The sequence below is a fragment of the Gymnodraco acuticeps genome, unplaced genomic scaffold (assembly GCF_902827175.1).
Source record: "Gymnodraco acuticeps unplaced genomic scaffold, fGymAcu1.1, whole genome shotgun sequence".
Taxonomy (NCBI): Eukaryota; Metazoa; Chordata; class Actinopteri; order Perciformes; family Bathydraconidae; genus Gymnodraco; species Gymnodraco acuticeps.
In genome coordinates, this window is record NW_022990271.1 from 6,856,767 (window position 1) to 6,990,683 (window position 133,917).

Genomic DNA, 133,917 nt, shown 5'->3' on the forward strand with positions numbered 1-133,917 from the left:
GCGCTAATGTCAAAGACACACACATTATACATTATATTTTTATTTTACCAGGATGCAGTGACACAAATATTTGGGAAGGCATACCCCCAAAAAACACCAGGAGCGTCTGCGCCGCGTTACGTTGCGGCTGCGCCACGCTGCGACCTCCTCCTGCGACAACACCAGACGCGTTTCAAAACGTTGCGGAAGCGGAGCGTCGTGTGTGCAGCCTCGCAGTTGTTGTTGATTTTGGAATATTTCCTGGACATTTGTACTTCTACAAGTAAGTAGGCTATACGTAGTTAAATGTTTTATTTTTGTGTCTGTTTAAATTGTGTTTATTGAATGGCTCTGTACTGTACCTACAAGTATTAATTAACTTTAAAACATTAATATGTAGTTGTTACCTTCCACTCCACAAACTGCAGCGACTAAAAACCAGGCCTTGTCCTTTCTGATGTTGTCCTTGTAAAAAAGCATTGGTTACATCATATACAATTGTGTGTTTCTCCACTTCCATTATGAACACCTCGTCGTCCATGGTGCGTTTCGTAGTGGAGGTGTTGTGGGGTCTGCTAAATTAGTATATGTGGGGATTGATTGATTGATTGATTGAAAAGTGTATTAACAGCTTGTATATTGGGTACAGTACAGTACAGCTCAAAACATACAATTGTTAAGGGGATGCAGACCAGAGAAAGACTTTCGTCTTGTTTACATCAGGGTCCCCCATTTCCAATTCATCATATCATTTAAGACATATTTGACATACAGATGGCTTATTTACAATTTACATACAGGTGGTTTTTTACATAGGCTACAGATTGCTTATTTACAATTTTCATTTTAGATTTCGTTCTAATACATCCTAACCGGACATTTAAGACATACCAAGTCTACAGATATACAGTTAATAACAGAGTCTAAAATGCGAGTATAGGGGGGGGGGAAGCTGTCCATTGAACGACAGGTTGAGATTTGTACCATTGGGCCTGGGGATGGGCCTGGCCCGGATGCTCACCTTTCCACTTCCTGCGAGGGGGGGGGGCTGCCTGCCCGACTTTACCTTACGGCTGCGCCGCGGCAAAAATAGGATTCATTCTAATTTGAGAGAAGCGCTGCGCCGAGCCGCTTCTGGGACGCGTCTGAGCCGTAACACGGCGCGTGTGGTGTAATAGCACCCATTGACTAGAGTGGCCGCGATCCTTACGACTGCCGCGGCGCGGCCGTAACGCGACGCAGACGCTCCTGGGCTGCTTCTCAGGTCGATTAAATGAAATCCTTGCTTCCCTCACTTACGTCGTTTCCCTGCGTTTAGTCCCTCCCACCAGGGAAGCATGGAGGGACGCAAGGAAACCACGAGAAGCAGGGAAATGAGTTTTAAGAGCAATGGGACGTCCTTTCCTCCGGAGCGCCACGTGAAGCGACGTCAGTTTGTGATGACGCTGCACAGCTGATCGTCTGACAGCAGCTCTGTCCCCGTTATTTCCCCCCCCCCCCCCCCCCCCCCCGCCTCTGTTAGTACACATTTACTGACACAAACATTTGTATCATCTGTTGTAGACTCAAATACATTAAATAAAATAAGAACTCATTCTCAAAAAAGATAAACGCCATTCTTAAAATTTATAAACGAACAATAGTTGGATTAATATTGATTAGAGTGCACAATAGAAATAAAGTAATTGAGAGAAGAAAAAGAGATATGTTATCTATCAAAACCCAGTTAGATTAACATTCATTGCACACTTTGTGTGTTTGTGTGGATATGCAGCACATTCACATTTTAATAGCACTTAATGACTGACTGGAAATGACAATAAATGAAAATGTAAAACGAAAAAAGCGATCATGAAAATGTTTCCATAAAATGATTTTTGCCCACTTAGTTGTTCAGATATTTCACATATTTGTAACTAAATGAAACATTGATTGAAACAAAACACGGTATAAACTGAGGAGTGAGTCCCGTGAGGTTCATGTGTTTTCTTCACTCTGCTCTCTCTGCTCTCATGTCAAGAAGCATCAGATCAGTGCTCTCATGTGCACTGCCTCGTCCAATCAGTGAGCGATACACAGTAAGGGGGCGGGGTGAGTATCTGAGGATTTCATCGGAGGATGGTCTGGTGGTTCCTCGGTTATCGCTCCTCCATGATCGCTCCTCGCTCCTCGATCCTCGGTCCTCCGGCAGAAATAAGAGCCATGGGACGGTACTCAAGATGGCGCAGGCAAATCAACTTCCGGTGAGACCGAGGACCGAGGAGCGAGGAAATGAAAATAGTCGACCTGAGAAGCAGCCCTGGTGTGTTTTGGGGGTTAGCCTTCCCTAGCCTACAGCACCCGCCGCATAGAGGCATGCATGATGAGTGCCTCTTGGTTATTATTGTTTTAAATCAGCAAATACAATGATGTAAAAGTACAACTTTTGCCTACCAACTTCATGGTAAATGTGCTTATTAAGATAAGGTAAGATAAGATAAGATGGACTTTATTTATGCCGTGGGGAAATTCAGGAGTTTAAAGCAGCAACAGAGTGAGAGTGAAAAACAGGACAGTATATAGCCTGCAGATTCATAAGAGGATAATACAATTACAAATAACGTGTTTCATTATACTGTTGATTAATAAGATATTTAATGAATCCACGTGTCTAGCAGTACATGTCTAGCCATACACTGTATTGTTTTACCAAGACAAACTCCAGAAGGCTCCCTGTTGCAATTACAACATAACATCCACCTGATGGCGACAGACTTTAACACATTATTTTATGAAGTTTTTACCGCATTGATTTGCAATTCATGTAACGGTAAAATAACGTCGAGTAATGCTTAGGTTTCAACTAAACAAAAGTTCTAATTGTAAAGCAAATGTTACATTAATAATGTTATCTCGACAATTAAAGGCCAAGTGATAACAATATTCGACAACATGACTTAAATGTGCCTATATGTTAACCTCTCGGAAACCTTTCTGCCAAAAAATCCAAGATGAGAGTATACTTACTCTTATTGGAAACAACATGGATTTGACCTTTAAAGCTTTATCATAAATATAATTAATTGTGGGATAGTTATTGTCTTCCACCTTATATTTTGCTATGTATCCCAAGTCATTGCATAGTAGCTTAAGGTGTGATAGTAATACATAATAATACGTAGGCTAAATTGAACTTGCAACAAATGTTTTTGTTGGAAGAATGAGCAAAAATGCCAAGCAGCACGTCAAACAAAAAGTAACAAAATGCCACAATGTTAAACATAGGCTCAGCATTAATTAATATTCCAGGAAGCGTCCACTGTTTCTATCTGTTTACTGGCCTGGCTCTGCACTCTCCGCCCATTTAGCGTCACATGTCCTTAACTCGGGTATTATCGAAAAATCCCGGCTCCCTCATTCATCACTTCGTCCTTCCTTTATATTCCAGTCGTGATTTCTTTTTTCCTACAGCACTTAAAGGCAGCGCCGCGTCGCCCCGAACAAACGATCCTGCGAAACAAACAAAGTGAGAGTAAACAAATATGAAACGTCCCGGACAAGTTATAACAGCGACTTTGACAACATTAACTCTTCTACTTTGTCTGTGTTCAGTCAGAGGTAAGTCCTTTTTAAACCACCGACATCGTTTTAATCGCATTCATACACAACTCCTCCTGTTGTTTATGGTTGGGTTCGTACAACAGCAGTCTTCAGTCACTTTTTGAATAGAAGACTTTGGTACATAACTATGTCAACTACTCTTAACCTATTTCTTCTTTCTGTTTTCAATTTTGATGTTTGTCATTCATTAGTTAATATGTATTTTAGGCTACTTCAAGGGACTCCTGAAGCTCCAGTTTTGTTTTTCCTACTGTTTGTTAAGGTCTCTTTGTGATGGGAGAAGTAGGGGATTTTCTGAATGATAAAAGAGGAGATGTGCTCTTTTCTCGGTTATACACGGTTGTATGTCTTGTATACCAAAGTCGTTCAATTGTACAGTTTTTTCCACATCATATAAAATCCATTACCAAATTATATGAAATGACCTCAGGTTTTAGGAAAATATGCAGGGGAAAGCAGTCAACATTTAAGTTGTAAGTCTTTCATACAATAATGTGTGATTAAAAGTGAGACTTATCTTGTATTTAATCAATTAAAAAAAATTAAGATATATTTTACAAGGTGATAATGTTGCAAGAGTCACGTTTGTAAAAAAAATATCACTTGCAGTGATGAAATAAAGTAGGCTTTTTCCCCCTATATTTGACTTGAGTAATTATTTTTTATGCAGATTTATTCGTCTACTACTAAAAATTGCACTTAAAAGCTTTAGGGAATTATCAGATGAGGCTACAATTTCTCAGCCCCTTAACAAGTGTATTATATATCTACAGATGAGTTTATTTGTAATGTTCTAAACACTGAAAGATGATTTGTTCCGTTTCAGGTTGAGAACATTCTCATACTTCTTAAGTTGAAATAGCCATTTAAAAAAACATTTCTGATCAACTGGAAAATGTATTATCACAAAGCTGTAAGGGTAATGCTTCAAACATATGATGGTCTTATATAATATGATGCATTGCTGTAGTTTAAAACTACCCAACATCATATCAAGTTTAAACGTATCACAACCATAAACATAGACAGCAGCAAATGCAAAATGCAACATACATATTAATGCAGGACTAATATTAATCCAAAAAACATTATTGTCAAACTTTGCCCATGTTTCATTTCAGTGCACACTAAATGTAGCATATCAATGACGTGCATCCTTTTAATGAAGGTAGGTTGTAAATGCAGGACTTTCACAGGGTGGTTATCAGTACTTAACTTTAAGTGTATCTCCAGGTGTTCCCCCCCCTGTAAACAATAGTTTTGTATATATTACATTTTCATGAAATATTTTCCCGACTAAACTCACAGTTTGTGTACATTCAGGGGTATGTGCCTCTCTAATGACCCGCCTGTCAGTCAGGTGTGCTGTGTGTCCTCAGCCACCTGCGAGCTTCTGCACTGTCATGTTGTGTAACTCTCAGTCCTCAAAGAGCTGCAAGCAACAGTGCAACGTGCTAATCCTGCAAGCTCTTAATCCTGCACGTGGACATGTTTTGTTGTCAGTTGTCAGAATTATGTTCACTATCTACGCAATAGAAAACATTAACTGCTCTCATAAAGATACCATTCTTTAAAAAATATCAGAAAAAGACAAACAAAATACATTCAAACATTTATAGGGCACCTTTTTGAGTTTTTTCAAATGATCAATAACCAATTTTATAAAACCACATAATATTAATGTTAACTCACATTATTACACATCTTACTCAATTCTGATTGGTCAATTTGGACAATTCATAGGTTGCTAAAAATAGCTAATACACCGCTGCTAAAAACATGACCGTTGCTAAGGAGGATCAAGGTAAATACGTTTGTTTGTCAAAATGCTCAGACTTGTTCTCATGCTGAACCATGTATGCCCAGTTCTTAGACGTTTAACAACTCGGAAATATGTTTATAGTATATCAAAAAAAATTTGAGTACGTTTTTTTTTTATTAAAAGAGGACATTTTCACAGACTCAATGTCATGTGCTCTATTGTTGAGGAGTAGAAGAGAAGGTCTGCAGGATTCACACATTTCCAGTTTTTACCCCAAAGATGCCAGAGAAAGTTGGATGGTGATGACTGCTTGGCATCTACTGACTCAACGTGCTGGTTAAAAAAAACACACTCACAGATGATTAGTTAAGGCTTTGTAACTTTGACAGCTCCAGTGTGACTCGTAACTCTATGCCCTACCACTCCCACTGGAGGTCAAGGCCATAATTCTCCTAATCCAGCCAGAGTCTGTGACTCAGCACGTTGGGCTGAGGCGGCGGCAGCAGCAGCAGCTGTGTTGTTACAGACGCTCAGCCAGACAGAGGAAACACATCCTCTTTTCCCTTCCCAGTACACATTCTGATGGTAAAACTCTGAGCCTGTGATCTGACAGTGGGACAAATATCCCTCGGCTTGTTTGTTTTTTAACGTTATAACTAATATTAATAGAAGCACCTTACCAATGGGATTCTGTATTTTGGAATCTAGACATAGTATACTTGGGACTTAAAGTTAGGATATCTGAGGCTCTGCTGCTTCAGTCTAAATGAAAACATCTAATTAAAATGAACTTGAGCAATTAATATACAAATATCAATAATGTTTCAAATAAAATGTTTCAAATTATTACTTATTATATCTTATACAAATGTAAACACTAAGAAACGTTCAGTACAAGGATCGTTTATCTCGGTGTATGACAATAATACAAAACAAATTAAATCTATCTCTTGGTAAGTCGCCCAACTTTATGCAAGGCAACACTAAATCCCTAGAGAGCATGTTTGAACAAATGTTATTGAATGTTTATGTGATGGTACATTTGGATTTCGCCCCAATACAAATGATTTGTTTCACTTAAAATAAAGATCTAAATTCATTCATTTTGCCAGAGTGACTTGTGACAACCTTCAGGAGTGTGAGCTTTTTCGGTTCAGCCCTGATTTAAACCCGTGGGTTTAAAAGGTAACAGAGATAGCATAACAGGATCAGGAGGCTAAAAGTGTGAATCTAAACAACAAGGTGTTGTAGCGGCTCAACACTCTGCTTTATTATAGCTACTGGCAGGAATGTGTGTTTCTGGTGTCCAAGGCAACATTTGAAATACACCACTCTAAATGTGAAAAGCATAAGCAGTAACTGTTGTAGGACAGTTTTATTTAAAATGTAACTCCCTGTTTTTCTCATTACCTCAGGTGACTTCTGTGAGGTGAATGTTTGTCTCAATGGAGGAACGTGCGTGACAGGGATAGGAGAGGATCCTTTCATCTGCATCTGTGACGATGGCTTCGCTGGAGACACCTGCAACCTGACAGAGACAGGCACGGCTAACTGGAACATTTTGGAATAAAAGCAATGCTCATTCAGAGACCTTATTCTATTTATAACTGATTATCTCCTTCTTCTCTCAGGACCCTGCAGTCCAAACCCCTGTAAGAACGATGGGTCGTGCGATATAATCACTCCCACCAGACGAGGAGACGTTTTTAACGAGTACGTCTGCAAGTGCCAGCCTGGCTTCGAGGGTGCGCACTGCCAGATCAGTAAGTTACTTCTGATCGGATTAGTGAGTCTGAGCTGCTAACACTGTGCACTAACATACAACTACACAACATAAATACATTCAAATTGCTCTCTGAGTTGCAATTTATTTATCCAATACATTTGGAAAGCTTTTATTTAACCATTAAGGGGTGACATGAAGGGTTTATTTTTCAATGAAGATTGTAAGGTTCAAATGAGAAAGCATTGGATAATAAGACTTGTGGATTCTAAAGAAAAAAGAAAACAAACAAGGGAAAGTAGATGATAGTATAGCTGTGTGAGCTCCACGTTCAGCAGACTTTTCTTAAAGTGTGAACACATGAGGATTTTCCATCCTGTCATAGCATCAGTAGTGAAAGACTTGTCAGTTCAGCAGTCCCATGAAAGGGCCTCATTCAGCGGGTTGTGTGGTCATTCTGTTTGGCTAAATAGTAAAAGGCCACTCAAGTCTCTTAGCATGCAGACGCCTTCCACCCAGGTTCATCTGTTTGTGCTCAAGCTTGACCAAATCAGATGGAGGACATGATAACAGTGATTCCCATCACATCCTCTTAATACATGATTTAGACACATTTAGGGAGCTTAGGGTCATTATTGGAAGAGTGGCTTTAGAATAAGAAAAGGAAGAAAATAGAGGATTGTTTTCTCCATCTGAAAGAAAAACACGTAGAATGAAAACTAGTTGTGCTCGGAAGAATACGTTCAGTACTTTAATTCATGCTATTACTGAAGAGGCATTTTTTGTGAATGAACAGTTCACCTCAAAGCCTACAGTCTGACCACCAATTGTAGTCTTCCTGCAGCCTGGCCGTCGACTCCCAAACTATTTCTAATTTTGTTTCAGTCAGACGTCATTGGCTTGTGTTGGGGGTGGAACCTGTCCCATAAACTATGTACAGGAAATGCACAAACATTCATAGTAAAACTAGGGTATGATTTAAAAGGTATTCCAAAGGTTAAAAAGGCTAAATTAATTTGAATATGGAAATATTTTCAATTTGTTTTGCTAGAAACAGTAGAAACAATCAGAACAATTTCAAATTTGGCATGAATGTCAACAGTGTTGCTAAAACATGGAAAGTAATCCCAGTTTAAATCGGGAAGGCTACTTCCAGTCCTTTCTTTTGGGAGCAACGCCTGTTTATCCGTGTTATAAGCTGCCTGTTTGTCACAGCCATGTGTTTGTAGTGACCAATCCTCTTAGTGGTTACAGGAAACATAATTAAACTGACCCATGTGGTGTTAAGTCAACTTGTCAGCTACTTCAGGTCTGAAGTCTGGTAGAGTTCCTTAATGTGAGGGGACATCACAAGTAACATAACATGTGGAGTTTTATTCCAAAATATTAAAAGATAAATGTGTGAAAGCACAGAAGTGTGAAGGCTTAAGGTAAATACTCAAGCACTCAGCGGAGGACACATTTAGCGCTTTGGTAATAGCATAAAGATCACTCATGTTCAACAGGTGGTACTTTTCCCTCATGAAATTGAAGCATGGCACTGCATTACATTAGAAATGACTGGAAACTGAGGAGCTGAAGTAAGGGTTTTTCTCAAAAGTGCACGCCAAAGGAGCTTGAATTGTATGTGTTTTCAAGTGGATCAGCTCAGAGAGTGAGCAACAGGGCGTGGAGCTGCAGACTGTAACCTGCTTGCACTGATGACTGTCTAAATGCATAGGGTAGGTTTCAGGAAACGTAATAAACGTACAAACATCCAATCAAAACCAATAATTCCCTGTGAGATCTATGGTTTTTGACCAGATCATGCAAAGACTATCATTACCAAAGGATGTCAACACATTTCCTCCAGTAAAAACGCACTGTTGATTCTTTCTTTGATCAGCTGGTTTTCTGTCCCTCAGGGAAACCCAACTGTGTGTAGGAAAATAACATTGTATTTGTTGTATCTGAACATTGTTGAATTCAAATGTCTCTAACCATTTGGTTAAGCACCCTGCTAAGGAAATATTTTCGTTTTTTCTAAATGTAATAAGAAGAGTATAATGCTGCTGTCCCGATGAATGTTTGCATCTGTCCTACTCAGCTAAATAAACCATGTAGACAAGCTGAGCAAGCATGCCACCTTGTGGAGGTTTTTCAGTTTTACGGGTGCAGTGTTCAAAGGCTGGAAGTGGCCACATGTTTTGTTGCCATGGTTACAGTGGAATACAAAACAATTATTTTACAGATGGTAAACAAAATACATTTTAAGCTCTGTTTTTGGGTTTGTGCTTTGTGAATATCAGAACTGAGTTTTGTTGTTGTTCACAGTTTAGTTTCAGGGCATACAGAGAACAACAGCTCCATTTATACATTTCAATTTCCATTCATCTGCATACACATCTAAATAAGGAATATAGTAATTGTAGATTGGTAAGGCAAAACTATAATAATAATAATTATAAAAATAAAAACTGATAATAAATTGAAGGGAACATCAATGAATAATAACAAAATATATACATTTATGTATATCACATTACATTTGTGGACTAACTGGATACAACCTTTGAAATCTCTGTCTGTTCACATTCATTGAGTCATGACCCCAACAACACAACACTTTCACCCATGAACAGCTGTGGTCTTTAAACGTGGTTGCCAGGATTGTCCCATCTCCTCAGTGTTGCATTTCTGTCATCGTGTTCGATTAAAGAGAAACAACTTGTCACCAACTGCGTGTTAGAGACACAGTGAGGCTATTGTGGCCCTCCTCTACCTGCCTCAGCCTCCCTCTGTTCTGTCTTTCCCAGTCTCTTTGTGAGCAGGTGTGCGTCACATCTCTAACAATCGCCTTATTTGATGAAGATAAAGTTAATTTGAGGAGTTGAAAATAATAAAGCAATTTGTTTTTGTTCTTTTTCAGATGTGAACGACTGTGCAAACCAGCCCTGTAAGAATGGAGGGAAATGTCGAGATCTCGATGGAGACTACACCTGCCAGTGCCCCTCACCGTATGTTGGGAAGCAGTGCCAGCTACGTATGTTCAAAAACTACACATCGTTTTAAAGTCCTTTATCAGATACCTGTATCCTCATGTCGCTTGCTTGCCCTTAGAAAAACGTTTTAAGCCTTTTCAAAAACAACAGATTTTCACTGATTTGCCAAAATTGAAAAAAATACCATTTGTGAGTTGTATGTATTATAACTTAATTTTGTTGTTGTTGATGTTTTTAAATGTAAAATACCAAATAATGCACCTGACGTTTGTTAGCACCACAATCGCAGTCAACAAAGAGGTTGCACTGTTAATTAATTAAATGTGATTTAAACTATAGAGTGGTTGTAGTAACTATTACAGCCTTGATAATATTTGAATGGCTCTGTACCAGGTTGCACTTCTTTACTCGGGATGGAGGGTGGATCAATCGTGGAGTCCCAGATTTCAGCCTCCTCTGTGCACTACGGCATTATGGGTCTTCAGCGATGGGGCCCGGATCTGGCTCGACTCAACAACCAAGGCATCGTCAACGCCTGGACGTCAGCCGCCCATGACAGGAACCCCTGGATCGAGGTGGGACGAGTGAACACTTTAAAACATGAGGCTTGTGAATGAAAGCTGTGCAGCTGACTTGTTAACTTGTTTGCAACAGATCGATATGCAGAAGAAGATGCGTCTGACGGGCATCATCACTCAGGGAGCCAGTCGCATGGGCACGTCAGAGTACATCAAGGCCTTCAAGGTGGCAAGCAGCTTTGATGGGAACCTTTATATTACTCACAGAGCTGATGGCCAACGGAGGGACAAGGTTAGAGGCCTTCTCTTGTGATACACGGGTTATTTACAATGTTTACCAGCTGAAAACGTCCCTTTAGCTAACTTGGCTATTTTCTGTGTCTGTGTGTGCCATAGGTATTCATTGGCAATGCAGATAACGACAGCACAAAGACCAACCTCTTTGAACCTCCTATCGTAGCCCAGTACATCCGCATCATCCCTGTGGTGTGCCGCAGGGCCTGCACGCTGCGCATGGAGCTGGTGGGCTGTGAACTCAATGGTAAACACACAGAAACATGCCCTTTACAATTCTAATGCAACACAGCATATGAAAAACTTGGCAGATAACAATGGAGATGGAAAAAACTAATGTGATGTTAAAGAAAAAGAGCGGATGGATGACCGTAAGTTCAACCCATGTCTGGCCTCTGTGAACTTAAAGATGTATAAATCCCTGAAGTGAGGAAAGGCTATTGTTTAGCTTTTCCTAAACTGCCTCTTGTTTGACTGTCTTTATGTTCTTGCTGTGGTTATAGCAAAGAAAATGATGACAGACAGTATTTTCTGGGTAAACCTCACTGCGCAACAATCAAAGCAGCAATGCCAAGTTGGCTTGCATAGAGAGAGAAAAACACATTTCTGTTTTCTCTACCTCCATTATTTTGTCCTTCTTTGAACATAACAGGTAAAACATTTACAGAGAAACATTGTGAGTGTTTGTACACAGTGTGCTTGCATTCTTCTACTTTCTTCGCCACATTCTATTCCTTCTTCTTGGTGATTCGCGGGTGTATAAAATGATTTCAGTCTTATTCTCCTGAATTTTTCAAATTGTATTTAAACGGTGAACTTAATTTCTATGGGTATATTCATCTTTTTTTCTTTCCTCTTTCCCTTTCTGTCGCTTTGGTTTCCACTCCCTCCGTCTTTCCGTCTGCTTTTGATTCACAGTTCATTCAAACACGGTAGGTTGCTCAGAGCCCCTGGGAATGAAGTCCCGCCTCATCTCAGACGGGCAGCTAACGGCCTCCAGCTCTTACCGCACGTGGGGCATCGATACCTTCACTTGGCACCCTCAGTTTGCCCGACTTGATAAGCAGGGAAAGACCAACGCCTGGTCTCCTGCACACAACAACCGCTCAGAGTGGATCCAGGTAAGGGAAAACCTCAGCAGTAAAATGCGATTATTGGTTAAGGGTGTGCTTTAAAGCAAGTAGTATAACAGTTGTCCTTGTTCCCTCACCAGGTCGATCTGGAGAAGACATCGCGTCTCACAGGCATCATCACTCAGGGGGCAAAGGACTTTGGAGTGGTGCAGTTTGTGTCAATGTTTAAAGTAGCTTACAGTAACGATGGAGAGTTTTGGAGTACAGTGAAGGAGGAGAAAACTGACTCTGATAAGGTGAACCCCTCAAATGTATTGACTTGATACAGGATACTGTATGCATGTCTTTGTAAATTAGTCAATGCAGATATTTTTTGAAAAGATTCTTAGATTGTTTAATCATTGAAATATCTCCTTCTGAAGAGTTTCTGTCATAAGCTATATCTCTTAAAGTCATACACAAACCTTACAGTTTGTGTTAAATAAGTCCAATATGTCAGCCTCCCTTCTGTCCTCTCTTTCTCTTTATACAAACATATCTTTTTGCTGAACGAGTAGAACCATAGCTTCTTTTTTTGGGAGGACTAGAATATTTTTAGCTGCAATAGCAGGACCAAGATGATCCAACTTTCTTTTCTTTTTTTCGGTCGTAAGGTTGCAGTATGGTTTACAATCCATTCCATTGGATTTCAAATCAAATCAAGTTTTATTTATATAGCACATTTATAAACAATTTTTGGTCGAGCCAAAGTGCTGTACATATAATAAAAATAGCCTACAGCAGAGACACTTTACAGCAAATACAACAGCACAGATTGTACAGAATGAGAAAAACGACACCCTCTATCCTTATTAACTTATTTTCTCTTTTTCAGAATTGTCACATTTAACAGAACATGCTTTGCAATAACATCCACACAATAAATAATTATTTTGTTTTACTTGTCATTCCTTTGCAGCTTTTCCAAGGCAACTTCGACAACAACACCCACAAGAAGAATCTTTTCGAGCCTCCGTTCTACGCCCGATACGTGCGCGTGGTCCCCTGGGAGTGGCATGAGCGCATCACTCTGCGGGTGGAGCTGCTCGGCTGCGATGATTAAAAACTCACTTATAATGTAACAGTGCTGAGGAATAAGAGGAATGGATCTCAAACACAATCATTTGTCCTGTACTCCCTTGGGCTTCTCTGAACAACGATCCTGGACTGTAACACTTGTAGCACTTTTTGACTAGTGACCTTTTTATGTTTTATTTAATAACATTGTTTGACATTGCTCACTGAGAAACGTCTACAAAGTACAACTGATTCAATTGTAATAGCTTTGGATAATAACTAAATGAGCTATTAGTGTTTATTATTTGTTTTCTCTAATAATTCTAATGCATTTTAGGTTCTTTTAAGCCTGTAGACATGATAATAGGGCTCTTCACCTCATCCAGCTGAGTACAACTTTTACTAATTGCTCTGTCCTTCCTTTGCTGTCCAACACTACATTTTAGTTTTAACATTCTGCAGAGGGCCGATAACAAACATCCTCACAAGCACACCCACTGCATCTCACTTTGGCCGACTTTGTAGCACGATAGCGACTATAATGACGCAGGGCCTGTGCAATATAGAGTATATATGGCATTTTCAACTATCCTGGAAGAGATAGTAAAAACCTTTTTTAAATATCGATCTTCAGTACCCCAATCTGTCCATCATGCAACATCATTTTTTTCACATTTTAGCCATTTCATTCTAATTGAATCATGTTTACAACATTGTGAAATATGTAGACATTTGTATAGAAAATATACATTGTTTTACATTCTTTTTTTATTAATATTATTCATTGTTGGTCTTTAAATGATACCATGTATTAAATAAAAATAATTGTTTTGCACACAACATTTCTTTGTCAAGCAGCTGATATCTTGAATGTCACCGGTTACATAAGCCTTTATTTCCAACTGCTTGTTATAACAGTCCTGCTTGGTCTGACAATGTCAGAGGGGGTGTAAGTGGCAGATTTCTGCATGAACAGACTGGTCAGTGAGGCCAGAGAGGACACAAAGGAGCATTTAGGAAGCTTCTCTGCATTGTTCAGATGTTGATATCATCAAAAAGACATATTTTGTGTCCAATCATTGCCCAAAGCTAACATGAAAGGAAGATACAGGATATTTTATTATTTAAGCAGAATCAAAAAGCAAACATTTTGAGGAAATAATATGCCATCAGTCGCATCCTGCTTTCTTGCACCACACTAAGCTGTTGTGAGTCTTCTCCATTTTGGACTACTGGGCTTTTGCCTGCTGTCTACTAGAGTAATTACACCCTTAGACACTCGTCTCCCTGCTAATCTCACAGCCCTGGTATGTTTGGCCCCTGGCAAAGTCTATGATATAAATGAGGTGGAAGACGGAGCATTTCAAACACATCTGTCCACACTGTGTATGCCATTCCTTATATGCGTGGGAGTGTATTTATGTAACATAGCAGGGTTTCCTATAAAAGATCACAGTGCTTCGAGGTCAAAAAAAGTCAGCCAACAGCTGGGCTGATAAAGGGACCCTCTCTAGACATCTGCTTTCAGAAGGTTTAAATGGGAAGCAATGGAGTTTTCTCCCAAGATACTCCTACACAAACAGCTGCAAAACATGAGACTATTTATTAAGGAGGGTTTACTATAATTAAAACAAAAGTGATACTCCCACTTGTGTTTGTGGGAGCAGGACACAAATAACTCATACTGGAAAGTCAATCACGTAGTTCACTTAACCTGTTTTGTAGTATAAAATGTTATAACTTTTGATAATAACTGTCGCCCTAAAAACTGAATGGTTTGGTAGAACAAGATTATGTTTGAAATTGGAAATCGATCAACATTTTTCAGTTAAATCATTTCCTTCTTAAATATTTGAATGTAGCTATTTTTGCAAACAAGTTTGGAAAATGTAATAGTAAGTCCATTTTGTACAATACATTTTAGATTGCTAAATATAATGAAAAAGCAACATTTGTTCCTATTTGACATCAGTCGAAAAACAATACATTTAAAACACTGATGGGTGGGGAGTTCTCTATAGCCATACCTGACATCCTGTCCTCCCTCACTCACAGGTTGGAGAAACGCACACAGGTAAGTTCCCAGTCCTACAGCCTGATAGCGACAGAGCATTACAGCCCTACGTCTCAGTTGGAACACTGAACACTCTTATCATTAACTCACTAAACCTGCACAATATTTGTATTCGACAGAAACTAGAAGAAGCTAATTTATGCCTTTTGTTCGTTGACCACAAACCCATTTGGCGCATCAGACCTTCTGCGACCTCTTGGAGAAACTCACTTGTTCCCAGCAGCAGACTTCTGACTTTTGTGCCACAGTATCAAAGCTTTCCTTTCGACAAGGATTGACACCTCGCAAGCAAAATATCAAGGTGCTTGGGTTCTTTAAGGTAAGTGAGGATAAATCAAAATAAACAAAACGACTGTGTGTCAAACATAGGCTACGTAATCGTTAGGCTCCTAATGAGAGTTCTTAATTTGTTTAATAAGCTTCATTAGCCTATACAACAAAAGATACAGATTATTATTATGACCGCCGTGAGGTTGACTGTTAGCAGTCAGGCGCGATCACACCCGAGACCATTCATAAATTACCGTTTTAATTACAACAAATCAATGTTGCTTGCAATACTTCTGTGCTTGCTAGCTCATTTCGATGAGAGTTGTGCTTAATGAAAAAGCATAATGAAACGTTTTTGTATGCTGGATTTTAGTCCACCTTCTATTTTATATTCAAGTTGTTACTTGTTATTTAAAAGTCTCGATTTTCTTTCAATAGCTTCGTCACGTGACCAAGTGACTCCAAATCAGTTCAGCATTTTATTATACACTTGACACAACAATTGTATTGGATTTTAATCCAGCTTCTGTTTATATAACTATCTTTTCTGATATATTTCATATCATGTGGCCCAGTGACTCCAACTCCACACAAGGTATTATTACAGAGGACAAATGAGACACATCTCTTTTGAAAAAAAATTGGATTTGGGTTTATAGTCCACCTTCTTTTCTATACAAATATATTAGTATGGACATTTCAGCATTTATTTCCTGAAAAGTTTCATCTTTTTTTTAATACCTTCCATGACATGTGACCTGGGGACACCAGATTCGACAAAAGAGATGTGTCCTATTTGTTCAGTGTGTCATTTTGTAGTGATTTGGAACCACTTGGTTACATAACTCAAAGCTATTCAAATCTAAATAAAGGATTTTTTTCCATTTCATCAGTCAAATGCCCTTAACTTAAATGTTGTAGCCTTCAAACAGACCTTTAAAACTATGTAATTTATTTACTCTGATGTCATATAAATCAGTTATCAGAAGCAGTATATTGTGGTGCCACAATGCAGACGCATTATTTGTATTGACTACAGTGCACAAAAGTGGTCGAATTCGCCAAATTACATTTTCATAGAAAATAGTCAGAGCTCACTAACAAGGTGTTGTGCTGCCCTCTACTGACAATCTCCTGTAGAAGCATTCAAAGTCAAAAATACAGAAGTCTGTGTGTCAACGGAAAACTCTAGCAAAAACAATGCAAGCATAATTATTCCACTGTGCTTTAAGGGACTTACAAGCCAAGCCAGATTCCTCTCTGCAGGCTTTAGGGTGGCACAGAGACCACTAATATCAGGATGTGTGTGTTCCTCCTGTCCCCACAGACAGGATGATGATCTGTTGCATCCAAATCCTGCTGTTGTTGGGTGTTCAGCTGGCTCTTTCAATCCCCAACTTCTTCTACCATGACTTTCGCAAAGGAAATGGAAACAAAGAAAGTATGCACACAATCAATAAATGATTTTTGTCAAAATTGTTTTTATATGTGTTCTTTCAGTCCATCCTTTAAACTCCATTCTTGTATGTAATGTCTATATTTCCTATAGTTCACTTCAGTGGTGTGAAGCTCCATGTGGACTCTGCTCAGCCTGCAGTGTTTGCAGCCACAGGGGATAATGTCACGCTGCCATGCAGGTTTTGGTATGAGCCCGAGTTGACCTCACCAAGGGAACCCCGGGTCAAGTGGTCCTGGCAGCCTGCAGCTGGGGGACATGAGACAGACGTGCTGGTGGCTATCGGCTCTCGAAGTCGAAGTTTTGGGGAATTCAGGTTGATAAAAAAATGAATAATGATTATATATTGTTCTCTTATTAGGGACTGTATGATCTTGTTTGTCTTTTAACTCACAGTATGTCTCTTGGTCAGGGGTCGTGTGCAGATCAGACAGGATTTCCCAGGAGACGCCGCACTTGTGATGACTAACCTAATGTTAAATGATACAGGCCGTTACCACTGTGAGGTCGTGGACGGACTGGAGGACAAGAGCACTTCAGTTTATTTGGAGTTACGGGGTATATGTACACTGATACACTGCTCTCCATTCTCAAGCGGCAATAAGAGTCCAACAATACTCTTCAGAGGTCCATTTTTTAAAGATAGGCAGATGTTTAGAAGAAGACAGGCTTCTTGTAATCTTTGCACTTGATTAATATATTCTATTCTTCTGTACAAAGAGATTTGTTTCAATCTCTTTATTGTCCCTCCAGGCAAAATTAGGTTTACAGTGGGCAAAAACACAAACATAAAAGAGGACCTGGGCAATTAATGGTAACTGTTACAGCCAACAATGAAGTAAAACATATTATTTTTCCCGTAAAACTATCAAACTATTGTAATAGTAGCTATTATGAAGTGATGCTGAAGATTTTTTGTGGTAGAATGTTGATGAATGTAAACGCTTTTTTTCACAGCAGAAATTTTTTCATAGACACACAGGTGTTATATTAACAATAACGAGGTAAAGTGTCCCAGTGAGTAACACTGAAGGCCTCTCATCAATTCCTCCACACAGGTGTGGTGTTTCCCTACCAGCACCCTCGTGGTCACTACCACCTCAGCTTCCTGGCAGCCCAGCAGGCCTGTGAGCAGCAGGCCTCCACACTGGCCACCTTCTCCCAGCTCTTCCAGTCCTGGAAGGAGGGCCTGAACTGGTGCAATGCAGGCTGGCTGGCTGACGGGACCGTCCAGTACCCCATGACCCGGCCCAGAGTGCCCTGCGGAGGGGACGGCCTGGCCCCAGGTGTCCGGAGCTACGGCAGACGGCACCTGCAGCTTCATCGTTATGATGTCTTTTGCTTCTCCTCTACACTCCAAGGTGAGATGGTGTGAAATCTAACAATGTGATAGGTTCAAAATCTGGTTCCAGAGAAGCTCTTTTTCAGAATCTATAACAGAAAAAAAGGATTAAAAATGATTACGAGTGTCTCATCTGAATATTATCTTTATGTGCAGGACAGTTTGAAGTAAATGAGCAGAATTACCTTTATTTTAAGTCAACAGTCTCACTCTTGGACGTCTGCTGTCTAATGTTGGAGGTCTGAAACACAAACACTTTGAACTATCATATCCAGTCTGCAGAGAGTTCTCTTAATAATAACAATACATGTTTTCTTCAAAGGTAAAGTCTACTATCTGCAACCCTCTCACACGATGAACCTGACGGAGGCCCAGCAGGCGTGCCAGGAGGACGGAGCACAAGTCGCCAAAGTGGGACAGCTGTACGCCGCCTGGAAGCTCTCAGTGCTGGACCGCTGTGACGCAGGCTGGCTGGCTGATGGAAGCGTTCGGTATCCCATCACCAGGCCCCGGAGAAACTGTGGCCCCTCAGAGCCAGGGGTGCACAGTTTCGGCTTCCCTCCTCCACAGCACAAACACGGGGTCTACTGCTACAAGTCAGGGGATGAATTAATGTAGAACCATTCTCGAATTGGGGGTCAGAAATGCAAAGATGGCACAATTTTCCTTAAAAACGTGAATCCTTATGAGCATTCTTGTCATTATAACTGTGTACATTTTGGAAACCTAGGCCTAAGTGTGCAGTGAGAATTAACAGGAGGGAAATAGCAGAACCTTTTTTTTTAGATTAAAGAAAAATATATAACGTATATACCTTTGAGCGCTAATGCCTTGTATTTGTTTGTAGATTATGTTTGTATGGTTATGAATACGCTTTCAAAATGATTATGAAGAACAGACAACCCATTATTACCACCTTCTTGTCTTGCGTGTAATGCAGTAATTTCCTAGAATGCATGGTTTGAGCTATTTCCGAGTAATGTCTTCACTGTCCTTTGTAAATGCATGTGACAATAAAAAAGTTAGTTAGAAGAGAGTTGAGTTCCTCCTATTACTGTACGTCATCCTCCTCTCCCTCACTTGTACAATTGACAATGACAACAAAATAAATGGAAGAAGTAGATGGGAATCAATCAACTATGATATTCACAGGAGAAACAGAACATAAACCAAAGACAAATTAGAAATATCAAAAAAAGATCACTTGATACTGTAAACATCAACAAGCCATTATAATTCTGCGTATTTCAAGTAAAAAAAAAAAGTTCTTACAAGACAATGTACTGTCTTGTAAGTTGATATGTTGGTATAGAAGACAGACATTGAAGCAAGGTATATTTACATTCAAACATTTTCTACACAATATACTCTTTATTTCTATTTCACGTGCCATTACTATGAAGTTGTAATAGTAAGACATATTTTTGCAACTTGTGATGACAATATTAATATTGTTTTCAAACACAAAGAAATAATTGAAAGCTCAACATTTAAAATAAAAAAACAGTAGTGTTTCCCTTTCTCTGTGGGAAACACTACTGTTTTTTGTGCGTGTGTGTGTGCGTGTATGTGTGCGTGTGTGTGTGCATGTGTGTCTTTTGATCTAAAAAGTAGCAACACTTGTCACAGCCAGCAGATGGCAGTCACATGTTTGTATGTTTTTGGGTGGACAATAAGAGCAGAACAAAATTTGCAGAAACTATTAAACAATATAAACTCTCTCAGTTACATCACAAATAAACAACCTTTAATGAAATTGAAGGTTTACACCACCACATGCGTCATGATCCACCAACAGTATCACACGGCCAGATTGAATCAATGGATTTAAAAGATTGTCATGAATTTACTGTGAACAAACTGCAGTCATGCAGAAAATGTGGCATTTATGGTAATACAATCATATTAAATGTGAATAATGCAGGATGAAAGAAATGTGACTGCTGGAAATCAGAGGTGAAATGTGACGTCCGAACAGGGAGGGGGAGGAGAGCGAAGCAGCATAGAGAACACAGTGTACACTCACAGAAGTGTGTTCACGTACTCCTCGATCTCTCAGGTTTATGAGACATACGTATGGGGGACAGTGGGATATTTGCCATGTGGCTGGTTTTAGTGTCTCAGGCCTTCATGTCAGGAAACACAATGACAAATGATTTGGTTATAAAATCACTCACGGCTGAGGGTTAACTTAGTCTCAGTGTGAATCTCAATGTGTTCTGTTCATTAAGCTATGAAAATGATCATACTTACTGCTTTAGCAACCAGAAAGTGCCAAGTTCAAGATTAATGCAATATTGAATTATTAGGAAAGGATACTGTATACTGCCACAACAACTGAAATATGTTGAAAGGAAGTGGATTTGTGCTCTGACCTCCACACCCGTGACTGAAAGTGTGTGAAACAATATTTGTGTGAGTGGAAACACACTCATTTAGGCATTTATTCAAAGAAAATAAGTTACTTACTAAAAACAAGTGCCAAATAAAAAAAGTATTGTTCAGTTTTAAATCACAAAGCACTTTTAGCTCCATCTTGCATGACAAAATGTTGTTCTTTCTTTTATTTTTTACATAAAAAACAATACAATTGTGTGGGTTTTTACATTGTTAAGTCAAATTATTATTTCTTGTCAGTCACTGAACCTTGTATTTCCATTTTAGACTACCTGTTTCTTGTGTCTTGTTTACTAATACTTCTATACTACACTAGATTTCTGTTGATGTACTTTATTAATCTGTCAGCTACAGTTACTCATTACTTTTCAGATTGACATTTTTCTTACAAATCAAATTACATTATGTTGTATGTCGTCCTTATTGTTGTTCTGTTGTTTTTATATTACATGTGTAACATGTAACATAAAATATACTCTGTATAATTGTTCTGTAGTTATTGTAGCTAAAACGGCTAAATCGCTTTTGAGAGATTTTAAATCTCAGATCTGCTCAGGCGAAACCTGCTTCACAGGTCTCAGCTCTCAATCCTGCATTATAATATAGGCAGGGCCAGTCTATTGATTGCGTGAAGTACAACCGCGTGACTCAGTCATCTTTCACCTAAAAAAGCATTTAAATACCGCATTTAAAATCTGATGAACTCAGTGTACATCTGACCGGGTGACGACATTTCCTATTGACGCAGCAACCACTGTAAGTTATATTCTTGTTTAATTAGACTTCTCGGTTTCATTTATTCTACTCTGTATAATTGTTCTGTAGTTATTGTAGCTAAAACGGCTAAATCGCTTTTGAGAGATTTTAAATCTCAGATCTGCTCAGGCGAAACCTGCTTCACAGGTCTCAGCTCTCAATCCTGCATTATAATATAGGCAGGGCCAGGGGCGGCGGGTGCTGTAGGCTAGGGAAGGCTAAGCCTTCCCAAATATTTGTGTAACTGCATCCTGGTAAAATACAAATATAATGTCTTTGACATTAGCGCTGCTATGCAGCCACCTGTGCCCTGTACGAAGCCAGTTCAACAGACCCTGGATATGCTTGAGTTATCTTAACTAACCCTAACAAACGCGATCTCGCTAAACGGTCCTACGGCGCTGGTTATCAACTCGGTAAATCAAGCCAGGGTTTCTCTCTCCAGCTGAGAACGCGTTCACGTGAAAGGGGCGGGGTTAGCTACATTTGACCAATCACAAACAGGAACAAGTGTACTGACAGCGCAACATCATACTTCATTAATGAAAAGTAAACTAATATTAGACAAATATGAACTTTAAACATCCATGATGACTTAAACATATAATCCAGGATACAAGCCACATAGTTGCACCTGCAAGGAGAATACAGAACAACTCGTTAAAAAATAAACTAGCGAGTGTTTGAAAGCGTACAACAGTTTTATGATACTGCCCCATCTAAAACACGAGGGGATCTGACTTTATTACATTTGAGTTGAGTGTTTCGTCAACTTAATGTGTTGCTTAAAATAATACGTCTGCATACAGTATATGTGACAATGTAACTAAGTCTTGCACGGCCAGATACGGCTCGAGAAGCTGACTCAGATAAGGAAATATTGTGATATCGATGTGAGATCGATGATGTGATTGATGATGTGATATGAATGATAAGTGCGACACGTCGGCGTCTTCTCTGCATACGGCAGTTTAAACTGCATTTCCTTTTTCCTGTAATATGACTTGATAGATTTAAACTCCGCACACTGAGCTCTGATCGGTCAGCAAGCGGTGCTTTCATTGAGTTGATCTCTTTTCTATAGACGCCGGAGGCGGGCAGCGTAAGATGAAAAAAAAAGTAATTTAGCCTTCCCAAACCTGAGCCTCACGCGCCGCCTATGGGCAGGGCCAGTCTATTGATTGCGTGAAGTACAACCGCGTGACTCAGTCATCTTTCACCTAAAAAAGCATTTAAATACCGCATTTAAAATCTGATGAACTCAGTGTACATCTGACCGGGTGACGACATTTCCTATTGACGCAGCAACCACTGTAAGTTATATTCTTGTTTAATTAGACTTCTCTGTTTCATTTATTCTACTCTGTATAATTGTTCTGTAGTTATCGTAGCTAAAACGGCTAAATCGCTTTTGAGAGATTTTAAATCTCAGATCTGCTCAGGCGAAACCTGCTTCACAGGTCTCAGCTCTCAATCCTGCATTATAATATAGGCAGGGCCAGTCTATTGATTGCGTGAAGTACAACCGCGTGACTCAGTCATCTTTCACCTAAAAAAGCATTTAAATACCGCATTTAAAATCTGATGAACTCAGTGTACATCTGACCGGGTGACGACATTTCCTATTGACGCAGCAACCACTGTAAGTTATATTCTTGTTTAATTAGACTTCTCTGTTTCATTTATTCTACTCTGTATAATTGTTCTGTAGTTATTGTAGCTAAAACGGCTAAATCGCTTTTGAGAGATTTTAAATCTCAGATCTGCTCAGGCGAAACCTGCTTCACAGGTCTCAGCTCTCAATCCTGCATTATAATATAGGCAGGGCCAGTCTATTGTCGCCCATCAGCTGTAGATAGTTAACTAATTAGAGGGGCGTGCCCCTACAGCTGTGAGAACTCAGCAATCAGGCGTCCATTTTAGGTAGCTCTTTCCTGGAGCGTCAGCTTAAGCGTCAGACAGCCGAAGACTGACAAAGACATTGGAGTCCTACGGGAGTAAGACTGACAAAGACATTGGAGTCCTACGGGAGTCACGAGGGAGGCAAAGAGGAGGCAAATCCTACTCTGATTGAGCTGGTGTCTTATTTCACTTTTCTTTAGTTTTCTAACCCCTCATGCTATAATCATGTGTATTTTCTCCATTCCTGTTCATGTGTGTTCTCGCAATTATCACTGGCCCCGTGTATCTCGTAATCAATATAACCGGCCTGCTCTCGTCTATCCCACATGCTCCACTGAGATCCAACATCTAGTTTCAGGTGGCCTGTGGAATTGCCAGACAGCTGTTCCTAAGGCTGACTTCATCTCTGGCTACGCCTCCCTGCAATCTCTGGATTTCCTTGCTCTCACTGAGACCTGGATTACTCCATCCAACACATCCACCCCAGCAGCTCTCTCCACTGCATATTCCTTCTCCCATACACCCAGACCAACTGGCAGAGGAGGTGGCACTGGTCTCCTGCTCTCTCCCAAATGGAGCTTTTCCCTCTTCAAGCTACCTAACTTCACTCCTTCCACCTTTGAATTCCATGCCGTCACAGTAACCCATCCTATACAGTTAACCATTGTTGTTCTCTACTGTCCACCAGGCGCCTTGGGGGACTTCTTGGAGGAATTAGATAATCTCCTCTCACACATCCCTGAAACTGGCCCTCCCGCTGTACTTCTCGGAGACTTCAACCTCCAGACGGGGAAGATAGACGAACTAACATCCCTGTTAACCGCCTTTGCTTTCTCACTGTCTCCGTCCCCACCGACTCATAAAGCTGGCAATGTCCTTGATCTCATATTCTCAAGGAACTGCGCTACTTCTAACCTCTCTGTAAACCCGCTCCACACATCCGATCACTTCTTCATTTCATTCTCTCTACCCCTTTCCAAACATAACAAACTAATCTCTTCTCATCCTGCACTTGTCCGCCGTAACCTTCGTTCCCTCTCCCCCTCTACCTTTGCCTCGTCAGTGCTCTCAGCCCTCCCTTCCTCTGACTCGTTCCAACTCCTGCCTTCAAACTCTGCTGCAGAATCTCTCCTCTCTACTCTCTCATCCACTCTGGACTCTCTCTGTCCTCTCACATCTCGGCAGGCTCGTCAGTCCCCTCCTGCTCCCTGGCTAAATGATGCACTGCGTGCTAATAGAACCGTCCTTAGGGCAGCAGAGCGGAAACGGTGGAAATCCAAACACCGTGACGACCTCCTAACCTATCAGGCTCTCCTCTCCTCTTTCTCTGCTTCGATCTCTCAGGCAAAAAGCACTTCCTTTCAAGATAAGATCCAATCTTCCTATTCCAATCCCAAAAAACTATTTTCCATCTTCTCCACCCTCTTGGACCCTCCAAAAGCCCCTCCCCCCTCCTCACTTCTGTCAAGCGACTTTGTTACCCACTTTGAAAAAAAAAAGGTTGATGATATTTGCTCTTCTTTTTCTGACTCACCTTTACTCACCGCTGGGTCACCAGACCCTCCTTCCACCAACACACTAACCTCCTTTTCCCCTCTCTCTCCAAGTGAGGTTCTTACCCTCATTACCTCTGCCCGCCCTACCACCTGTCCTCTGGACCCTATCCCTTCAAACCTCCTTCAGACTATCGCTCCTGATATTCTACCATTTCTCACCCATTTCATCAACACTTCTCTAACTTCTGGTCACTTTCCAAACAGTCTCAAGGAGGCAAGAGTAAACCCTCTCCTAAAGAAACCTACTCTCAACCCGTCTGATGTTATAAACTACAGGCCTGTCTCTCTCCTCCCGTTCCTGTCTAAATCACTTGAACGCGCTGTCTTTAAACAACTCTCCTGTTATCTCCATGAGAACAACCTTCTGGATCCGCACCAGTCTGGTTTCAAGGCAGGTCACTCCACAGAAACTGCTCTCATTGCTGTCACGGAGGAACTGCACACTGCCAAAACTGCATCCCTCTCCTCTGTCATCATCCTGTTGGACCTGTCTGCTGCATTCGACACGGTGAATCATCAGATCCTCCTTCGCACTCTCCAAAAACTTGGAGTTTCAGGCTCTGCACTTTCCCTCCTCACCTCATATCTGAAAGACCGTACCTACAGGGTGACTTGGAGAGGGTCTGAGTCCAACCCTTGTCAATTAACTACAGGGGTCCCTCAGGGCTCTGTTCTTGGTCCCCTCCTCTTCTCCCTGTACACAAACTCGCTCGGATCAGTCATTAGCCCGCATGGTTTTTCATACCACTGCTACGCTGACGACACCCAATTAATTCTGTCCTTTCCCCGCTCAGAGACCCAGGTCGTCGCACGCATCTCTGCTTGTCTAGCTGACATCTCTCAGTGGATGTCTGCTCATCACCTCAAGCTCAACCTTGACAAGACTGAGCTGCTCTTCCTTCCGGGAAAAGATTGTCCCACTCTTGACCTAACAATCAACATTGGCACCTCAGTTGTTTCCCCGACTCAGACTGCAAGGAATCTGGGTGTGATCCTAGATAACAAACTGTCCTTCACTGCAAACATTGCTGCTACAACCCGCTGCTGCAGATACACGCTTTACAACATCAGGAAGATACGTCCCCAGCTGACACAGAAAGCGACGCAGGTTCTGGTCCAGGCTCTCGTCATCTCACGCCTAGACTACTGCAACTCCCTCCTGGCTGGTCTACCTGCATGTGCCATCCGACCTCTGCAGCTCATCCAGAATGCAGCGGCTCGTCTGGTCTTCAACCTACCTAAATTTTCCCACACCATTCCGCTCCTCCGCTCCCTTCACTGGCTTCCAGTAACTGCTAGAATCCACTTCAAGACACTGGTACTTGCTTACCATGCTGCGAATGGATCTGGCCCTTCGTACATTACATTACATTGCATTTATCCAAAGCGACTTACAATAAGTACATTCGACCAGGAAGACACAACCTTGAAGAAAACAGAATCATATAAGTACATCAGGTTTCATAGAGCCAAACATTTCAAGTGCTACTCAACTGGCTTTAGGTAAGCCAGTCCTTTATTAGTATAAAAGTGCTTCGTTAATAGTTCTAACGCTCGAAGTGGAGTCGAAAGAGATGAGTTTTCAGTTTGCGCCGGAAGATGTGCAAGCTATCTGCCGTCCTGATGTCAATGGGGAGCTCATTCCACCATCTTGGAGCCAGGACAGCAAACCCACGTGTTTTAGCCGATGGGAACTTGGGTCCCCCTCGCAGCGAGGGCGCAACGAGTCGTTTGGCTGATGCAGAGCGTAGTGCACGCGCTGGGGTGTACGGTTTAACCATGTCCTGGATGTAGGAAGGGCCAGATCCATTCGCAGCATGGTAAGCAAGTACCAGTGTCTTGAAGTGGATTCTAGCAGTTACCGGAAGCCAGTGAAGGGAGCGGAGGAGCGGAGTGGTGTGGGAGAATTTAGGAAGGTTGAAGACCAGACGAGCCGCTGCATTCTGGATGAGCTGCAGAGGTCGGATGGCACATGCAGGTAGACCAGCCAGGAGGGAGTTGCAGTAGTCTAGGCGTGAGATGACGAGAGCCTGGACCAGAACCTGAGTCGCTTTCTGAGTCAGCTGGGGACGTATCTTCCTGATGTTGTAAAGCGTGTATCTGCAGCAACGGGTTGTAGCAGCGATGTTTGCAGTGAAGGACAGGTTGTTATCTAGGGTCACACCCAGATTCCTTGCAGTCTGAGTCGGGGAAACAACTGAGGTGCCGATGTTGATTGTTAGGTCAAGAGTGGGACAATCTTTTCCCGGAAGGAAGAGCAGCTCAGTCTTGTCAAGGTTGAGCTTGAGGTGGTGAGCAGACATCCACTGAGAGATGTCAGCTAGACAAGCAGAGATGCGTGCAACGACCTGGGTCTCTGAGCGGGGAAAGGACAGAATTAATTGGGTGTCATCAGCGTAGCAGTGGTAAGAAAAACCATGCGGGCTAATGACTGATCCAAGCGAGTTTGTGTACAGGGAGAAGAGGAGGGGACCAAGAACAGAGCCCTGAGGGACCCCTGTAGTTAATTGACAAGGGTCGGACTCAGACCCTCTCCAAGTCACCCTGTAGGTACGGTCTTTCAGGTATGAGGTGAGGAGGGAAAGTGCAGAGCCTGAAACTCCAAGTTTTTGGAGAGTGCGAAGGAGGATCTGATGATTCACCGTGTCGAATGCAGCAGACAGGTCCAACAGGATGATGACAGAGGAGAGGGATGCAGTTTTGGCAGTGTGCAGTTCCTCCGTGACAGCAATGAGAGCAGTTTCTGTGGAGTGACCTGCCTTGAAACCAGACTGGTGCGGATCCAGAAGGTTGTTCTGATTGAGATAACAGGAGAGTTGTTTAAAGACAGCGCGTTCAAGTGATTTAGACAGGAACGGGAGGAGAGAGACAGGACTGTAGTTTATAACATCAGACGGGTTGAGAGTGGGTTTCTTTAGGAGAGGGTTTACTCTTGCCTCCTTGAGACTGTTTGGAAAGTGACCAGAAGTTAGAGAAGTGTTGATGAAATGGGTGAGAAACGGTAGAATATCAGGAGCGATAGTCTGAAGGAGGTTTGAAGGGATAGGGTCCAGAGGACAGGTGGTAGGGCGGGCAGAGGTAATGAGGGTAAGAACCTCACTTGGAGAGAGAGGGGTAAAGGAGGTAAGTGTGTTGGTGGAAGGAGGGTCTGGTGACCCAGCGGTGAGTAAAGGTGAGTCAGAAAAAGAAGAGCGAATATCATCAACCTTTTTTTCAAAGTGGGTAACAAAGTCGCTTGACAGAAGTGAGGAGGGGGGAGGAGCTTTTGGAGGGTCCAAGAGGGTGGAGAAGATGGAAAATAGTTTTTTTAGGATTGGAATAGGAAGATTGGATCTTATCTTGAAAGAAAGTGCTTTTTGCCTGAGAGATCGAAGCAGAGAAAGAGGAGAGGAGAGCTTGATAGGTTAGGAGGTCGTCACGGTGTTTGGATTTCCACCATTTCTGCTCTGCTGCCCTAAGGACGGTTCTATTAGCACGCAGTGCATCATTTAGCCAGGGAGCAGGAGTGGACTGACGAGCCTGCCGAGATGTGAGAGGACAGAGCGAGTCCAGAGTGGATGAGAGAGTAGAGAGGAGAGTTTCTGCAGCAGAGTTTAGAGGCAGGAGTTGGAACGAATCCGAGGAAGGGAGGGCTGAGAGCACCAACGAGGCAAAGGTAGAGGGGGAGAGGGAGCGAAGGTTACGGCGGACAAGTGCAGGATGGGAAGAGATTAGTTTGTTATGTTTGGAAAGGGATAGAGAGAATGAAATGAAGAAGTGATCGGATGTGTGGAGCGGGTTTACAGAGAGGTTAGAAGTAGCGCAGTTCCTTGAGAATATGAGATCAAGGACATTGCCAGCTTTATGAGTCGGTGGGGACGGAGACAGTGAGAAAGCAAAGGCGGTTAACAGGGATGTTAGTTCGTCTATCTTCCCCGTCTGGAGGTTGAAGTCTCCGAGAAGTACAGCGGGAGGGCCAGTTTCAGGGATGAGTGAGAGGAGATTATCTAATTCCTCCAAGAAGTCCCCCAAGGCGCCTGGTGGACGGTAGAGAACAACAATGGTTAACTGTATAGGATGGGTTACTGTGACGGCATGGAATTCAAAGGTGGAAGGAGTGAAGTTAGGTAGCTTGAAGAGGGAAAAGCTCCATTTGGGAGAGAGCAGGAGACCAGTGCCACCTCCTCTGCCAGTGGGTCTGGGTGTATGGGAGAAGGAATATGCAGTGGAGAGAGCTGCTGGGGTGGATGTGTTGGATGGAGTAATCCAGGTCTCAGTGAGAGCAAGGAAATCCAGAGACTGCAGGGAGGCGTAGCCAGAGATGAAGTCAGCCTTAGGAACAGCTGACTGGCAATTCCACAGGCCACCAGAAACTAGATGTTGGATCTCAGTGGAGCACGTGGGATAGACGAGAGCAGGCCGGTTATATTGATTAGGAGATACACGGGGCCAGTGATAATTGCGAGAACACACATGAACAGGAATGGAGAAAATACACATGATTATAGCATGAGGGGCTAGAAAACTAAAGAAAAGATAAATAAGACACCAGCTCAATCAGAGTAGGATTTGCCTCCTCTTTGCCTCCCTCGTGACTCCCGCAGGACTCCAATGTCTTTGTCAGTCTTACTCCCGCAGGACTCCAATGTCTTTGTCAGTCTTCGGCTGTCTGACGCTGAAGCTGACGCTCCAGGAAAGAGCTACCCGAAATGGACGCCTGATTGCTCAGTTCTCACAGCTGTAGGGCCACGGCCTTCTAATTAGTTAACTATCTACAGCTGATGGGCGACAATAGACTGGCCGTGCCTATATTAATGCAGGCTTGAGTGCTGAGACCTGTAAAGCAGGTTTCGCCTGAGCAGATCTGAGATTTAAAATCTCTCAAACGCGATTTAGCCGTTTAAGCTACAATAACAATTTATACAGAGTCGAATAAATGAAACAGAGAAGTCTAATTAAACAAGAATATAACTTACAGTGGTTGCTGCGTCAATAGGTAATGTCGTCACCGGGTCCAGATGCACACAGGACATGGTTAAACCGTACACCCCAGCGCGTGCACTACGCTCTGCATCAGCCAAACGAGTCGCTGCGCCCTCGCTGCGAGGGGGACCCAAGTTCCCATCGGCAAAAACACGTGGGTTTGCTATCCTGGCTCCAAGATGGTGGAATGAGCTCCCCATTGACATCAGGACAGCAGATAGCTTGCACATCTTCCGGCGCAGACTGAAAACTCATCTCTTTCGACTCCACTTCGAGCGATAGAACTATTAACAAAGCACTTATATACTAATAAAGGACTGGCTTATCTAAAGCCAGTTGAGTAGCACTTGAAATGTTTGGCTCTATGAAACCTGATGTACTTATATGATTCTGTTTTCTTCAAGGTTGTGTCTTCCTGGTCGAACGTACTTATTGTAAGTCGCTTTGAATAAAAGCGTCAGCTAAATGCAATGTAATGTAATGTAACCAATGTGCTGCAGGCCACCCTTGAAAAATAGATATGTTTGATCTCAAGGGGCTTTCACCTGGTTAAAATTAATTATTATGAACTCAATATTTTCCTATTACCAGAATGAAATACTGCGTCCCCTGTAATGCATCAGAAATAATACAACTACAACCATTAATAAAATTAACAATAACAATAATTATTATTACTATAATTATAATAATGTGAATAATAATAATAATAGTAGAATATCCTAAGTATAATAATGGATCATAACACTGACAGAAGCCATTCTACCTTATAATGAGTCCTTATACTTAATTACATTTTGATGATGACAACCATACATTTAAGTACATACACTAAAGTTTTGTCACATTTTTCTTGGTATTGCTTCAGCACACATAACTAAAGGATCTGAGTACCTCTTCCATCACTGGTTAGTGCATGTGATACATCAACACATATTGTCTATCTTTCTTGGAACAGGATTATCTCGCACCACTTACACAGCTGATCAGTGACACAACCTTAAAACTGTCTTTTGATATTTATTCCTTCAGCTGTTGGTAGAATCAGACATGGTTAAGCTGCAGATGTGTTATCTGAAAGTGCTTTGTTCAAACTCAAAGGACACATCTAATGTGATGCATGCTGTAGGGTAATACTGTTACCTGTAGGCATAAAGCAGACAATACAAAAATGAGGATTCCCAGAAAAGGCCTTCCTTACTGAAATGAGGCATGAAAAACATGATTATCCCTGGTGTCATTCCAATAATCTCCCAGTCACATTTAAAAAGTAAACGTGTTATCAATGAGGTAAAATGAGGATAATGAGTTAGGTGGAAAATACTCATTTGGCATATGGACCCCAGCTCAAGCTATTTATATTTTTTAATAATGTTTAGTTCAATTATCTCAGGTTGACCCCTACCACACATTACATCACTTTGAATTGTAGAGCTTTTGTTCTGTATATTGTTTTAAACCTGGAAAAATCTCCTACAAAATCGCAGAATGAAGTTGCGTCAAACTATGAATAGAAAATCCTACAAAATGACATTGAATTCCACTTCACTTGGCGACTTACTCTTCATAGCTGAGGTTCTCGAGGGTGTAAACCCCATCATAAGTAATATTTTGGTGCATCCTCAGGAAACTCTGTCATTGGTTGGGAAGTTTCTATACAAATCAGACAGAGGTCAGCTGCATGCTGGTGAAATAAACACCACAGCAATGTAAAGATGTGATCCTCCTGCTGGCAGCTTTATCTTGTAGCTATATTATGTGTGTATTATGTTTAATATAGGCAGACTAAAGACAATAGTTTATTTCTTGAGAGCATACGTTTCTTTGTTAGGCTTTTCAAATCCGGTCAATTCATTTTTCCAATATTCAGAGCCGGGTAAAGCCTAATTAAATGTGGGCCCAACATCATTTAAAAGTACAAGGAATGTAATGTAGTTTGGTTCAGGTGGAGTATATAGTTTCAAATAGAAATAATGAGTTTGACTCAGGTCACATGACAAAAACACAAACATACTTTCTCTCGTTGTGTCTCTTTTTATTTTTACTTAGTTTTTCTTTTCGTCTATTATAAATTAAGTTGACATCATAGTAGAAGGGGTAGCACAAGTGGTGGGCGAATAGAGGAAGTGGGATGGAGCTGCGGTAAAACTCGCTCCTGATAGGCTGTTTCTGGTTTTCTGAGCGTGGTGGAGGTGTTTAAATAGCCAATCAGGTCGCCTATCCTCAGTATGTGTAGCAGCAGCATTGAACTGACGGCCCTCTCTCGGTGGAAGACCGCGTCCGAGTGACACTGCCTCGTCTCTGCTCTAACCCACTTAACTCAAGTGCCATGGAGGAATTAAGTAGTTGACGTTTCCTGTTGTAACCTTCTCTTTTTTAAGCTTTCTTCCCGTCCGATCACTGCGATCCTGCACCGGTTTATTGACGTTTTTGAACCCTTCTGTCTACAAGCTTTAACCATCCGAAATCATGAAGTACATCATCGGCATCGGCGGGTGAGTTCCTACGGATGTATGAACGGAGGCTATGCTAAGCTAGCTGGCTAACTGGAGCTGCTAGGCCGTACAAGGCACACGTGGAGGAGAGGGCGGTTATGACATCCGCTATAGTGTAGCTTCCTTTTTGTTGTACTGCTGTTCAAAAAACTCTATGTTAGTGATGATTTTTCCGTTTTGTATAAGGGTTTATCCTGGTGATTTAAGTAAATAAACAAAGCTAACGTTTACTAGCATGTAAAACAATAAGCAAACCCGCCATAATGCACAGGTGATCCACCCTTTTATGCCATGAGGCAGTCTTCAATGCCTAAAGTCATTCATAAAATGTGTACAGTTTGTGTACAATTTCTTTTTTTGTACCACTATTCATTCAAACATGCCTCCCCTTTTTCAAAGAAAACTAATACAAACTACAACAATTACAGCAATACTATTGATTATGAATTAAAAATATGTTTTAACGTTTAAAACTGACGGTGGCTATTTAAGGTTGAACTGTTTTGTTGAGGAAATAAGTGCAAATCTATGTTAATGTGTAATTACATAATGTTTAACATATCTGAACTAAATTACGGTGAATACCCTCACAATGACATTGATGTGTTATAATGGTCAAAAACGAAATGGTTGTTTACAGTACAAAATGATTATTCGACCTTGAACAATGTTTTAGTGAGAATCGTAATAAGCAGCATAATATTAAGATAAAGAGAATTGTCAATGTTTTCTGTCATGCATTTACGAAGTTTTACACATAGCTTGATCTGTGATGCATGTCTTTATGAATAAAGTATATTTACCATTCAAAATGAAGTTGTATTTTTCACAAGTACTTCTTTAAAGGCTAGGTACCATGTATTTCAAGTGTTAGTAAAACCATTCATCTGTAAATGTAACAATGTAGGTTGCATTGTCCAACATTAATGTATTGCTTTGTTCCTTGCAGCGTTACCAACGGAGGGAAAACCACCCTCACCAACAAACTGATCAAAACCCTGCCCAACTGTTGTGTGGTACACCAGGATGACTTCTTCAAGGTGAGCCACATACACACACCTGTCTTTGAATATTGAATACAGTTAACCAAAGGGAGGGCTCTGAGTAACACAAGTTGGTACAGTGTTAACACTTTGCTGCCTGTGTTACTAGATATAGTTTAAATTCTTGAGTAAAAGGCTATCGGAGCCTTCCATACAGCAGAGTGGTAGCTCGAGTGGTATGCACCTGGGTACATCTTATTGTATCTTTCAGCCCCAAGATCAGATTGAAGTTGGTGAAGATGGCTTTAAGCAGTACGATGGTAAGCCCAGGTTCTTAATGAAAGGGTTTGAGTGTGTTTGTTTGTTTGTGTCGTATGTCTGTACATGCATAAATGTAATTTGCTTGCAATATAGTCAAACTTGAGCACCGAATACATTTCTTACTTTCTATGCGCTTCTTTGCACTTCAGTCATTACTGCCCTGGACATGGACGCCATGATGAGTACGATCTATGCATGGCTGGACAACCCCGTGAAGTTTGAGAAGTCTCATGGCGTCAATAACACCCTGGATACTGAGATCGTCCCAAAGGCTGACCACAAAGAGGATGAGGAGGAGACTCACATCCTCCTTGTGGAAGGCTTTCTGCTTTACACCTACAGGTAAGGACACATGGTGTTATCTCTCACTGTTAAAACAAGGTGTGATCCGTCAGTCTTGATGTTTATTTTGACTCTTGCCTTGCAGACCTTTGATCGACGTGCTGAACCAACGCTTCTTTATTTCCATCCCACATGAAGAATGCAAAAAGAGGAGGTGGTAAGTGCTTTAGTGTTCAGACACTGTTGCTAACTGGTGTTTATAGTCTAGCTCTGTTTTTTTTAATTAGCTTTATGTAATTGGTGTTGTGTCTCTCTGCAGCTCTAGGAACTACGCGGTGCCAGACCCCCCCGGCCTGTTCGAGGGCCACGTCTGGCCCATGTATTTGAAACACAAGAACGTCATGGAGTCATCAGATGTTGATGTCTGTAAGTATGCACTTTTGCTTTTTTTTAAAAATATATTTAAAGATTACAATTTCTTCTCTTGATTATAACTTGTTTGTTATTACAGTGCAGCTAGATGGAACCAAGTCAAAGGAGCAACTGTTCAACTTTGTCTACGGTGACATCCTGAATAATATCCAGAAGTCTTTTTAATTAACAAAGGTAAACAAATCATCCCACTGTCCTGTTCCAAAATGCCTCCACCCAAATGTGAGTTTCTAATTATCTTTCTGTATTACAGGTCCTACATTCAGATAAAGGGAGCATTTACTCAGCTTGCAAGCAGAACACCGCCTTGCCTTAAGTTTCAACCTGGCAGCTCATTGAGCTGACTGCTACGATGTTTTGTAAATGTTTAACTGATGGCATAAAATGCTGGCATGTTTTTATATCTACCATATTTATTGCTTTGTTACAGCATTAACTCCCGCAAGTCTATGGGTATTTTCAGAGGATGGTTGCACTTATGTCAATAAATGATCCTTCTGCAAATGTTGTGCTTTTCTGATTTATTTAAAAGGGAAATTAACAGCTCCAAATAGTCCCCATGTTTAGCACTGTTAAGTGAGACGCTGTGAGCAGACTGCTTTCACTATCTTCCTCTCAGGCAACAGTTGGTGATAAGTGGAATCACAAGGTTGCACCTTGTGACCTCTAGTACAACCCTTCTCTAAATTCAGACACACTATTTCCCTGGAAGTTTTTTCTTTTCTTTTTTTAATAAACTACATCAAAGGTCCCTTTACTTGGGTTTTATTTTATTGCAAGATTACATATTATATTGAGAGCGTTGGTTCATGCAGTATATTATGCATGTTGAGACTTTTTAGTACTCTAGAAATGCATATTAAAAGGTCTGGAAGGCAGACCATCACTTGGAGCAAGTGGGCAGTGTTTTATTTTCACCATATTCTAAGAGAATATTTTCAAAAGATGCTTCTCTCCAGTTGCAATAATTAAACGTTTTTATTATTATCTGTACATTCCTATAATAGTTAATCAATAAAATGCAATATCCTGTGTAATAAAAGTAACCAAAGACACTTTTGTCTTTAGAAAAAGCTACACTGAAATAACAAGAACCTTTAGCAGCTAGTGCAATATTGCAATTCAATGATAATGAATTTAGCCCATGCCTTTGTATTAAGCTAATGTGTCAGTACTGCATTTGTTTTTTCTGTAATGGAAAAATACTTCAGATTAAATCTAGATGACACATCCAAGGTGTCAGGCCCCTCTGTGGGAGGGGAAAATCGTATTCACTCGGCCTTTCTTCACTACTGTAATAGTGCTAAAGCATGTTACACATTTGACTATAAAGCTGATGGAAAGTAGGTAACAGTGGTATGAGGTTGCTGTTGTGTATAACCCTTCTCATTATTTTATGTTTTCATCTTTGCTTTAAAAACACTCGTCACCAAACCAACCTGCTGCAAAAACAAACTACATGATATTAGTCACCTAACCCAGTCAGTTTTCCACTGCTGTGTCTTGCTGGAAAAAAACAATCCTCAAATGTTGATATTACGCTGCATGCAGGGCTAATGGAGGTCTGACCAAGACGGCATGTGTTGTATTATTCACCCAGAACAAAGCAGCTCTTATGGGTTTCTCTAGTTCCAGACAGGTGGCATGGTTGTTGACGCATCTCAGCAGCAACAGCACAGACACACACAGACAGCCAACATCTGTCATATAGGCTCTTTTTCTTTTTTGAAATGCACTTCAGTTATTCAACTACTGTTAATAATTGAGGTTTTAATGTTACATTTATGGATTTATATGCCCTCAAATGACTCCTCAGTATTTACTTTACACATTTGTTCTCTGGTACATCACAACATTCCTGCTTTATGTGTCCACACACGCATAAATGTTCTGGCATGAACATCCAGCTCCTAACCAGAGGTTTCAAACTAATTCATGAGCTCCAAAACACAACATAAACAGTACTCAAACTCCAGAATATGTGTAGCAGCTTGCCTCCATTCAAGCTTAAAGTGGACCTATCATGCTATATTTGAAACATATATTGTAGGGCCATACCTATATAAAGTATATAAATATATATATTTGATCAAAATACCAAACAGATCCTGCATTTTAGCCATGCCTCATTTCGCTCTTTCCAGCCCTGTTTTTGCAGGGGGCTGATTCTGTGAGCTGCAACTGACCACGCCCCCCTGCAGGAGAGGGAAGTTGCCAGTTACTTTGGCATTAGGGCAGGGATATCTAGATACTTTCCAAGGTTTGACATAATGAATTGTGTTACTTTTAAAGCAAGAAACAATGTTTTCAAATCTGTAATCAAAAAGCTCCTCAAAAACGCTATCGAAGCAGTTCCTGCCGTTGCTACGTTAGTTCAAACAGTAACAACGGACTATTTTTCTTAGCCGATGCATGTCAATTTAAATCAATAAATACAACTATTTTTTAAATCAATAAAATCATTTTCTAAATCCATAAAAGCATTTCAATTAATATTGGGAGTCATGTCGTTACTTTGTTGAGAGTGTGGCCATGTAATAAGCGGGATAATGTGCAGCAACCAAGCGGCAAACTCTGGGGAACAGCCGGGACGCCAATACGGAAGTGCCACACACTGCAGTTCATACATGGGCCGCTAGGGACTGGCTGCAGAAAGGAGCAATTTCCATAGACCCCCATGTTAAAATGCCCAACTTTACAGCAGAAAAAAACATGTTTCTACCCATGGATGCAATAAATATTAGTATCGATATAGTCAGATTCCACCTTCATGATTATGAATCTGTGAGTGAATTGTTTTCTAACACGACCCTTTTATTTATATTAGGTCTTAACGTTTGTGCATAAATTAGGGCGTGGTCACTTTGATGGACATGTACATGCCTCACTGTCAGCTAACAGCAACTTGTCCACTCTGCTAGGCTACAACCATAGAGGCTACAACGTTAGTTAGTCATAGTACTGTACTTGACCCTTTAGCTTTAGCCATGTTCGTGGTGATTGTGCCTTTTAGGGAATATTGTTACAAATACCAGACAATTAAAATGTCGTGCTGTGCGCTTGAATGTACTAACAGAACTTCCAAGAAGTCTAAAATGATAATATTATACATGTTAACCCCGTTCGCAGGTGTTTGTGTGCTTGGTAGCTTAGCTTGTTACTTATTAGCCAGCTGAGCTAAGGACGTAACCCTTTATGCATACATATACATTTATGATTCAGCCTTGGGTAAGACTTTTATAGTCTATGGCTATGACGCCCATAATGCTAAACGGGAGCAAATGTTAACTAGAGAATGCAATTCCTGAAGAAATTTCTAGTGGGAATGCTTTATGCTGAAAAGCTGACGCTAAACTGCTATGCTGAAATGTAATGTGTAAGAAGAAAGTGAAGAATTTAGATTGAAATGAAATGTGTAAGAAGAAAGTGAAGAATTTAGATTGAAATTATACATGAACACAGGGGGCTAAGAAAGTAAAAAGGCTTGGAAAAGCAGCAGAATATTTGAACTGCAAACTTCTGAACTAACTTGATGGCGAATGATCTGTCACCATGGCAACGGCATTTGATGACACCCCATAATACGCTTAGATGCGTTGATGGCTGCATTGTTACCAAACCTGTGAAGTTTTGGGGTGTTTGGAGCAGTTTTACTGACGTTATGAGAAAACCGTGTTTCATGGCGAGCATTGTGTTGCCATGGCAAAGGCATTTGAAGAAATCTCAAAACTGTCCCATAGATGTCTTCACGGCTGGACTGTTAGCACAAATGTGAAGTTTGAGCACTTTTTGAACATTTGCATAGGAATTATAGCGACATCATGTTTTATGGCGAGGGATGCGTTCCCATGGAAACGGCATATGGTGAGATCTCAGATTTGGCGTAGAGCTGTTGAGGCATGGACCGGTGATATACAAGTGAAGATTGGGGGACGATTGGACAGTGTCCATTGGACTTATAGCGACATCATGTTTTATGGCGAGGGATGCGTTTCCGTGGAAACGGCATATGGTGAGATCTCAGATTTGGCGTAGAGCTGTTGAGGCATGGACCGGTGATATACAAGTGAAGATTGAGGGACGATTGGACCGTGTCCATTGGACTTATAGCGACATCATGTTTTATGGCGAGTGGTCTGTCGCCATGGCAACGACATTTGATGACACCCCATACTACGGTTAGATGCATTGATGGCTGCATCGTTACCAAACCTGTGAAGTTCTGTGCTGTTTGGAGTATTTTCACTGAAGCTATGAGAAAACCGTGTTTCAAGGCGAGCATTGTGTTGCCATGGCAACGGCATTTGGAGAAATCTCAAAACTGTCCAGAAGATGTCTTCACGGCTGGACTGTTGAAGTCTGCTGCATGTCAGTTGGAGTGATGACATCATCGTGTTCCATTACACAGGTGTTTATATTTGAGCTAACGAGCTCTGTAGAGATCACAGGTTTCCATTGTTCTGAATGAGAGATAAACCTCTTACATGTGAACGTTTTGTGGAAGAACCGTAACAGATATCTGTGAAATTTCAAAACGTGAAGCATGTCAAGGAAGTTGAGTATCTGAAGTGTAATTGTTGTGTAGTTTCGGGTTAATAATGTGGCCTTTTTGGCAGTTTAACTAAAGGTGTGCGGCTGCTGCATCTGCCTGAAATTACAATGGGCTTCAATGGAGGAATGTTGAACGTGTTTGTCACTTCATGCCCTCAAGAGGCATTTTGTTGAATTATTTTTTTGCTTAATTATTTGTCATTTTTCAAGCTACGAGATGTTTTCCTACGTTTATCATGAAAAATTATGTCCCAGGAATGTAGGGTTTGGGAATTATGGCAGTTTTAAAAATATATATGAAGGCACATTTCAAGATTTCTTACCCTAGCTGTGACATCACGCACTCTAGTTAATGTTAAAATGTGAAGAAAACCTCTAAAACAAGGTCTGAACAAATGTTAATATCTCTAAAAGTAAGAATCAGATTTAAAAGTTGTTTTACACGAATAATGTCAGAAAGATTTGTAACATTTTAAAGTTAAAGTCGCATGAAGATTTGTTGAAGTCTGAAGATTTCCTCCATTGACTTCAATGTTAAAAATGTGATGTATTATGGGATGTATCTCTGGAATTATGAAAGTTATGAATGAGAAAAGTAATAGCCATCGATTCCCGTTCGAGCTGAACGTTTTGATGTTTGAACGGAGTTTCTGCGATGTTCAATGCGGGAGGAGAAGAGGGCCAAAATAAGTCGTTGGAATAATAATAAACTTTTCGTGCGTAGAATAACAGTTAGTACAGCATTCCCACTAAATAAGGGACCCAATTATCCCAGTGGTGGCCGCCGGAGCTAACGGAGCCGCAGGGGCCTAGCTCCAGCCGGCGTCCCGGAGCTAGCCCACTGCGGCTCCGTTAGGTCCGGGCGGTGGAGTCCGTCGTTATAACTGGAGATCAAGGAATGCAGCGAAACGCAGACTTGGTTCGCCTGCTGTATTAGCTAAATAAATTATGTTGAACAAGGCTTATTAAGCTGAACATCGCCACAATTGTTCTGCTATGTATCGATCGGTACTTATTTTCTTAACGTGTGAATGACAAGCATTAAGAATAACAAAATATAGCTAATTCTCTTGCAGATTGTCTCATTTGATTATGAATGTAACGTTTATATAGGGGAACTACACTGTTAGCAGTAACTTGGTATGCATGTGTTTCATGTTCGCTTAGTTTCTTAGCTTGAGCTAGCTCTGTTTACTTCCAGTTCGGAGGCAGCAGGTCCCGCCTCGGCTCCGCCTCTTTGCCTACTAAGGGCTTCTCGGCAACTCTGCAGAATTATATGGGTGACGTCACGGACACTACGTCCATTTATATATACAGTCTATGTCTGCAACGCAGTCGTTGCACATTATCCCTTACATATGATTATATAGACAGGGGTGCACATAACTTTTTTGCCCTGGTTCTCAAAGGAGCACCTGGAGATGTTGCTTGGTGCTCATCCTTAAAATGAAATAAACCGTAACTTTTGAGGGGGTCTGGACTTTATTTGCCAGACACACGGCACTGAACACACAGAGGTGAACACAGAACACACATGCAGAGGTGAACACAAGACAACATTAGCACGACCAGTAATCCTACAAGCTGTCATCACTACCCTCCTGACTGTTCTCCTCATTGTCTTCCTCTCTGTCAGACATGGTAGCTGATGGAGGCCTACTTCTTTCTCTCTGGTTGAGTCTGCGATTAGCTGCTTGCATCCACAAGTCAACAGCTCTGTTGTCATATTAGACAAGTGGATGTAATCAAATACGTATGTGAACATAACCAATAACCTACCATAGCCAATAAGAAATGAATGTAACTTATTGTATTTGTGTTGTTCATTCATATCTTATTTTACCTTAACATTTATTTATTTATGCATTTTTTTCATCTCCAGTTTTATAGGATGTTTTTGGTTTACTGTCCTATAGTATACATTGGAATGATTTCAAACCTGTTTATCCCAATAATTATAAAGGAGTGCCTTAGAAATATGTGTTTACATAAATTGTGACCAAACTGTTTGAACTTAGACTAAAGTTAACTATCTAAACACTCAGAGTCCTTACCTCACTGAGCTGTAGTATCAGCCTCTCAGTCTGACTGGAGAGGACTCTCCCTCCACATCATTGTCGAAACATCTTCTTCTTACATCCGTTAGAGCAGCTAGCACCAGATTCTAATAACAACAGCGCCGGTACCGGGCGGTGCGCCCTTCTCTCTCTCGCTCCCACGCTCACTCGCATTTTGTCTGTGAGCTGCGGGTGCCAGATAAGCCAACATCCCCCATTTTCATCACTTACAGCGCCCATCGTACAGGGCAAATGAAACGTGTAAACGGGGTGAAAAGGGTGTTACATTTACTTAATTATGAATATTGTTACATCAAGGCCGAACATTAGGATTAGCAACAAAGGTCAAAAATGTTTTTCCGATTCTGGCGCCCTAGGCGAACATCTATACGCCGTGCTTACGGGCCCGACCCGGGAGTTCATAATGCAAATAGCTAATAATTCTGTTCTCTCTCCTCATCTTTCTAGTTTTATATTGTGTTTGTATCTCGCTCTTCATCTCTCAACATCTCTCGATCTATCATAGACTCATCTCTCTCTAATCTCTCGCTCCATCTCTTCTCTCTCTTCTCTCTCTCTCTCTATCTCTTCGTAGCTCTCTCTCTCTCTCGCTCTATCTCTACTCTATCCTCTCTACTCACGCCTCTCTCTCTCTCTCTCTCTCTCTCTCTCTCTCTCTCTCTCTCTCTCTCAATTTTGGTACGCAAATGCGCCTTTTTTCAAATGACCCGGTGCTCTTTTTTTGGCGGAGGTGCGCATGGCTCGCTTGCCTCGGGGGAGGGAGAAAAGAGCCACAGCGGAGAATAAAGAGAAGGGCAACCATAGAAACCATGTAAGGGAAGTCTTCTTCACTTCTTTTGTGGCAGACTACAGCGCCACTTACAGGCCTGGCATATGTACTACAGCGTCTCCAGCGCTTTCGAGCAGCAATGGCCGGCCGTGGCCCAACCTCTCATTCCCCTGATAGGTGGAGAATTGACCAATAGCCGTAGCGCCACCGTCCTGACGTCAGGACAGTGTTCAAATCTGGATCAGCCTGTATCAGATCCATTGCAGCCCCTTTTTTTAGAGATTTGGGTATGGAGGAAAATAGAGAGAGTTGTGTTTTCTGACACTTGGTGAGTTCCCTGGAACACCGGGGACACATATTCATATATAAAAGACGTACAAAAGTGCATGTTGCATGATAGGTCCCCTATGATGTGACTTCAGGTCATGGGTTGTTTTATGCATAGAGTTTGAATAGCTCAGACAACCAGTTCATTCAAATCATTAAAAGGTAGAGAGAGGAAAAATTGTGAGTGTGGAATATTGCAGTGTAGTTTAGTTTCGAGCAGGATACAAATTCTAAAATCCTTTATCCCATTTGTTGACAACACATTAGTTTAACTTGGATGAACCTTTTCCAGTCTGATAGTTTTTTCTTTTTGTAAAGTACTGTTTCAGTTTTGAGTTCACAAAAGCAGGTATTCTGCCTAACATTTTAACAGTAACTCATAATATACTTAACTTCCATGCCAAAAATCCTTTTTGGATGGTGGTAATTTCCTCAACAGGTAGCTCGTTTTCATACGTGTGTGACTTCACAGCGTGCGCAAGCAGGTCAGTTTGAACTTGTATGTGAAAGATAAGGTGTTACGTAAGCATGACTTTTGCTGGCATGAAAAAGGATCATGGCTGCATTACTGCCCTCCACTCTTGATTTGAAGAGCAATGTCATTGACAAAAGAACCAAGTAGTTAAAGCTAAAAACATTTTGCTAAAACAATGAATCAGAAACAGAAACAGGTTTATTACCAGGTAGGTTGACACGTACGAGTAATTTGACTTGATGTCATGGTGCATACATAAAAGTAAATCAAAAATGTAAAACACAGATAGAGAACTAGATAAATATAAAAAATATAGTAAAATATAGCTTGGAGAAACTACTATACACTCTTTCCATAGATACAGTACTTTGGCAAATGGAACAGTGTTGATAGAAGATATATGTCTTCTGACAGCCGCACTGCCTTGGAACAACAACCCTGCAGTTTTCTAAACCACGCCGACCTCCGCACTGGCACTAGAGCTGCAGTATTGGCTCTCACTTGATCTTGTTTGCGTACGTGAGCATGTGTGTGTCTGTCTTTGTGTCTGCACGTGTCTCTTGCTCCCTCTCCCCATACACACCTCTCCACAGTGCATCCAAAAAGCAGAGTAAGCAACAGTCTGCAGTGGTTGACTTAAATAGACCATATAAACAACACCATAAATCCTGCTTTCAGACCTCTAACTCCATACAGTTAAGGTTTGGATTATCATCTCCACCTCACACAGGTCAGACAGGACACGGCCGTGCGACCGCTAAACCAAGCTGGCGGCAGAGGTGACTGCGACTCTGTGGCCTCTTGTCTGAAAACAGTTTCTTTGTCTCGCTCCTATGGCTCACGGCTTTGCAATGCATCTTTAACATATTTCCTCCTGTTTTCTTCTGGTACCCAACCAAGAAAAACAAGGACAGGGCGCATTCAGTTAATCAAATCATCCTTTCCCTCTACCACAACTGTTGAAAGCCTCCTTCTCAGCCTACGACTTGTTGCTATATTTACTGCTTTTACTACAGTCTAAGAGGAGCCCATGAAACCAGCCGGCGGTGCCATAAAACCCTTTGTAACGATTAGGGATGTTGTGAAGGCTTGTTTTTGAAAACGTGATGCTCTTAAAGCCGCCCTGGCTGTGAGCTGTGCAGGGTTCACACTGCACCTGTGGGGCTGATGTGAGGTCAGCCTTTCACCTACTGTGGTGCACTCACTCTGTCTGTGTTTACGCCGAGGGCAACAGGCCTGACCACAGTGCACACCAGGGCCGATTCTTGCTATATGCGGACTACGCGGTCAGATAGGGCCCCCAAAAAGCTAGAAACGGCCCTGGTGCAGACACAACAAGACACTTTGTGATCCATATTAGATGCTTAAATTGTAAACACTGCTGTTGCGGCTGCTGCACAGAGCTATAGTCAAAGAGGTATTTAGATACTTCAATTTAAAACATATTAAGTTAGTTGCAGTGCATTCAAGCTTATTCCCCCCCTCCTGAAATAGTTATACAAGCATTACAAGTTCAATGTACTGAGGTGTTTAGAGTACACATTTTGTATTTACAGGATAATATGGGAAAATGTTTACTGAGCATATAAGATCAAGGGGCTCTTGAGGCTGCAGTCTGCTGTTACTGTGTCAACTGGTTTGTAATGGTGTATCTGTAAATGTGTTCAAACAATGCATGATGTGTATTAATTAAGAGTAACATTTTAAATCAAGAGTTATAATTTCCGTTTTGTTCATCGCCAGTGGCGGGAGGTAAATATATTGAAGTGTTGTGTTTTGGGACGTATCTTACCATATTCGTGCCCCTTTATACAACCCTGCCTACCCTGTTAATTATTGTACTCTTTAAATCAACAACATTTTATTTGACAGTTGTGGTTAATAGTTATTTTCCAGATTAATATTTGACACATGAAAAACAAATGATGAATTTATGAAATATATTCTGTAGCTCTCTTCACGACACAGACCGGTTCTTTAAAACGGGCGTTTGTTTCTTGGAGTTTTCATCTTGTAGCCTCCGCTCTTCAGTTACGCCGTGAGAACTACAACAACGAATTACACGTATACATAGCCAAACATATTAGCATTATTGTGCTACACATATATGAATGAAAATAGGACATATGAAAACATAAAACAAATACATCGTTGGCCGCTTGTCGTGAAAGGAGATTCATCTTTAAAGTTCCTTTTCCGTATAACCTTGTCAAATTATAACTTTGTCACAGACTTCAGCAGAGCTTCAAATAAAGACGTCAACCCACGTTGAGTTGTCCAGTGTATCAACAAAACACGCGGTACCAGTACATGAACAAACATTCGTTCACAGGAAACAACAAACACTTACGCATATTGGTTTAACATATAAAATAAACTGTATTAAATCATGCCATATTTAACGATTATAATATTACATGAAAAAAAAAAAAATTATTTATTGAATTTAACTATGAAATTAAAGGTGGGGTAGGTAATTTTGGAGAAACCAGCTCGAGTGCGCTAGAATTTGAAAATACACCGGAAAAAATCTGCCACTTCCTTACAGAGCCCCTCCTCCAACACACACGAACGCGCACATGACCAATGAGGGCACGAGATAAGTCATCCAGTTATTTTAGCCGAGCCGGCTAAAATGATTGGTCGTGCTTTTTACAGTACTACGGCTTCCACAGATGAAATTGTTTTATGGATTTTTTGTCAAAGCATATTCAAAGATATTCATTGCTATCGGGATGTTAAGAGCATTCCATGGAATATAACAAAAAGTGTATCCTTCAAAGTGAAACCAGTTGTTCTAGATTTTGCAGTTTCACCAGAAAGTCATTTTCCTTCCCCTCTCTGTTCAAACTTTAAAGAGGTGCAATTATCATTCAAAAATAAAATTAAACAAAAAAGCAAAGATAATAAGAAGTACCAAAAAAACAATAAAAGTGGCAGGACTTTGTTTAATCTTTTTTGCTCTTACATGAATTATCCTAGAACCCTTCGGATTTATCTTGTGACCCTTTCGAGGTGTCTTGAATCATCCTTAAAAACTGCTCTATGTGCAGATTAAGCTTTTTAAACTACTATTTTAAAATTAAAGCTTTGTGTATTGTCAGGCTCCAAAAAATACAACACTGAAGTAAAACACTGATTGAAACATTAAATGTATTCACTTCCCATCCATATATAACACATAATTTGTGTTTTAAAAGTTGTGGTGGTAACATGTCAAACTTTTATGCTTGAATATCTAGTCCGTACCATCTGTGGAGTCACAGAAACAATTACTAATATCCTCCTTGCCCACATGTCCAGACCTGCGTAAGAACAGTTATATAAGACCAGCTTGAGAAGGGAAAGTCACCTCATTCACTGTCACTTCGGTCAGAGACACCACAGAGAGATATGTTTTCCAGAGCCTTCCGCCCAGCTCTTCTCATGGTACACAGTGTACATGAAAAGTACCACATGGACCAAATGGTCAAATCTGAGGGAAATAATAACATGATGCACCCATCAGTGTGGGCCTGAGGATCATATCCTGTTATGGTGGGTCTGGGTGAGGCCTGGTGCTGCCAGTCTGAAGCAGACCACTGCCTCCCACTCCTCAACCATCTGAATCACTGTTTACTTAGACAGGAAGGCCGTACGCTATACAACATCATCATCTGCTGCATGTCTGTGACTCGCTTGTGGCTTTGGCAAAATGGGGTTTGTGTTTTCCCCCGACGGCCAAGTTTCTAAAAGTAGAGACAAGTAAAAAACAAATGCTTGGAGGAGTAGAGCCCAGCCTCGGAAACCACTGCTTCTCCGAGCCGTCTGAAGCCTCTACGCCCCCTCCTCCTGGAAAAACAGAGCCCTATTTAATCATAGTAATGACTAATGAAGGGCAGATCCTGGGCAACATTTTACAAAGTGTGAACACACAAAACAAAGGAAGAACTAGGAAAATGTGGTTTGTTGGAATAAAAGGCATTTTACATTTAATAATGTGAACCTAAATAAAACTGAGTGCCCAGAGATGCGACTGAAAGAACGGGGGAAAAAAACTGTTACCAGTTTTAATTCTAATTTTTGCTTTCGTAGTTTTTTTTCCATGCTAGAGACAAATGGGCCAGAAAAATAATTTATGAGGCTCTGAATATACTTTTATTGGCTCCCACCCTTCATTCACACATTTGTATCACCTAAAATAGCTAAAACACAGAAATAAAATGACATCTGCACATTTAAGGCTGGTTTGTGGTAAATAAAAAACACTAAACATGCCCTGTAAAAAAACTGTGATAATTGCAACTGTTTGGATATTACACCTGCAAATGGGCTCCTTACTTTTTACTTTTAGACACATGCAGATCTTTTCCTTTTGTTTGGCTTCCCATTACACTGATCCAGTTTAAGAAAAAACAACAGGTGTTCAAAAGGCTTTTTTATATGAAGCCACTGTATTTGGACATACACATAAACAATTTCCAAACCCAGGGTCAAAGTACCAAAAAACTATATTCAAAATGTGGTTTCCTCTGCACTGCCTAACATTAATCAGTGAGGAGTATTTTGCCCCTCTCCCTGAGTTTGAACCCCTCCATTGCCACACTGTGGTGCAGTTTCCGCTCTGACAAGTACTGGGCGCGGGTAGACCGAGCCGTGTTGGTTTTGACTGAGTTTCCTGCCGTAATAGTAAGTGTAAAATTAGAGTTTTATGTGAGTAGGAGGGGGCGGGACAGACACATGGTTGTGTTGGGACAGAGAGGAATGTAACCTACTTTCTTGTCAACAAATGACTGTTTATACGCCTTATACGTGATAATAGTGTATAAAATGTGTTTGAAAAAAGAGAGTGTTTGTTGAAAACATTGGTCTAGTGTTTACCAATCCAGTGACAATTAAAGGTTTATGTGGGTGAAGCTGAGCCTGAATTGGAAACCGTCTATTGCAAGAGTCTGTAAACCAACATCATTCCATTGCTCCATTCTACCAGTGTTTTTAAATGCAGGCAATATATATAATATATTCACCTGGCAACTAAGCTATTCAGGTACACTCTGAAGTAATAAAGAAACACAACAGTATGAGGTTTGAGTACAACATTTCTCTATCATTAAAATATAAGTTTACACAGTGAACTCACAATAGATCTTCCTCTCAATGTGTATGTTTGCTTATCAATAATGTCAGCTTTTACACAAATGTTCAAGTGAAATATCCTGCACAGACTCACTGGAGCATGTTGGCCTATCATAGCTTCAAATCTGTGAACATTATTCTGGTCTCTGCTGACACCTAGTGGACTAAGATATTAAACACAAGTCAATAGCAAATCTACGTACATGTGGTCCTGAAAATAAGTGTTTACAGTAGAGCAGCAACAATTAGTCGACTAATCAATGAGTTGATCAACAAAAAAACTCCAACCATTTGGATAAATGTCAAGTAATCTAGATTTGTATACATTAAAGTGATTTTTAATGCAAAATGGCCTTTTTCCTGTTTTATTTCATACTAATTTGTATTGTACACATGGCCCTAAAAAGGGACATTTTCTTCAGAGCTGTAATGATTAGTTGATTGACCGGAAAAAATTGCTAACTATTTTTGATTGTTGATGAATTTGTAAAAGTAAATTTTCATGCATAAATTGCAGATATTGCTGTTTTCTGCCTCTCAGCTCCAATGGAGATGTCTTGCTCTCTCTGTTGTTGTTTTTTTGTATCTTATTAAACTGAATATGTTTGGGTGTACACAATAACTAATTGAAAGATCACCTTGCACTTTCACAAACTCGGAATGGCATTCTTACTGTTTCGAAGACCAAACCAAACAATCATGCAAATCTGCAAATTCAATAATTGAATTGTAAGTTGCAGCCCTATTTCACACCATGCAGTAGACATAAAGAAGTGAGTCTCTAAAACACACACTATTTGGCATTATAAAATGTGTGCATCAATGAAAAATACCACTACAGCGGTACTCACCCTCTCACACATACTGAAGTGCACAGCTTAAGCATACTAAAGCCAGGTAATTAAAAAAAATGAAATGCACTTTCAGACCAGTTTGTGTTATTTTATTATTAATTGTATAAACAGTGGAGTTCCAGGCGCGAGTAGTGCATAGAAGCCTTTTTGAGAGGTCTAAAAAATCTAATATAATGAACAAATAACACATTAACATATTAATTAACAGCTGCTGTGTGTGGCGAGGGCAAAGTTTTGCACATATGTTCACAAATTCATCATCTGGATCCCAGAAATACAGTCAGTTATGTTTAGTGCAGAATGCAGATCTATCCAAACAACATACTTGTTTTATAACATTCAACACTAAGAGGGCATGTAACAACTTATATTAACACTTAATCTTTAACAAAATACAGCAACCACATTGATTCTCCTCCTGGCAATTGTCTGACGGCGGCGAAAGTGTCTTTCAGCGATTTGTTCCACTCTCAGGGAAGTGCTCCAGTTTGTGTGTCACCAGAGGTTGATAGTGAGAAGTACCAGCATTGGATGATTCAGTCCAGGTCTTTGGTTTGTGGTGATATTGGCAATGTTCAACATAAAAGACCATACCATGCTTATTGCAGCCTATTTACCATGTACTGTTTATGTGAACCATATCCCAAAGCATATCACTCTATTCTTATTTGTGTTAAAGGTTTTGGAATTGATTTTTCTCAATTCATTTATAAAGACTTTTTTAGACTTTCACATTCAAAATCTAATTTTTCTAATTCAGTGCAGGTATAAAGAAGGGTGTTTCATAAAAAATAATGTTTCTATTTACAGCAATATATCAGCCCCATTTCAAACCAATTTATTTGATTTAGTTTGAGAAGCTGTCCACCAAAAGTATTTTTGTAGCTAAAAGGTAGTACACCTGGGCGTTATTTAACAAAACCAATGGAGTTTGACCTGCTGAGAATTCAATGTTTGAGGCAATAAAGCTATCAAAAAAAATGCTGTTAACCTCTGTCAAATGCATTAACATGCAACAATAATTTAGGTATAATAGATCACATGTATTGAGCATGTTTTGAGTAGATATTATTAAAGTACCAAAATGAGTGGATGGCAGTCAAACAGATTCTGAAATGTAAAAATGACGAGGGGTCAGTCCTACAGATGTAAAATAGATATGTGATCAGGATGTTCCTGGTTGAAAACTAAACTGTGTCTAATCTCTCCTCTCTCTCCCTGTATCCAGTCAAATATAGGCCAAAAGCTCAGAAATTATCATCTTTTTAAATGTCTAAAATACTTTTGCTTTGGAAAATGTTCAGCAGTAGTCATGTGTAGTATAGTTGATATGTAATAAATAGACTAAGGCATGCAAAAGCACCTGTACATTCATTCAGCAGACATACTCGGGGATCCTAAGATCTTTTCGCAGGTTTGGCAACAAGCCGCCTTTCTCTCTCGAGCTCCTTCTCACGCTGCTGCTCCTTCTCCAGCGCCTCGTTCTGCTTCTGCTGCTGCAGCTTCAAGGCTCTTTTCTGAGAGAAGACACAAGTTAACATTCAAACAGTGTGTGAACCGTTTAATTGCATTAATACACAACATTTTTTTTATGCCATTTTTTAACATCGCATCACCCATTTTCCAGTAATACATTCAAAGAAAAGGTACCTTTAGTTTAGTTGTTTTTTCGTGGAGCATGATCATCTCTTTCCTTATGTTCACCAGTTTATTGTGGTAAACCTTTGCCTCTGTAAACTAAATACAACAAACTGGATTAGAAAGCATTCCCATTGGTAAGGAAAGAAAACAGACAATGATAAGTGTGAAATATGAGATTATAATTCAGTCCCAACATACCAGTGAATTGAGGTCCAGTAAGGCATTACAATCTCTGAATTTGGTGACTTCTTGGTCCAGTGTGTCTAACAATATCACCTGATTTTGTCTGGTCAGGATACAAATGGAGAGAAAGAAGTAAAGTCAATAGGCCTTTTTTCAACAAAACATTTCTTAAACTGAAAGGACATCTTCTAAATATTCAGAGTCAATATGTAGAGAATATTTACATACGCTAACTATTCGGATACATTCCTGGATGTTTAGAAGTGTTGCACAGATTGTTCATGTTTGTGAAAGACAGTTCAGGTTGTTTTGGATGGCTTTGTTCTTTACAAGTGAACCAGCATGTTCATAGTGAAATGAATGGTAAACTCAGCACTACCAGCATTAAAGCAACAGGACAACCCATCCAGTTCTGCCTGAAGCATGTTGACCTGTGCCACAGAGTTGTTTACTGTATACTGGTTTCTGTCATTATAGGAATCACATACAGTCACCTGTTTTATGTACTCAGTAATTGCTGAGTTTCGTCCTTTATGATCTCTTTAACTCTGGGATAGATGGGACCATCCTTAATATTGAAGGACAAATCAAAAGCAATAAACAAGCACGTTTTTTATTATTTCTTATTTACTGAATTTCTTGATTTCATGGTTTGAGACATTGAACATAAATGTTTTATTTATTTAAGCACTTACTAACCAAGTGAATGAACTAAACAACAAAACCTGTTTGGGATAACATATCCCTGAAGTCACTGATTGTAATCTTTAGTTGGAAGAAAAACATTATAAACTTTCTCCACCATGGGATGTATTAATATGTCTCTAATCTTGCCACTTTTAAAGTTGTATCCACAAGTAGCTTGAATAAGGCTGTGCTTATTAAAACCATTGTGGTGAGATAATACTGGTGAAAAATACTCACGTGAGCTCTTGCAGGGCTCGTTTAGAGTTCTGTAGATCTGGTAGGTAGTGAGAGAGTAATCCCTCTGTGAGTTTGTCCACAGCTTTCTTATCCACAAACACGTTCTCTACAGGCGCCGGGCTCTCCAAACAGTCCAACTGGAGCTCTGTCACATGTTGAGGAAATCATGTATTTAGTATTGTGTCACAGTGTTGGAGCTATATATTATGTCTGTTATATATATATTTTTTTGTTTATAGTAAATGTATTATTATTTAAGTGTTATTTTTTAAGTTCGATAAAGTTGCTTTCATTTGAAGGCATCTTTGGACACTGGGTGATTTGGGCACCTGGTGTAGTTGTATATAATGGGAGACAGGCGGTGGTGGGATTAGCGCACCAGTAAGCATATCGTTTTTTTTTTTATTGTATAACAACTGTGCAATAAAATGTGCATGCTATTTATTCATGAACACACTAATTTGCTGAAAATTGGACAATGTTGACATGTTGTATGGTTAAAATGACACAGATTCCCATGTTCATGACTATTCATGTCCTCTTACACCTCAATATATAATAACAGAGACGGTTGTGTTGGGGTTAAGTAACTGTGCAATGACAGTACAACACTCATTTTAACTTGTTTCACAAGGTCCAACTTGAAAGAGATATCATTGTCTGAAGTATAAGAAAACAGTCATACACACAAACTTAAGGGCCTGGTTTTAATCAGTATGACATCAGTTGGCAATGATCTGCAGCTGGTTTTAAAATTGACCAGGGAAAATGTACTTTGAACATTTACCTCGGGAGAACATTTAGCAGAGAATGTAAATCCTCTATGTCAAAATATATTGAGCTGGGGAACAACACTGTGGTATAGATATGTAATAAGGATGCATGAAAGGCACAAACTGACAGCTATCTGTAACAATCTATACAGAAATTCATGCCAGACAAGTCAAGACGGCAGAGGCCAGATCACACACACACACACACACACACACACACACACACACACACACACACACACACACACACACACACACACACACACACACACACACACACACACACACACACACACACACACACACACACACACACACACACACACACACACACACACACACACACACACACACACACACACACACACACACACACACACACACACACACACACACACCACACACACACACACCTTCAATGTGTGGAGGTCCTTCATCTTCCATCTCCTCTACCTCCATATGCAACGACTCCGTTGACTCAGGCTGCTTCAGAACTTGAAAAAGAGGCATCAATAAATCAGTCACATTCTGTCGGCTGCAAATGATCAGTTAGCTTATCAGAACATCTGACCATAGAGGAAGTAAATGAGCTAGCATGCTGAGCAGCTTCATAACGTGACACATCAGCAACTAGACAACCTCTAACAGTCACAACATAGTCTTACCTGATTGCTTGTCTATTCAACAGTAACTTTGTGTAATGGGTTCCGTTTTTTTTGCACACAAGAAAGAGAAACAACAGCAGAGATGTTTGGATGTGTTGCTGCGTCTGGAAAACACGTCATGTGACTCGTGCGTCATCACGTGACTGTGGGCGAAACCAAACTTGCTAGTGCAGAGGAGGAGGTGAGAGCAACGACTGATGTTGACAGACACCAGTCTTACGATGACAGTTTTCAATTTAAAGACGAATCGATACTTGACAACCATAAAGGATATATATTAGGTAAGCTAAGGTGTATTTCGTCTACATTACATGTCTCTGTGTGGCTAACTATCACGACAAGACAGCTAACGTTTACTAGCTAGCTTGTTACTCTTTAGCTTATGCTATATATATTTTTATATGAGATGACTCAAAGTTAACCAGCACAACTTCTACAATGATCATCTGAAAGGGTCTGTAGTGAATTGCGTTGTCGTTGAGTTGTCGTCAAGTTTAATTTATGTTGTCTCCTCTAGGTATTCAACCGGAGTGGAAATGCAAGACTTGAACCTACAACAATGGGACTGATTCCATAGAGAGGCCTGGATACCTCAGTGTTAGCAAAGATGTCTGGAGGCAGGCTATTCAGCAAGATGCGGTCCGCCTTCAGGAGGGAGAGGAACGACTGGGACCTGAGCGACACCGAGCCTTTCGACTTCTCCAACGAGCTGGGGGACGACGAGACGCCCAAGTTCAACAAGCTCAAGGTGGTGGTCTCCGGGGAGATGTCGGACTACTCCTCCGGGGCTAACTCCAACGGGGTGGCGGTGAACACGCTGGTGGTGTCGGCGGATGATGATGACTCCTTGCTGGACTCTTCCTCCAGCCTGGGCAGCCCGGGGCTCAACATGGACCCCTGCGAGAACTGCACCAAGAAGAGGGACAGCATCAAACACAAGAAAGTGATGAAGAGGCTGGTCATGGCAGCTTTGCTCTATTTCCTCTTCATGACAGGGGAAATTGTCGGTAAGATGTGCAGAGTGAACCTCACACTACATACAGCTCTGGGTCAATGAAGAGACCACTGCAGCAATGTCAGTTTCTGTGGTCTTACTATTTATAGGTATGTGTTTGAGTCAAATTAACATTTGTTATTATATTCTTCAAACTACTGACAGCCTCTCTCTGTGTTAGAATTCAACAGACACTGGAATAGAATGGCTGTCATACATGAAGAGATTGAGATTTAAGAAAAATGTGGAGTTGTCTCCAATTTTTTTCAGAGCTGTTTTTAAAAAAAAAATTTTAAATACTGCTAGATATTCCAGTAAGCGTTATGACAAAAGAGATGTAGAATACAAACTGGCTCTGAAGATGATAGTAATAATAATAACAATATGTAATAATGACGACACATCTGTTCATACAGCATACCTTATAAAGTGATTTTGTGTAAAAAAACAACACAAAACAACAAGTGAAAGACAAACGATACTAAAGAGATACCAACAAAGCTAAAGACATGTAAAAAGGAACAAAACTGTCATTGAGACACTACAAAAGTTGCAAAGTTTAGGAGTTAAAACCTCTAAGGCACCTTCTCCTTTTGTCTTGAGGCCGGGGATAACCAACAAACCCCGATCAGACCTGATGTAGGTCCGCTGTGCTCTTTAAACAGGCAAGGCTCTAAACAAAAAATATTTGGTGGAAATCTTAATGGGAGTCACATGAGACCATTTCGAGCACTTGGTCAAATGCTTGCAGCAGTTTTTGGACCACTTTTAGTGAAGTCTTGCTAAGGCAAGGCAAGGCAAGTTTATTTATATAGCACTTTTCAACACAAGGCAATTCAAAGTGCTTTACAAAAAATGAAAGAGATTAAGAAAATGGCATTTAAAATCAGTCATTAAAAAGAAAAGCTAATAAAATAAACATTAAAAGAAAAAAATACATGGCAGTCAATTAAACATTAAAATAAAAAAGTACATGGATAAAAGTTACAGTGCAGTCTAAGATATGAATAGTTCAATTAAAAGCAGCGACAAAAAGAAAAGTCTTCAGCCTGGATTTAAAAGTAGTCAGAGTTGCAGCGGACCTGCAGGTTTCTGGGAGTTTGGAGCATAATAACTGAACGCTGCTTTACCATGTTTAGTTCTGACTCTGGGGACAGAAAGCTGACCAGTCCCTGAAGACCTGAGAGATCTGGATGGTTCATAATTTAGCAGGAGGTCAGAAATGTATTTTGGGCCTAAACCATTCAGTGCTTTATAAACCAGCAGCAGTATTTTGAAATCTATTCTTTGACACACAGGAAGCCAGTGTAAAGACTTCAGAACAGGAGTGATGTGATCCACTTTCTTAGTGTTAGTGAGGACTCGAGCAGCAGCGTTCTGAATTAGCTGCAGCTTTCTAATAGATTTGTTAGTGAGACCTGTGAAGACACCATTGCAGTAGTCCAGTCTACTGAAGATAAAAGCATGGACAAGTTTTTCCAAATCCTGCTGTGACATTAGTCTTTTAATCCTAGATATATTCTTTAGGTGATAGTAGGCTGATTTAGTAACTGTTTTAATGTGACTGTTGAAACTCAGGTCAGAGTCCATGACTACACCTAGATTTCTGGCTTTATCTGTTGTTTTGAACATTGCATACTGAAGCTCAGTGCTAACTTTTATACGTTCTGACTTGGCTCCAAAAACCATTACCTCAGTTTTATCTTTGTTTAATTGGAGAAAGTTCTGACACATCCAGTCATTGATTTGTTCAATGCACTTACTCAGTGTTTGAATTGGAGCGTAGTCTCCTGGTGAAATTGTCACGTAAATTTGTGTGTCATCTGCATAGCTATGGTAACTTATTTTGTTGTTTTTCATTATCTGAGCCAGTGGTAGCATGTAGATGTTAAAGAGAAGAGGCCCCAAGATGGAGCCTTGAGGAACCCCACATGTCATATTTGTCAACTCAGATGTGTATTTACCTATAGAAACAAAGTTGTTTCTGTCCTTTAAGTAGGATTCAAACCAATTCAGAACTGTTTCTGCTAAGGCAGGTGAAAGGGATTAAAACATAGAAATATAAGTTGTTTTACATCCATGGCTGCAGGACATAAGCGAGAGGAAATAAACCCATTAAACCTTTTCAAATCAGCTGGGGACACAGCGGGCCTGAGTTTAGCAATGTGTTTGTTCGGACATGGCTGTTCAGATATACACAACCGATGGCAGTATCTTACAATGAGCAAACAGAAAGACATATTAATTGTTCAGTCAATTAGGTGGAGAACTCTACTACCCTCTGTAAAGCAGGTTTAGTAGGCTGCCTCGCCTGAAACAGAATGCCTTTTTTACATTTTTAAATGAGTTTGCAACTGTCTTAAATGCACTTTTCTTTTACTTTGAGCACCACAAATCTTTAACTTCCATTTATTATAGTGGAAGGAGACATTTTTTATACTTCTATGCCTAAACACGGGCGTACCATCAAACATGTTTCGTGCTGAAATATCTCTAGAAGAGAAACAGGTTTTTCTTTGACACTTAGCTGAAAAGGTGAGGATGATAGATACAATCACACACTTGTGCCTCAGGATTCATCGTGTGTTAACCATCACCTTTCTGACGCAGTTAACAAAAATGATGATTGAATCAGAGAATGAGCAGGTGAGGGTATTTCCAAATCCATCCACTGTTCCTCTGATTGATTATATGTCCTACCATCATTTCCGCCTCTGGTGCAACAACTCTGAAAGCTTGTTCTGCTGACTTTTCTGTGCTGAATTATCTACCCAAGTCTTGTTTTTATATTATTATTAATAGATTTTGTGGTTCAAATATATGAGAGATACAATAATTGTGTCAACTAATGGGTTAATCAATATTATATACAGAAAAAGTAACTCTCGTCTGTTTCGATAATCGACTAATTAGTGATTTTTCATGTCCTGCTTTTCTCTGTTTTGTATCTGAATATATTTGGCTTTTGGACTGACATATCCTTTCAAATCTCTTCGTCTTGACTTTCAGGTGGTTACTTTTCCAACAGCTTAGCCATCATGACTGACGCTGTGCACATGCTAACAGACGTGGTGGGCATTCTGTTTTCTCTGCTGGCCCTCTGGCTCTCCACCAAACCGCCCACGAGTAGATTTACCTTCGGCCTGCATCGTCTCGGTGAGTTTATGATCTCAGAAGCATTCACACTTCCTCTGTACACTTCCTCTTCTCTCATATCACTGTATCACTGTGTGTTAGGAATAGTTAAGTCTCTATCATCGTCAGCTTTATTTAAAGAGACTCTTGGTCCATTTTTAGACATAAAACACTCAAATATAAATGAAAAAAGGCAGTTATACCAATGTTTCCACAGAGGTGACTGGTATCGTACAGCACTGAGACACGGATTTGAAAGCAGCATAATGACAGAGTTATGAGAAACATTCAATCGACAGATGAATTTGTACATCTATAACACAACTGAAGAAGAAACTGCTTCACATCCTCTCTCTACACGTCAGAGGGGAGTTTACATCTGTACTGAAAAGCTTCTGAGGTTGTTTACCATCAGGGTTTTCAATGTGAGTGGTTTTGTGCTTTGTAAATTGTTGTAAACTTAATCTCTGATATGTAGAGTACCATATTGTTTTGTTTTTATTAAGGACTAAATTGATACAAAAAGGGTATCTCTGTGTTTAGGAGTGTGACAAAGGTAACGTCGTCACTGTGGACTGACGGCTTCGGGCCTTGTAATATTGCACATGTGGTTTAGTTTGAAAGTGTTTCCCCTCCAGTTTTGTCTGTGGCTGGTGATTGGGTTCACCTGGTGCCGCTCTAATATTTCCGTTCCATTCCTTTATTTATAACTGTATATATATACAACACAGTTGTATGTATTGTAGATGAGTGTGAGAGCCTTGGAAATTGGTTTTGTAGTGCACTAACGCAAACAAATGGTTTTTTATCTTTTTTTCCTGTTTTCTTTGCATGCTCTAGCTGTTGGAGGTAAAATCAAATACTAGGACCCTGCTACCCTTGCAAATCCTTTAGTTACGCTGGTAGTAACTAACTTGTCCCCTCTAACCCGATTCTCCAATATAACTCCAGAACCTGGTTCTGATTCATGCGACACCTCACTGTTTAGTACTTCCACGCTTTGAGCAATCACACAAAAACCCTTCTAAAATAATACCTTTAAGTTGACCAGTTAGGTTAAACGAGAACAAGTGGTTCACGGTAAGGCTCACATATAATAACAATTAATTACATTTTTCAAATCATATTTCACATGTTTTTAAAGGAAATCATTCAACAACAACTTTTTTTTTTTATTACCATAAATCCAACTTTACGTTTTTGTGTTATCTCCTCCCCCCCACCTGTGTCTTGGCCTGATTAGTGTGTGTGTATTTAGGCTCTGTTTTCCCTGTCAGTGGACAGGTAGTGTGTGGGAGATCCTTGTTGCTGGTGACTGTGTTCACATGAGACAGAAATATTGAGGCTGTGTCATGTACCACAGCGATGAATAAATGCCCACACCGGGTTATATTTGAAATCTCTGCCTCCTTGCTTGGTCGGGCCGCTCAACGGTCAGCTTCACAAGGAGTGGAAAGAATTCTCGGTAGATCATAAAACATTATTGTCCAATCAAGTAGAATTTGACAGTCACAGATGAAAGACACAATAAAATAAAGAACAGGACAGGGTTCCAGCTGGACCCTTGTAGGAGGCATTACTAAACATGTATTTGATTGTATTTGATTATCTGTGTTTTCTCACAGCTTTAGTTTTTTGGTATAAACATGCTCTGTATCTACAACTGACCGTTATTCTCCATCCCTAGAGGTTGTATCGGCAGTCCTCAGTGTAGTGCTCATCTACATCCTGACAGCCATACTGCTCTACGAGGCCGTTCAGAGGACGATACACCAAGAGTTCGACATAGATGGGGATGTCATGCTCATCACTGCAGCTGTGGGCGTGGCTGTCAACCTCATGTAAGTGTCACTTTTAAAGAGTGCACGACATGACAACTTTGTAATCGGGCCTATGAGTGTCAGCTTAAAGGTCACATGTCATGCTTTTCCGGTTATTACCCGTCCCCTTGTGTGTTATGAAGGTTTTTATGCATGTGAACTGTGTGCAGAGTCAAAACCCTCAAAGTACACCCTGTAGCGAGTAAAACTCTAACACAGAAAATACCTCCCCAAAACGCCTCGTTGGTGAAACGTCATCATCCATTTGATTCTTCCGGGGACATCTGATGTCATGTCGTACCCGGAACGAAATGGACCAATCCGTGGAGCCGTTACGTTACGTCCGCGGAGCCGTTACGTTAAGCCCCCGCTGATTGGTCCAAATTGACCAATCCACGGACTTCCTCACACACTCAGTGCAGGCAGCTCTGCTGATTTCTCCTCCCGGGCTGCAGGCTGATAACAGACAGTTGGGATCGCGGCGAAATTCTCTCTGCAGACCCATTCTCTCTGCAGACCCATTCTCTCTACAGACCCATTCTCTCTGCAGACCATTCTCTCTGCAGACCCATTCTCTCTGCAGACCCATTCTCACTGCAGACCCCTTCTCTCTGCAGACCCATTCTCTCTACAGACCCGTTCTCTCTGCAGACCCGTTCTCCTCTTACAGACCCATTCTCTCTACAGACCCATGTCTCTGCAGACCCATTCTCTCTGCAGACCCATTCTCACTGCAGACCCATTCTCTCTGCAGACCATTCTCACTGCAGACCCATTCTCTCTGCAGACCCATTCTCTCTACAGACCCGTTTCTCTCTGCAGACCCGTTCTCTCTGCAGACCCATTCTCTCTACCAGACACCATTCTCTCTACAGACCCATTTCTCTCTGCAGACCCGTTCTCTCTGCAGACCCATTCTCTCTGCAGACCCATTCTCTCTGCAGACCCATTCTCTCTCAGACCCATTCTCTCTGCAGACCCCATTCTCTCTACAGACCCATTCTCTCTACAGACCCATTCTCTCTGCAGACCCATTCTCTCTGCAGACCCATTCTCTCTGCAGACCCATTCTCTCTACAGACCCGTTCTCTCTACAGACCCATTCGCTCTGCAGACCCATTCTCTCTGCAGACCCATTCTCTCTACAGACCCGTTCTCTCTGCAGACCCATTCGCTCTGCAGACCCATTCTCTCTGCAGACCCATTCTCTCTACAGACCCGTTCTCTCTACAGACCCATTCTCTCTGCAGACCCATTCTCTCTGCAGACCCATTCTCTCTACAGACCCGTTCTCTCTGCAGACCCATTCGCTCTGCAGACCCATTCTCTCTGCAGACCCATTCTCTCTGCAGACCCATTCTCTAGGCAGACCCATTCTCTCTGCAGACCCATTCTCTAGGCAGACCCATTCTCTCTGCAGACCCATTCTCTCTGCAGACCCATTCTCTCTACAGACCCATTCTCTCTGCAGACCCATTCTCTCTGCAGACCCATTCTCTCTGCAGACCCATTCTCACAGCGTTTATCAACCCTTTTCTTACTCAGTATCAAGCCACACTTATTGTTTTTACTTCGGCTGTGACTTTGTGTGTGCTCAGGATGAGTTTGGCTGTGTTTCGCTGTGTATCGCTAAACAAGGAAATCACACCTCCACGGAGCTCAGCGCGATTCACAACATCCCGACTGGTCCCGACCAATCGGAGCACACTGGGCTCAGAGGGAGGGGGGGGGGGGCAAGAGCTGCAACGAGCCGTTTAGTGGAGAGAGTGAATACACGTAGTTTACAGAGATGCTGTATTCGAAACAATGTGAGTTTGGAACATTGCACAGTATAAATCTATTCTAGTAGACATCAACAATGGAATTATGATCAGTGGAAATGGCCATGACATGTGACCTTTAAGATTGGTCCAAAGTCCTGCCTTAAAGTCACCTGTCCAGTTGATGATTCTCAGTGTTTAATGTTTGACCATATTTGGAAGGTGAATGATTACGCAGCGTCCACACGGCGGCGTGCGTTGAAGCTTGCCGGCGGGCGTGTCTGAAACTCGACCAACAACCAATCACATGAATCTCCCGCCCCGGACACACAAGCACGCGGTTTGATTGGCTGACGCTTGTACTGGCATATGATTTGATTGGCTGACGCTTCCGTCGAAGCTTCAAAAGTTGAACATTGCTCAACTTTTGAAGCGAGCAACGCGACGGAACCACAATGCAGTTCGGCAAAGCGTGACGTCACCCCATTCAAAGGGAATGGGCAGAAGCGTTGAAGCTTCAACGCGCGCCGCCGTGTGGACGGGCCGTTAAACTCATTGACAGCAGTTTCTTAGTTAAAAACACAACATACTTGTAACTCCAATGCCTTCAAAATAAACGCCCTCTTTCTTTCTTTTGTTTTCTTCTGTGTCTTACAGAATGGGTTTCTTGTTAAACCAAGGTGGTCACGGTCACTCTCACGGCCACGGCCACTCACATGGCCACGGTCACTCTCACGGCTCTGCAGCCGCCTCACAGTCGGGGGGGTCGGGGGGGCAGAGGCAGCAGGGCAGCCTGGCTGTCAGAGCGGCCTTCATCCACGCTCTGGGAGATCTGGTCCAGAGCATCGGGGTGCTCATAGCGGCCTACATCGTCCGCTTCAAGGTACCCATCCATCCATCCATTTGACCATGTATTTACCTTGTAGAACCATTGTTAAAAAAAATGGTATTGTACCAACAAAGTATTTCTGTTACTTTTTGAAAATAAAGGTAACAAAGTATTTCTGTTTAATTAAGTGTTGACACCTATTTAACAGAGAACTCCCAAGGCAGTGTGAACCACACAGCTTTAAAGCCATTATGTTGTTAAAACCAAGTGTTCGTTGTAAACGTATAAAAGCATTTAATTAAACGAAAATATATAAATTATTTTATACAAATTCACTAATTGTAAACTAATTGATGGTCTTTCGATTTAAATTGATATTAAATACAGGGATGGCGAAGCATGCATTCATATGAAACTTTGATTTGAATCGATCTGATGTAACTCTCTGACTTCACAGCCGGACTTTAAGTTGGCAGACCCCATCTGTACCTACATCTTCTCCATCCTGGTACTCGTCACCACGTTCCGCATCATACGAGACACAATAGTCATCGTGCTGGAGGGTGCGTTTCTGGCCGTGGTCCTGCAGTGCCTTCAGAGGATGTTGAGTATTTAAAGTGGCGTAGGTGCATTAAAGAGTTTATTTCATCCTCAGGTGTTCCCAGGCATCTGGACACTCTGAGAATCAAAGAAGACCTCCTGAAGCTGGAGGACGTCCAATCAGTGGATGAGCTGAACGTCTGGGCGCTGACCACGGACAAGACTGCAGCTATAGTGCATCTGCAGCTGGGTGAGTAGATACATCAGTACAGACAAGAAGAAAGAAGGTTGAAAGGATCACGTTTCTAAATATATAGAACTATTATGTGGATCATAAGTATTTTATATCCATTTCTTCTTTAGTTTTTACTCAAAAAAGGTTGTTTTGGGATTTATGACTCATTTATTAACAAGCTTCATAAAACATTTCTTACATTGTAGTTTTTTTAAGGTATATGTCCGTATGCAAGGGGCTTCAGAACATATTAAATATGTATGTTTCAGCATCAATACAGAAACTCATCAACTATCAAAATACTTGCAGATACTCTTTCTTCTTTCAGCTCTAATAAAGTGAACAGATAACACACGCACATATTTTATCAACCAAGTCAAGACTAGAAATACTACGGCAGTGAAGGCATCTTGAAGTCTTGCTGCTTATGTTTCTGCTGGCTTGTCAGTGATCACGAAGAGCTACTTTTGGCTTGACCACTTTGATTTAGGTTGTTTTCGGTGTTGCTTTGGCAGTCTGTTCAATGTCAGTGACCTGCAAGAGCAAATATATTCTTTTTCTATTTGGCTTCAGTACTTGTTTTAAAGTCAAAGTAAGATCAAAGTGTGCATGATGTGCTGAGACTTGTTCCTGTGTTTATTTCTCACAGGACTTCAGTTTCATCACAGTTGTTTCACAAGAAACTTAACTGCCAGTTCTTCCCTTGGCTTTCAGATTGCATCCGTATTTGTTTGAATCCGATTGTCCTTGTTTTGATCCAGTTTGAATTCAAGCTGTTGTATCACAAAATGTAAAAAAGGGGTGATAAACTTGTGAGTGACATGGTGAAAACGTACAATATAGAAGACGTTATTTCTTGAGAGCTGTTTAACCTTTTTCAGAGCAGTTCAACACATGCAGCAAATCTGGCAGAGCTTACATTGAGAGTATGTCTGATAAGAATGACTGCTCTAGTCCATGAAAGACTTTGAACATAAGGTACACTGAAAAGTGTCACATCGCACATACTCAAAACATGTGATTTCTTTATAGGTTTTGAGTGTGCTTTGCATGGACACAACTGCACATTCTTATAAAACAATAGTTGTGTGAACACAGGAATACAAGAAAAAAACATGGATTTTATTTTGTGACATTTAATAGGCAGAGACGTGTTTCAGCGCTAGTATTGTGTTATTTTTTGTTGGTAGAAATTGATCAAGGTTTCTTTTTGTAAACTAACTGGGAGAAACTGGAAGGTACTAACACAACCGTCATATAGTTATTGAATTAGTATGTGGGTATACATTTTGATAGCACAGGTTTCACTCATGACTTTAATATGACTTTAACGATGGTTCAGTTCATAAACATGAGTCCCAGTGGGCCTGCATCAGAGCCCTGACACTGGTGGGGGCCCTGGTGTGCAGGTAATGCAGTAATTACCTGTGTTTTCCTGCTATGACATGTGAAATTATTTGTTGCGACATGTTCTGTTTGGACAAGATCTGTTTGGACAAGATCTGTTTGGACAAGATCTGTTTGGACATGCTGTAACTTGCTTAATTTAATTTAAAATGCATAAACACCACATCCCCTGTTGGACCCCCACACACACACATAACAACAAAGACTATAACGCCTATTTATATACCATCAATAACTGTGCAATATACTGTATACTTCAACTTTTAATACTTCCACCTGGCTGCTATATCTCAAAACTTTAACTGGTACGGGAGGTGTGTTTTGTAAATTGTGACATTTCTACTTTTTTTTTTATGCGTTCTTCTTAATAATATAATGAATAATTAAGCTATCTTTGGCTCTTTACTTGCTGTAACAAATGTACATTTCCCCTCTGTGGGACGAATACAAGTATTCTGACTCTGATGTTTGTGTTCACAGCGCCCTCTAGTGCCAGCAACTGGGAGGACGTGCAGGCGAAGGCGCGCCACCTGCTGCTCCACACCTACGGCCTGGGCAGGTGCACGGTGCAGGTGCAGACACACAGGCTGAGGCCTGTGCGTACCTGCACACACTGCCTGCAGTCCAGTGCCTAGAGAGAGACTCTTCTGAACAGTGGCTGCCACGGAGCACTTCAAGACACAGGACAGCAGAGACACAGTAAACGGTATGTACATGCAAACAGAAAAAGACTGGTGCCAAAGGAAAGCAGACGCACATTTCCAATAGTTGGATCACTTCAGCCGCCGGCGACCTCGCACAGCTTTGAGAGCTTGGATGCTTTCAGAAAAAGGAATGCTCTTAATTCACCATTGAAGCCTATTTCAACTTTTTTGTATTTTAGTGTTTGATTTGTCACAACTGATGTTTTAGCATCAGATGTACATTTTACTTTTTGTTTCTAGGTGTGAGGACTTGATTTTATTTGTTTACTGAGGATGTCTGCAAATGAAAAGGTACCTCATTTTCTGTTCATTTGGAAAAACAACTTGTATCATTGTGTCCCTTAGGCAGACATCACATCAACTTATCAAGCTTAGAAATGATCAAAGCAGTCTGATCAACACTTCAAAACTGACATTATATTTTAGCATGGCTCTTAGCTACATTTAGGCGAGCACACATCTGACAATCAAAGAGTGACTGACTTTGTAAAATGGTTAATGCTACAGTGTTATGGTTTCAGCCTCAATTCCTAAACTCATTTTCTTTGTATTCCCTAAACTGACAGTATACTAATGCAGACATGTTTGTGAACCAGTATTTCTGATTTTTCAGTTTTCAACCTGCTGATAATATTTATAGTGTTTCCAGTGTGAAGTGTTGAGAGACTGTCGGGGTTTTATTGTAAACCTTTTCCTAGTCTCTAAAACGAATCATCGACGGAAGTCAGGAACTGCATCACCCTTTGTTTCTAATAAAGTATTACATCTTCTGCTTGCCTCTCAGTTCCTCTTTTCTTCGAACAACACATCTAAGAAAATGGAAAGGCATTTTTGGCCCAATTTATCAACTTATTTTAACAATCCACACAAATACTTTGACTCAAATCTTGATAGTTTTCCAATTCAATCAAATAAGTACTTATAAATATAATTTTGAATTAAGAAACAAACTTAATTTAAACATTGGAAAGAGATCAAAGGTTGGTAATTGAGATTCAGCTGACTGCGTACCACAGTGTGCAGGATATGTTGCTGTCACTTTTCAACACTAGGTGGTGTACTTCTACCATCAACCCACAACATTGAGACATTCTGGACATTTGATAAGATAACATGCATACACATTACACTCTATTTAACTCCTTAAATGATAGTGAGCATGAGGGCTAAACTTTAGGCGCACACACACACACACACAGTTTTTGTTCTTCACCTGATGAAACTGCTTTGAAATCTTGTTTTAAGTTCTTGTAACATGGCAAGCATAATTGAAGGTCCTTCTGGTTAGGAATAGAGCCTTTTTAATTTATAAAAATGTATGTAAAAAATAAATGACTGAAATGTGGTCAATTGGCCTATTTAAGACTCAATTGCAAAACAAATACGAGGCATTAGGCATTAGACATCAACTGCTTATGGATTTGCACGCAAAATTACGTTTTATTTAAAACTAAACTAATCAAATGTTCGTTATTGACTACACAAGTGAACTAGGAGTGTCTCAGTTTCCAGGTAACCACAGGCAGGTGACTCTTGTGTTTGTATTGCAGCAGAGCCAATTATTTACAGCATCCACCCGACTGCCCTGCCTTCCATAAACGGCCTTCATGAGCATCTGCAGCCACTAGTGTCTGAACCAGTTTAAGAAGCAACGTGCAGGTCAAAATGGAGTATTATCATAGCAGTGCACCGCTAGATGACACAGCAGATTTGCCTCTCTTACTTCACTTGCTCTGTGGAAGCCACTACCTGCTTTACTGCTGGTCACATGGTCTGTGGTGTCATGACTGCGATTGAGTCACGTACACAAATTCCAGCCAAGCATAATATATCCTTCCACTTTGGTCATTGTTTCCCTAAATAACTTGTCAGTTGCACATAGCTTGATAGCTGAAATTAATGGCTGCCCCTCTCTCTCTTCCCTTACTGTTTATTTGACTACATGTAACAAGGGCACTGATGATGTCCTCAATAACAAGAGAAGACAACACTCTTCCACAGTACCTCTTCTTAACATAGACTAAAGCTATGAAATGTGACTGTGAGTCATAGCTTTTAACATCATATTAAAAACATATTGGGAGGGAATGTTACGTTAACCGAAGAGGAAGTAAATGTAAGAAAATGGGAAACACCCTCGATGACATATTCATGCACAACCAAAACATTCATGTAGGTGAAACCAAATACCAAGTGTTTCCTGATCAAATAGGCACGCCAAATGGATCAAGAAACAATGGCCATGCCTTTCCTCTCTCCCTCTGGTCACACCCTTTGTTTATAGTTTAATAATTGATGAAATCAGTCCAGTGAGCTTTGCTAGCCAGAGAGTGCAGTTTAGTCAGACACTGTAGGATGGCTCTCTTCTGAGATAGGAAATGGATTGGCTCTTATTACAAAACACAATGATAGGGTTGAATGCCCCCGCAGCCATACAATAATCAGATGAGTGCCTTTGCCTATCGTGTGGATGGCAGTAATTACTTTACAGCTGCCCTAGCAGGCAACATCTCACCATTTCCTCGTCTGCAAACAACATGCAAAGCTCCCGGCGTCTGGCAATTAAATAATGAAAAACTGTTAAACAAGTTTTACAAGGCGGAATTTCAAAGGTTATTGTTGACCTTGTAAACGGCCGATGACAAAACAGATCTGACATTTCTGGAGGAAATAGAGCTTTCAGGCTGTTTTGGGTTTTACTCCACTATGATAGTTAGTTGATGATTAACCTTCAATTAAATTCAATCAATAAACCAAGCTGTTTCTAACCTTTCTCAATGTCACAAATTGCATGGAAAGACTAAAAATCATCATTGCGTCAATTTCTCAATTCATTTTGACTTCCCCAGCCTATCAAAGCACTTAGCCACAAGCACATGTGTTTCTCCTTAATGTTCATCTTTTTATAGAACAACATTTGGGGAAACATGCGGCTTTCTTGCTGAGAATAAAATGATGACTGCATGACGTCAGTTTTAGTTTATATATAAAACAGACATTTACTGGGGTCTTCAGACTCAAACTGAGTGTGTGTGTCTTATGTGGAACACTTTAGGTTTACTGATATGTCATGAATTTAAAAAAAAAAAAAAGTTTAATAGAAGATCATTTGAGTCTTTTAAGTCATCTGAAACAATGACCCCAAATCAATGCAACATTGTATCTGAACACATTTGTCACATTTTATTTGATTTGATTCCACCTTCAGTTTATTTATTGTATGAACATGCAGAAGTTTTTTTTATTTTATTTTTACAACGTTCACATCATATACTCAAATAAACGTATAATAAAGAGGTGTATCCTACGTGTACAATGCTGCATTGATTTGTAGGTCACATGACATGGAAGCTTGTGAAAAGAATATGAAGGGTTTTCATTCAATTAAAAAGGGTTAAGAAAAGGCTGAAGACATGCTTATCCTGTATAAATGTTTTTTTATAGAGCTTTTAACAACAAAAGCAACACTGATGAAGAAAGTTTAACACGTACACAATGCACATACACAGTACACTACGTATTAGTACAATATTATATTATTCGTTACCATTTGGGTCACAAGTAGAAACTATAGTACATCAACTTTGAAAGCAATTGAACAACACAGCTTATTTAATGCTAATGTGGCTTCTCGATGCAATCACAGAAACCCAAAGTGAAATTCTTTTTTTTATAATTTAATGGCAGTATGAGTATTTGTTATATGTGTCTACTGTTGTGGATGGGTGTCCTCAGGCTGGGTCACCACAGAGCCGGGTGAAACCCCACCAGTGGAGCAGAAGCATTTCCGCACACTGAGTGTCAAAGTATCCTAGTTTGTGCAGAAAGGATTCTGTTAGACTGATGGGGTGCAGGCAGCTGGTCAGACTGTGGATGTTTCTAGAAGATGCTTTATCCTCTTTTCCTTTTACTTAGTCAGGTTCTTCACATACTCCAGTTCCTTCACTGGTTTCCACTGCTGATTGATGGTGATGAGCTGCAGCAAAATGTCAGAAACCATAATTAGGCTTTACCTGACTCAGCTCAAAGCGGCAATAATCCCATTAGTGGCTTCAGCGTGATTCAACATGTGTGAAAACATAAACCTTAATCTGATGCAAAAGCAGGCTGGTACTAGTTTGATAATATTCCTTCCTCAGTGACTCAGCAGTTTGTAGATGCAAGTTAGAAGATCATGCTTGTCTTACGTGCCAGAAATAATAAATAAGGGTTAACTACAACCATTTAAACCTTGTGAAATAATATATAAAATATAATAAAATACACATTATAAATGCTATTTAATATCTGGTATATTAGGGATACCTTTTGGGGTTTTGATGGGTCCACTCGTTCCCATGGTTCTGGATTTCTGGTCCTATTCAGACTAAAAAGAGTGAAGGAAATGCTGTATCATTAAGTATTGATTATATGCCAGACGCTGATATTTAAGTGTGATCTAAGAATACAAACATTAAAAAGTTAAGTGCAATTTAAAGCCCTTAATATTTAAAAATGTTTTAAAGGTTTGTTGGGCCAGATTAGCCTTTATCGGAGATGACAGGGTTGAAAGGGGGAGACAGAGGGGATGACATGCGTACATGGTTCCAGGCCGAATTCGAACCTGGGTAAAGCCTGGGTACAGAGTGGATAATCATTCTGAAAATGAAAGTGACACTCACATAACATCAGGTTTAGTAAAGAGAAAGTAGAGAGCAGCCGAGGTGGCTCCTGCTGCAGCAAAAGCCATGAAACCTATCAGAGGGATCAGCTGAAATACAGGAAAACATTTATTTTTTTGTTGAACCATAATATTATAAATCCAATACCCACAATACAAAATCACTTAAGATAGTAAAGACCATCTCACCTCCTTTTTCTTTCTCAACATTTGGAAAAATCCAACCATTTTTTCTGATTTCTCAAATACCTAAAAAGAAATTGTATAATATTTCCACTTTAAAATTAAGCTTAAAGTCAATTCAGTAAACTAAAGTGTATATGTTGAAGAGGCAACTGTGTGGAAGGTCTCACCTGTTGTTGCTGAGAAGTCTCTGATGTCTTTAGCGCAGCATCCTGTGAGCCCGGCTGATGGAGGCTGGATGAGAGGTTGTACGAGGTGAAAGGCACGTAGACAGACAGCTTCCTGCTCTGAAATGCACAAGTGGAGTCCAATCCCTCAACGTATTGAATTTACTGATGATCAATATATTATGAGGGAGCAGTACCCCCTAGTGGCCACATTTGAGAACTGAAAGTCAATGGCTAGTGGGTATCTTTTTGTGCAGATTTCAAATATGTTTGCATTTTGAGTGCCTGTCGGTAAATAAATAACACACAAACAATAGAGGACTCCCAAAGGTCAAGTTTGACTTATTTTATTGCAAATGTATATCCATCTCTTTAATAATGCTTTGTATCAATGCAGAGGAAATAGTGGTTTGTCATCTGGGATGTTTTTGATATGACTGAATCTGCTGTGCAGTGAGAGAGGGCCTCATGTGGCCGAGGGACCGCAGGAAGTATGTGTGTTTGATGGTAGAAGCCTCCATGTTCTCCTCTTGTAGCGCCAACAGAGCAGCCTGGGAAAACAACAACAGTTTTCAGGCATTCTTCCTCTATCGGTTTATCCGTGTTAACACTTTGGACCATGATTACATTTTGTATTTTAGAATAATAAAGTTGTCCACATTACCTCTTTACATAGATTTTCCAAGTCAGCTCCAGAGTAAAGCTCTGTCTTTGCAGCCAGCTCCTCCAAACACACGTCAGCACACACAGGCATCGACTGTGTGCACACCCTCAGGATGCACAGACGAGCCTGGAGGCAGACAATGTTGAGTTTAGTTAAAGATTATCTTTTCTGGCTGATAGCTCCAGGAATTCGAGGTCTTACAGTGATGACATTACATGTGTGGAATCTGTGGAGTCTCAGCTTTAAATCGTATATCTTGTTTGTGCAGTTAAGATAGTAATAAGGGCATTTCTACCGTGTGTTGTGTGTAAAAAAGCGTTAGCATTAGTTAGCATTGTTTCGCTCAATGCTAATTCAAAGGCTTGGTATTACGCTTGTGTTTTTTCTAGCTACAATTGTTCTTATTGTCAGTTAGCGGAGTTTCTTACCTTTAAAAGGGTATGAAACATTAATAGTTTCATAAATGTTAAGAAGCCCTGAGACATGTGAGAGAAAAAAAACTGTGGGAGGGGTCCACTGGGGGGACCTTCGGGCTTAACTGGTAACAATGATTAATATTTGTAAAGGCTACAGGTGATCTTAAGATGCGTGAGCTATGCTTAGGGACCTACCAGTCAAGATTATTTGTGCGTAGGGGTGCATCATCTGGTGCCTGGTCCTGGGTCAGCCTGCCAGGTCTGAGGAGGGCGCTGTCTAAGCAGTCAGGTCTGTTTGTCGCCGCGACAACCATCACCTCTTTGTTGCACACTTCCTGGCACTCCAACTGTCAAAGAGCAAAAACAGCTTTTAGGATCAAGTGTTTACTAAATCACCTCATACTGAATATTATAAATATGTAACATTTCTGCTTTTACATGTGTAAAAACAACCAGAACTATATTTTGTATAATACATTATATAAAATGTTTTCAACAAGTTTCAAATCTAGAGAAATTGGTAATTTTAATGAACTCAACGGTCTGTTTAATTACCTGTAATTGTCCTGTATCCCCTTTGAAGCATTTTAGTGAGACACATTCGGTCGTACGGACTATATATTTGAAACAGATGGATTTTAATCATTGGAGGGGTCGACCTGAAGTTATGAAAGATACAAGCTGAGCAAATGTAAGCAAACAGCGTGAAATATTAAACTGAGCTATGAACAATGAACGAATCCTAACTGGGAGAACCTGACAGCAATTGATGACTTCAAACTCAATTTTTTATTCTTTTTTATTGAAAGACCTCTTGTGTCAGAAAATTAAATGTTGTGTATTTGAGCAACAGAAGGAGGAGTAAAAGCCTTGATGATATCGGACCTGTTTCTGCGTGCTATTCTCCTCCGCCCCCTCCGCCTGGAGGATCTTCTCCGTCCCTCTCCTCTCCAGCGTCTTCAGCCCAATCCCATCCATCTCATTGAGGAGCACGGACAGGAGGCGGGTCTGTACGCTGTTCGGTGTCTGATTGTTGGACCGTGAGCCAATCAGAGAGTCGATCTCATCAAGGAACAGGATACAGGGCGCACAGGCCCGGGCCTGGCGGAACAGCTGTGTGTGGGCAGCCAGGTTAAGGGGTGAATCATGAGGATACAAAAACAGCTGGGGATTTACAGACTGGAAAAAGAAAGTACCTGCGCCAAAGCCTTCTCTGAGTCTCCCACATACGGAGAGTAGAGGTCAGCACCACCGACTGACAAGAAGGCACAGTGAGTGGAGCCCGCTGCAGCCTTCACCAGCGTGGTCTTCGCACAGCCTGGAGGTCCATAGAGCAGAACGCCGCGGGGCCGACACAGACCCAGGCGAACAAACGCCTCTGGGTATAACATCGGCCACTCAATACTCTTTGATGTTCAGACACGAGAGAGTAGAGAGGGAGAGAATTACAATGACAGATATTTTCCTTTACCAGTCAACAAATGCTTTGTGTTTTGCGTTGAAAGAAATCAGGCGTTTATTTACCTGTTTTAGTTTGAGTTTGACCTCATCCAGGCCTCCTATCTGATCCCAGGACAGCGGACACAGCTCCGTCCTGCCAAGGCTGCCCCGCAGGCAGGAGGGCCCCACCGCCTTCAGGGCCTCCTGGAAGTGCTGCATCCCCACCACCTGCTCTCCTGAACTCTACAGACAATATTAACAAAGCAAAACAATTCAGAAAGGTCATTCATGTCTTTTACGCAATAGAGGGTTTAAAGCATTTTTAAATGCAATATATATTATTTACCATGATAATCTGTATCATTATCAATTCTACTAGACTTTTAATTTAGGTAAACTCATTTGGCGCGAGAGAAGGAGAACGCGGTTTGACCAAATTCTGTACAGATTGAGCGGTATGGAGATGTTCTTCTGTCAAAAGAGTCCTGGGTACATATAGGATGACTGTGCAAAAGCATTTTAAGGTTTATAAAGTACTATTACCATATTTCAGTCAAAGTGAAAGTCAACTTTATTATCAATTTGCACTGTAGTGGGCCTAAAATATTGTTTCCTGTTCAGCCTTATATATAAAATAAAACGAGTGAAACAACTAAATATGATTACAAGTCATTCAAGACACATTTCAGGCATACTGTAAAACAATGCTGCGTGATTATTCTCTGTATCAAACAATGTTATGGGCCTAATAAGGAAAAGCCATCATAGTTATTCATCTATTAAGCGCTACTGTTGAAGCTTCCAAACTACCTCAAATCTCTTCTTTCAATAAAATATAGCAAACAAAGTCTACTATACAGAAACTCCTTAACTTTAGATATCCCAAATGTATACACTAATGCAGTGCTTCTCAAAGTGTGGTCCGTGAGTATATTGGTAACATTTCACATTTGAAATAAATAAATACATTTAGGTTTTCCGCACTCTCGCGGGAATATCTCCGCAATGGAGCGAGATTAAGTTTCACTTTCGATTGCATGATATAGCCCAGCGCAACACCTTCATCACACATGTTGCCACTTGTTTGTACCATTTTCAGGCGATTTGTGATCTGTTCTAGAAAAACGATGTAATTTTGGATATTTGTGGAGTTAGGTGGTCCACGAGTGTTTTTTTATTGGTTAAGTGGTCCTTGGTATGAAAAAGTTTGAGAAACACCGCACTAATGCATGCATCTTTTAAATGGAATTAACTGCAAACAAGGAGTTATGTTGTTTCTGTTTTTTTTTTTATCTCAGGCCCTACTTACACAATTTGAATATCAATGATGCCTGACTAAATACAAATAAAATTATAAAGTACCTTTGAGTTTTCTCGTATAGCATGCATGGCAGCCTCTCTGCACAGGGCGCTGAGGTCCGCTCCGACGTAGCCTGTAGTTCTCTGAGCGAGCTCTGCCATGTCCACACTGGGACTCACGGGCATCCTCGCACTCAGAACGGACAAGATGGCCTCTCTCTGCTGCAGGGTGGGAGCTCCAATGATGACCTGGATGAAAGATGTACACATTTAGAACCTCAATTTACATTTATAATGCTGTATCAGGTTGAGCATATTATCATCTGCACCTCTCTGTCAAATCTTCCAGGCCTGCGCAGGGCCGGGTCCAAGCTGTCCGGGCGGTTAGTGGCTCCGATGATGAGGAAGCGATCCGATTGGTTCATCCCGTCCATCAGTGTGAGGAGCTGAGCCACCAGCCGGTTCTCCGGAGCTGACGAGCCGGTCCTCTTCGGACACAGAGAGTCCAACTCATCCAGGAACAGCACACACGGACCCTCTTCAGCTGCTGATCGAGCCCGCTCAAACACAGCTCGCAACTTCTCCTCACTCTCCCCCGGACGCGATCCCACCACCTGCAATCATTATTAGATAAACACATTAGAAGAAGAACAATATGTATTAATGCAACACATTCACAATGCTTTACAAAATATATATAGGTAAGTGAGTTTATTTTGAAGTGTAATCTCAATTTGGATAATTTGAATCTTTATTGGTTAAAAGTATTATCACAATCTATTATCTAAAATGTACAATAACATCGACAGGAACAATTCCTTGTTACATATCATTCAAAAATATTTAATTTGAAAGAACGCTGCTTTGTAATTTGGCCTTTTTTGCTTGAGAATTAAGTATTTTTAGAACAACATTCTTTACTATAATAGTTTAAAATGTTGTGGATGATTTCTGTCAAGGAGATGTATAACTGGAGAGGTGGGTTGGCATTATTTTTTCCATAAGAAGATATCGGCATTTTCATTAGTTTTTAGATTTTTTTTATTGAAGACTTTTCTAAAATATTTCCTTTATATTTAATGGCTGAAAAGTCAAAACACACGCAGAGTCACAGGTCTGAATTGTGCTGCAGGTAACAACAATTAGAGCTTTAAAGAATTGAACACAATAACTTAATGTAAACACAGAGCATGTGGTAGAATGTCATTGATAGTATATGTTACCTCTGGCCCTCTGACCACAACCAGGCTGGCTCCCACTTCCCCCACCACTTTGCGGACCAGCAGGGTCTTGCCCACACCCGGAGGCCCCTGGAGGAGTACACCTCTGGGACAAGACACCCCGAGAGAGTTCAGGGTGGCCGGATAGAGCAGGGGCAGCTGCAGCATCTCTCTCAGGGAGGCACTCACCTACAATACAGTGAAACATATGTAGGAGGGGAAACACAACAATGATGTCACTACATGAAATGTATGCTGACCTCGTCCAGACCCCCCACTGGGACAGTATGATGGCCCTGCAGCTGACTCCAGTAATGCCGGACTGTCTGGATGCCAGTTATCTCCAAACCAGTTTTGGAGGTGATCAATCCAGCACTGGAAGATTCCAGATCGATGCTTTCGATAACAACATATCTAATCTCTGTGTCAAAATCCATTAGGTTTATCACATGCTTATTGTGGACATACACCCCTTTCAGCATGTCTTTCACAAGCTCGTGAACAAGGCGGGGAGGTGTGTGTTTCTTGAAGTCAACACTCTGGACCACCACCGTTATCTTCACATGTTTCAGTTTGGGGCAGGGCACAGGTGTGAGCTGGCCAGGGTCCAGGCAGAGCTGAGAGGGTGGGTAAAATATCAGATTTGGAGAGGAACATTTGAGGTCCATCTGCAGGAAGCCTTCTGCCAGGTCAGCCCGGGGCCAGGCGGTGCACAGACAGCTCCCCCCGGGAACAGAGACCAGCAGCGGGGAGCCCAGACCCAGACCCAGCGCTGACATCAAGCCTGGACCCAGCCTGCATCTCTGAGAGCCCCGGTCCGATGAATCCACTGACAGCAGCCTCAGAGACATCAGTGTCCAACAGTAGCCTCACTGACAGGAAAATAAAGAAAGGCAAGCAGAAAACGCTACTTCTGTATCACAGTGACACACGCAGGAATGGAGATAGTGCCACAAGTTTAAACTTTAGCTAGGTTACGTATGCTACTAGCTGTTAGCTACAACCTCATTCTTAAGCTCGCTGCGTGTGTGCTTTTAAATAGCCTACTGTTAGTTAGTTAAATACCAGAGAATGTGTGGCACGACGAAATGATGGCAAAAATGATATCGGCGTCATCCATGAAACAGACCGAACAATGTTTACAAAACCCATGTGGTGTTTCAAAAATGATGGCCAACAAAAACGTTACCCTGCGCGAAACTGCGGAAGCTGTCTTCCGCTTAAAAAATCAAGCTTAATATTGATATTTATTTAAAAAGGAAACATATTGTTGTTAGTTTCATGAGTCAAATTGTTATAACCATTACCACATAATACTGTCAAATAACACAAATACTTAATATGTAGGCTAGCTACACTCACTAAAGTTATACGTTTTTCAGGGCGACATTTTTGGAAGCTTTCATCCTTTTGTGTCTTTGTTTTTTTCAGTCTGTTTTTTATTATTTAACTTATACTTGCAATAAACAAGACGGTTGAATCATTGTCATAGTCTAATGTTAAGCCCTCAAGTGCCAACCTTTATTTTAGTATGTTTATTGCTCAATCAGTGTATTGAACATGTTTTGAAAATGTGCCATGTTGGAAATACAATCTTAATTATAATAGCCATTAAAAACCACAACAACAACAATAATAATAATTTAAAAGATATTGTTTAATATTTAAAAGAAACAAAAACAGACAGGAAATAGTCATAGTCGTTCAGCAATAAAGTGTAACAACTGTCTCTGGCGCTCTGGCGTCACCCTGCGTCAAGAAAATATAAATGCAGCAAATGTAGAACAACTAAATAAACATGTTACATTTATATTTCTCGCTTATATGTACCTGTAACCGCAACATCATTCTGTTTTATTTGAGAGCTGCTTAAAAAGTGAGAGGGGCTATCGCAATATGTATGTATGCATGCTGCATGCCATTACAAAGTACAGTTACCACCAGGACTATTTGATTGTGATACACATGTTAATCCAGTCTTTAATTCGCAGGTAGTCTCGCAGCGCCCGCTGGGAGTTTATCTGCTCAGCGGTGGTCACATGACTTACTATTTATACATAAATAAATAGTTCTGCACTGATATCGAAACTGCGGAAGGGCGTCCTGCGAGCAGAAGAGGGGGATTTTGTGTAGGACGTCTCACAGGTGACCCCTGCTGCTGCGGAAGGAGTTGCCCTTTCTGGAGATCTGAAAGGCAAGTCTGGCCATTATAAAGCAATCAACTACTCTACACTTTCTGAGTGAAATAGTTTAAGATGAAGGATGAAGGACACTGGTTGACTTTGTAATTTAGTGAAATATGGAACATTCTTTTGCTACCCACAAATAAAAACACAAATCAGAGTATTACACATTTCTACACTTTCATTTATTTTTTGGTGATTTTCAGTTTTTTTTAAAAGACCACAAAAATAAAAGGCCTACTGTTTTCACAGTAGGCCTATTGTTATGTAGGGTTGATGTGAAGGTGTGAGGGTGTGTGTCTGAGTCCTGAGCTGTCCCCCCCTAACCTCACAGCATTTAATCTGATTTCTCTGTTCTCTCTGCTTCTGCTTACAACAACCAGGCCAGACTTGGCCCAGTTGGCCCTGTACCATCATAATTCCAGATCTCGCGAACAAGTCCGTGATGTGTAATCAACCCTGGGCCCTTGGTGTGTGTGTGTGTGTCTCGTGTCCTGTAGAGCTGAAATGTCACTTTGCTCTCAGTAGGCCTCGCAGCACAGACGGCCTGACTTTGACTTTGGGGCTCAGGAACTACTTTTTTGGGGGGGATTATAATGTGCTGTTTTATTTGACAGCAAAAGCAGAAGTAGTGTTTACTGACCTCTGTTTGGTTGTGTTCATCTTCAAGAGCAAGAGGGAGTCTCAGGGCCGACGCTCAGTGGCCATGTCGTCCCTACTGCGCTGCATCTCCAGCTCTTCTGTCGCTTTGCTTCATAAAGGGGTCCGTCAGAGGATTCCTAGAAGCAGGCATTTCAGGACCTACCCTGTGTTAAGGGACCAAGAAGCCTCCAGAGGTAGGAAATGCACATCTGTCTGCTTAACCTTTCAATCTTTTTCAAGATGACAGCTCAGGTCTGCATGCTGTCTTTTGGTTTGGATTCCCTCTGTTTTTGAGTTGAGGAATTAGAGTTCACTTAAGGATATTATTATCTGGCAAGAAGAGTGGAAAACTCCACAGATCATGAACTGTTTGCAACAGGTTGCTAGAGATCTTCCATAAATAGGGAGAGCTGTAGTGAAGTGAGACTGAGGCTATGCTTACTGTACTCTGAGAGCAGAGCTGCTAACATGTGAGACCATGTAAGAGGTCAGTTAAAGGTGACACGTAAACCTTTTACTCCTGTCCAACATTATGTTCACAGACCATTGTTTTTGGAGTCTGTTTTCCGGGCAGATGTCACAGAGTGTTTGTGAGAGTTTTGCTAGTTACTGAGTGCTTTTAAGTTTGAATTGTGAATGTGTCAGTGTGGGAGTGCAGGCCTCTCTGCGTGTGGTGGCTCCGAGCCAATCACCTGCTAATAATGTCTCCATGATGGCGGGGTCACTGTGGTGTAGAAAAAATGTGTAACCCGACACTGTTCCAGGCCACACAATCTCTCTACACGCATGCTCTCTTGTGTTAAAAAAACCCAAAAGGTCTCCTTTTTTTTTAATAATCATTTTATATAGTGATATTGATTTCTGTGTATAAAGCTGTGTATACATTTTTTTAAGAAAGATCTGTTAAGAGCTTTTTATGCTCTGCAGACTCAACTTTCAGCTGCTCTGTGTGTTCAGGTGTGCTCTACAAGGACCTGGTGGTTGGGGTTCCTAAGGAGACCCTACAGAACGAACGCCGCGTGGCGTTGTCTCCTGCGGGGGTGGAGGCTCTGGTGAAACAAGGCTTTAATGTGCAGGTGGAGAGTGGAGCTGGAGAGGAATCCAAGTTCTCTGATCAGCATTACAGAGATGCAGGAGCCACCATCACTGACGTCAACGGAGCCCTAGGCTCAGACTTGGTTCTCAAGGTTTGAACATATCTGCTATTTAGTCACCTTATAGGCCTAAGCACCATTCTTTGTGTAGGTTGTCTGAGTCAGGATATTGCTAAATTTCTGTAGGTTCGAGCCCCCAGTTTGACTGAGGCAGACCTCCTGAAGCCTAACTCCACCTTGGTGAGCTTCATCTATCCGGCACAGAACCCAGAGCTGATGATGAAGCTGTCAGAGAGGCAGAGCAACGTGCTGGCCATGGACCAGGTGCCCAGAGTCACCATCGCACAGGGCTATGACGCTCTCAGCTCCATGGCTAACATCGCTGGGTAAACTCTCACTGAACCAAGCGTCTTTGAGCATTAGGAAAAGCGCTATCAAAATCCCATGTATTATATATTTGTAGCTGCTCAGAAATGTTTATTTAAAGTGAATGTGACTTTAATGTGTTTTAGGTACAAGGCTGTGGTTCTGGCTTCCAACCACTTTGGCAGGTTCTTTACTGGTCAGATCACAGCTGCAGGAAAAGTCCCCCCCGCTAAGGTATCTTCATATATGTTTGTCCTCTCTGAGTTTATTTTCATATGTGTTCACATTTTACAGTATGTATCATGTTTTCATATGGATTATCTTCGTGGTAATTATATTTCCTAAGGTTTCTTTCATTTTTTTTCTCTTGTTGAAAGGGTAGTTTGGGGATTTTATTTTATTCTTATCCGGAGCAAGGGTTGAAAAGGACGGAGGGTGTCGGATGCTTTACAGATTGTAAAACCCCCTGAAGCAATTGTGTTGGTCATTTTGTTGGCCTATACGTTGGGCAATTGCAATACAATTGACTTATTATGCAGGTCAACATCGCCCTTTACATTAAAGTTCAATGCAAAGGGTCCACACCTTCCATAATAATGATTCGGCTGTACATAGGTCCTTGTTATTGGAGGTGGAGTGGCTGGTCTGGCAGCAGCAGGTGCAGCCAAGTCGATGGGAGCCATTGTCAGAGGGTTTGACACCAGGTATCAGAAAATAATAATTAATAATAATTTCGTACTCTGTTATGATGGGTGGGATGATCATGTCTTTGATAATAATCGGACTGTTTGTCGACCGCCAGGCCAGCAGCCCTGGAGCAGTTCAAATCGTTTGGGGCAGAGCCTTTGGAGGTAGACATGAAAGAGTCTGGCGATGGGGTTGGAGGTTACGCCAAAGAGATGTCCAAGGAGTTCATTGAAGCCGAGATGGCACTTTTTGCCAAGCAGTGTAAAGAGGTCGACATCGTCATCAGCACTGCCCTGATTCCAGGTCAGTCTCATTCACTCCATTGTTCTATATCTTTAAGTGTTTGAAGCAGATGAACCATAATTGATTGCATGGTAACAATGAGCCAGTGTGGTGAATTTACTGATAATTCAACCCAACTGTTGGTGTGCAGAACTTGATAAACAAGCCATAACAACTCAATAAGTCCTTTTTGATGCATATCTGAATATGTTGACCGCCCCCTTGTGGAAAAAAAAGAAAATATACATGCAGCTTTGATGTGGATTTACTGACCTCTGACTATCCCTAGATTAAAAGATATTATGAACACCTGTCCCTGTGTTTCCTGTTTCCATGCAGGAAAGAGAGCTCCCATTCTGATCAAGAAAGAGTTTGTGGAGTCGATGAAGGACGGCTCTGTGGTGGTGGATATGGCCTCAGAGGCAGGGGGCAACATTGAAACCACCAGGCCTGGAGAGCTGTACGTTTACAAGGTGAGATTTCCGCAAAGCCAGCAGACTTTGATAGATAACATAAATGCCTTAGAAGCCTGTCTTTATGTAAAAAATAATATTTTTGTATCTTTTAATAACTAGGGAGTAACTCACATTGGCTACACAGACCTGCCCAGCCGCATGGCAACCCAGGCCAGCACTCTGTATTCAAACAACGTGCTAAAGCTGCTGAAGGCCATAAGCCCAGACAAGGAATACTTCCACTATGTTCCCAAAGATGAATTTGACTATGGAACAATTGACCATGTCATCCGTGGGACTCTTGTTATGAAGGTAGGTTTTCATTTGTTATAACTGTCCTCCCTTTCTGAATCAGACCCTGTCATGTGTTTTTACTGCTCCAAATTAGTACTAGAAAACCCAATCCCAGCTGGGAACAGCTGGGATTGGATCCCAGCCAGAATGTTCTAAAGGTTTCAAAATATACTTTTCCAGGAATGTTGGCTTTTGACAAATTGTTTATGGCAGAGAAGGCATGCAACCTCAATAGGACATATCAGTTTACTCATTTTTAAACTAAGCATTATTCAGACTCCTTAAAAGAGAATTTGTATTTCAAAACCTAACTGGTTCATGATTGCTGTTTGTTCAGTGTAATCTCCTTTGTGGTTCGTGAGTTTGTGTTTTGAACCATCCAGATCTGGCCTGGATGGTGGCTCCCACCATCCAGGCCAGATCTCCCACAATGCAGGACTCCAAGTCTTGATGTCTGGTTCTCACGCAAAACTCTGTGGACATCCTCTGTTTTCTCACACTGATACTCTTGTGTGTTTTACAATGTGCCCAGGAAGGGAAAGACATGTTCCCGGCCCCACTCCCTAAAACAGTCCCCCCACCCCCAGTGAAACAGAAAACAGCCGCAGAGCTGAAGGCAGAGAAAACAGCAGTGATCTCTCCCTTCAAACGCACCATGACCTCTGCTGGCGTCTACACTGCAGGTCAGACACAAACCCTCAGATACAAGCAGAAATATTCAGGCTAAATGTCAGCATCACTATGTTACTTAGCTTGGAATGTCCTGTATTCTCAAATGGTAAGACATTTTTTATCTTATCAATTCTTACCATGATGTTACATTTTGCTAGCCAGTATGTAGCAGATTCAAACAGAGCTAAAACAATGTATTTATTGAAAAACTGATTATCCATCTATATTGATGATAGTTTAGTAGAATTTAAAGCAAACGTGCAAAATAATTCATACAAAAAAGCAATCTTAAGACATTCCCATCGACCTGAAAAGGCTGTCATGGGAATATAACTTTCAGTATTTGATGATGTCTTATCATTTATTATAATAAAAGAAAAGCATGGTCTAAACGATTAGACCATGCTTTCAAATCTCTATGCCTTTTATCTCTTTCTCAGAGTTTTACTATCCATTAAAACAGAAAGGCCAAGAAAAGATTGATAAAGAAAGATATGCACATGTGTTGGTAATAAACCTGTAAGTTGCAGCCATAGTTCAACAATATCACATTTGAAAAGTTTTAGCCTGTTTACATTTCTCAAAAAAAAGAATATTCCTCAGAGTCTTAATGGAGCATTTGAATCCAGACCTTCCGTTATAATTGGAAGACATTTTTTGTTCAGTATGACATGCAAGTTCAGCTCTTTGAAGTTTTAGAGAAAAATATGAAACATCACGCTCACATAACCTTTTATGGAAATAGAGCTGTTTTTATTATTCCATTATTCCATTATTCCATTATTCCATTATTCCATTGCTCGAAGGGTGAAAATAGACTGAAAAATACATCTGCATGTTTTTCCCACTACATCATTATGGAAACATAACAACAACGCTGCTGTGTTCTCTCTGCAGGTGTTTCCACCTGTCTGGCTCTGGGCATCGTTTCCCCCAACGCAGCCTTCAGTCAGATGGTCACCACCTTCGGCTTGGCTGGGCTTGTGGGATACCACACTGTGTGGGGCGTGAGCTCCGCTCTGCACTCACCCCTCATGTCTGTTACCAACGCCATCTCAGGTCAGAGTCAAAATAATTTGGTTTTGTCCAAATTTAAAGATGTTCTTCTGATGGTCTAAACCTGTTTCAATTTGTTTTTGCATCCGTCTGTCCTCTCTGGCAGGTCTGACAGCTGTTGGAGGTCTGGTGCTGATGGGTGGGGGTCTCACACCCTCCTCCGTGCCCGAGAGTCTCGCTCTTGCTGCTGCCTTCGTTTCCTCCATCAACATGGCCGGTCTGACATTCAGCACTAAAACACAGAAATAAAAACTGAACAATCATTGCCAGATCAAATGAAAACCAATTCATTTTCCTTCTTCGTATATGCAGGTGGTTTCCTGATCACACAGAGGATGTTGGACATGTTCAAGCGTCCCACTGACCCTCCTGAGTACAACTACCTGTACCTGCTGCCTGGGGCTGTGTTTGTTGGGGGATATGGAGCCTCGGTGACTGCTGGATACAACATCGAGCAGGTTTCTGGAATATACTAAGAATACAACAAAGATATTTAAACAACCAGTATTAAAAGGTCCAGTGTGTAGGATTTAGGGGTCTATTAGCAGACATATAATATGATGTGCAAGACTATGATTTCAGCGACATATTATCACCTGAAACTAAGAATGCTTTTATGGTTTTATTTAGGCCACAATCGCCTTTTTAAGTAAAACAGAACTAGTAAAACTTGTCAGAAGTAAGTGCTACTTAAGATGACTGTGGCTGTGTTCACAGTGGGGACATCAAATTCATTCTAAAAATAACAATTATGTTAAACCAAATAACTCAGGTTAAGGCAAGTCATATAATTTAATGTTTATGTTAATAGACTGATGTACGAATGTAACTGTAAGTTATGTTAATTATATTTTTCTATTTTGCCAATAAACACTGTCAGGGGTTGAGATCATAGATTGTATATATACTTAATAACAGTCTATGGTTCAGACTGAACCAGCCCTTGAGCAGCAGTGGTCGATTGCTCTACCTTCTCTACAATGAAGTCATAAATGTGTTGTTTTCTCCCCTCAGATGATGTACCTGGGCTCAGGCTTGTGTTGTGTCGGAGCGCTGGCAGGCCTCTCTGCGCAGCGCACCAGTCGCTTGGGAAACACCCTGGGCATGATGGGAGTGGCAGGGGGCATCGCTGCCACCCTGGGTGCCCTGAAGCCCTCCCCAGAGCTGCTGTCCCAGATGTCTCTGGCCATGGCCAGTGGGGGGACCCTGGGTAGGAAGCTTCCTGCGTTTAGAGAATCTACAATTGTGATACGCATGCTGATATACCTGCTTCCTAAAAGCCTAATCTGGCACTGATTAAGTCAGTTGCAGCATAGAACAGATATTTTGGTCGTTCACTATCCAAAGCCCCTAGGAAGCATGCTAAGAAGTATTGGTAAGGGCGATAACTTCCAAAGAGGCCTCTCTGGGTTTCAGTCTCCAAAAGAAACAAAATTAATAAGGCTCGTGCATTGGCTCTTTTTGAAATTCAACAGTTTGTTTGGAAAACCACAAGACCACCATGAATGAGTTACATCTTATTAACTTTGCATGCGACTCCTCCAGTCTTTGAAGAGTGTGAATTTTTCGCTAATTCACAACAGAACATTAATCATCCTGTCCAGATACGGAGATGAGTGGATTTCGTCATCATGTGTGAACAACAGTTAGAAGCAATTAGAGAAAGCAGGATGATAAATGATGTTTTAATCAACATGCTCACACAGACAGCGGAGCATGAGGGTTTACTTAATGTTAAATTAGACACCCATGCTGGCTTTGAAGATCAGGCCCTGTTTGTTGGAGTAAAGTAATTGAAAGCAGGTGTTTACCTTTTAACTATGTTTTGTTTTACTTCATATTTTCTTAATCTTTGTATTCAAACAAAGCCGGTGTGCATGAGAAGTGTGATGTGCTTGACTTAGCCATATAAACTGTAGTAACTTAAAGAGATGTACTGATATCTGTTGTTTGTTGGGTCTTTATATCTCAGGTCTGACCATTGCCAAGCGTATTGAAATCACAGACTTGCCGCAGCTCGTGGCAGCCTTCCACAGCCTTGTGGGGCTGGCAGCTGTATTCACCTGCGTTGCCGAGTACATGATTGAGTTCCCCCACCTGGACACCCACCCTTCCGCCGGCGTACTCAAGACAGTCGCGTATATGGGCACATACATCGGAGGCGTCACATTTAGTGGCTCACTGGTAGCCTACGGCAAGCTTCAAGGTAACGGTTCTAAATGAAATACCTTTTCTGAAATGTTCTATTGTGCATTTGATCGATAGTCTGTACAGTATGTCCTGAAGGTCTGATCATTGTTCTTTATTTGACACAGACAGACTAATATCTAAATAAACACACTGAGCTTTTCGTCCTCTGGCACTGATTGACTCTTTCATCTAGTTAAAGCCGTAGATCCTCTGGTAAATCCAGGCCAGAGCCGGGGGGTGGGGGGGAGTTTGTGTCACTAATTTACATTGCAGTGCATCTGATCAAGAAGAACACATGAGAAGCTTTTTGGGTAATTTGCTATGGGTAGGAGGTTCATGGCTGTGGTTGGTGGAGGGCTATGGTCTGATTTGTAGATGGAGTTCAATAAGTTCGAAGACACTCAACCCTGTATTTACATGTTTTATCTTGTAAAACTCTTCCTTTTTAGCCTCACCAAAGATTGACAACTACCCCCTGCATTTAAAAAAAGTGTTTTTTGGGTTATAGGAATCCTGGACTCCTCCCCCCTGCATTTGCCAGGACGACACATGTTGAACGCCGGCCTGATGGCAGCGGCGATGGGAGGCATGGTGCCCTTCATGCTCAGTACCAGCTATGGTACTGGCATGGGCTGTCTAGTAGGAGTGTCCGGGCTTTCCACTATTATGGTGAGTCTCAATACTCCACTAAGCCGAGAGCATGTAAAGCAATAATATAATAAAATGACTAATGTATTGAAAAGTTTATTTCAGTAAAAATGTACATCATCAAATTATTCCAATGAAGTGATGTTTTTCCTATCTTTGAATATGCTGGAATGTAACGCAATCTCTCTTTTAAACATATTGATTAAATAATATGTGTATTGAGAGCAGATGTCGGTACCTGATCAGTGACTCTGGAAGTAAGTAAACATTTCCTGATGATGAAATACTTGATAGGCGAGGATATAAATCCTTAAACTGTTGTTGCTGATTCCGATGAACCCTTTTGAATATTGCTGCATATCAAACGAGTGTTTTGTTATTGGCTTTAGTGGATTTTGACTAGCTCCTTGTTTTAATTCTACAAAACTATCTTCCCAACAGGGTGTCACCCTGACGGCAGCCATCGGGGGTGCTGACATGCCTGTGGTCATCACCGTGTTGAACAGCTACTCTGGATGGGCGCTCTGTGCTGAAGGCTTCCTGCTGGACAACAATCTGATGACGATCGTGGGCGCTCTGATTGGCTCCTCCGGTGCCATCCTCTCCTACATCATGTGTGTGGTGAGTAGACGCACATGTATCCAGTCACATGTGTGAACCTGCACAGTTACCTGAGCTTAGTGTCCTCTTCTCTCCTAAGGCTATGAACCGCTCCCTGCCCAATGTGATCCTGGGTGGGTACGGCACCACCTCCACCGCGGGGGGGAAGCCAATGGAGATTGTTGGCACTCACACTGAGATCAACCTGGACCAGACCATTGAAATAGTGAAAGAAGCCAGCAGCATCATCATCACACCAGGTACACACAGTACACACAACACAAGACGTTGGTGAGTTCACTGGGTGATTATAATGAATTTTGTGGCTACAATTTACATATTGGCTCACCTGCTAAGGGGGGGGGGGGGGGGGGGGGGGGGGGGGGGGGAAGCTAAAACAAAAACAAATTATATCTGCCAATATAAAGGATATATTTTTATAGGAGCCAGTGAACATGAAAAGAACATGTATGAATTATTGGCATCCCTGCATGTCTGTCAAAGGTAGAAAAAGAAAGGTGGCAAAAACAATGAACCAGAGCTATCAGAGAGCCAGTATACCCATGATTCAACTTGAATTAAATAGTCAAATGTACAGATTAAAATCTTATCCTCCAGCCCAAAGTGGAGACACTGCTGAAAAAGACCAGAGCCCTTTAGGAGAGATAGGTTTATAACAAGGTTTTGGGTTGAGATCAGAGACTAAGACTTTAAACCAGATTCTCTCGTGGATCCTCCTGTGCGCTCCAACTGCAGCTTTTCAGGCTGTCTGAATCAATAACCTCAACCATCACTTTCATTGGATTAATTTCATATGACAAAAAAAGGATCAAAACTGTTTTCGCAGCACATTTTGAAAGACTAGAAGAAATCACAAGGCTATAGAAAATGTCCGGGATCTAATACGGCAGTAATTAATTAAACTCAGAACATACATATTGAATCAGGGTAACCACAAGAGGGAGCAGTTTGCCCACAAATGATCCTGCAGCCACCTGGACCTGAGTGTCAGTATATGTTTATCATCAAATGGTAAAGTATGATACATTTGATTTTTTGGTGTTAGATGGGAACCATATCCTGATTTATTAAACAGACAAAGCCAGACTTGTATGACAACTGAGTTGTTGTCAACTGGCCTCATCAAGAGGAACCACTCGGGGAAAAAATTGAATACTTGGATTGCTGTTGTTTTCAAGTGGCTCCAAACCAATGCAAGGACAGATGTGTGGTCCAACATGTTGGTTCGATTACAGAAACAGTGAAAAGTCATAAGAGCTATTGATTCCAGACTCAAGATTTCTCCATGCGCTGTCAACAACAAAGCACGGCAGTGAGGAAACAGAAGGCTCCGGTTGTCTGGGGAATTAGAAGATACGGGTTACGGGCCACTCGCTTCAAAACACTTGATTAAGGGTAATGCTGAACTCTACAAGGTACCTGACCACCAGGGTTACACAGAGGTTAGGTAGACCCAGGGAAAGAAGTTCTTTGCACGCAGGGGACCAAAAGCCACACCACACATGAGAATGGTTTCAGAAGAAAATGTCTCTCAGACTATTGAACCGCTATGATTAAACACAGAGAGGAGATGGTAGATGAGGACAGGGCGAAGGGGACAAAGGAAAGAATGAAGCGTAGAGGAATCATAGGGTTTATTGTTAGTGAATCCCTACTGTTCTTTCATTTAAAAAGGGTCATTTATTACAATGGGGCCATAAACAAAATGCAAATCCAGAATAAGAAATGCTATTGGATAATTGGCTCCATCAACAAGGTAAATGGAAGATTAGATTAGAATTACATTTGTGTATGCTATTGCATCTTAACTCTCTGTATGTTGTTTCCTGTCTGTTCTTAGGTTGGGGTCTGTGTGCAGCAAAGGCCCAGTACCCGATTGCAGACCTGGTGAAGATGCTGAAGGAACAGGGCAAGCGTGTCAGGTGAACATCTGCACCCATGATCATCTTTATATACAAAATGACTGCCAATGCTTCCCTTTGGTGGCTTTGCCCTGATAGAGATTTTATAAATTATTTTTACGAGCCAAAAACAAACTCCCTACCAACACCAGAAATGTGTATTTGCAGAATTTCCTGTTTGCAGTGGAAAAGTACTTTTCAAAGTTTACTACACAGTACTAACATAAAGTAAAAGGAGACAAGCTACCCATTTTATCACATTTACTATGTTCAGATTTGGCTTGATTATTTTAATATGACCAAACCTTATTCTTATATTCCACCAAATTTCAGAGAGAAATATTGTACTTTTCACCTACTTTATGTTGCAACTATAAATCATTTTTCATCACACTACCCAAAAATATATAAAGTAGTCAATAGTAGCTTTCCCTTTACCTGGCTAGATGATAAACATGCTACTTACTGTCTGGATCAGTAATAATCATTACAATACTTTCTTCAGTGAAATATCTTAATACAACACCACTGAATTAATAGTACAAATCTATCAATAAGTGTTGATGAGAAGTATAACTTGCTTCCATCTCGGACAGGTTTGGTATCCATCCCGTAGCCGGCCGTATGCCAGGCCAGCTGAACGTCCTCTTGGCTGAGGCTGGGGTTCCCTACGATGTGGTGCTGGAGATGGATGAGATCAATGACGACTTCGCAGGTACACTTTAGTTTTTTTTTACAGAGAGCTCCACATGATTGAGAATATTACGACATGAATTGTGTTAAAATAATCTCATCCTCCTTTCATTTGCACATGGAGCAGCCTTGTGTTGCTTCTTGATTTTTAGACATGTCATGTTATCAGGGCAACAGTCTTGTTTTCTTAGCAACCAGGCATGCAGTGTGAGACACATGGTTCTGTTTATGATAAGTGTGGTGCTGGGAAACCTAGTGACATTAGTGAGGACAAACGCGGAGCATTACTCAAGCATTTTTTCCATATATGTGTAAACGTCTGTGGCCCACAGAGACGGACTTGACACTTGTCATCGGAGCCAATGACACCGTGAACTCTGCAGCACAAGAAGATCCCAACTCCATAATTGCTGGAATGCCAGTTCTGGAGGTGTGGAAGTCCAAACAGGTTGGTCAACTTTTGATATGTATTGCAGTCCCAACATTATAACTGCACTTTTTTTCTGTGAATGTAAAAGTGACCATATCCACTCAAACTTTACTCCAGGTGATAGTGATGAAGCGTACCTTGGGCGTGGGCTACGCCGCAGTAGATAACCCCATCTTCTACAAGCCCAACACATCAATGTTACTGGGAGATGCCAAGAAGACGTGTGACAGCCTGCAAGCGAAGATCAGAGAGGCCTACTACTAAAGACCCCCCCATTAGCTTAGCATTATGGACAGTAGCTATCAAGTACAGAGACAGGTTGACAGATTCTCACTATAAGCTTTCAGGATATATATTTATGGATTTATGCAACAAATGTGATTTTATTACAAAGATAGCTAAATTCATAAGATGATTTTTTGAAAAATAAGGGACATAAATAACTCCGATTAACTACTGATTTGTAAATAAATAGTATTCAAATGTTTCTGATGTCAATTTCCTTGCCCATTACATTCTATATTTGAGTAGGGAACCAAACTCGCTTTAACTTTGATGGATTAAGGTGGAAGAGCATTACTTTTAGTTTTTATATCTCACACACAAGTGTCAAAAGCAAACTTCTGAATACATTTCCATGTTGAATTAAAGAATAGATCAAGACATAGCTTTTTCCCACCGGTTTATAAAATACCCTAAATTATGTGGATTTTATAGTTTACTATAATCCAGTTTATTGCAACTGCTATTTGTATTGATTTACTCATGTAGCAAACACACCACATTCATGCTTGGCAATTGTAATCTTTTTGTGTTTTATTGCATATTCTTAAGCAAATCATATTTACAAAACAAAATATCACTCGGCAATAAATAAAACAAATCACAAATGAGCTTGCAGGTAAATCTACTTCTCAGCTACAGATCCTAAGTCTCTTTAAACTGCTTTCTCCTCTTTCTCGTTTTCCAGCTGATCTTTCTTTTCTTGTTTTGATTTGTTGACAACTGAGTGTAGGTACGAGTAGAAAAAGAGAAGGTTATCATATTCTCCATTGTACTCCTGAGCAAGGCAATGCTTGTGGAAGTCCTTGAGAAAATAATAAATCGCCTCGATAGTAGCTAGGTAGGTGTCTGGTTTGCCCCTCTGACTCCGCCAGAAACACGTTTTCCTCGTCTTCAGTTCCACCCGGAGGATACCTGGAGGAGAACACATGTCAGTCAGAGTGCACACGCGAACACAGAGTGAGATCATGTTAAACAGCGATGTGGGTGAAGTGCATTTGCCCCTAATAATCACCAGCAGTCAGAGCTATTTAAAAAGCTGCACGATACAATCTGCCATGATTACCTTGCAGTCTCTCATCTGTGCTGATCTTGTTGGTCTGGTTCCATGTGCTGTCAATGAAGACCACCCTCTGTAAGGGATACGCCCTGGACTCCAAGCCCTTTGATTCATCTGGGGTCCCTGACCCTGGGCTGTCAGCAGTGTCCGTGGCCCCTGTCACTTCCTCTCTTTTCAGCCTCTTTATACAGGGTTCACCAGAGGGGCCGTGTGACCTGCTGTCGGTCATGTCGTGCAAACACTGGATCATGTCAAGAACCGAGACAGCCCCTGGACCCGGGAACACCAACACCACCTAGAGAGGCAGAGGGACAACACAGATTCAGAGTAGAACATTGTCGTACACACCAAGACTGGATATGTCCTTTCTTCAATTTGATTATTTATACATGCCGATATTTAGAAGCACTGAGATAATATAACACAGGGTTGAACGCAGCAAATGAAAAGTGAAAGACGGAGATAATTAAATTGACTGAAACGGAGACATTTCAGTTGAAAGCTATCTATTACAAAAAGCACACAAGGCGTGTGCACTAAAGCTTTGGTAATTCTGTATGTGATGGTATTTATTATGATTACATAAAAAATGTAATGTTAATTAAAAGATAAATAAAGGTGCACTGACAGAGGAGTTTTCCCAAATGGGTACAAGAAGGAAATGAAGCAGCAAAAACATGAAGACAATGAAGAGCAATGGAACTGAAATAATGGGTTCATAGATTCATTCATAAAAAAAAAAGAACCTGCAATTTTTTTGATAACTTAATAAATGGTTATATTTTATAAAAACAATTTTAACTATTTCTTAGTTCAAACAACATAATTATGATAATTGCTTGTCTTTAATAAATTGAATAACTGGGTTTTTAACTTTGAGCGGACATAAGACATTTGAAGACGTCTTCACATTGATTTTGAAAATGTAACTAATTTAACTTTTTCTTATACCATATAATCAACATTCTTTCAGGATGCAGAACAACTAACCTTGTTCTTCTCGTAGTCAGGTATGCAGGGGTAAGTGTATATGTTGACGTCGCTGGGTGCGAGGATCTTGGCATGGATTGCAGTGCTCTTTCCATCCGTCTCATTGGGATGCTTGATGATGTCTATCTTCACAGGAAGCTGAGCAACACATACAATATTAAGAGTTGCGTCCAGAAGACAGTTACAGTTCAACCACCCCATTTGTACAATTTCAAACACATAGTACTGCTAAATTACAGCAACTCTCTCAAAAGAACAATCAAGAGAGTCCTGACCTCTAACTGACCTTGATCACAGGGATTTCTTGATGGCTGACACCCAGTAATGAGCAGCATGTGTAGCAGAAGAACATCCTTGATCCTCCACATTTAGAGCATATTAATCTGCCCCTCTCCTTCGCCTTCTCCAGCACCGCATGTGATGCCAATTTTAGACCTTGGAGAGGCTCCTTGGCTAGCTCACGGGTGTCTGATGAATCACTGGAGACTGTTGTTTTGTCAGGGCAACTAGGATGGAGATGCTGGTGTTGAGCCAGGCTGCTCATGCTTGCTCTTAAAATGTTGACAGACCAGTGCTGAAGTACGTGGGCCCTACGGCTGGAAAAAGAATGACAAACAAATCAAGCAAATATTGGAGGACAGAAATGAATCAACATTTACAGAACTTTAAATGATATGGGCCCAATAATGCGGAAAAGCCATTAACAAGCTAGGGATTGCTATTCAAAAATAGTCCATGAGTTTTTTCCCCAGAAAATCTTAATCCTGTTGGAAGACATTGTATACATTAGTATATTAATAATATTTTAATGATTATCGACCATCATACTATGATTTATATGTATTATGATTGCTTTTTTTAATCCGTTAGTGATTATATAAATTATAATTGAATGTTCTTCTCCGTTTTTTTTAAGTAACTTCATATAAAATATGTGGACTTTATTATTATTTGTTCTATTAGTAGTGGTAGTTTTAATTAATATTCTGAATTTATTTGACTGTTTATCATACTGACAAATCCACAATAACAAAAGTATTTTCTTTCCAGACATTACATATTCCTAGTTTAAACATTGAATCAGACATATTTACCCTTTCAAATACTGGCACGTTATGAGTCATTGTGGCAAAAATCTAGATACGGAATTTTGTCACAGAAAGTGCATTAAATTAATAGCATTAAACCAGATTCGTTTTAGTCCACACTACAAGACTTTTACAACTTGAAAAATAGTGTGGAAAAATGGTTGTAACCTGAGAGCAGAAGCGGTGTAAATGGTTGTTACGCGATTTAGCCACAAACACAAGTAGCTTAACAACGGTGCACACAACTCTGTGAGAGTTCGTTAGCACAACAAGCTAACATTACATACTTTCTTCCTCTATAGCTCTGTGTCATCTGACGATAGACTAACCACGTACAGTACATCTGCCCTGGATTACACACTGTAGATTAGCTAACGTTACAGTACTCTCAACATTACCTGGTTAACTGGAGTGAAGCCATATTATTTTTAGCAAACTCAGCATGTTTAGCTCCGTGCTGCTAGCAGACAAAAAGCATACAGTGGCTAGGTAGGTTCACTTATACCAAATACATACAAAGATACGTTTGTGTTTTTAAATTGAGTTGTAAGCAATACATTGTCCACTCACTAGTCAATCTCGATAAACACGTGTCAACCGGTATGCATGATGTAGAACCATAACATTTTATCCATGTGTTTCAAACTCAACCGGGGTCATGGATGTTTAAAGCGGACTGGACACAGCGTCGCAGGCGGGACCGGGGCACCGTTCAGTCCTATGAGGGTTGCTCAGTAGCGTATGAAGCCAAAATAGAGCACATGTAGATTCAGAAAGTACCCGGATCATCCGGGGCCTTTTGTTTACAGAGCATGCGCACTGGATTCTACCGTAAGCCCCGCCTCCGATCTCCCGCTCTCGGCTCAGTCATCAGTTTTTATCGAATTTTACAATTGTTAAACCCTCGTGATTTAAAAAGGGCTATACAAGTGTTTGTGCTGGGTAGTTTATTTACCTCAAAAAACACTTCTACGTTGATTGTCAGACGTCTCGTTCCCTAACTAAGTCAATGAGAAAAAGTATTTCTGGGCCAAAATGATGTGACTGAAGTTGTAGTACCACCGTTTGGACATTCCAAAAATCAGCTTCGATGCTGGTACATTCGACGAGGTAAGCGTCTTCTTCTACCCGGACATACTGTCCCGTATAAAGGACATTGTACTTTTGTTATTGTTCTCAGGACCGGCCCTAGACATTTTGCATGTCCCCCCCCCCCCCCCCCCCCTCCATGCAATACACAATAGAATATATAAAGAATAAATGAAAAATCTCTACAAAAGACCAATACACTGTAAAAACTGAAACGTATTGACATGTTGGTTAAATACATAAAGAAGGTTTCAAATATATTCATTATTGTATGAACATGTTTTAATTGGGAGGTGGAGGTCACATCCTCTGGGGGGGTCTGGGGGTATGTCACCCCGGAAAGATTTTTTTTAACATTTTAAAGTAAAATGCTTCAATCTGGTGCACTTAGAGCAGAATTACTAGAGACTAGATATAGGGGGCACAACTCTAAAACACCCATATGAAAAAGATCGGTTTACATTTTAACAATCAAATAAGTATGTGAACATAACCAATAACCCATAGCCAATAACAAAATAAATGTAAAGTATTTTATTTGTGTTGTTCATTCATATCTTATTTGACCTAGTTAACATTTATTTATTGATGCATATTTTTTTATATCTCCAGTTTTAAACAATACTTTTGGTTACTGTCCTATACATTGGAATGATTTCAAACCTGTTTTTATTTATCCTAATAATTATGAAGGTGTGCCTTGGAAATACTTGTTTACATAAATTGTGACCAAACCATTTGAGACCCACTGATATAACTTAGACTAAAGTGAACTATCTAAACACTCAGAGTCCTTTACCTCACTGAGCTGTAGTTATCAGCCTCAATCCAACAACAATCCGTGGTACCGATGCATGCATGCACACCCTCTCTCTCTCTCTCTCTCTTGCTCGCTCGGAGGCTAACTCGCACTTTGGCTGTGAGCTGCGGGCGCCTGATGCGTCAACATGCCCAACTTTCATCACTTACAGCGCCCATCATACAGGGCAAATGCAAAATGTTGTCGGCCCGGGGTGCAAAGGGTGTTTACTTTATGCAATTATTAATGTAAATGTATTACATCAAGGGCAGAACATTAGGCAGAATAAAAATGTAAAAAAAAAAAAATGTTATATATTTTTTATTATAATTTTTTTTATCACAGCTCAGTGCCCCTCCAGATCTGGCGCCCTAGGCGACCGCCTAGTTCGCCAGTGCCAAGGGCCGGCCCTGATTATTCTGTTGCTTAGCATCGAATTTAGAACGTGTGATTTGTGGAGAATATTCACAACAACGCTTGACGGAAAGCACTAAAGGTACATTTAAAAAAAAGAGAACAACCCGGAAGAACCTCGTAGTTTATAGTCTAGCAGCAAGTCCTCAAAAAAGGCTTTAGTTTTCGAGATACCCCTACCCGAGGTAGAACAAAACACAACAATGATTTTTCTTATCTTTAGGGTCTCCCATTAATTACATTGATTGTTGTCAAATTTTATTTTGGGGGGAAAAAAGCATTTTGGGTTGTTCTTTAGAACTACCCCAATCCCTGAAAAAGGGCCAAATTAGACCAGGCTGAATGTGGAAAAGGTGACAAAAAAGCCCATAACTTGAGAATGATCACTCTTTTCTTCTTCAGATTTGCTGAGGTATGAACCAGGTGGCTGTCCTACATCACCAAATAGTCAGACAATTATTTACCTAAAAAAATACTGAGTTATAGTAAACTTAGCTTTAGTTTAGACGGAAATTGTACTTTTTGGTGATAGGAACATAGGATTTTTCTATACATTCTCTGAGGCTGCATCTATTGTTGATGCAATTATGAACCTCAGTTCATCCAAGTTTGTGCACATCAGTCCATTTTCCTTTTTCTTTTTTCCATATAGCAGAAGCGCAAATTCTCTTGCGACTGGCAAAGACTCTTCCAAGCTGGCAGAGAGTCCAAAATGGGCCAGATCTTTGAGCTCGCTGAGATGGGTCTTGAGTTTGATGAATGCTGTTGTCTTTCCTATGCTGTACAAACTACTTGTTGTGCCACAGCCAGTGAGTGCATGACATGCTGGTAGACAGCTAGACATGTCCCAAAGCTATAGTCCCAACAAATGTCCCAAACTACAGGAAGTACTTGAGGAGAGGTGGAAACAAGACTGCACTGTGCATGTTTGTGAGCAACATTGTCACTGCTGCCCGACAGAGACTACACTCAGGTGACTCCATCATCTTGGCAGGTGGATTTGACAAAGGCGAGGAGGTGAAGAGCATCTGCACAGCAGGATTCAGCAGTTTGACATCACTACAGTGATCAGGAGGAGGCAGACACAAGGATGGTGCTCCATGCCATACATCTTGCAGAGTCATATTCCCGCATCATTGGAATGAGAGAGAGATATGTCCCCATCAACACCACATGTGAGAAAATTGGAAAATACATGTCTAACTGTCTAGCAGCATGTCATGCACTCACTGGCTGTGGCACAACAAGTAGTTTGTACAGAATAGGAAAGACTCAAGAAGACCCATCTCAGCGAGCTCAAAGATCTGGCCCATTTTGGACTCTGCCTGCTTGGAAGAGTCTTTGCCAGTCGCAAGAGAATTTGCGCTCCTGCTATATGGAAAAAATAAAAAGGAAAATGGACTGATGTGCACAAACTTGGATGAACTGAGGTTCATAATTGCATCAACAACAGATGCAGCCTCGGAAAATATGCCGCCAACAGAGGATGCATTTCAACAACATGTACAAAGAGCAATGTTTCAGACAGCGATATGGTGTCACAGCCTGAACCCAAACCCTTGTTATGGAGTCCTGTTGGCAAGAGGTGGATTGTCAGAGATTCAACCAGTGCTATTTACAAAACCCCCAGCACCTACAGAAGTGAGAGACATTACTCACTTGTATTGCAAAGATGCAAAGTGTGGAGAGAGTGGAAAGTGCCAGTGCCTCTCTGTTGGCCTTTCCTGTACGGAGCTCTGCACCTGCTGTGCACAATGTCAACATGTGTCCCCTAACGTTTCTGAGGAACCTGACATTTAACATTATATTCTAGTATCTATATACTTGACCTCTCACAGAATTATTTGATGATTTGTATAGTGTACTTTGAATTAAGGTTCCAGTTTCAATCATACCTGTACTATTTACACCTATCTTTTAGAGGCTTGCAATTTAGAACTAATACACTTTATTTTATTGGGTTACTCTTATTCTGACTATTTGGTGATGTAGTTCAGCCACCTGGTATTCCCCTCTCCAAATATGATGACCATCAGAGTGAGCATTCTTAACGTATAGGCTATTATGCCACTTATCCCCCATTCAGAATTTGACTGTATCAGAGAAGAGGTAGGCCTATGTCTAAATAAATCAAATTTGCAATAGAACTGTACCAGATATGTCCATACAACTACTGGTTAGTGTTCAATAGCACCCTAGACAATTCAGTAATGGTATATTTTTTTAGGGATCACTGTTTTTCTGAGTCCTATGTTCCTATCACCAAAAAGTACAATTTCCATCTAAACTAAAGCTAAGTTTACAGGACTATAATTCAGTATTTGTTTAGGTAAATAATTGTCTGACTATTTGGTGATACCTGGTTCATACCTCAGCAAATCTGAAGAAGAAAAGAGTGATCATTCTAAAGTTATGGGCTTTTTTGTCACCTTTTCCACATTCTGCCTGGTCTAATTTGGCTCTTTTTCAGGGATTGGGGTAGTTCTAAAGAACAACCCAAAACACTTTTTTTTCCCCAAATAAAATGTGACAACAATCAATTTCATTAATGGGAGACCCTAAAGATAAGAAAAATCATTGTTGTGTTTTGTATCTCAAAATCTGGAGGCTCTTCCTGCTAGACTATTAGTTTTTACATTTCCTAGAACACAATTTGTAAAATGTGGGCCCTCTTTGTTAGACATTTTAAAACTGAAAAAAACTATAGCCTATACAAAATACGACATATCTCAAGTATACAGACCTACAGTCTTCTAAAAAAACAAACAAGTTGTAATTACTTGTCTCTATGCTGCTGTGACAAACAATGTAAATGGTATTTCAGTCTGAATATCATTTGTTTTCACTATACTACAATAAAACATATGGGATGATCTGTCAGCAGTCATTCTAATATAGTAGAATAGAAGCTGGTACTCGTGGAAGTCTTATTACATAAACATAATTTAATTTCCCAGATGATATTTCACTCTTTATAACAGACCTACGACCAGCGTTAGAAGTGTAGTTTCCCAACACTTTAAGCGGAATTCCTCTTAACTTAAGAAATGATCAAACATATAATACCTGCTGGTACTGAAATGTAACTACAGTGGAACAAGTTAGTAACAATTGTATAATGTTACGTATTTTCAGTAAATACTGGGTAAAGAAGGAAAGCGGAAAGTAGAAATGATTGGTAACCAGCACTTATAAGTAAGTATAAGTAATAAGTAATCACTCATGCTCTGAACTTTGATTATGAAATACCTACAAACTACACTAAAGGTTTAGGGCTGCTTTTTAAAGTGTCTTATCCAAAGCCAGATGTGCGTGATGGGATGTAAAACAGATTGTTTTATGTCAGATTTCAAAGATACCTGAGATGTCACACTTTTGATTAAACAGACAATTGTATGCAGACTTGCATGGCAAACAGATGTGTATTGAATTATCTGTTATAGGAGTTCCAAACAACAAGACATCTGCCAGATGTGTTCTGTGTGTCAGGGTACTTTTTAGAAAAGTTTGAGGGAACTTGATAATAGCATTCATACTATTCACATGATGCTAACCTGTCATCCCCTTTTCCGGAGTCATTTCTTATGATTACATTTTTCCACAGGCCAACAACAGCTTCAAAAAAACAATTTCCCTCAAAGATAAAACAAACATGCCCTGTTGTCGCAAGAAAAAAAGTGCAGAAGGAAACATCCATTAATACTCAGTTTGCTGCTCAGTGATGCTAGTTCAAGCCAGATACTTGGCATCTCATCTTGGGTGCAAGTTCATCAATGTTTGGGGTCAGGCTCTGGGCTGAGGAAATCCTCAGGATTGAGTGAAGGTGTGCGTGCAATATACCGGCGGGCCAGATCTAATAGTAATTAAAAATTATCCTGCGGGCCGAAATTAAATCCACCAAGGTCCTGATTTGGCCTCCGGGCCTTGAGTTTGACACATGTGGTTTAGATCAACCTGCTTGCATCAAATACGAAGGAATCATCAGCTGTTCCTGACATGTCTTTAAATTAATTTAGTTTTTTGTTTAGTCTAACTGAAAGGGATAAGAAAACAAACCATCTGACTGCTGCATTTCAAAGATGTTTGTTTTACTGTTGACCGTAGTACAGATACAAATCAAAGAGACCAAAGTTAAATAAATGAAATTGATTTATTTTTTAATTTGTATCTTTTTTTGCGACTTGTAAATACCGTCAGATAAATTACAATATAAAATAAAATATTTGAAGTTATGGTCTTTTAACCGTATCCAGGACGCTTGGCCCAAGAAGACAGCATCGTATTTTAAGGATCATTCCCTGGATCCAAAGGGCAACTGGATGACCTGCCCAACCTTTTGGTTCCTTAACCACACAAAACCCAACCTTTAGTTGCTGTAGAGATTAAGGGAGAACCCTGCCATGGTAGAATATAGTGTATACTAAAAGCAATTGTGTATGTACATTTGCGTCGTGGATCATGAAACCAACCAAAACCCATTGATTTTTTCCCGAAATAATATTTAGCCAAGCTGAAAATCTGCTAAGCATCCATTGTGAAAGCAAAACGAAAAGCATGGCTTAATCAAAGCCTTTCAAGATTAATGATACAGTGGCCTTGTGATGCAAACCATCCTTCATTTTTATTTAGCAGGATAGCTCTTTAAGTGATTAAAAAGAAACAAAGTTCCTTTGTGGGGATCAAAACACCAAACACACTCATAACAAAACAGCATGTCTTTTCAACAACATGTCAAGGTTTCTCTGGATAATCCACACACCTGGCAGGAATGTTAGAGAATATAGAATGTAGTTCCAAGTAACCATAATAAAGCAGCAGGGTTACAAAGTGTGCTAATGCCAGCATTCCTCTTTTGATACGGAAGGTCCCCAGATGTTAACTTTTCAATACAGGCAATACACTTACAAAGAATAATGTAAACTCCCAGGCCCAGAAATAACTGCAATACTCAACATACTTTATTTTTCTGTCTCAGCATCTGAAAGGCAGAGGGCCTCAAACTCTGGAAAAAAAACTTGAATTATCTTGTAGAGTTGGCCTATATTTTTTGGACAGATAAGCACGTTTTTAAACCATTGCACACTTCTCTCATTTAGCAGCTATTTAAAAATGGTATAACATCTTAATCCTTATCACTGTGTTGGACGATCACTTCTGTACGAGCATACCTGTAATCAGAGGTGGGAGAAGTACTCAGATCTTGTACTTGAGTAAAAGTAGAAGTACCAGAGTGTGGAAATACTCTGTTACAAGTAAAAGTCCTGCATTCAAAAGATTACTCATGTAAAAGTATGACCATCCGAATATACTTAAAGTGACAAAAGTAAAAGTACTTATTATGCAAACATTTCAGAATAATATATTATATGTTTTGATTTTGTATTTCGAGCCAAACACTTCAGAGACATGTTTTGTATATATCTGAGACCTATACTATATTGATGTTAAACAGTATAATAGGGGACCTTTAAGTTGATAACCAATGCCTTAGAGCTTGCATATTAGTCTGCAGCACATTATTGATCCACGAGTTAGGTTGTCACTTCACTGATTGTTCTCGCTTCTGGAACTCAACTGTATACAATGTTGAAGACACACACAATTGTGATTAGTGATTAGTTATGCTCTCGGAAGCAATATGAAGAAACTGTGTTGAAAATGGTTTACTATTTCAAAGCAGTTGATGCAGTCAAAACAAAAACATCTGCTGGCCAAATTCTTGGTATTGCAATTCTGTGAATGAATTACATCTGAGCCAGGGATCAAACAGTTTACATACAAATACTAACGTTTTTATCACTAGTCTTATTGTTATTATGTCTAATAAAGCCCATAATAAAAACAGATCAGCTTTAAAGAGACCTTTTAGTTGTGTTTCTTATACAGTATATATAGAAATTGTATTTATTGGGATAAACCCCTTCAGATGCACCATCTCGTTTTCAAGGGGGACCCGACAACAGCAACAACTTACAGACATACATAAACAAAAAGACAAAAAGCAAAACATGACACACAAGACAAACCACGTACAGTCTTTTAAGTAAAATTCAAGTAATACATACAATCATTACAATCATTACAATTTTAGAGACAGTCGAGCAAAATCAGTTTCATCAATAACAAGTGCAGACCAGTTGAAAGTGAGATGATAAGGCATGTCTAAACATACCCAATGATGCAAGAGATCTAATAGCAGCAGGTAAAGTATTCCAGTCTGTTGGGGCTTTGAACATGAACGCTCTTCTGCCAATCGATTCTTTTGCAGAGGGGACAGAGAAATAAATCTAGACAGTGTCTAACTTGATGATTTGGCGAGTAGGGTACAAAATACTGCTTTAAATAAGGGGGATAGTTAAGATAAATGCATTTAAATATCAGCTGAAGCCAATGTGTGTGTCTTCTTACATTTAATGAAGACCATTTAAGACCATTAAAGACCATTGGTTATACATTGTGCAGTGATGTGTACGAAAAGGACAACCAAGAACAAATCTGCATAGTCTGTTGTAGGCTATGTTGAGTGGAGCAAGATCTGATTTATGTGCATTTTGGTAGACAACATCACAATAGTCCATAATCGGAAAAATAAGTTGAGAAGCAATTCTCTTTCAGACACTGAGCGTAAAACAATTGCGAGAGCGGTGTAAGACACCGATTCTGTAATTGACTTTTTGTATTACATGCTTTATATGTAGTTTAAATGAAAGTTCAGAGTCTAGCCATACACCAAGATATTTAAAGCTATCAACTTTATGCAGAGAAGTGCCATCCTTACATTTTATTACTACATTAGGTTTGGATTTGAGCTTCTGCCTGGTACCAAAGACCATGGTATTAGATTTTGTTTTGTTGAGCAGTAGTTTATTCTGTGATAGCCAGTCCTGTAAGATATTAAAATCCGATTGAAGAGAGATCTGAATTTGTGAAAAGTCAGATTTGGATGTATATATGACAGTGTCATCAGCATAAAGGTGAGAACGACAATGAATGAGACAAGAAGATAGATCATTTATGTAAATAGAAAACAGAAGTGGGCCCAGAGTTGATCCTTGTGGTACACCCTTTTGTTGGATCAACAGGTCATACTGTTTTCCATTAACAACCACACATTGCTTTCTATTGTGAAGGTACAAGTTAAACCATAACACTGTATTATTAGAAAGGCCAATGCCGTGAAGTTTATCCAAGAGCAGATATCGATCAACAAAATCAAAGGCTTTTGTCAAGTCAATAAAAATGGCGCCTGTGAGTTCACCACCATCTGCAGCAGAGTACAAGTCATTCGAAAATGTAAGTAGGGCAGTTGTTGTGGAGTGATTAGGCCTGAAGCCAGATTGAACCGGAGATCAAATATTATAAGTATTGAGATAATGTGACAGTTGATTATAAATAATTTTCTCCAAAACTTTGGAAATAGAACAGATTATAGAGATTGGTCTATAATTATTTATATCAAGTAGCAGATCCTTGTTCAGGATTGACACCCAATCTTTGGCCTGTTATGGAACAAAGGCATCTCTGCTTCTACAGCACAACAAGAATCAGGTATAATTTAAGTCTTTAATCATTTTCTCCTGTTGTGTTAAAATTAGACATTTGTTGTATTTTTTTACATTTTATTTATACAGGTGTAAAATCTCATTGAGACACAAGGTCTCATTTTCAAGAGAGACCTGTCAGTGGTAACACTACCACACAAAGTTACAGACAGAGAGGACACTAAACACATCGTAAAAGTAGTCATTGAAATCCATATACAGTAGTCAGATATAGCGGGTGCAAACACCCACAGATGATTTCTCCAGCTTTTTTTAAATTAGTTTAAAATCTGTGATGTTGGTTGCCACAATAGTTCCCTAATGTGCCTTATTTAAAATGGCCTTTACAAACCAGCAGTTGTCTTCTCCTTCTTCAGTTTGGTGACTGAATAAGTAGTTAATGTTGTCGGTGATAATGAACATTATTCATTAAATCAATATTTATTATCTCTCTATGTAAATAAAAAAAAATGGTATATTGCGTTGAGGTACGGAGGTCCTGACACTCTTTCATAACAATCTGGTTTTCCATGGAGTTCCGTACGAAAGGTTCCCTACACAGAATTCCCCTTATTGCATAACCACAGATTTCCTCTGGGAAACAAAGGTTTACGACCCTGAAATGTATCAAGTACAGCTGCGTGTTCCCCCTCCCTCTCATGGCCTCCCCTGTCTCCCGCTGCCCCAAGACCACCTCTCCACATCGCACGAGACTCCCCAGCCTCTCTCCCTGTTTATCTTCTCTCTCGTCACTTTCTCGTACTCCCAATCTCTGCTTGTCTCACTCTGTCCCTCCCTGCAGTGCTGTTCAGCCGCTGTCATACTTCCTTTAAGGCCGTAGACATTACCCTCATCTGCACATGCTGTTTGTTTTAGGCGACATATGGTTTTCTTTGTTCACGCTTCCACACAAATGTAAATTTAGCACTGCTTTTTTAAAACATTGCAGTGAATAGTACATCATTATCAAATATAGTCATTTATTACAGGAGGTCCTTCAAACTGTGAAAAATTAAGAAGACATGTTAATAATAACACTATTCTAAAGTGATATTGTTATTTGTAAAAGTGTACTTTACAGTAGTTTTGCTTGAAATGGACACATGTAACTGTGCTATTAGTAATTATGGATTATAACTAACCTATTTGATCCTAAGTTAAGACTGCATCTGTTGACCGACATGTCATTATTAATAAAAGCATATAGAAAATCTATTTCAAAATGCTTTTAAAACAATCTACTGGCAAACATTCAGTGTCAATATTACAAGGCAATATTTTTTACTGTAAAGAAATATAGGTGAAAGCCTGTTTTATAATTTTCTATTTGATAACTCTAATGCCAAGCAGATGAAGAAAAATGCTCAGCAGATGAAGAGGATTTGTGATTTCAGGAGCAATTTATCAAACAAAAATCTGTGACTCTTGGAACACCTTTTAAGTATAATTTATGTGTCTGCCGTGCCTGTGTTGCGTATTTTTTCTTGGTCTCTTTCTCCATGTCTATGACAGTCTCTCTCATTCTCCTTGGCTTCAGCCTCTCCTGCTGGGAATACACAGCCTTGAGTCTGAAATGTGTTTACATTTTGAGCATGTTACAAATTATCTGCTAAGACTAACTTTGCGTGACTTGGCAGAAGCCTTCACCTTGCTCAGATGTTGTTTGGGTTGAATGTATTTCAGGGGTTTGCTCTCTCAATTTGACTGTCTATCTGAAAGGGGTTCTCCAAGCCAGATGTGAACTCAGTCAAAAGGTAAAGTGTGTGTGTGTGTGTGTGTGTGTGTGTGTGTGTGTGTGTGTGTGTGTGTGTGTGTGTGTGTGTGTGTGTGTGTGTGTGTGTGTGTGTGTGTGTGTGTGTGTGTGTGTGTGTGTGTGTGTGTGTGTGTGTGTGTGTGTGTGTGTGTGTGTGTGTGTGTGTGTGTGTGTGTGTGTGTGCACGTGTGTTTATATATGATTGTATGGTAACCACAGCCTGCCAATATGTCTGCAATATTTTTTCTGCACTGACAATACTCCACTTTTACAATTTAAACTAGGGAATTAAAGGGACATTTGAACCAGTGTGGATGTATTTGTATCTTCCATCATATTTTTATATAAGTATCCTTGACTTGTATTGCCACATCTCAACCTCCCTTATCAGTTTGAGTGATCTTACTAATGCATATTATGCGTTGAGGATTGTCCAAGGACACTAACATTTCCCCAAATGTTTCTTCCCAATTAATTTAATCTTTTTTAAAGTACATCAACAGATTTGATTATCCTGTTATTGAACCAGTTTATCTTGGAAATGGACTGCTTAATATCTCCAGAGGACTGCAGTGATACTTAAGTTTATAAAACAAGTTGTTTTATTTATGATACATAGAGGCTAAATAAACCTAAATAAATTCAAATAATTATGTTAGAATACTAATCGAACAGATCATAGTTGTACTTGTTGCATAATTATGTTTAATCATAAACCCAAAATTGAGGACTAATCACTTGAGATTACAGATATTTAAAAAGTTGCTGAAAAACAAGGTCATTTTTCCTTTTGAATGGTTGGCATTTAAATGGTTAAAAGAAAAAACGTGTTTATTTCTCAAATCTGATTTATTGAGTTTCTGAGGCGGTGTTACATTTTGATCAGTGTGTCAGCAGAAAGCAATTCTCTCTTAATCTCACTGCAGTGCTCTGGACTTTATTCTGTAGTTTAATACGTGGCAGAATAAAGTAATGCTTCATATGTCGTATTTTTCACATTAATGTTGAATCACATGGTTTACCATTATTTGAATGAACACTGCTGGTGTGAAATGATTTAGTGCAGACTAAAGGTAGAACATTAAACACGTTTATGAGTGCAGATGTTTTTCACAAAATGGTCTAACCAACCCAGACAGGGAAAAGTGCTTGTGGAAATTGCACAAAGGTAATGGGTGTGCAAGTCAAGGATGTATAATAAGAACTGGATACAACGTCGGAGGCGGGGTCTCGTTCTTTCCTATGAGAGCTGCTCATTGGTGCATGAGGACAAAATGGCCCAACTTTTGAGAGAGCAAAACGTCACAGATTACCCGTCATGCCTGGCTGTCAGAGCAAAAGTACCCGTATGTGTGCTCATAGTCATATAGCAGGGGTGCCCAACCTTCTTTGAACCGAGAGCTCTTTTTTTTTCTTTTAAAGTTGCCAGTCTGCCGAGATCTACCAGTCCAAATAGAGAAGCGTAGCCATTACTGACAGCCTAATACCAGGTGAATACACACTTCTACTTGTATTAAACTAACCTTTGTACGATTAATACTTCATAAAATACTGCAGATCCTTTATCTTACCTCTTTCTAATCTACACACATACAAGTATTTAACTGAAGCTACACAACAGTGTTGGAGTTTATTCACACGTCACATACTACAGTGGGTAATGTTTTCAAGAAGCATTGAACAGTGCTGCCACATATGACACAGGACAAAAAGAAAAGACTCCTTTCTTTGCCATTATATAAAAATAGTGTTGCTACAAAAGTATAAATTAGGCTTACTAATAAGACAACTCAGATCTGAAGCTACACAGGAATCTGCTGCCAAAGTGCAATAAAAAAGACAAAATTAATAGAATCAAACCCTTTTTTTTGTTGCATTTTAGTAGAGTATAAAGATAAATGCCTTTAAAATAGGATGCAAGCAACACTAGTTTCTTAACCTGAATTGATAATAGACTATAATCAATTTAAACAGAACAGATCTTAATGTTTGCATTCTTATACCATTTTGTACAATAATTATAATGCATAAGTTCAAACAAACTAAAACTTACAGCTGATTAATAACGATATCTAACTTGAGTTTTTATTATATCAAAAACCTGTTGAAATGCTACTGTTATTTTTACTGTCCCCAAAAAGCGCGTCGGCAGCCTCCAGGAATGCTTCTTTCACAACTTCGCCATCTTTGAAAGACTTCATGTGTTTCACAAGAACGTGACTGACACGATAAGATGCTATGGTAGCAGCCTTGCTCTTGTTGTTGGGCCTGGTGAAAATGGACTGCTGTGCATTTAGCTGCCCTTTCAGGTCCCTCACCTTTTGGGAGCGTAGGGCAGAATTAGGAGGGAATTCCATCTCGTAGCGTTTGTGCACTGTTTTGAAATGCCGCTCCTAAATTACCCTTCTTCGATAAAGCCACGCTCGCATTGCAGATGAGACAGATGGACTTTCAATTGGAATAATCATCCTCTCACTCGGAGTGAAAATGATATATTTGGGGCTTTTTTTATTCTGCCATTGCGGTCTTGTGTGTGTGCGGACTGTCACTCCTGTTGACACGGACAACGTCAGCGAACTAGTGCCCACTGCACAAGTTGAAGAAACATGGCTTGGTTTCAAAAACAAATTCTCTGCAATACTCAATGATTTGGCCCCCCTAAGAACAACCAGGGTAAAAAATCGCGCTGAGCCGTGGATGCACTCCGGCATACTGACCACCATGAAAACCAGAGACAAAAAATGCTCTGAGTTTCATAAAAGTCAGTCAATGCTTTCCAAAAGCACGAGCAGTGAACTCCAGGCCCACGTGACTGAACAAAAAATTGTAAGAAACAGACTAAGAAATGACGTAAGCTCCATGATCAAAACTGCCAAAAAGAATTTCATCAATGTCAAAACTGAGGAAAACAAAAATAAACCCTGTGAACTTTGGAAATTACTCAATAACCAGCTTGGCTGCAGTAAAAAACTCAAAACGAGATTTTCTAACTTAAACATAAAGACCGATAACAGGCTCATCACAGACAAACTGGATGTGGCCAAGTACTTGAACATTTTTTTCACAAACATAGCCACAACTCTTGTAAATAAATTACCCTCCCACTCAGGGCTTTTTGGAGTAGATCACATCATGACCTACTACAAAAACCTAGGGGTACGCAAAGATGATTTCAGTCTAGCAAGGGTAACAACAGCAGAGGTACTCATTAAACTGAGCGCCCTCCATCCTAACAAGGCCACTGGCCACGACAATATCCCCTCCAAATTCCTCAGAGACACAGCAACCGTCATCTCACCAGTCATAGCTCACATAATTAACCTCTCCATAAAACAGGGAAAAGTACCCAAAGACTTCAAAATTGCAAGAGTAACCCCCCTGCACAAAAAGGGCAGCAAATTGGACCCAGGCAACTACCGCCCTGTTTCTATACTTACCTCCATCTCGAAAGTCATGGAAAAAATAGTATATGAACAGGTCGAAAAGTACCTCGCGGAAAAGAAACTAATCTATTAATTTCAATCTGGCTTTAGAACATCCCACTCCACTGACACATGCCTTCTTTATTTGAGCGACCACATCAAACAAGAGGTGGACGAGGGCAAATACTGCGGCATGGTGATGCTGGACCTACAAAAGGCTTTCGACACTGTCAATCACCCCATTCTGATTGACAAGCTAAAAGCAATTGGTTTTGATAAACTATCGGTGAGCTGGATGCAATCCTACCTGGAGGGGAGAGAACAGATGGTGGAGGTAAATGGTACTCTGTCCCCCCCCCTCCCAGTGAGCTGTGGTGTTCCACAAGGAAGCATATTAGGTCCGTTACTGTTCCTAATTTATGTAAATGACATGTCATCAGCATGTGACTGCAACTTGTTCCTGTTCGCGGACGACTCAGACCTGCTGGTCTCTGACAGGAGCAGATTGCAGGTTGAAAAAACCCTCAGCTCCGAGCTCGGCAGAATCTGCACCTGGCTCGCCGATAATACATTATTATTACACCTGGGTAAAACAGAGTCCATTCTCTTCGGTTCGAAACATAATCTCAGCAAATCCGACGACTTCTCAGTTGCAGTGGGTGACATTATTGTCACAAGTAAGAAGGAAATTACATACCTAGGATCTATTCTTGAGGCAAACCTCTCCTGTGACAAAACTTGATTCCTATACCGGATCTCCTCTCTGGTAAACAAAAACACCCTGAAAACTCTGGCAGGAGCACTCATTCAAGGGTACTATGACTATGCTTGCACGTCATGGTACCATAGCACCTCCAAGGCGCTAAAAATAAAACTTCAAACATCGCAAAATAAACTGGTCAGACTACTGCTTGACCTTTCATCTAGAACCCACCTCACCTCTGCCCACTTTGACAACCTAGGATGGCTTAGAGTAGACGACAGAGTACAGCTACTTGCAATGGGCCTGGTCTACAAGATCCACTACACCTCTATGGTACCCATGTACATGTCAAAATTCTTCCCAAAGGTCAAGGAATACCATGATCATAACACCAGAGGGAGCTCCACAAATCATGTGAAACCCAGATTTGGCACAAAAAAGGGGGAATACACATTTCGCAATTATGCCACATCAAGGTGGAACGCTCTTCCCACAACTGTAAAGGAAAGTAAAACTATACTTACCTTCAAAACCTCTCTTAAAGAGCACCTTCGGGGGAGAGCATTGCAAAACTGGCCCCGGTAATGGTACAAATCTCAACCTGTCGTTCAATGGACAGCTTCCCCCCCCCCCCATCTATGTATATACTCGCATTTTAGACTCTGTTACTAACTGTATATCTGTAAACTTGGTATGTCTTAAATGTCCGGTTAGGATGAATTAGAACGAAATCTAAAATGAAAATTGTAAATAAGCAATCTGTATGTAAAAAACCACCTGTATGTAAATTGTAAATAAGCCATCTGTATGTCAAATATGTCTTATATGTCTTAAATGATATGATGAATTGGAAATGGGGGACCCTGATGTAAACAAGACGAAAGTCTTTCTCTGGTCTGCATCCCCTTAACAATTGTATGTTTTGAGCTGTACTGTACTGTACCCAATATACAAGCTGTTAATAAACTTTTCAATCAATCAATCAATCAGCCCACAAGCCACGCCCCGACACATAGGGTCACGCCGGCCAATCACAAAGCTTTGATGCGTTCAAGTGCATTATTCTGGCACAGGAAGATTATGTTATAGGACATTAATGATAAAACTGAATATTGTTGTTCTATTTTTAGACACATCTCGCGATCGACTGGGAATCTCCCCGCGATCGACCGGTCGATCACGATCGACAGGTTGGGCACCCCTGTCATAGAGCATATGCAGTTGAGTTGCCCCTTAAGCCCCGCCCCCCGAGCTCCCACTGTATATATGCAGGCCGTTTCTCAATCTCGAGGATACATGCTTCCAAGCCAATATTTCAAGGATGCTAGGTCATCGAGTGCCGCCGAAGGACTGTTCCAATCTCCGGCATACTTGGAATTCCATCAAGGCCGCGTCCTTGGTTTGGGGGAAATTTCAAGGCTGCACATGGGTAGACTTCGCGTCCTTAAAATCCCCACAATGCTTTGCGCAAGGACCAATTTCAAAAACCCTTGCGGAGAATGGCTGAACCGACGCAGCACACATTTAAATGTAAGTATGTAGTGGCGTAGCCTACACTCTAAAAACAAATGCCTTGGCTCAACAAAGAAAATCAACGCAACAGTTTGCATCGATGTTTATTGAGTTAAGACAACTTCTAATGAAATTGTCTTAAAGCAACAAAGTTATTTGAGTTAGGGGAGAAGGCTTTTCCTCTACAATCAGAGGTGTTTTTAATTACCACTTACCTAATAATTGGTAGCAGTTCACAGTTTATCCTGGGCGGAGCTCTCCACAGCTGAAGACTTTCAAACTGTGAGTAAACAATGTGTGCTTCACTTGGAGGCTGTCTGAAGGTGTACACAGGTCTCAGATGGACTTGGTATCACATTAAGCATGATATTCAGTAATAAGTCTGGCAAAAATAAATGGTTTAAATTATTTATTCAAGCTTGCAATGTTTTGAACACACATCCCCAGTCACCTCTTGTGTCTTTTTGTAGTCCTCGCTGTACGCGTCCGCATATCGGCATCGCAACCACAACCTCACACACTGGTACCAGTGGCGTAGCTGTGGGTGGGCCCGGGTGGGCCTGGGCCCACCCACATGCACGTCTGGCCCACCCACAGCCAATCAGCGCTTCATAGCGCAGAGCCGGGAAGCCCAGAAGGAAGTGCCACAAACTGCAGTTCATCTAGTGGCCGCCGGATGGATGCAAAAAGGAGCAATTCCCATAGACCCCCATGTTAAAATGCACAACTTTACAGCAGAAATAAACATGTGTCTAGCCTGGATCCAATAAAACTTATTCTGGATATAGTTAGATTCCACCTTCATGACAATGGAATAGGGAGTGCATTTTTTTACCGTGAGTTTTTATAGTAAGTAAAGTAACTTTTGCCGTGAGTGAATGAGCGAGGGGGCGGGGCAGTTTACACACACGCAGCTGCTACATGCAGCAACACACACACACACACACACACACACACACACACACACACACACACACACACACACACACACACACACACACACACACACACACACACACACACACACACACACACACACACACACGGAGGAGATGGTGGAGAGAACGCGCTCCGAGGTGTGGTTAAACTATAGCCGTGTCGATGTGGACAATGCTCGTTACCAAAAGTGGAATAAGAGTTTAGCATGTAAGGGCGGTAACACGAGCAATTTATTTAAACATTTAGCAAAAGTGCACCACATTCAGACGGAGCAATGCACCGGGTTCCACTGTCTCTCTAGTAGCGCTGTAGCTCCATCCACGAGTAACGTTTCCACGTCAGGTATGTGTATGCTAGCAGCAACACACGGAGTTAACTACATTATACAAACATGGGTTAATGATTAGAGGTAACAGAGTTATTTATTTTGTTAAAGTTTCAGCTATTCTGTTTACAATTCTGTCATCACATTATTTAATACGATTTGTTAAAACATTGTTGTTTCTTTTGATGTGAAATATTATGTATTTAATTGAAATAAAAAGCAATGTTAGTTTTGTTCACAATTTGTTTAGTTAGTTTACTTTATTTTTTTCTCCAAAAGAACCGATAAAAGTCATGTTAAAGGATCGATAAGACAGACATACTTTATTGTCATTTCAGCAAGACACAGAGTGTACTATTAAAACGAAATGTCGTTGTACTGGCTTACAGGAACAGGACAATATAAAAACTTGCTAAAATTGTACATATAAATAAATAATAGTGACGTGGTGCTGATAAAATTAAAGATAAAGTGTGCGTTTAAAATATAAAGACTTACTATACATATAAATAAAATAGACATACTATATAACAAATATGTGCTCTTTACACAGCGTAATGTAATCTCTGTGTTACTGGTCTACTTGCTGTTCAGCAGTCTGATGGCATGGGGGAAAAAGCTATTGCAGAATCTGGCTGTTCTGCTCTTAATGCTGCGGAACCTCTTGCCGGAGGGCAGCAGGGAGAACAGAGCATGGTGAGGATGAGTGGGGTCTTTAAAAATGTTCTGGGCTTTTGTCAGGCAGCGTTTCTGAGCGGTGTCTCTGATGGGAGGGAGAGAAACTCAGATGATCTTCTCTACTGTCCTGACCACTCTCTGCAGAGACTTCCAGTCTTTGGCGTTGCAGTCTCTCGACCAGATGGAGATGCCGCTGGTCAGCACGCTCTCTATGGTTCCTCTGTAGAACGTGGTCAGGATGGGAAGGGGGAGCTGCGCAGGAAGTGTAGGCGCTGCTGTGCCTTCTTAAATAGTGATGTCGTGTGAGTGGACCAGGTCAGACTGCTTGTGATATGCACCCCCAGGAACTTGGTGCTGTCTGTAGTCTTCACTGCTGTGCCGTTGATGTGGAGTGGTGGGTGACAGTGCTTTTTGTTCCTGAAGTCGACAATGATCTCTTTTGTTTTATTGACATTCAGGATCAGGTTGTTGGTGTTACACCAGTCTGTCAGATGTTTCACCTCCTCCCTGTAGGCCTGTTCGTTGTTGTCCCTGATGAGTCCCACCACTGTTGTATCGTCCGCGTACTTTATGATGTGGTTGGTACTGAACCTGGAGCATAAGCATAAGCGCTATCGATAAAAGTAGTAGTACCGTTGTGTACCCTATGTGGATGTCAGTTTTACACACATTCTGAGGCCGCCGTGCCTATGTTTTTTGTTTTCACTGCTAATTGATGCTTATGTTCTATTAGTGCATTAAAAAATCATTAAAATCATTAATGAAGTTTCAGCTCAGACCCCACGCTTAATATGTCTCCCCCTGGCCCACCTACATTTCTCCAGGCCCACCCACACAATAATTCCTGGCTACGCCACTGACTGGTACTGAAAGTGCATGAAAGTGTTCCTATGGAGCCAAATATACCAACATATTTATGTAAACGACAGAAGAAGCGATCAAAATGTGTATTTCCTGGTTATTCGACAAAGGCCACGCCCCTGATACATCTGCCTATACCGTTATAGAATATCACCAGTTGTTCGGGCCACATCTTGTTCGGTAACACCGGCTCTAGTGAAGGGAGCGTCTCCGCCCCCCTCTCACCGCATACATTTGTTTCCTTACCTGTTCTATCGTCCAGTTAGCAGAGTGCTCTCGCTCAAAGCTAACTTGCTACAGCGCTAGTGAAGAGAGTGTCTCCGCTCCCCTCTCACAGCTCACAATTAGTTCCTGTTCTATCCCCAGTTAACTGAGTGCTCTTGCTCAAAGCTAACTTGCTACAGCGCTAGTGAGGAGAGTGTCTTCGCTGCCCTCTCACGGCGCACAATTGGTTATTTTATTTAATCGCTTATTTGACAGGGACATGCACTGTAATGAACACTTAAGACATTTAAATATGTCAAGCGTAACAGTGCCAGATTTAGCTTTGAGCTACTTTCCATTCCCTCACATAAAACATTTAAAGATCAAATGCAAAGCTTCCAAATATGCTACATTTTTATAGAAATGTTGTTTTTAAGACTGCCTGTATTTTTTATTTTATTTAAATCGAGATAATACACCCAAAAAAAAGCTTTTTATTGATCCAAAACTCGACCCAAAGCCGTCTGAATTTCTGACATGTAATTCCCAGCAGCCTCCGTGCGCGTGACGTAATAGTGGCCAAACAGTCTCTGGACCAAATATCCCGACTCGGCAGTATCGGTCACATGTTTTTCGAAAAGAAAACTGAATTAACATGGGTTATTGTTGAGCTTTTTGTTGTACGAACGGTGCGGGATCTGGGAGAGTTTTACATGCATTTCCCAAAGACCAAATCATTCGCAAAAAATTGATTTTTTTTATGTGAATCGTGTTGGATGGCAACCGACAAAATGGAGCAAGTTGTGTTCTGACCACTTCGCGTGTGATGCATACGACGTTGATCCTGCTATCATGAAGTCTGTTGGTGGAGAAGCATTAATAGCACGTCGGAGGCTGAAACCCGGAGCCGTCCCCTCCATATTTCAGCACAAGAAACCACTGAAAGAACGAAAGAGCCGGGCGATGCAGAAACGCCAAAGAATTGAGGTAAACAACTTTTGATTAGATTTCAAAGCGCACGGAGCACAGCAGATAACGCAGATAACGGAATTGCAGTTTTATTGCTTATAGAGGTGGGCACCGTTAGATTCTGTGTCTTTACGATCATAAACAATGTGTTGGATGTGGAGCTAGGATAAGTAATAAGGGCGCTAGGAGTGATAGGTTAGCATTTTTCGCTCGGGGCTAATTCACTGTTAGCATTGTAGTTTATCTGCAGCTCATTCATCGCTCCTCCACTCATAACGGAAAATGTCGAACGTCCTACAGTCGGTGATGCAGACTTCTTCTCCCATCTCTTCCTTCACTTTCCCATAGTTGTGGCAGCACTTGTTTTCTCGGCTTGTAGGCATGGTCTGGCAGTTTCCACATCTACACCAATTCTCAGCACCCTCGGCCTCTTCCTCAGATGGCGAACTTGAATCATCGCCATCAGCACTTTCATCGGTGATATCAGGTGACGTTTCCTTGTATTTCCTCTTCGACATCAGAGGCTCGTATAGATATGGTTGGATGTCGACAACATACTCCAGATATTGGGTGGCCTCCGACTCTGTATCAGACATGATAGACGAAACTAAGTTGTACTATCGGCGGAAGCCGCTGCGAGCGGCTAATTCAGAGGCTCACTCAGAGCGCCTGGACTTTATTTTTCTAAACCTCTCTAAAAAGGTCAAATTTCACTTGTTTTGCATCAATCTTGATACAGGGTACTTATTATATGTTATAGTTTGGATTCCTAAAGCTTTTAGTCTATAGTCTACTCAGAATCAGACATGATAGACGAAACTAGTTGTACTATCGGCGGAAGCCGCTGTGATTGATAAGCCAGGTGGAAATATGTTTGGCACATCTGACGTCACGCGCCGCCATCTTGCGGAGGAGCGGCGGAGAAAATAAATCGTCGGACTTGGTGTTGGGGGTTGAACAAAATTAATATTGCGCATTGCCAGACTCATATTATCTCCGATTTTAATACTGCAATATCTTAGATAGTGTTGTAGCTATATGATTTTGATTGTACTGGCAATTATACAAAAAGCTTTGCATTTGATCTTTAAGGAAATTACATTTTACAAACATGGTAAAAAAACAAAATACATGATATGCAAGGAGTGGCAACGACATATAAAGTGCATCCATCCTCCAGTTAACTGAGTGCTCTCGCTCAAAGTTAACTTGCTACAGCGCTAGTGAAGAGAGTGTTTCCGCTCCCCTCTCCCTGCACACAGTTGGTTCCTGTTCCATCCTCCAGTTAACTGAGTGTTCTCGCTCAAAGTTAAAGGTGACCTATCATGCAAAAGGCACTTTTGTACGTCTTATATACATGAATATGTGTCCCCGGTGTTCCAGGGAACTCACCAAGTGTCAGAAAACACAACCCTCTCTATTTTCTTCTATACCCAAATCCCTTAAAAAGGGGCTGCAACGGATCTGATACAGACTGATCCAGATTTGAACACTTCTATGACGTCACAGAAGTGGTGCTACGGCTATTGGGCCAACTCCACCAATCAGGAGGAGACAGCCACGGACATTGCCGTTCGAAAGCGCTGGAGACGCTGTAGTACATATGCCAGGCCTGTAGATGGTGCTGTTCTCACAGAATCAGCCCATCAGCATGATCTGTTTGGTATTTTGAAAAATAAAAAGTATAAATATGCCTTATATAGGTATGGTCCTACACTATATTATTCAAATATAGCATGATAGATCCACTTTAACTTGCTATAGCGCTAGTGAAGAGAGTGTTTCCGCTCCCCTCTCCCTGCTCACAGTTGGTTCCTGTTCCATCCTCCAGTTAACTGAGTGCTGTCGCTCAAAGTTAACTTGCTACAGCGCTAGTGAAGAGAGTGTTTCCGCTCCCCTCTCACTGCACACAGTTGGTTCCTGTTCCATCCTCCAGTTAACTGAGTGCTGTCGCTTAGGCTAACTAGCTACGGCGCTAGTGGAGAGAGTATTCTCGCTCTCCTCTCACGGCATAAAACCATTAACTGACTTCATTGTTCTCACCCCCAGTTAGCAGAGTGCTAACTACTATTGTGCTCACTCCCCTCCACTGCATATTTGTTTCCTGGCCCAGTTATTTACAGTCAGCTGAGTGCTCTAGCTATCGCTAGGTCTAACGGCTCTAACACCTGTATGGCTCCTCTTTAACCAGAGGATGGCCATGACCTTTGCCCCTCTTGTCTTGGCCTCGAGCGTCTGAGGGGAGGGCCTGTCGGAGGACCTGTGCATGAATTGCACCATCATGCCTCGTGCGGTGGGAGCTGCTAGACTAGCCGAGGTTGAACTACTGACTGAGGGTGGCCTTCCCCCTGCACAGTCGACTCTGCACAGCCCAGCCTACCCATCCTAGGCGTTGGGCTGCAGAGGCTGCGGGTGCACCGCCCAAGAAGAGGACTAAGCCTGATAGGCTGTCCTCCAGGGTGGACACTCACTACTGAGCTAGCCCAGATGAAGTCACTCCTCTTGGCTCTCCATTCTGGTGCCCGTGCAGAGCACGCTGCTGCCCACCCGTGGCTGAGCTGGTTCTAGATGACGATGTGTTCTCGATGGCAGCTTCAGCCACTCAATTTAATGAGTATGACGGGAGAGCCCATCCCATGCTTCTGGGCCTGGCTCCTGTACCTCAGCTCATGGTCCCTCGGAGGAGGCAGATGACGGCTCCATGGGTACCGTCATTCGCATGGCACTGGCTGACCAGCAGCTGGATGCGCAGCAGCCCAAAACAGCGCCTGCCAGTGTGTTCTTTAGGCGCACTCTTCGCAACCTTTACTGTTCCTCCCTCTTGTGAGTATCTGAGGGAGTTACATGCATGCTGGAGGACACTAAGGCTCTTTACAGTCTTACGTCCGATGGCCGAGCCCTGGCAGCCATGCAGGAAGCGGAAAGAGTTGGCCTTGACCACACGCCGGCTGTTGAGCCTACCATTGCTTCCCTCATAGTTTCCCCTGACGAAGCTCTGAGGTCGGAGGCCAGGTGCCCTCGACTCCAATGTCGGGTCACTGATGACCTGCTCACTAAGGCTTACGATGCAGCGGCGCGCATGGGCCGTATAGGCAATTCCCTCTCTCACCTCATGCTCGCCCTCTCAGCTTCCCCGCAGCAGGATGCTCTTAGCGCTTCCTCTACCAGCCTCAGTGACGCCTCATTACAGGCGTTCGCTCTGATGTCTAGAGAGCTTGGGCGCCTGATGTCCACTCTCGTCCAGACTCATCACCAGGTTTGGCTGACACAGTCACCCTTATCAGAGACATGTAGGACTCTCCGTCCACCGGCTCACCCCGATGCCCGCCATGGGCCTCAGCGCCCCACGAGGGGGCTGGCCCGCTACGGACCTGTTAACTCGCCCCCAAGGCAGCCTCGGTATCCGGTGCCTAACCGTCGCCCCCCAGAGCCAGAGGCCGGGGGGCAAGGTACTGAGGGTCTGGGGCCGGCTGTTGGTTATCTCTCCCAGCAGCAGCTCAACTACCGGGTAGCTCAAGCTTCAGAGCCCTGGGTGGTTTCCACCTAACCCAAGGGTACAAGCTTCAGTTCCGACGCTGGCCCCCAGTCTTCAGCCGGGTCAAGATGACCACCATTAGCGACCTGGCAAAATAAATCACCCTAAACCAGGAGCTGTCAGTCCTCCTTGCCAAGGGTGCAATCGAGCCTGTGGACCCCATCTCACAGCCCGGAGGCTTCTACTCGACCTACTTCCTGGTAAGGAAGAAAGGCGGTGAACTTCGCCCAATCCTCGATCTGAGGGGACTCAACAAGTTCCTAAAGATTTTACCTTTCCATGTGCTGAGCACAGCGGAAGTTCTTCGTACCGTGGCCAGGGGGGAATGGTTCACGTCCGTCGACTTGAAGGACGCTTATTTTCATGTGCCTATTGTGCCTCATCACAGGCAGTTTCTTCGCTTTGCCTTCAGAGGCCGTCATTTCCAGTTCAGGGTGTTCCATTTGGACTCTCCCTCTCCTTAGAGGACTGGTTAATCTATGCACCATCCCGGTTACAGACGATCCAGGACACGGCTCTCCTTCTCTCTCATGTCGCCCGGCTAGGCCTCATGGTGAACATGGAGAAGAGTTGTCTGAACCCCTCTCAGAGCCTAACCTTCATTGGGGTGGCTCTGGACACAGTCACTCAACCAGCGAAAGCAGTGTTCTCGCCCCCACTCTCTACACTGGTAGACGTGATGCTTTATTCTAGCAGCAGCCGACTGGATAGGCTGTCCTGCTGAAACTTCTTTTTTTTCCAGCTAGGTGAAGGCAGTGCTCTCGCTCCCGCTCCCTCTGCTGGTAACATGGGTGTAGTTACATCCCTTTTGTGTTCGGCGAGTAGGAGCGTTGCTCTACTCTTTCCGTTCAGCAGGTAGCTGGTGAAGGCTGTGTTCTCGCACCCCGCTCCCGCCTACGCTGCATCTGGCATTCGTTATTAACTCAACCAGTGAGCGCGGTGTTCTCGCCCCCGCTCCTGTTAGACGCGCTGCTTCATTCTAGCAGCAGCTGCCTGGCTAAACTGCCCTGTTAAATTTCCTTATCTAATCCACCTAGGTGAATGCAGTGCTCGCTCCCGCTCTCTCTGCTGGTAACGTGGTGTAGGACATTTACATCCCTCTCTGTGTTCGGCGTGTAGGAGCATTGCTCTACTCTTTACGTTCAGCAAGTAGCTAGTGGAGGCTGTGTTCTTGCACCCGCTCCCGGTTACGCTGCATCTGGAATTAGTTATAAACTCAACCAGTGAAGGCAGTTTTCTCGCCCCCGCTCCTGGTAGGAGTGTTGCTTGATTCTAGCAGGAGCCGCCTAGCTAGGCTGTCCTGTTAAACTTCATTGTTTAACCCAGCTAGGTGCGGGCCTGTCCATCTGCTGCACAGACTCTGCTGTGGGACGCCTTGGCGTCTCCCCAACTGGAAGGACCTCTTGTCACAGTTGGAGGGTCGGATGTGGCACCCCGACCCCTGCCGCCTCCAGCTGTGGGTCTGGCCACTGGAGGGCCTGACCCACTGCTGAGCGACTGCATAGAGTCTGTCAGGAAGACTATTCTCAAATGCCAGGGCACCATCTACTCGTAGGCAGTACGAAAACAGGTGGAAACCGTTTTGTTTTTTTACTGGTGCCAAGGGCGAAATGAGGACCCAGTATATTGCTCGGTGCCTACGACTAGGGTTGGGTATCGTTTGAATTTCCACGATTCTGATTCAGATTCTACTTTTCGAATCCGGTTCTTAACGGTTCTCAATTCCGATTCTTTGAGGGGCAGGGTAAAAAAATGATACATGCTTCTTCCACCAAAAAAATTACATTTATTCGAGAAACTTTTACACAGGTTAGTTTACAGTAATATTCACATGAATCAGTCTGTTTATATTCACTGCTATGTAACTGTAACCTGAGAACCACTGAAGCTACAACAGTCCAACTTTTAAAGGAAACCACCCCCCCCCCCCCCCCCATTTAAAAACAGTTCTTGTTGAGAAAAACAAGCATATCTGCCTTCTCAGGCATACCGGGAAGAAATGTTTGAACATTTTAAAGTAAAATGCTTCAATTTGGTGCACTTTAAGCAGAATTACTAGAGACTAGATCTAGGGGGTACAACTCTAAACACCCATAATTATGAAAAAGATCGGTTTACATTTTAATAATCAAATAAGTATGTGAACATAACCAATAACCTACCATAGCCAATAACAAATACATGTAACTTATTTTATTTTAGTTCATTCATACCTTATTTTACTATTTTATTTATGCATATTTTTGTATCTCTCCAGTTTAAAACGATATGGTCTGGTTTACTGTCCTATAGTATACATTGGAATGATTTCAAACCTGTTTTATCCCAATAATTATAAAGGAGTGCCTTGGAAATATGTGTTTACATAAATTGTGATCAAAACGTTTGAGACCCACTGAGATAACTTAGACTAACGTGAACTATCTAAACACTCAGAGTTCTTTACCTCACTGAGCTGTAGTTATCAGCCTCTTATGCCCCTTTCACACCAACGCGTTTTCAGCTCCGGCTCGGAGCTGGAGCCTGAAAAGTGCCGGTTTTTCCTGTTCACACCGCAGCGGCGCCGCCTCTTAGCTCCGGAATCCGGTTCACTTCCAGCTCCAAAAAATTGTCGGTCTAGAGGCAAGAGCTTCAGAGCTAAGAGGTGGCGTCTCTTACGTCGAGGCGTGCAGGAAACTAAACCCACCTCTCCTGAACATGGGTCGACTGTCATGCCTGCCTACAAGCAGTAATGCTTATAAACACACTTTATAAAGTCAGGCAACACTAACCAGGCTTCGTGTGATTCTGTTTATTTGTACCTTACTTTGACCATCCGTTCACTGTTATTGATCATTGTGGAGAGAGGCAGACGTGTTGTTTTGTATTATAGCAGCTATCGGATGGAATCAATACATGGGCTGCACAGGTTGTCGTGTCCGACTATCACAAGTAGAATCATAATAAAAATACGCCGGTAAAATGTGCCTGTAGAAAACGGTTTATGCCACAATAGGATAGCAATAGCAAGTAGTCAGTTTAGCTTCGGTTGCTATGCTAACATCACCCATTTTATACCAGAGAAACTTTCATAACAGCGTATTAAGTACATACAACTTAAAATTCCTTTTAAATCATGTGGTAAAACGATAGTTACGTATGTAACTACGGTTCTATGAATACTGGATGACCGCCAGAGGCGGCGCTTTAGCACTGGATATCTTCCGTCTCGCGCATGCGTAGGTCGAATATTGTGACCTCGTATGACCCCGGAAGGCATAAGTTCCGGTGTTGTCAACGAGTTCAGTCCTATGGAATCTTCTCGCGGAAACACGAGATTCCGAGTGACCAAGAAACTCTGGTGGTGCTTTAGCACTGGATGAGCCTATACCAACAGAGTCACGAGGAAGTCTGAATACTCCCCCTGCTATAAGGATGGCCTAGGCTGACTCTGCAGGAGAACCACACCCAGCTGGTGAGGAGCGGCAACATTCACCCTGTAGTATCTGGCGAATGTGCTCTGGGATGCCCATGTGGCCGCAGCACATATGTCCTTGCACCTTAGGGAGGAACGCTGTGTTCAGGCCATAAGGTGACACCTGAGCCATCTGAGTTCCACCTCAGACACGAGCTGTTCACGGACAAGGCTTGAAGCTCGCTTACACACTTTGCTGAGGTGATGGCAAGAAGGAAAGCAGTCTTAGCTGAGAGCCACTCCAGTTCTGCCTGTAACAAAGGTTCAACAGGAGACGAGCATAGGGCATCCAGCACCAAGGGCAGGTCCCATGTAGGGGCCCTTGGGATATTCGGGGGGGCGAAGCCTCAGAGCTCCCCCTTAAAAAGAGGGATACCAACCTATGGCTCCCACTGTGCTGTTGTCAGCCCTTGTGTGTTGAGCTGATATAGCAGCCACATACACCCTGACGGTAGCGGGACACCGGCCTTCGTCCAGGAGGGACTGCAGGAACTCAAGGGTCGTAGGTAGGGTTGGGTACCGAGAACCGGTTTCCGGTTCGGAACCGGTTCCAACATTTCGATTCCAACGGCATCATTTAGACATGTGAATTTCGGTTCCGCTTTTCGATGCCTGAGGAAATGTTTCTCGCCGCTCTCCGTAGCCTACTGTATGACTGCGGCGGGGCGGGAAATGTAGCATTGTACCCAGAGCTCTAGGGCTCTGGTTGTACCCATAGATATATATAAACACGTGTTTATATACATCTATGGTTCTACACTTCCTACAGCGTAACCTGAGACCAGGGCCGGCCCGTCGCACTGGCGTTATAGATGTTCGCCTAGGGCACCAGATCTGGGGAGGCTCTGCGCTGACAGCTCTGGGAGGAAAAAAAAGAAGTTTTGACCGTTGGTGCTCTTCCTAATTTTCTGCCTTGATGTAACAACATTCATAATCAAGTAAATGTAACACCCTTTTCATCCCGGTTACACTTTTAATTTGCCCTGTACGATGAGCGCTGTAAGTGATGAAAATGGGGGATGTTGGCTTATCTGGCACCCGCAGCTCACAGCCAAAGTGCGAGTGAGCGAGGGAGGGTGCACCGGTACGCGCTGTTGTTATTAGCATCTGGTGCTAGCTGCTCTAACGGAAGAAGAAGATGTTTCTACAATGATGTGGAGGGAGAGTCCTCTCCAGTCAGACTGATGCGGCTTTCACACCAGCGCTTTTCCCTTTCTAGCTCCGAGCTAGAGCTTTTCTGGTTCAGCTCCGGTTTCCCTTTTCTGCTCCCGCTCTGTTCACACCGCCCAGCACCCGACTGGTGCTGCCGCTGCTGCGTCATGACGTCACCGTTTACATTGCTGATTTGCTCCCCAACGGCATTACGGCGCTCACAACAACAACAACAACAACAACAACGGGGAACTGCGTCGGGTCGATGATCGTGTTGCTTTTAATCACATGAAGCCAGAATAAATTGAATAACGACTTCTCCAACCTTATACTTTGCTCCAGAGTGCCGTGGTTCATTGTTTATTAATGTGTTTCTGCAGCATTTACCGACCGCTGCAGTGTTGGCTGCTCTTGCACGGGAGTTTATTCTCCTCCGTTAGCTCCCGGTTAGCTCACACTTGATTGATTGAAAAGTTTATTAACAGCTTGTATATTGGGTACAGTACAGTACAGTACAGCTCAAAACATACAATTGTTAAGGGGATGCAGACCAGAGAAAGACTTTCGTCTTGTTTACATCAGGGTCCCCCATTTCCAATTCATCATACTGCAGCGGCCGCTCTAAAGTATTCACTGTCCGACTCACACAAGCAGCTGATACATATCCCCAGTTCCCCTTAGCCTAAGTGAATGTGTGTCAGTCTGAATTGACGCTGTTTGGTATCACAACGCTGTTATGAAAGTTTCTCTGGTATAAAATGGGTGATGTTAGCATAGCAACCGAAGCTAAACTGACTACTTGCTATTGCTATCCTATTGTGGCATAAACCGTTTTCTACAGGCACATTTTACCGGCGTATTTTTATTATGATTCTACTTGTGATAGTCGGACACGACAACCTGTGCATCCCATGTATTGATTCCATCCGATAGCTGCTATAATACAAAACAACACGTCTGCATCTCTCCACAATGATCAATAACAATGAACGGATGGTCAAAGTAAGGTACAAATAAACAGAATCACACGAAGCCTGGTTAGTGTTGCCTGACTTTATAAAGTGTGTTTATAAGCACTACTGCTTGTAGGCAGGCATGACAGTCGACCAGGCGCGCCGGATTCATTTCAGAAGTGGGGGGGCCAAAAAAGTGCGTGTGTATGGCCCAATCCCAAACCACGCCCTACACCCTACCCCTACACACTCCCCCTCCGTGACGGAGTGAACTCCGTGGAGTGACACATGAGGCTCCCTCCTGTCAGATGGATGGAGTAAATACAGCAGCAAGCTTTGGGACGGCCTCCCCTCTCTCCGCAGAAACAGGAAATGCCGTAACTCACTGTATGTAACAACGGTTTCAAATCAGCATCTCTTTGGCAAAAAATGTAAATGAATAACTCAAATAAAACTCCAAACATCTTTCATTGTGTTTTTTTGTAAAGCTCTTTTAGTTTTAAACCTGATGTTTATAAGCTTCTTAGTTTTTGCAACAGTCTGTAAATATACACAACTTTATAATAAAATGCATCATTTACCTTTTTCTAGACTAAACACAGGTATGATCCTAAGTTAAAAGAATATGAGGTTATCATGAGGTTGTTAACATTGCAATTTATCAGTGGATGTTTGCTGGAAGCCTGGAACTAGGCTACTTGTAAACAGCGTGTTTCCTGACGGACACACATAACGTTGAGACCGGTCAGGTAGCCTACCTCTGGCTACAGGTGATGCAATTCATGACACTTATTTCAAGAAATTAAAGAAATGGACATCAATTATTTATTTAACCGAACCAAACAACAATTCTTGTGAAAAGAACGTAGGCCTATTACAAGCTTGTTAACAGTACCATAAGCTGTGATGTCGTGTAATTAAAATCACATGACTAAAATGTCCAATAACAGATGAGGGTGGATCAACCTTCAAACAAATGTCCCACAATACATAGGGTAAAGCAAAACAAAAATCCGCACGTGGCTAAATCTACTTAATCTTTCTACATTTTGCCAAAGTAAACCTCCCTTCGCTCACTATGGGCATAGATATGTCTCATAATTATTTGTGTGAACATAAAAATAATTTGTGTGTAAATATGTGATTTGTAAATGTAAAACAACATCCACAAATGCATTTAAAAGATTTGCAAACTCACAAATACATTTGCAAGTGTAAAACGGATCTGCAAATACGCTAAATATGTTCACAAATTTAAAAAAAGATCTGTGAATATCTCTTTAACATTTACACCTTTCGATCAGGCATTTGTGAATCCATTTTGTATTTTGTAGAGTTATATTTGTATTTATTCATGTTAGCAAACTATGGATAAGCTTAAAATGAGAATAATTTGGGTAAAACTGTGAGCTGGATTTGGGGCCTTTTGACATGTGTTTTTGAGGACAAAGGAAGATGGGGGGAAGGTGAGAGCATGTCTTGATTTGCATTCAACTTATCTGGCTACAGTGGTTGGGGAAACCTAAGGTCGGAGGTGTCTGTGATATTTGGGCGGCCAATCAATGAGCTCCAAATGGGAGGATCTGATAACTCCTCCCATTGTCAAATAGTATAAACAGACACACACGCGGTGTTCAGCCTCTTTCCTCTGGCTGGCTCACGTGCAGGTAAATTCGGGATCCCAGGGATTAACTGTGTTGAATTTGTACTGTATTGATTGTATTTGTATTGTCATATTATCATTAAAGTAACGGTTATTTGGTAGCTCTGGATTCCTTCCTGTATTAACCAGCTTGATAGGGACGCGCGGAGATTTGAAAAGCGGACTAGATATCCCTTTTAATCTCTAACAAATGGTGACCTCGACGTCCAGATATAACGAAGCTAAGGAAGAATTCAGACGCTTTCAAACATCTCAGACAATCGGCAGGACTCTGCAACTCTGCAAATAAGGTACGCAGACGTTATGAAATTCGACTGTCTGTAATTGGATACGCTAAAACTTTAGGATTGTCTGTAGGCGTTTCACAGTGTTTTTAAAGTTTAAATGGAATATACAATGCATATTTTACTATGTTAGGAAAGTTATATACAAAACGCAAACGTTGATCGACAGGTAGACGGAAAGTCCTGCGTAACGAAAATAGAGCAGTTTGGCGTGGATCTACAGGTAGTTTATTCCTGAGTGGCGTGGAGACGGTGCAGTTTGACGGTGCGAGGTTTGATTCCTGCACGACAAAACCTGGAAACTCGATATATCAGATCGGGTCGCCGTTTAAAACTGGGGTTAAATAACAGACCAAGGCTGAAAGCTAAAAGCCAGAGCTCTGTTATATGTTAAATCAAGGGAGAGCGTTTCCCTTTGTCTGTAAACTTCTGCTACTGCCATCTAGTGGCTGAAAGGGGGTATCACACCCTTGAAACTTCTGCTGCTGCCATCAAGCGGCTGAAAGGGGGTATCACACCCTGGACATTTTTCGAGCTTAGAGTTTAGTCATTACATTGCTGGCCGGTATTGAAGACGGGAAGCACGTTAATAGAAACAACGACAATAGCCCAGTATATTAATTAGAACAACTGGTACAAAACAATAAGGAATTGAACATTTTTTACAACGACAGCACCAGGAGATGAGTAAACTCAAGAATCTGTAGAGTGTAAATACATTGTGAAAAACACATTTTACACTCGAACTGTTTGCAAATTTAGACAATATAAATAAATGTTCAGAAAGAAGACATAGGCCTACACTTGATTCAAATTTCATTACTGTGATCCGATTGGTGTGCTCTGCAGGTTTACTATTGTTCGAAGTAACAGTGGGATTTAAAATGAGAGAAGATATGGAGATGTTCTTTCATAGTGTGTGGAATATGTGATGCTGGAAACATGTAAGTATTTCAGAGTTGTGTTGGGTAAATATGTAACAATGGATGAAACAATTTTTGGAGTGAGTTTTTGTAATATCATTAGTAGACATTAATTATGTTGTTTAGATGGCATTTAACAACTAAGACAGATAGTATGATTAGAAAGACACAGAGTGGAAAGGGTTGGATTTATTTAACATCAGTGGGCTAGACTTCTTATAGGTAATGTGTACCGGGACCTGGACTCCCCCTCTGAGTTAGAAAGGCTTTGATCCCGACCCTCCAAGCAGACAAAAATACCTAACCCAACAGGAGACTCCTCCTTCTCCATCGTACAGACAGAGAACCAGAGCTGAACCAACAACAACAACAAGACTACATCAAGACTGCAGCCAGAACTATCTCCACCTGTGGCATCCAGAACCAAACCAGCATACTGACAAAGAGGCAAACTCTCATCGGTCCCTCAAACAGGACATGAAGTTCCAAACTGCGCCGCGAGATTTGGCACAATAGACATGAGAGCAGAATCCGCCCTCCATAAAAACAGCAGAGAGACTGTAAAGGAGGAGTGCAACAACAGTGGCATGATGGGGCTGCGGATGTAACTGGGCCAATGGCTGCCTAAAAAAGTTACAGTGGATGGATTCAACAGCTGATGGACTGAAGAGAAGACAGAATCAGAGGAGTTGGCATGGTCGATTAGAAGTGAGGAGGCCGGGGTCACGGCTTGAGAAAACCAGGGGAGGAGGAAAGGAGAACGGGAATGAGTGAGTTACACATAAACACACTTATTCACAAAACGCACATTTAAATAACTTGAATTAACTTCATAAATACGTAAAGACAGAAAGATTTATTAATCATTTGGTAAATTAAAAATAGCAGTAAAGAGGAAACTATTAAAGTAAAATGATAATCATCCTAAAACACACTGACAGAGTAGAACCATATTCTTCAATATTTTCATCATGTTAACAAATCATTCTTTAAGACATTTTTATTCACGTGTGAATAAAGTAGTGATCTCATTGGTTACAATATTGATCACCATTAAAAGGATAGTTTTAGGAACCACTCTATAAGACAAATCTTTATTTGTATTAATAATGTTAAAGAGGGAGCTGGTGCCAAGTCACATATAAAATTCCAATCTAAAGTGTTGATTTCACCATTGTGGCATAGTTATTACCATAGGACTTCGGCTTTAAATCCTTGATAAAGGAGGGAGTAATTGTTGCATGTTCGGACACCCAAGGTTCCACACACTGCTAAAGAGTTTATCATTGTTTTTTAAGTAGACCAGAATTATAATGAGCTATGAAATGCAGAGCGACACAGATCCTAGTAATGTTTGGACTCAAGATAATAGTTATTGTACACAAGTTTCTGAAATAGATCATTAGACATTTTAATACTAATTAGGTGTAAATGGATTGCAGTAGTAGTAGTACTCGAAGGAAGTGAGTTTTGTACCAAGTTTCAGGAAAAGTGGGAGGCAGAAGTCCCAATGACAAGTGAGAATCATCTTGAAAATCATAGTTGAAATCGTGACATATTTTTGTAGACAAAGGATACTGGCCTATGCTGAAATGTCAAAGTCTCTGCAGAGCACGACACATGGCCAAAAAAGACGGAGACCAACTGACCTTTGACCCTGACCGACAGTGTAACTTCACAAGGCACTGTGGATGACTGACTCTGGGGTGGACCTGACCAAACTTGACATGACAACCAGACAGTGTGAGTGTGAATGAATGCCGGCATGTGATCAGTGTAACTGCATGATTCTAAAACAATAACCAACCAAGCATGTTTTTGGACTAACATATTATTTTGGAGCTCCAAGGGAAACGAGAGGTTTCCTAAAAATTCCACAAAAAGGGGTAACCGCACATGTGATATTTTCCTCTCACATGAGTTGGTGGTTTGCAAATGTAAAACTAAAATCTGAAGATTCTGTTTCTTTTAGGCCTGAAGGACGGAGAGGAACACTTCTTTTCACTGAAGTGTTTACTGTGGAAATAATGATAATGGATGTCAAATTGTAAATAATGTTCGTTATGTCCCTAACCAATTACCTGACAGTTTTTGTTCCCCTCCCATTACAGGGTTTTGTTACACATGATTTCATGTGTAAAAGGGGGGAGTGAGTATAAGGTATAAATGTCAACATGGCTGTAAAATTCACAATTTACATTTTTCTTTTAAGGATTGACAGAAACCTTCCGCCCCAACCCAGATGTTCAAACTGAGCATTGAATGTAATTAACCTGCTCCATATCTGGGGATAAGATACTGTTTGATGAATGTTGAGATGTTTCTAAATATTGATTTGAATTATAGCAGGTAACAAAGAAGCAGTGGCCAAGGGGCTACTGTGAAACCGAAGAAGTTGACCTGTGATAATGAAACAATTTTGTAATATTTTAACAGACATTAGAGTAACTGAGGTTTGAAATGTAGAAAGAACATATTACAGTTAAAGCTAAAACATAGTAGTGTATTGAGACAGAATTTAATTTAGACAACATCATGTAACTAGCCTGGTAAAGGAGTAAAAGCCATAGACTTTATTGTTTAGGTCATTATAGGGATATACATTTCATCTAAATGTATAATAGAAAGACATTTGATGACAGTTTGTTGGAATTCTGTATTCATTTTTTCAGCGTGATAATATCTAAGCACTGACAGGTAGAAGCAGTATCACCAGGAAATCATTCACTTTGTTAGTATCGTGATTTTGGTTGTTTTTGAATCCATAACATTAGTGTGTTTCTTTACCAGAAACATTAGCAGTTCATATTATATTTGGATTTTAAATAGGATTTCATTTAAAAATAAACACGGATGCTTGTCAGAAATTCAGAGCTATTGAAATATGTTATTTAGTTTACCTAAAGATGTTGGGGTTCTTATTTAGTTGGCACAATCCAAGTATTAAGATTCTGAAGCTGCACTGGCAGATAGGAGGTCTACAATTAATTTAGAAAACCTGTTCACAGACGGCTGTTGTTTCAAGACACCTCACCAACAGGCTCCAAGTGGGTCAAAACAGCTGAGCGTAGGCTTGAGGGAGTTGTATCAGATTTCTCCACACAGGTTGCTGGTGCCAAAAGGGGGACCCGAGAAGCACGAGGCCGACACTGCAGAGTTCGTCTGGCTGAAAGTCATCAGGACAAAGTGGCTCAACCCCAGGCTCTCCGGCCCCGACCGAGTGACCCAGCGGACCTCTTATGCCGTCTGCCTGGGAGAAAAGGGGGACAGCTCGTACCACGGGAGCCAGTGGGCGGCGGGGAAACCACCTACTAGGACCAGGGGACGACATCAGGACGGACGTGGCCCTGGCAGACGTGGACTACTCGGAAGCAGCGGACTGGAGGAGCAGGACCCTGGAGACATCTCTACAGCATCGACCCGGAAGCCGCCATCAGCGGGCCGGAGGACGAGGAGGAGGAAGACATCTCTCTAGCAGGCAGCCCAGAAGCTGCTGTCAGCGGATCGGGGGGACAAAGACACGGCAAGCCAGGACGGCACAGGGGACTTTTCGAGGCAGCAGAGGAGTCTACTTCGCTCTGATCAGTTCTACCCGTGAAGGGAAAGCTGCATCTCCCCCTCCCTATTAGCTGTCCTTGTGGGCTATTCCTCCGAGGGGGGGGGGGGGGGGCTGATGATTCTAGCACTCAGCTACCCCCTCATGGTTCCTTCACTGCCATGGAAAGTGGTGTTCTGTCTCCATGAAGTTTTCAAGTACTCTAAATACCAGCTTCGGATGGATTTATACAATGTTTGGGGACGGACACAGTAGAAAAGAATGACAGTGGGTATATTTCAAAATGCCTTGTCTAAGTTTATCTCTGGAGAAGGAGATAAAAAGGGGGATTTGTAGAGTTATATTTGTATTTATTCATGTTAGCAAACTATGGATAAGCTTAAAATGAGAATAATTTGGGTAAAACTGTGAGCTGGATTTGGGGCCTTTTGACATGTGTTTTTGAGGACAAAGGAAGATGGGGGGAAGGTGAGAGCATGTCTTGATTTGCATTCAACTTATCTGGCTACAGTGGTTGGGGAAACCTAAGGTCGGAGGTGTCTGTGATATTTGGGCGGCCAATCAATGAGCTCCAAATGGGAGGATCTGATAACTCCTCCCATTGTCAAATAGTATAAACAGACACACACGCGGTGTTCAGCCTCTTTCCTCTGGCTGGCTCACGTGCAGGTAAATTCGGGATCCCAGGGATTAACTGTGTTGAATTTGTACTGTATTGATTGTATTTGTATTGTCATATTATCATTAAAGTAACGGTTATTTGGTAGCTCTGGATTCCTTCCTGTATTAACCAGCTTGATAGGGACGCACGGAGATTTGAAAAGCGGACTAGATATTCCTTTTAATCTCTAACAATTTGTGGACCAAAAATGCGCTTGCGGATCTCAAATCTCTGTTCACGGATCTCAAATCTCTGTTCGCGGATCGACTTTTTACACACACGGAATTTTGAGACATATTTTCCGCCGGTCTCGGCTAAAATCTACTCGTGTCACTCGGTTATTTTCGGAAACCACGTGATGGCCTGCTGATGACGACATTTCCGCATGATTTCAAAGTAAGAGCATGATGGTTTGTTTAATGCTCTGTTTTTGTATTATAATGAACAGCGGAACGTTAGATGCATTCTTTATCACCATAACCCTGACCTAAATACGGTGCTTTTCTACAGATTACTTTATTACTGCACTGGTAAGGTAAAATTAGGCCGATTAATAAGATGTGAAGTGCTTTGTAACTTCGACCCGCTTGACTGAATACACAACAAACAATGAAGAAAGAGTTTTATCTGGGCTGTTTCGCTGCCAGCTGCTCCCCCCGGGACCCGAAAGTGGCGTATAGCCTGCACTTCAACATCAACGAAAGTGCTCAATATATGCTATATTGAACCAATAACACAAACTAACTGTATCACTATAACATGATGATGATGGTGATGGTGATGAAGAATACATATAACGTTCCGCTGTTCATTATAATACAAAAACAGAGCATTAAACAAACCATCATGCTCTTACTTTGAAATCATGCGGAAATGTCGTCATCAGCAGGGCCATCACGTGGTTTCCGAAAATAACCGAGTGACATGAGTAGATTTTAGCCGAGACCGGCGGAAAATATGTCTCAAAATTCCGTGTGTGTAAAAAGACGATCCGCGAACAGAGATTTGAGATCCGTGAACAGAGATTTGAGATCCGCAAGTGCATTTTTGGTCCACAAATACAAAATGGATTCACAAATGCCTGATCGAAAGGTGTAAATGTTAAAGAGATATTCACAGATCTTTTTTTTATTTGTGAACATATTTAGCGTATTTGCAGATCCGTTTTACACTTGCAAATGTATTTGTGAGTTTGCAAATCTTTTAAATGCATTTGTGGATGTTGTTTTACATTTACAAATCACATATTTACACACAAATTATTTTTATGTTCACACAAATAATTATGAGACATATCTATGCCCATAGCTCACTGGCAAAGCAGAAACTCCGGAGCACTTTTTTGAGGTCCAGGCCGTCGGTCAAATCTTTGTCGATGTGGAGGAAGAGAAGGTGATTTAAGCGGCGCTCGGACTAGTTGAATGAAGGAACGTCTTCAACCGACGGAGGCTGGAGAAGCTCCGCTCAGCTGTTGCATTGGACATCGGCACAGTGAAATACAGCCGTAGAAGCTTGTCCACTTCACTGAAGAGGGATTGCGTGCCTCGTTCCTGTGCCGCCAGCATGTCCGCGATTGTGGCCACCGCTTAACAAATAAAGTAAACAACGTAACAAATAAACAAATCTAAGCTTTTTTATTGGTTGTAATTTACATGGATACATTTGAATGGTGTGACAATGTCCTATTTGATTGGGTTAAAATGTACATATTCTTCCTGTTATGTCTGCCTGCTTTATTTTACCTTATCCAAAGTGGCCTGCTCAGTCGCATTGACCCGAAGACACATTTTGAGTTGTATACACTGTTGGAAAGAGGAGATTCCGAGCTTTCTAATGATATCAGGATTGTTTTTGTACTCCAAATATTAAGCAAATATATGTCACATTAGCCTATAATGACTCGAGTCATCATTTTGAGAAAAAGGCCTTCAAAGTATCCTCTTCTCTGGATCGATCTGATTGATTATTAGCAGAGCAAATTATCAAAATACTACACAGGGAAGATATTTTCGTTTGGATTACTGGTCTGGGGGAAACTCGCGAGTGTGTGTGTATACGTGTGTGTTTGTGTATGTTGTGTACACCGGCTGTTGTTATGCCTGCTGTGACGTTAAGTTACTCCGTTCTCCGCTTGTAATTATGCCGTTACAAGCTTCAAAGTTGTATTTATCATCTGAATTTGCCGAAACAAGTATAATATTCTGAAAGCCAAGACTTTGTTTAATTGAAATCAGATTAAAAAAAACTGTAACGGACCCTGCCGTGTTATCTATGATTACTATATGCCTTACATTCATAATTTCAGCAGGAGGGAGGGGGAGCGGCGCTGTGGAAGAGCAGAGTGGCACGTGAGAGGCGAGCTGTCATCTTCCCTTTACAAGCTTAAAAAATGCCTGTAGCTAATGAGATTGAATATAACAATACAAAATAACAAAATATACACAGCTAGATCAGATCGCGTTTTAGATGTGACTTTAGAGTAGAGGGGAATTATTGAAACGAGATTTGTACACGGCATCCGCCGCTGCGAAAATGTGGGGCAGGGCTGAAAAGTGGGGGGGCCAATGGCCCCCTGGCCCCCCCGCTTCCGGCGCCCTTGCAGTCGACCCATGTTTAGGGGAGGAGGGTTTAGTTTCCTGCACGCCTCGACGTAAGAGAGACGTAAGCGACGCCACCTCTTAGCTCCGAAGCTCTTGCCTCTAGACCAGTGGTTCTCAAAGTGGGGGGCGCAGAGGCATGCCAGGGGGGGCGCAAGAGACCAGGAGGAAAAATGGTTATAAAAAAAAAAAAAGATTACAAAAAAAAAAATCATAATTTGAAAAATTATTGATTCGAAAATAATATGATGCAGTACAGTACTATTACGTCTGGGTCTCTGTGTTTCATTAAAGCTCGACTGACTGTGTGCGTGTGTGTGCGCGCGTGTGTGTGTGTGTGTGTGTGTGTGTGGTGTGTGTGTGTGTGTGTGTGTGTGTGGTGTGTGTGTGTGGTGTGTGTGTGGTGTGTGTGTGTGTGTGTGTGTGTGTGTGTGTGTGTGTGTTGTGTGTGTGTGTGTGTGTGTGTGTGTGTGTGTAACGAGCCATTTTGTGTGCGCGAGCGAGAGAGAGCTAACGGATATAAGGAGTTTTTTCAACAACAAAGTGGAGCAGAGTCCTCTCCTGTCAGATTGAGAGACTCAGTGAGATAAAGAACTCAGTGTTATCTCAGTGGGTCTCAAACGTTTTGGTCACCATTAATGTAAACAATTATTTCCGAGGCACACGTTTAAATGATCATTATGGTTATACAAAAATAAGAGAATAAATGAAAAACAGGTATGAAATACTATATGACAGTAAAAAAAGAATAAAGTTTAAAAGGATGATTTGTAAAATATCCATAAATAAAAAGTAAATCTGTTAACAGGTCTGTTTCAAATGGGTGTTGAGAGATGTATCCATAGATCTCGTCATTTTGCTCTCAAAGTGCACCAGATTGATGCTTTTAACTTAAATATTTAAAAATAAATATTCCCGGGGGAACTTGCCCCCGGAAACCCCTATGCGAGGTCCACGCACCACCTATAAAAATAGCACTTTACCCCTGCTTACACCTATATGCCGTGAGCTGATTATCGAGCCTTCATTGTAACAGTCGCGGGTACACTGTGTATTTGCGTGGGGAGTGTTGCAGTAGAACATTCCACTGTAGCGCCCGGTACATTAAACCCTAAATGTTTGAGCACCCTCTATGAAACGTCAAGCTACCCCACAGCACCCCCAAAATAAATCTCTGGCACCGCCACTGAGCCTGACTATTTGTGTTGGGGGGGCCCGACATTTTGTTTTCTCCAAAGGGGGGGCCTGACAGAAAAAGTTTGAGAACCACTGCTCTAGACCGACAATTTTTTGGAGCTGGAAGTGAACCCGATTCCGGAGCTAAGAGCCGGCGCCGCTGTGGTGTGAACAGGAAAAACCGGCGCTTTTCAGGCTCCAGCTCTGAGCCGGAGCTGAAAAAGCGCTGGTGTGAAAGGGGCGTGTGTGTGTGTGTGTGTGTGTGTGTGTGTGTGTGTGTGTGTGTGTGTGTGTGTGTGTGTGTGTGTGTGTGTGTGTGTGTGTGTGTGTGTGTGTGTGTGTGTGTGTGTGTGTGTGTGTGTGGTGTGTGTGTGTGTGTGTGTGTGTGTGTGTGTGTGTGTGTGTGTGTCACTCTCACTCTCACTCCCATCCCGTCACATATTGACGGACGGTCAGGGCCCCTCCCCGTCGCTATATTACGTACAGCGGACCCCTTGACCGTCAGGCTTCTACGGGCAGGGCGTCCCATAGACCTTCATAGACCACGTGATCAACAACAATGGCCGACCTTCGTGTTATTCTCGGTGGAAAATGCCTATTTTAAGGTTCATTTGGCCATTAAAATGCGTTTTGATGTCATTTTATGCTTTTAATATGAGTTGTTATTTCTGATTATTTGTGCAGTACATGTACATGATGTTTAGTTTGCTATTTATGACTAAGATTACTTAATGAATGTGTACACATGCATGGTTGCTAAGGTGGTTGCTATGGACGCTGCAACAGCTCCCAGACCACGTGATCAACAACAATGACCGACCTTCGTGTTATTCTCGGTGGAAAATGCCTATTTTAAGGTTCATTTGGCCATTAAAATGCGTTTTGATGTCATTTTATGCGAGTAATGAGTTTTTAATTCTGATTATTTGTGCAGTACATGTACATGATGTTTAGTTTGCTAGTTATGACGAAGATTACTTCATGAATGTGTACACATTCATGGTTGCTAACGTTTTTTTGGTGGAAATGTGTTTTTTCACAGCAAAGTCACCCTCTGTACTTGGACTTATTGGGAGAA

The 133,917-nt window shown here is 41.3% G+C and overlaps 9 protein-coding genes across 17 annotated transcripts; 5 read left to right on the forward strand and 4 right to left on the reverse strand.

The window, feature by feature from the left end:
- Positions 1–3,358: 3,358 nt before the first annotated feature.
- On the forward strand, positions 3,359–13,826 carry LOC117549222 (EGF-like repeat and discoidin I-like domain-containing protein 3). Its single transcript, XM_034220921.1, has 10 exons — positions 3,359–3,576; positions 6,757–6,882; positions 6,973–7,104; positions 9,973–10,086; positions 10,439–10,620; positions 10,700–10,855; positions 10,960–11,104; positions 11,776–11,978; positions 12,071–12,226; positions 12,889–13,826. Exons 1-10 carry the CDS (start codon positions 3,501–3,503, stop codon positions 13,030–13,032), a joined length of 1,434 nt encoding a protein of 477 aa, XP_034076812.1. The 5' UTR covers positions 3,359–3,500; the 3' UTR covers positions 13,033–13,826.
- A 1,194-nt stretch (positions 13,827–15,020) lies between these two features.
- Positions 15,021–19,164, forward strand: LOC117549236 (hyaluronan and proteoglycan link protein 3-like). Of its 4 annotated transcripts, none has more exons than XM_034220941.1 (8): positions 15,021–15,060; positions 15,242–15,379; positions 16,658–16,771; positions 16,880–17,102; positions 17,199–17,344; positions 17,845–18,147; positions 18,326–18,367; positions 18,451–19,164. In XM_034220941.1, exons 3-8 carry the CDS (start codon positions 16,663–16,665, stop codon positions 18,744–18,746), a joined length of 1,119 nt encoding a protein of 372 aa, XP_034076832.1. In that variant the 5' UTR covers positions 15,021–15,060; positions 15,242–15,379; positions 16,658–16,662; the 3' UTR covers positions 18,747–19,164. The 4 variants fall into 4 exon arrangements, with proteins under 4 accessions (XP_034076832.1, XP_034076833.1, XP_034076835.1 ...); XM_034220942.1 differs by having other exon boundaries at positions 15,048–15,060; positions 15,180–15,379; XM_034220944.1 differs by lacking the exon at positions 15,021–15,060 and having other exon boundaries at positions 15,084–15,379; positions 18,285–18,367.
- A 12,764-nt stretch (positions 19,165–31,928) lies between these two features.
- mibp2 (muscle-specific beta 1 integrin binding protein 2) lies at positions 31,929–34,718 on the forward strand. 2 transcript variants are annotated; one of them, XM_034221349.1, is made up of 8 exons: positions 31,929–32,196; positions 33,146–33,236; positions 33,451–33,499; positions 33,650–33,842; positions 33,928–33,999; positions 34,102–34,208; positions 34,294–34,388; positions 34,468–34,718. In XM_034221349.1, the coding sequence occupies exons 1-7, from the start codon at positions 32,171–32,173 to the stop codon at positions 34,377–34,379; spliced, it is 624 nt and encodes a 207-aa protein (XP_034077240.1). In that variant the 5' UTR covers positions 31,929–32,170; the 3' UTR covers positions 34,380–34,388; positions 34,468–34,718. The 2 variants fall into 2 exon arrangements, with proteins under 2 accessions (XP_034077240.1, XP_034077241.1); XM_034221350.1 differs by lacking the exons at positions 31,929–32,196; positions 33,451–33,499.
- Positions 34,719–48,450: 13,732 nt separating this feature from the next.
- On the reverse strand, positions 48,451–52,723 carry bloc1s6 (biogenesis of lysosomal organelles complex-1, subunit 6, pallidin). Its single transcript, XM_034221255.1, has 6 exons — positions 52,570–52,723; positions 52,318–52,398; positions 51,132–51,276; positions 50,223–50,310; positions 50,034–50,120; positions 48,451–49,900 (listed from the first exon to the last, which is right to left on the reverse strand). The coding sequence occupies exons 2-6, from the start codon at positions 52,361–52,363 to the stop codon at positions 49,781–49,783; spliced, it is 486 nt and encodes a 161-aa protein (XP_034077146.1). The 5' UTR covers positions 52,364–52,398; positions 52,570–52,723; the 3' UTR covers positions 48,451–49,780.
- Positions 52,703–64,763, forward strand: slc30a4 (solute carrier family 30 member 4). Its single transcript, XM_034221254.1, has 8 exons — positions 52,703–52,850; positions 53,087–53,576; positions 56,573–56,719; positions 58,386–58,539; positions 60,936–61,161; positions 61,565–61,670; positions 61,763–61,897; positions 63,770–64,763. Exons 2-8 carry the CDS (start codon positions 53,177–53,179, stop codon positions 63,922–63,924), a joined length of 1,323 nt encoding a protein of 440 aa, XP_034077145.1. The 5' UTR covers positions 52,703–52,850; positions 53,087–53,176; the 3' UTR covers positions 63,925–64,763.
- Positions 64,764–67,224: 2,461 nt separating this feature from the next.
- On the reverse strand, positions 67,225–69,133 carry cunh15orf48 (chromosome unknown C15orf48 homolog). 2 transcript variants are annotated; one of them, XM_034221203.1, is made up of 5 exons: positions 69,007–69,133; positions 68,843–68,902; positions 68,655–68,743; positions 68,299–68,359; positions 67,225–67,969 (listed from the first exon to the last, which is right to left on the reverse strand). In XM_034221203.1, the coding sequence occupies exons 2-5, from the start codon at positions 68,879–68,881 to the stop codon at positions 67,901–67,903; spliced, it is 258 nt and encodes an 85-aa protein (XP_034077094.1). In that variant the 5' UTR covers positions 68,882–68,902; positions 69,007–69,133; the 3' UTR covers positions 67,225–67,900. The 2 variants fall into 2 exon arrangements, with proteins under 2 accessions (XP_034077094.1, XP_034077095.1); XM_034221204.1 differs by having other exon boundaries at positions 68,843–68,929; positions 69,007–69,119.
- A 189-nt stretch (positions 69,134–69,322) lies between these two features.
- spata5l1 (spermatogenesis associated 5-like 1) lies at positions 69,323–75,221 on the reverse strand. Its single transcript, XM_034221210.1, has 10 exons — positions 74,303–75,221; positions 74,046–74,231; positions 73,152–73,436; positions 72,886–73,071; positions 71,608–71,766; positions 71,280–71,489; positions 70,969–71,196; positions 70,328–70,430; positions 69,668–69,810; positions 69,323–69,554 (listed from the first exon to the last, which is right to left on the reverse strand). The coding sequence occupies exons 1-10, from the start codon at positions 74,891–74,893 to the stop codon at positions 69,417–69,419; spliced, it is 2,229 nt and encodes a 742-aa protein (XP_034077101.1). The 5' UTR covers positions 74,894–75,221; the 3' UTR covers positions 69,323–69,416.
- Positions 75,222–76,063: 842 nt separating this feature from the next.
- LOC117549358 (NAD(P) transhydrogenase, mitochondrial-like) lies at positions 76,064–88,743 on the forward strand. 2 transcript variants are annotated; one of them, XM_034221206.1, is made up of 22 exons: positions 76,064–76,236; positions 76,896–77,061; positions 77,825–78,054; positions 78,148–78,347; positions 78,474–78,561; positions 78,943–79,031; positions 79,130–79,317; positions 79,636–79,769; positions 79,872–80,063; positions 80,578–80,728; positions 81,615–81,776; positions 81,880–81,990; positions 82,086–82,231; positions 82,788–82,983; positions 83,746–83,979; positions 84,472–84,632; positions 85,053–85,232; positions 85,312–85,471; positions 87,073–87,154; positions 87,730–87,848; positions 88,159–88,274; positions 88,374–88,743. In XM_034221206.1, the coding sequence occupies exons 2-22, from the start codon at positions 76,932–76,934 to the stop codon at positions 88,518–88,520; spliced, it is 3,216 nt and encodes a 1,071-aa protein (XP_034077097.1). In that variant the 5' UTR covers positions 76,064–76,236; positions 76,896–76,931; the 3' UTR covers positions 88,521–88,743. The 2 variants fall into 2 exon arrangements, with proteins under 2 accessions (XP_034077097.1, XP_034077096.1); XM_034221205.1 differs by lacking the exon at positions 76,064–76,236 and having other exon boundaries at positions 76,657–77,061.
- A 304-nt stretch (positions 88,744–89,047) lies between these two features.
- dtwd1 (DTW domain containing 1) lies at positions 89,048–92,416 on the reverse strand. 3 transcript variants are annotated; one of them, XM_034221207.1, is made up of 6 exons: positions 92,247–92,416; positions 92,075–92,133; positions 90,875–91,184; positions 90,589–90,726; positions 89,605–89,893; positions 89,048–89,453 (listed from the first exon to the last, which is right to left on the reverse strand). In XM_034221207.1, the coding sequence occupies exons 2-6, from the start codon at positions 92,095–92,097 to the stop codon at positions 89,194–89,196; spliced, it is 1,020 nt and encodes a 339-aa protein (XP_034077098.1). In that variant the 5' UTR covers positions 92,098–92,133; positions 92,247–92,416; the 3' UTR covers positions 89,048–89,193. The 3 variants fall into 3 exon arrangements, with proteins under 3 accessions (XP_034077098.1, XP_034077100.1, XP_034077099.1); XM_034221209.1 differs by lacking the exon at positions 92,075–92,133 and having other exon boundaries at positions 89,183–89,453; positions 92,328–92,415; XM_034221208.1 differs by lacking the exon at positions 92,075–92,133 and having other exon boundaries at positions 89,183–89,453; positions 92,247–92,415.
- Positions 92,417–133,917: the final 41,501 nt, after the last annotated feature.

Coding starts and splice junctions, on each gene's coding strand:
- cunh15orf48 (XM_034221203.1), bottom strand. CDS start 68,881: ATGGTTGGATTTTTCCAAATGTTGAGAAAGAAAAAGGAG. Junction 68,744..68,842: donor TGTTGAGAAAGAAAAAGGAG/GTGAGATGGTCT, acceptor CCTGTATTTCAG/CTGATCCCTCTGATAGGTTT. Junction 67,970..68,298: donor ACCCATCAAAACCCCAAAAG/GTATCCCTAATA, acceptor ATTTTGCTGCAG/CTCATCACCATCAATCAGCA.
- dtwd1 (XM_034221207.1), bottom strand. CDS start 92,097: ATGGCTTCACTCCAGTTAACCAG. Junction 90,727..90,874: donor AAGAAATCCCTGTGATCAAG/GTCAGTTAGAGG, acceptor TGTGTTGCTCAG/CTTCCTGTGAAGATAGACAT. Junction 89,894..90,588: donor CTGACTACGAGAAGAACAAG/GTTAGTTGTTCT, acceptor CTGCCTCTCTAG/GTGGTGTTGGTGTTCCCGGG.
- spata5l1 (XM_034221210.1), bottom strand. CDS start 74,893: ATGTCTCTGAGGCTGCTGTCAGTGGATTCATCGGACCGGGGCTCTCAG. Junction 74,232..74,302: donor CAGTGGGGGGTCTGGACGAG/GTCAGCATACAT, acceptor ACTGTATTGTAG/GTGAGTGCCTCCCTGAGAGA. Junction 73,072..73,151: donor CTGGAAGATTTGACAGAGAG/GTGCAGATGATA, acceptor TCTTTCATCCAG/GTCATCATTGGAGCTCCCAC.
- LOC117549236 (XM_034220941.1), top strand. CDS start 16,663: ATGATGATCTGTTGCATCCAAATCCTGCTGTTGTTGGGTGTTCAGCTG. Junction 18,148..18,325: donor CTTCTCCTCTACACTCCAAG/GTGAGATGGTGT, acceptor CTTTATTTTAAG/TCAACAGTCTCACTCTTGGA. Junction 18,368..18,450: donor TCTGCTGTCTAATGTTGGAG/GTCTGAAACACA, acceptor TTTTCTTCAAAG/GTAAAGTCTACTATCTGCAA.
- LOC117549222 (XM_034220921.1), top strand. CDS start 3,501: ATGAAACGTCCCGGACAAGTTATAACAGCGACTTTGACAACATTAACT. Junction 3,577..6,756: donor TTGTCTGTGTTCAGTCAGAG/GTAAGTCCTTTT, acceptor TCATTACCTCAG/GTGACTTCTGTGAGGTGAAT. Junction 11,979..12,070: donor ACCGCTCAGAGTGGATCCAG/GTAAGGGAAAAC, acceptor TTCCCTCACCAG/GTCGATCTGGAGAAGACATC.
- slc30a4 (XM_034221254.1), top strand. CDS start 53,177: ATGTCTGGAGGCAGGCTATTCAGCAAGATGCGGTCCGCCTTCAGGAGG. Junction 58,540..60,935: donor GGCGTGGCTGTCAACCTCAT/GTAAGTGTCACT, acceptor TGTGTCTTACAG/AATGGGTTTCTTGTTAAACC. Junction 61,671..61,762: donor AATAGTCATCGTGCTGGAGG/GTGCGTTTCTGG, acceptor TTTCATCCTCAG/GTGTTCCCAGGCATCTGGAC.
- LOC117549358 (XM_034221205.1), top strand. CDS start 76,671: ATGTGTAATCAACCCTGGGCCCTTGGTGTGTGTGTGTGTGTCTCGTGT. Junction 80,729..81,614: donor TGCTGGCGTCTACACTGCAG/GTCAGACACAAA, acceptor TTCTCTCTGCAG/GTGTTTCCACCTGTCTGGCT. Junction 82,984..83,745: donor GGCCAGTGGGGGGACCCTGG/GTAGGAAGCTTC, acceptor TTTATATCTCAG/GTCTGACCATTGCCAAGCGT.
- bloc1s6 (XM_034221255.1), bottom strand. CDS start 52,363: ATGGAGGTAGAGGAGATGGAAGATGAAGGACCTCCACACATTGAAG. Junction 51,277..52,317: donor AGGACCTCCACACATTGAAG/GTGTGTGTGTGT, acceptor AACATGTGACAG/AGCTCCAGTTGGACTGTTTG. Junction 50,121..50,222: donor TACTGGACCTCAATTCACTG/GTATGTTGGGAC, acceptor TGTTGTATTTAG/TTTACAGAGGCAAAGGTTTA.
- mibp2 (XM_034221349.1), top strand. CDS start 32,171: ATGAAGTACATCATCGGCATCGGCGG. Junction 32,197..33,145: donor TACATCATCGGCATCGGCGG/GTGAGTTCCTAC, acceptor TGTTCCTTGCAG/CGTTACCAACGGAGGGAAAA. Junction 33,843..33,927: donor TTTCTGCTTTACACCTACAG/GTAAGGACACAT, acceptor CTTGCCTTGCAG/ACCTTTGATCGACGTGCTGA.